Source organism: Neopelma chrysocephalum, unplaced genomic scaffold (assembly GCF_003984885.1).
Source record: "Neopelma chrysocephalum unplaced genomic scaffold, ASM398488v2 Primary Assembly neopelma1_61b, whole genome shotgun sequence".
Lineage (NCBI taxonomy): Eukaryota > Metazoa > Chordata > Aves > Passeriformes > Pipridae > Neopelma > Neopelma chrysocephalum.
This window is the reverse complement of record NW_020897717.1, coordinates 9,257,846-9,402,024: the sequence shown is the minus strand read 5'-3', so window position 1 is coordinate 9,402,024 and position 144,179 is coordinate 9,257,846. Positions and strand designations below refer to the sequence as shown.

Below are 144,179 nucleotides of genomic sequence, written 5' to 3'. Positions count from 1 at the left end.
GTGCAATATAAAAACAGCTTTTATTTGAAACCAAGGGGTAGCTGTTAAACATTTTGCAGAAGTACAGAAACTCATTTTGCCTTTAATTTAGCACTTAGCTATTTTAAATGTGAAGGAGATGTATAGGGGAGTAATTTAATAGGAAATGTGTGCAAGAGGAAACATTCAATCTAGCTTTTCAAAAGGGAAGGAAAATCCGCTTCTCCACTTGAATCCCTTTGTAAATTCATGTGGAAGTTACAAGTATTGGATGTAACTCCTCGGATAAATAGATAGTTCACGAATTGGCTGAACCAATGTTTCTTACTTTTCAGTCTTCTCAGATAAATGAGATACTTTATAACAACATTACAATAGGAAGAACTATGATTAAATTAGACAGGAAACACAGGTGAAATCCTGTTTTTGCTGCAGTTAGCGACCAAACTCCCACCAACCTGACTGAGAACAGATCATCCTGAGCAGACAAATATTCAATCACTTGCAGGATCTCTTTACCTAATTCACTTTAATTAAACACTTAGCCTCATAAGTAAAAGGTTGAGCTACTTTTTCATCAATTTTAACCATGCTCTAGCAGCTATGTTCTATCAAAAATTGTAAACATCAAGTATTTAGTAATGAGGGATCCTACACTTAAGCATATTCCCTTTTGGCAAAATCTCTTGGCTATTTTTAAATTAAATTTATACCATTTTCATGTACTGGGTTTATTTTGATCCTGCTTCCTTCTCTTAAGGGAATATACACAGAGAGATGAATTATCAAATCGTGTCCTTCCTGACTTTACAGTGGGACCAAGCTTATGCTTCTCAAGAGGGTTCTGACATTTGCACCTTAATTTGTCTTCTCAAAATAAAATTACTGCTTTTCTACAGAATCCAGTGATGCTGAAATACACAAGTTTACTTCACATACATAATTCAAAATTGAAGTTCTCATTTGTTGCTGTTACATACATGTAGAACCAAAACTTATGCTGCTAGTAAGACTTCAGTCTTTTATGTAGGCCATATTTTAAGTAAGCATAGAATTTTTAATAGAAAACAGGATACACTTTTGAAAAGTTTTACACTATTACACTAAATTAGAACTTTTCTTTTTAAACCCATATCCCTACACTTTCCTATAAAATTTTACTTGGGAAGAAATTAATATAATTAAAATTGTGTTATTTTTAAAAGGACCAACCATCTACAGAAATAAAGTAACCCATTAAATCACTTCTAAAAGTTCATTTATTTATGTAGTGATGCACTCTGCTAATTCTCAAATACAACCACAGCAAAAATAAAGCTGTTTACCTCTTCATACTCAGACATTGCTGTAACTTTTTATTCCTGCTCTTCTTCAGATCAGCCTTCGTGGCCCAATCTATACAGTCCTTCTCTAAACTTGCTCACCCCACCTGCTCTTTCAGTTCTGAGAAAACCTACCATGCTGCTTTCATGCCTGCTACCCACAGCTTGTCAAGTCTCCAAGTGTGTGATCGTCTCACATATAAACTTTTAATCAGTAATTTGAAACTCATAACATATGGAAAGTTTTCCTGTTATGGTAGGGAGTAACTTAAATGTCTTTTAAATTCTCAGTGTTTAAAAATCACTTACTAGAATTACAACATCTTCCTTTTGCAGCACTGTTCTTGAATATACATATGCAAATACACTTTTTTGTTGTTACTCGCACCTTGACCTCCCAACTCCACAGCAAGATTTGTATTTTTCTTCTGAACCCTATTATATCAAAGGTGACAAAACCCACCAATTTGACCAAAGCTTTGCTTGGTAAGGTCAGGAAAAACAATGGCAAAGAGATGAATGAGAATGAGATAGAAACCTTTTCCCAGTGGTACCCAGGCAACATAACAGCACGATTTTTATTTTTTAATCTATAGCCTTTTTTCACCATATCCATTGCAGTAACATAAGCTACTATTTTAGCAGGCTACAGGTCTGCTAAATTCTGATCAGGCTGCTGTTTCTTCCCATAGCCTTCTTACCCTTAAACACCGAGCCCTAGTATCCGGCACGTACATTTCACCAGCTTCACTTGCCAACCTCATCCCCAAAAGTATAGCAGCCAGAAACAGTCCTACTAAACACAACGACTGAAAGTGAATTTCACACTCTAATCACAGCCACTAAAGTTATGCTCTCCTCAATTTTAAACCTCAAGAAAAGACTGATTTGATGAACCAACTCATCTACAATCGATTCCTGATGTACAGAACAAAACCCCTAAGCCTGTGAAGTTTCAGGAAGATCACAGGAAGTTCAAAAAATCCAAGGTTGCAATGAAAAGCTATGAAGAAATTAGAAGGGAATATGACAAGAAACATTTCCAGTAATTTTCACAGCCGACAGGATTGTTGAGACTCCCAACACTGAGCTCACTGCAGCCACTGGAGAGGAGATGGCTTCTGCCCTGTCTTCCTGCTCAAGCTTCTCTAATCAGCCCCCAAGTTCCATACTATCCCCTCACCTACAATGTACTTCTGGGCTCTTGCTTGCAGAAAACTACAAGTTTTCCATGGGCAAAGTTGCTGTGCCTAGCAGTGCTGCAGACAAGAAACCCAAAGAAAACCACACACAGCAGCCTCACAGAGCAAGGCAGATGGATGGGAGCAGCACAGCACATCCTGAAGGATCTATACGTAACAGCATAGTAAATACTGACTCATCAGTCTTGGTGTTGAGCTGCAACAACTAGAACTGGACCAAAGAATAATCTGGACCAAATTAGATTTTTTCTTTTTTAATACCAACAATATACAATTTATTTTTCCTCTAGTCTTAGAAGCAGTTTGAACTGTTTTTGCTGAAACTAAGAAAATTAGCCTGAGGAACGGTTCCAAATAAAACTGTCCATACTTGGCATGGAAAACTTCAGTACAAACAGTTCAGCAATGTTGTAAGCAGCTGAGAATAAGGTCTTGTGAAGGAAAACTAGGCAACCTTAACTATGATGAGTTCTGCTTTTAAGTCAGACGTATACTATGAAATAGGCATCTTGTAGAGATACTTCACTGTTCATGACAGAAACTAGTTCAGCGATTGTCTGATAAAATCAATGATTCAGGCATTAAAAAGAAGCTGTCACTGTCCAGTTTCGAGCAGAGCATTTTGCCAAGGGAGTCTTATAAAACAGATGTTATTTACTACCTATTAGTCTAATTTATCTGCAGTTCCAGCCTTCAAAATCCACATGCTGCTATGGAACAGTAATTTTAGCCTGTTAGATTAAAGCCAGAGTCAGGATGACAATGGTACAGAAGCTGAATTTTATGGCCTTCTCAATGGAAGTGTCTTTTTTCATCTGAACACAATACATATCCCCTCGGTGCTTAAACAGAATATTAATCTGTCCAGAACTGTTGATATGACACCTTTCCAAAAGCACTGAACGATTTTAAGATAGATGGGTATTAAAAAAAAAAAATCTGCAGATTGAAGTAATCATCTTTTGATCAGACAGCCTGGACCAATAACTAATTCCATTTGTATTTCCTGCAGCAGCTAACACTAAACTCAGCACTTGAAAAACTACTATCTGACTAAACTAGAAAGCAATGATTATGGAAAAAGAAATCTGATACTAAGCTGGCACACAGAAGATGTGAAAGATTTAAATAGAAAAGTTCATGTGAAGACTGTCAATAGGCTCTATATTTAGGAGTTGCTCTTGATGGAAGTATATTCCAAGACCAAAAATTCAAGTCTATGGATAAAAAAAGGTCAATTTGTTAAGAATTAAAGACTAAAATGTTCCACTCCATAAACTAGGAACAGTTCCTTAATATAGAAAAAAATTCAAACAGCTCGTTTTTCATGGAACTACTAAAGCTTTTTTATCTATTATAGGTTCTTTATTTCTCAAGATTGTACCTTCACTAAAAAGGAAGTTTTGACTATTTTATAGTACACTCTGCTGAGATTATACATAAGAGTTAAACCTAAATTCCTCACAGAACATCCCCATTCTTCATCTGAAATACAGATTCACTCTCAAGGAAAAACTCACCCAAGTTGATTGCAGTTGCAAGGGATGTTGAATACAAAAGGTAGAGGATGGGGGACTACAGAAGAGGAAATAACAATGACTCATGAGGGATAAAAAAAAGTGCAAGTCTGAAACAGAAAACTCATTTCACTTACAAATATTTATTAAGGCTGTAGTAAAAGTAAACCATTCTAAAATTTTAAAGCACATTTTCCTTTAGGGAGCAAAGGCAACTTAATAGAAGAAAATTCCTCTCAGCTGTTTTTAATTTCACTTACTTTTGTCACTGAAGCACAGGCTATGGGACTCAAAACTCACAGTTTAAGGTTTGAACTGATCCTGACAGATTAACTAACATAAAAGTTTTACCCATGAGCTTATTAGGCCTTCCTGTAAGATTTCCACAAAAGTATAGTAACGTGGCAACTGGTTTTCAGTCAAACCTGAGCTCTCTCTCTCAAGGGTTTAAGTAAAGAAAAATACTACTGAAATGCTGAAACTACACACTGGAAAGCCTTCTTAAAAATGCCTTATTCCAGTATACTTTACCTCCACAACTCTCAGCCCCACAGAGATCATTATAACTCTTGTTAGCCTAAGGCTAAAAGATTTCTGTACTACTTTCCAGTTCTTCTGCTGTAAGGGCCGGAGTTTTCTCTGTGGGGAGACAACTTAATTTGGAAGTGAATACTAAGAATTTATTTTCACGTATTTATTCTCTGAGCATGATATAGGAAAAATGCCTGCGGTGATATGCATCTTCCCAAATGGATATTCACTATTGAGAAAATCACAGAAAGGCATCAGAAAATGTTTATTATTCCCAGCTGCAGTTGACATGTTTGGTACACAGAGGGGAAAAACAAAAGAAAAAGATCTATTTGCTTTACAACCTGACAGACCATATTAACTATACTAAATAAACCACTTTCCACCTATATTTTTACATGCTTGTTCAACCAAAAATGACAGAGACAAGCACTATATCTACTGTAAAGAGTCAGACCAGGTTCCAAGGTCAAGTTATATCTCTTTTTCAAAAACAAAGGTAACTGCATAGTCTTATTGCAGCCTGTTAAAACAACTTCCTATTGAGACAATCACCACTTCTTAAGACATTTAAAATAACACTTCCTTTGCCAGACTTCTTTATACTCAATACTCTCAGAATTGTCCATGAAGTGATAAAATCCCGCTGTTAACCAGCACATTATTTTGGCTGCAGATTCTTCAAAATATTTATATTATGTAAACTTTAAGGTAACAAAATGAAAAGGGAGATGGGGAAAAAAAAATCAACTTCAACTTCTAACAGATTTAAATTAACAACCTTTTTTTTTCTTTTAAATACAGTCACTGTGTCTCCAGTATTTCTTTTTCAGTTTTTAAATAATACAGTAAAATGTTATTCTCCTGAATAACAAACACTTGAGAAAATCTCCTAAATTAATTGAAGAACACATTAATAATTTATTTTGAATATCCTGAGTTTGCTGAGTTTCTATCTAAAAAGGAAAGATATCATCACACACAAAAATAAGCTGAAGGCTGATGACAACACACAACGTTACTGCCCCTCCTCTCAATCTCACTCCCCCAACAACACCTCCAAGGGAAGAGTACCTACTATTTGGGTACTAACTGGGACTGCTACCCACTAGTAACAAATCTACTGTATCACTGCCAGAAGGAATACACAGCCAAACGACAGAATTTTGGTAATGCACAGCAGCAGCACAATTAACTCCAGAAATAGGTACTTTTAAGATTATCTGTCTAAAGCCTTTGAAACAACACAACTCTGAAAGTGTGTTACACAACCTGATCTGACCATTTCAGTGGCAAACAAAACAGTCCCTAGAAAAAAAAGGAAAAATCCCACAACACTCTCTACCCAAGAAGGTACTTCCTGAAGTGGATGGGTAGCTTTTATTTTTCTTCTGGACCATCTCTCCTCCCAGTACAATAGATGCAAGTGTTTTAGGCCAGTCTGACAAATCTATTGGGGAATTTTAGAATACTGTTTATACTTATTTTAGAATATTTTTGATTAAACAAGTCAGTACTATAAACAAGATTAAATATTTCAGTAGCATAATACCAAGCTGCTTTTTCATCTAAAAACCACTATTTTTCTCCCAACAGAGGTTTGAAACACCTCAGATTTAGCCATTTATTTGAAGAGATCTGTAAAAGCAAAATGTCTTATTCTAAATACTTAAGTGTATGCTGAGCACCCGTAGGCATCAGTATAATGACTGTGCTTTCCTTTTTCAGCCCCTCCCTGGGTACTCTGGCTGGCGATTCTGTAGACGATACTACACTGGCAGCATCATAACTAATACTGATTCTCATATTAACTTTAAAGAATAAAGCAAAGCTGCATCTTCCCAAGATGTATATAATTAGAACAAAAAGTTACATAAAATGACACATTCACAGGAGAAAGCAAACTCTTTCTAGAACCTTTTTTGTTTTTGGGGTCCAGAGAGGTTTAAGAGAGAAAGGGAGAGAGGGAACATCAAGCAGGTGGAAAGAAATTATTCTATGTCCACAGCTATGTTCAGGACAAATCTAACATCACATCCCCAAGGGAAAAAAACATGCAGAAGAGTGCTGCAAAGTGGAGGACTTTCTGCAAACTGCCTAGCTGGGACACTACAGCTCATAAGAGTTTATTTTGCCCACAACTTTTGTTCTGAAGCACGTCTATAGGGTAAGTCTTTACATTTGAATCACAGATGGGATTTTCCTTTAAGAACTTAAGGCAATAAGGAAATTCAAACTACTATGAAATCCCGCATAACTGAAGAAATTCCTCTGCTGGTTTACAGCCTCAAATTTCCAAACATCTGAGCTGCTGATGCCATACAAAATTTCTCTGTGTTATAAGTGAAAAGCTGTAAAACCACACTCACAAAACTACAAGACTTAATAACACGGAGGTAAAAATTTAATATTAAAATCCCAGCTCAGCAAAGAATGTAAACTTGGACATTTTGCTGATTCAAGCTGGAATTACTCCCTGAATAAAGCATATATGTTTAACTGTTTGCTGGGTCAGGACTCAAACTTTCTGAAGTCTGCCACCTATGTGTAATACTTACCAAGTGCCTTTACAAGGTCTCAAGTGTGGTTTTCTAAATGTGATCTCCGAGGAAAATACATTGTCTAAACAGCATATGAACAGCAGAAACCAAATCTTGATTTCAAACAAATTATCTTGGTTATAAATCCCTCAAATCAAACTAGTGTACCAAGACAAGACACAACTTCATACAGAAATGAAAGCCCAAAACAAGCAGCAAGAACATCCCTTGCTGTTGTTAAAACTAACACTGAAAGCTGCTGCAACAAACGTGTGAAAAACCCAAACAACCAACCCTGTCCTCCTTACTCCCCTGCCCAAGCTTATCTGTATTTAATGACATTTCTGCTAAGACCTATATTTATGATTCACTTATATCTGCCACTCAAAGAGTAGGAAAAATGGACTGTGTTGAAATACTAGAGACATGACTGTAAAAGCTACAAAACACAAACTGAAAAATTACTTAATACCTAGGAATATTTTTAAAGTTTGGTATATCTCATTCAGATTTTGAATATTTGCTGCAAATAAGAGATATTTTTTTCCCACCATCATACGATGCAGCTTCAAAAGCCTTAAGACTTTAAAACTGGTAGGTGCAAAATTAACACGCTAGGTCACGTTAAGGTACTCGCTCTCCCTTATTTTTCAGGTCCCTGACGAATGCTTTAATAACAAGTTTGTATTCTCTGCCTAAAAAGTACTTTTTCTAATTTTTAAAACATACAGAAATCTATTCTGATGTTTAAAGGTGTAGAAGGTTGCAATGAACTTCGTTTCACTTTTGTAACCTAATGAACTGAGCCTTCTCAGAGTTTAGCTGCAGTACAGAGGATAAAACCTTCGATGTCTATCTTAAGTGCAGCATCCAGAGTTTTCATTCACTTGTGAGCGTTTTCATACATCACTGTGCAGGAGAAGGTCTCCGAGGCAACTCCTGAAGACCACCAAAACGCCATTCAAATACTGTCCCAAAAGCGCTGCGAAAGAACCGAGCAGCCAAACGCAAACTCTCTCCGGCAACTTGGGATACCATGGCACGGGCACAGAGTTCCTCTTGGCAAAATCCCCCGTGGGAGGAGCCACCGATCGCTCCCAGGTTTTAGCGCTCAATTCCTTGCCCTCCTGAACTCAACTTACCGTCTATATTTTCTTCGGTAAGACCTCAAAAAGCACACGAACTAGCCAGAAAAGGGGGGTGGCGACTTAGTAGCCTCAGTGCTCGGGACAGCGAGCGACAGCCAACCTGTGCGACGCCGGTTTATGTGAGCAGAGGAAGCAGCATTCCTGCCGCGGGGTCCCTACCTGGAAAGCATCGGGGGCAGGGGAGGACACGGCTAAAGGGCAGAGGGCGCGGGGAAGGGGCCAAGCCAGGGCAGGCGGTGCCGGCAGCGGCACCTGCAGCCGGAGGGCAGGGAAGGAGGGCGGGCTCGTACCTTTGAGCTGGGGCAGCGGCGAGAGCTCCACGGGGCTGCCCTGGCTGCGGAACTGCGAGGAGCCCTGCGAGCGCTTCTGCCTCTGCGCCTTGCGCACCGATTTCCGTGTGAAGCCATCCACCTTCTCCGCCGCAGAGATGGCCGCCGACATGGCTGGGCGGCGGGGCGGCTCTCCACGAGCATATATTAGACCGGAGGAGAAGCGGGCGGGCAAAAAAGAAAGGGGCTTAAAACAAACAAACAAACAAAAAAAAATCACCACCAAAAAAAGCCCCGAAGTCTTGGCTGCCCTCGCACGCCGCGCCGACGGGGAGAGGAGAGGCGCGGAGCGGGTTCTGCCGGGCGCTGGGGAGGCTCCCGGGTGGCTCCTCAGTTCCTGCTTCCCTCGCCGTTTCCTCCCCGCGCGGAGCCGGCGGGGGAGCGGAAGGGGGGGAAGAGGAGGAGGAGGAAAGGGAAAACAAACAAACAAATCCAAAGACAACTTTGCCCGGCGGGGCGGGGGCGGGCGGGCGCCAAACTTTCCCTCCCGGGGTCCCGCTTCTCCTCAGGGCAGGCGCGGCGCGACCCGCCGCGGGACGGGCTCGGCGGCGCCGCTGCCCCGCTCCCGCCTCGTTCGCTCCGCGTCCCCTGCAGCCGAGCCCGCTGTCATCGGCCGGGCTCTCCCCCGGGCTTCAGCCGCTCGCTTCCACACGCCCGTTCTTCTCCCCCTTCAGCCGCCGCCGGGAGCTCCCCGCCGTCATCCCGCCCCGTCCCGGGCCGCCGCGAGAGCCGCCGCTTGAGCCCCGGAGCCGCCGGGCAGCGGCCGCGCAACTTGGCGGAGCGAGCGGAGTTGAGCGGAGGGAGGGGGGAGGGGGCGGGGCGAGGGCGAGAGGAGCGGCCGCGGCTGGCGGCGCTGGGTGATTGACGGCGGCGAGCAGCCAATAAGAGGAGAGCCCCGCGGAACGCCCCCCGCCCCCCCCGCGGGGGCTCGGGGAGGACGCGGGAGCCGGGACGTGCGGCGAGGACGGCGTGATTGACAGGCGGCTCGCCCAACCGGGAGGCGGAGGGGCGGGGTGGGCGGGGCTCTCCCGGCGCAGGGAAGGGAAGGGGCGGGATGGCGAACGGGATGCGCGCCGGCCAATCCGGCGGGCGGCGTGGGGAGGCGGAGGTCCCTGCTCCGCGGCGCTCCCGCCCGGGGAAGGCAGGGGCTTCACCCTGTGAAGCCGGACCCCGGGGATGCTTCTCACAGGGGCATCGTTAAAGGGGTTTTGGAGTTGGAGCCGCGCGCGCCTGGAGTTGCGGCGGCACGCGGATGCGTTTCGTGCCGTCTTCCAAGTGCTCCCGACTTGTTTGGGTTTTCTTTCTCCCCACCCTCCCGACACCTCATCGCTTTAGGTCTGCCTTACATCTCTGCGTGAATTTGGCTGTCTGAAGATCGGTGTGAACGTGGTGCTGGCTTTCTCTCACCGAGCCACGGTCTGGTTTTGCGGGCTGGAGGCACAAAGTTGCCTGGAACGAGCACGTGCTGAGCTCCCAAGGAGGGAATATGTATGGGAGTAACTAATTCTTCTGGTTTGTACGGTTTATATGGTCCAGGCTGGAGGTGGGCCGTGAGAAATGAGAGTTGTGGCTGCTGTGGTGTATAAAAGTCGTGACTGTGTGTGCAGTACGTGGTTGCCTTAAAGTCTGACTTGCACTGCCCTATTTCCACGTACAAACAGCTCCCCCCGCCCCGTTTTGAACTGCAAATGTGGGATGCCTTAGCTTGTAGTCATTCACCTAGAGATAAGTTTTACGCACATCAGCACATTTCTTCTTACTACGTAGTTGTAGATATCAATTCAGCAAATAATTATTTGTAGTGTTTTAGATACACACTCAAGTTTCAGTAGCTGTGGTAGGACGTAAATACTATCAGGTAACTATAAATGTTTGTCAAATGCCTTCATGACTTGGACTTTAATCATTGTATGTATAAACCATAAATCAAAAGCCAAAGGTAGATTATAGCTTTATGTGAACATAAAAGAAGTCTAAGACTGTGTAAGCCTGTTCAATAGAAACTGTTTTCTCAGTTTCCTTCTGTCATTCTTTTTCTTTTCCTCTGTCAACACAGCCTCTACTTTAACTTGCACACCTCTGGTCTTTTTTGCTTTTGGTGAGATAATCTTTCCTGTTTGGAAATAGATGGAGAATACTCTAAGAGAATTCTTTTCTATATCCTTTAGATTCAACTCTGGATGCAACATATCTAGAAATTATAGGTACCAATGTAATACACTGTTATCTTTCTTGTAGGTGTGTAACTTTTTATTTCTTTTTTTTTTAAACATATTACAAAATCAATTTTACAGACAACATGGCAGTCTTTAAGCACGTCTCCTTTAAACTGCTAACTCCTGTATTCATTGCAGTAAAGAAAATCCTTGCATTCCTTACCTGGTTAATTCACATTTCACTTCAAGGCCCACAGCTCCTGTTGAGAGGTCACTAGGGCCCAGCCCCTGTATCAGTGTGTCCCTCTGTTCCTGCCTGCCCTCCAGCAGCTGTCATTTTCTTCTGCACCCATTTTTAGAAACTGACACTACCCAGTGTGTCCCGTATACTGTTTATTGGCAACTCAAGCCTTGCTGCCAGTTCCCAGTATAAAAGAGTCTACCATAAGGTTTCATCAATTAAATATCGCAGAGTTTGTTAAGAAAGCCTTATGTAAGTTTTAAGTAATGTAAAAATATTTTTCTGAAGTTTAAAATACGTTCTTCAAGGTTGCTTAGACTTTGGAATGGCTTCCATGCTGTTTGAAACTATGCTGTAAAAACCTGTTGGCAGTTGTAATTCATGACACAAAGACCTCCATAAATAATACTTGCAATGATGGGATTTTCATGTTAACTGCACTGGAAGATATTTTCAGACCATTTTGTCGTATACTGTCATATACCAAAAAAAAAAAAAGTGAAATCTGAGTCAGCCAAACAAAAAGAAACTGTTTTATTCTCTCAAATAAATAAAAGGAATTTTTAGCCACTGAGTTTTGTTTTATCTTTTTAATATAACTCTTCTGTTTCAGAAAAGAATGAGCAACATCTCTAGAGAGCAGTTACAGTTTCCAAAATGGAAATGATAATGTTTGAAATAAGGTACACTTGGAAGTCAGTTGAATTACATGGATGTATGAAACCACTGGAACATACAGGCCTGCAGGACTGGGGTATTTGGAGAAAAAAAAAGATGAAAGTGAGAGCTCTGACTGGCAATCTGAAACAACTATGTTTGAGAAGGCTGAAGATTTCCCTTCCCTGCTTTCTGCACATGCTGCTTCCTACACAGCTATCGGAGCTGCTCTGAGTCAGCTTCTGAACCCCCTGGTTTTCAGAGTGTATTTAAAGGCATACAGTGATGATGCCAGGTTATAAGCTGCTGGCTCCAACCCCAATTCATAGAAGTCCAAGGTGTCCGCAGAGAATGTTGTGAATAGTAATTTTATGCCAAGTTATTCCCACTCCTAAATCAGAGCACTCAATATGCACCAAAGCATTGATTCTACAAAACCTCTCACATATGTCTAACTTGACTTGGAAGAAGGCTCATTATCATTCATGATCATTATTCAAAATGGAGAAGCAACATTCTGGAGCAGATTTTACTAAAAGTCACATTTGGAGTTCTTTTTATTCAGACACAGAGAATTATTTTCAGAAGTAGGAAATAATTAGCTTTTTTTTATCCAGGAGAGAAACCTTTGGAAAGGTGAACAAGAATATGACATATCATTATCTTGCAGAATCCTGACAAACTTGGCTTGCAAATGCAGTGCTTCCAGTAACATGTTGCTACTTGGTTTTTGCTTCAGGGAGTTGCCTGGCTGCCAGCAGATGAGGAGTTAACTATAGCTCTGCTTTCCTGTTCTTCTGTGCAGATGCTTGGAGGCCAAGCTATGATCTAGCTCTTCTCAGAGACAGTGGAAGAATATTTTAGTAAAGGGAATGTCCTAAGTGGGTGAACTCTCAGCCAAGAAGCTTTGTGGAGAAAACTTAATTTTATTTCCCTCACAAAGTGAAAATTTGTAAGGAAAAGCTCTGTTGGGGCTGCCACCATGCTTTTATTTACTACTGCAGCACTGCAGCAGTTCTTCAGGGTATTTTATAGAATCATAGAATAATAGAATGGTTTTTGATCGAAGGGACCTTAAAGACCATCTAGTTCCAAATCCCCTGCCTTCGGCAGGGTCACCTTCCACTAGACCAGGTTGCTCAAAGCTCCATCCAAGCCTCTTCCAGGAATGGGGCATCCATAACTTCTCTGGGCAATGTGTTCCAGTGCCTCACCACCCTCATAGTGATGAACTTCTTCCTAATACATGATCTAAATCTACCCTTTTTGAGTTTAGAGCCATTATCCCTGGTCCTATCACTACATGCCCTTCTAGTAAGTCCCTCTCCAGCTTTCTTGTAGACCTCCTTTAGATACTGGAAGTGCTATAAGGTCTCCCTGGAATCTTCTCCAGGCTGAGCAACCCCAACTCACTCAGTCTGTCTGCAAAGGAGAGATACCCCAGTCCTAGCTTAAAATACTTTCTGGGCTAAGGCTGTGCTCTTTCAAGCATGCATGGAATTAAGTTTAAGCACTTGGACTGTCCCAGTAAAACCAAGTGAGCTATTCACCTAGTTCAGGTTAAACGGTATGTTTACATGTTCGGTGGTCTGCGCTGGCTAGTCATTATCTACCATAAGTGTTCCCAAGTCTTCTGCTTGATAAATCCTTAAATAAATACAGCATTAGTTATCTCACGGCCATCTGCCACCTTCCTCCCAGAGCAGAATTCGAAATTCTTGGATTGGAACTCAGAGATTAGTTGGCAAGACCATCTTTGTAAGGGTCCTGAGTTTGGTTTCCTTCAGCATACCTATGAACATGTCATTAAGAGTATTTCCAGGCAAAACTATATGTATGGGTGTGTGGAGGCAATGGATTGTTAAAACTAACCCTGATTCATGTTGTCATTTTAAAAGCCTTTTAATTGAATCTTCTGTCAGACAATCTAATGTGATTGTGTTGCAAATAAAAAATGTATTTTATGAATTTTGTACGCACAGACACATGTACGCTGATTATCGTAACCAACAGTCCAGTAAAAATGTATCCCAATTTAACTCTGTAATTCTGCCTTTGTCTTGAACTGTCATTTTGGGTGGGAACAGTGCTGTCTGAGAACTCAACAGTCTTTCTGACTCAGTAAGAAGCAAAGCATCCCTTAGGGGTAAAGGTATACAACCAAGCTTTCAGTATCAGTTAGCATCTTTTCCATAATGACATTTCCTTCGCAAGAATCTACGGAATATGAGCATATGTGTATTTATTAATCTGTTCCCAGTGCTGAAGATTTGTTTGCATTTTATATATAAAATGGGGAAAGATCTGCAGCAAGAGGAGTGGATTCATAGTATTTTTAAATGTAATAAATGGTACCTGTATTCACTGAAATGCAAAAAAGACACCAAACCGCACAAACCAACCATCACTGCCAACAACAAAAACACTGTAGCCTTTCCACTTTCCCACTGCTTTTGTCTGTGGCAAACCAGGCCTTTGTAAATGCTAACGAGAACTGTCTTCAGCTTTACAGTCTTCTATAAAGAATGTTGAACACAGCATGCAGGAAATAAAAAGGAACTACTTCTGTTATGAAATGTTTGCATGTAAAAGAGAACACCTGGAAGCCTGAGTTCTTTCAGAAAAAATTCCTAATGCTCAGTGAAGGGAATTAAACAAACAAACAGCAAGGTTTATTCTGTCAGCTTCTCAGCAGGCTAACAAGAATTACTGCATGCTAAGAATCAGCTGCTCTTGGAAACTTAATGAATGTGGCAGCCAGAAAAGTACAAAACGTGGCCAAGAGATGCAAACCAGATATACAGGCTGCAGTGAAGAGAAATGAAGAGGACTGGCAAAATTTATCCCTAAATCCAAGGTGGAAAGGCGTTGCTGTATCAGGGTTTCCAAATACTTTGACAGTGCAGGATACTCACTGTAAGGAATTGAGTCTGAATCTAGCATTGTAATTCTGTTCACTTGTAATTCTATTCTCCTTGGGGAATAATAGCAGAAAAGTATTTTTATATTTTCATCTGTCTCTGTTGTGATTTAGCAACTGGAAACAAAGAGCCAAATCAGCCGAACAGGCAGTTCTCCATGTCCTGCTAGCAAGTGGGCTGGCACCCTTCGTCTGCAAATCTGCCCTCTCTAACCAGGCTTAGTTTCCAGCTATAGCTTTTCAGGAGCATTGTTTAACCTTATTTTGCAAAACCAGAATGAGTGCTACTAGTAAGGAAGCGTCCTAAATATTGATTAATTAAAATCAATCCTTTCATTCCCTGGTTAATGAATGAAATGAAGTCACATGCCCTTCTGGATACTACTAACTTGTATGGATTAGAAAGTTTTGTGTGCACTGTTTTCACCTTTTTAACTGTTTTCAGAGCTGCAAAAGAGATTTTAAAAGGACAGCTGTGGTTTTTATGTAATAACATGATTTGCAGAGCTTGATCTTTGGGAAAAAGATTAAAAAGTAAGGCTTGAAATAGAGTCATATGTGTGAGTAAGCACATGGAAGAGACTGATGTGAGCTTTAGAGAAATAATGTTTATAGTAATTTAATTGTTTGTCCTTTTGTCTGTAACATCCAGAAATATCTCTTTTTGCTAACAGATGCACTAAATGGTCTTTCTGGGATTTCAGAAGCATCCGTCTCCATGTTAGGACTTGTCTACCTTGGGGAAATGTGCTGCCCTTCCTGCAGCACTACAGCCATAGTGGTTGAATTAAAGCAGCACAGTAATGCCCATGATTTTTCCTTATGTAGATGTGCTCTTAGTCACGATGGTAAAGGCAGTGGAGCTTGTTTCTGCTCCAGTGAAACGTGACATTACAGCAAAAGCTTTCTCTCACAAGTCACAGTCTAGAACAGGATCCCAGCGCTTCCCTGCTGAAGGATGGAGCACCTTTAGTGACCTGACTTGCTCTCCTTCCAGTGGATCTGACACCACAATCACTAAGCACAGACCGTGCAGCAAGCTCACTTAATCCTAGCCAGCGAACACATGAGCCACAGTTTGCGTTTCAGTCTGTAAATTGTTCTTTTGTTTTGCAGGCTTTACTGAACACAGTTTTATTTCATGTGACTGTGCTATTTATGGAGGAGTAAATATTGCCGGGGGTCTATTTAAAAAGGCCAATGACCTGGATTTTTTTCCATTTGAATTATCTCCAAGAGTCAGACATGTTTAACAACTGATTTTTTTTTCCTGTGTTGCTGTAGACTGCAATCATTTCTAACATCTTAGATCAACACCAACTAAAAAGACAAAGATTTTGAGTGAAATAAAATTTCATGTAGTATGAATGTGATCAGACAGTATGCGACCTTGCCATTTTTGGAAGAGATGAATTCCACCCTGATTTACCAGCTAAGAACATAGCATGGTTTTAACCTCTGAATATTAGCCTTTTCATACTGCTGTGGTAATTTGAGTTCATAACTCTGGTTTGTTCCTTTTATTATTATTTTTACAAAACCAATTATCAACTGTGTTTTCACAAATAATGAATAAATAAATAAACAAAATATTTTCAGAAATATTTAAACAGGCAAATGTTCTTCTGTTTTTCTTGCTGTTCCTGCAATCTAAATAGCAGTACTCCTTTGCTATTTAAGAAAGATGAAGTTCAACAATGAGAGGAAAGTAGTGCTGTATTTTCACTTTCAAGAAACAGCTTTGTGAGTGAAAACAGGTAGCCAAATGTCAGGAATATTAGATAGGTTTGAGTATTCTTTGAAGATGAGCCAACCATATTTTTTTAGTATGTAAATTTTTTTAACAGTATACAAAGCTGATCACAGAATGTATAATGGGCATCAGTCAACCTGGACTTTTGCTGTAGACATATTTGTCTTTATCCAGTCCTGTAAAAGCACAAAAAGTACAACTTTTTTACTGAATGCTATTCAATACACACTCTAGAGTTTGTGGTGTTTGCCATGTCATTAAAAGGCTGGCTTCACTGCAAAGCTGGCTTCAGAAGTCAGCCTTCTGCCCTGGAGAGGTGAAGCAGGTGGACAGGGATGGGATTCTCCCAGGGTGGACTTACTACCAAAGCTGTCATTACACCTGATTGCATTAATTCAAAATTTTGTCTTTACTGGAGAAGAAGCAATCTGGACAACACTTAGATAATTCAGTGCTCTGATGATGCAGATGATGAGCATAACTTTAGTATTATTCTGTTTTGAACCACACTACTCCATGGAGTACCTATGCTATAAAAGCTGCCATATACATATATATGTATATCTATATATACACGTATATATTTACACACACACATATACAAGTCCTACCAGTCCTGCTTAACCCATTGGGAAAATGCCAAGAAGCAATGGCAAATCTTCTTGTCCTGTTGATGTCTTAGGAAAGACAATTATTTCAAGGTGTTGGGAAAAATATTCCACATAGCTAGTCAAACTAATAGAAATTTGCATTGGTATTTCTTCAAATGAAACGAAACTGATTCCTTGGAAAAGATGTTTTATGGAAAAGAAAGCCTTTTTTGAAGATTTTCCACTCAACCCTTATTACTTCAACTTTCTAATGTTTTGTGTCCCTGTTCAAATATAGGAGTTTACCAGTAGGTTATTTCACACTTTAAAAAGATTTTGTCTTCCTTGTGTCAGAATTGTTACCGTGAAATAAACTTTTGTCAGTGACACCTACAGCCTCCGTTAAGATGAGGCATGCAAGTGCTGTTTCATTCTCAGTTGTAACACGCTTTCAGTTCTTGCTTGTATTACTAAACAAGAGTTTTCAGATTCTAACTGAAACCATCTTTCACAATTAAATTAGCTAAATCCTTAATTAGCCAGTACCGATCAGAACAGATTGCAATGACTGCATATCGTACTCCGGTCTATCTCTTTGTTAAAAAGCTGAAGCCTTATAAGAAAAGAAAAAAATTCAGACTGTTTTCTATCTTAATAGACCTCAGAACTCTCTGAGGTGAAGTAGAATAATCATAGTATAAAATAACCAAGCACCTGCTGTAATCCCTTTATAGATTATTAGGTTATATGCATGTCCTCCTACATGGATATCTCAGATTTCCCTTCCTTTTTTCCTTTCTCATAAAGACTGGTGGCCTAGATATTCTCTACTCAAGTTTTTGGAGACCATAGAACCTCCAAGGTCATCAAATTTACATTGATATAAAATGTACTAATTTACATCATTAAAGACAAACTTCTCAAATGAGCCTGAATGTCAGATTTTATAAATAAAACCATAAATTTCCATTTTCTGAAATTGAAGTTTCTTTTAAAATATTCAATTTTCCTTAAAAAATAACATTAAAGCGGGTTTCTGGAAAGTAGAGCCAAGGTAGATGGCAGAAGTATGAGCTGATGTGTGAGTAAGGCTCAATGCTGTTCTAAGAGGATTGGTTCTAGGCACCTCTAGAGGCAGCTCATGATCCTGATGTCCCTGCCACAGTTAAAAGCATTAAATATATACTGGGATAGGATTGGACTGAGATCATACATACATACAATCATAAGTATATATATTTATATATTTTGAAATATGTGTACTTTGGACCAGGAAACCTCTTTCTCTTTCACTGTTCTATTGACCTGGATTAGATGTCTCACCGATTGCAGCATCATCACAGAATCATCATAGAGTGGTTTGGGTTGGGAGGGATCTTAAAGAGCATCTGGTTCCAAACCTCCTGCCATTTGGCAAGGACCCCTACCACTAGACCAGGTTGGTCAAAACCTTGTCCAATCTGGCCTTGAACACTTCCAAGGATGGGACATCCACAACTTCTCTGTGTAACCTGTTCCAGTACCTCACCACTCTCACAGTAAAGTAGTTTCCCTTTGTCCTGTCTGTAAAAAGAAAGAAAGAAACAAACAAAACCAACCAAACAAAAAACCCTATCAAAAATCACATTAAAACCCCCAAATGCTTAGAAACTTATGAAAGAAAAATATTAGGTGTTCTTTCAACATAAGACTTGGTAAAACAGAATCTTCACTGATCCCAAAATACTCTGTCCTGTAACAAATTCAGCAGTGTGACCAAAAAAAATAGATGTTGTTGCACAGACAACCTCATTGCTTGTCTCTAGCCTAAGATTTTTTGGATTTTTGTGAGTGTTGAGAAGCATCACTAGTAAGCTCACAAAGTGAGAGCAGCATTTTTTTAAGAACTGTAAGAACTATTGCTGTGCCCTGAATTACTTGTGTATTATGTTTTTATTCTGTGCTGGGCCCTGTGTCAGGCAATGCCCTGTGAAACCCAGGTCTGCTTTTCCACCATGCAAATTGAAGTGTTCAGAAAAAGAGAGGGGTGTAGTTAAAAGATGTCTTCCAATTTTATTCAATACAGGCATAGTCAACTATTTTTTTCTAGGTCACTCTAATGGATAGAAAAAGGATCTCTTCTTATGATATCTTTTATTAATATTCACCACATTTCTGAAATAATGAGGACAAATTGATATACTAACCATATATATTTGATTTCTCTGATTGGAAATGACCCATTCATACCTCTGAATATATGTCCTAGATCAAAAATTGTTTTCTGTCTTCCCCAATTTTTACCACAGAGGTTTCAGAGTATAGAAGTTCTTGGCTTTTTAAGATAGAAGTGTCTTCGCTGTAGTCCACTGTTCAATGTACTGCTTTCTACACATATAATTACTAAACACTACAAAACTACTGTGATTTAAATGTCTTTAGTATTTGTTTTCTCTGTCCAACAGAGCAGTGAGGATTTCAAACACTTTCATTTCTGCAGCTTTATTACTTTTTGTAGGGAAAAAAAGGATAAAATTTCAAAGTCATTGTTACCAAAGTCTTACTTAAATATCCATGTTAATTGACTTGCCTCGTCAGCTGCTGTTTGTGAGGTTAAAGTAGGCTCAGTCCTGCATTCTATCTTAGAAAAAATCCTAGAACAACTCTTTTAAAAAACATTTATACTCTATTTTATTCCAGACAAATATGGGGTAGCCTGCAAGTTCTACACATCTAATGAATTTTGGACAATGTTATTATAAATGTCATATTTTTAATGTAGAACAGAGTGATGAAGAGCCATTAACTTTAATGGCTGTACCAGATAAAGTAGGAAGTCCTCAAACAGGAAGAAGGAACAGAAATTAAAAGAATGGAACTTCCAGAGGGTCTCACAGAGGGAACAAAGGGGAATATTTATGCATTCTTCAAAGGTTTTCAGTTGGAAAGAAGACAATTATTGAAGCAGGAGAAAAGGGGATTTAATTATGAGACACTACAATGACAAAGAAAGTCACTCTGATTTTGAGGAGATGAGGTGAGATGAAAGCAGCTTGTAGACAGGATGTCTGACCTATTGCCAAACAAAACTGTGGAAACCGAGGCTGGGAAAATGTGGTTGAAATTTATTATTTTGTGCATGATTGTATACTTCTTTTATGAGCTAAGTGCAGAGTCTCTTAATTTAGAGTTCAGTACAGTCTGCATGGCTATGAACCCTGCTCTGCACGGACACCCAGAGACTCACACACAGCCTGATCCTACCCAGGCACCTACCTGAAGCACATAAATGTTAAGCCTGATAACCAAGTCTCTCTTCCTTCAGTGGAGCAGTATAGGCACCCTGTAGTGGAAAGTCACATCTCAGGTGAGCTGAATTGCTCTCTGGAGACTGCCTGTCCCTCTACACTGCTGGAGAAGCAGCTTACCATGACCAGAATCCAAGGTACTCAGGTCACACTGGTGTGTGACTTGCTAAGAGACCTTTGGCTTCTAAAGGCCAAAACACCTACAAAGCTGGAGCTATACCAAAGGATGAAGGAAAAATTCTTATCCTGAACTTCAAAACCTGGATATGCTTTGCTTCTCTGTGTCTGACTGCTCTCCCTTTAGGAAGGAGTGCTTCACAGACACCAGCTCTTTGTTTCTCACACTTGAGAAAGTGGTTGCAACAGCCTAGCACCTTATACTTTTCAGAAGTAGTATAATGGGTTTGAAGATGTGCAGATGATGAGAAGAGTCTGTCAGCAGTGCTTGGAGGAGTGGGATTATTTGGTGTATAAGTAGAATATTACAATGTTCTGTTCATCTGATTAATAATAAGCACATTATTTACAGTATGTTTCTTTTGCTAGATAATGCAAAGTGTTTAATTAATTTCTATATTTCACACATACACACCCTTTTGTGACCATCCTAATTTCTAGTAATTGCTTTGGGACACTTTTTTAGCTCCATTACGTTAAAGAATTTCATCACCTTCACCAAAGATGTACTGATTGATATCAATTGAAGATCTGAAAATTTCTTCAGTCTTTTTTGCCGGTCAAGCTATACTTAGTGTTTTACGTTTGCTGTTTTCACTGATCACTGAACTCATTTAACTGCAAACACTCTGTCACTGTAGGAACTGTAGCACTATGTGATTTAATGTTGCTTTTAGCTCTGCAGAGCAGAGTTGAAATTCTTTGTAATACTTTCATAGGCCAAGTCATGATGGGTGTCTTTATTCAGATTGCATGCTGCTATTGTTTTGCTGCATCTGAACATTAATTAGGTATTCTAAGAAATAAAGAGTCTTAATACATTAAGGTAAATTTTAATAACCTGGTAAGAAAGGGGATCTTCCGTGGTCCAGGTAATGGAAAAAATAGGAACTACTTTCCAATATACAAGCATAAGCAAGTAAAGAGATTTTACTGAGTGCAGTTTGGTAAAAGTTTGTGGTTCTTTGAGGAGGGACAGAAAAAAAACTGAGGAACTGTGACAGGGCAATAAGAAAGAGATCACTGCAGCTGCAGAAGTACCAATAGTCTGTCAGTATTAGAAATAATTAAAAAAGAGGAATTTTGGCCAGACTGCTAGCTATAAAGGGGACTGGATTTGAGAGCAAAGCCTGTCTCTTCTGCTGCTTGATTCCTTTTGCATTCAAGGGCGCAGGATGTTTTTCCTTCTTTATAAATAAACAGAACTAAACAAAGTAATATTGGTTCCAATTTCTTCTTCTGTGGAAAGTAAATTGTACATTACCAATTCTAGTTAGGAGAAGATTAAAAGAAGCAGCATGCTATTCTCATGGTTGCTGTCCAAAATCAGAATCTTTCCATTGCCCTTCTTCCTCAACCAGTCTAAGAGGAATTGGTGATTCTGGGCTTTGCCAAGGGCACAAACCACATCCTCTTGCAGTCGGTACCATAAGGTGTGAGGCTTTCCTGGTGATTAGCTCTCTGCAGAAAATACTGGTGGGTAGGAGGAAGGCAAGGAAATACACATTTTTATGATGGTTTTAAAGTCAGAAAATGTTATTGTCAACTGACGGCAAACTGGTGCTGGTATGCTCATCAGATTTCTCTTACTGCTCCCTTCAGTGCTAAGGATTAATGGCTTCCTAAAATGTGTGTTCATCTTCACAAGAGAAAACACTGGAAAACTGCTTATGCTTTTCAGTTTTCATTTATTGCTACGTGTGACGTACAGGCCTATAAAGGCCTAGTTCAACATAAAATTCCAAATAATTATAAGGCAGTAGGATTCTTTTTAAAAATGTCTTTCAGAATGGTAATCTCCAGATTATATGAGCATCAGAAGTTATGTAAGAGTAGTGTAATTTCCACGCTATAACGTCAGTGTGATGCACTTGAAACTATCAGACATTAAATTATTGGCTTTTTGACAACACTTTCTTGCACACTTATCTCTGTTGCTGTGACCTTTAACAGAGATTTTTCTTCTGTAGATTAATTTTAAGAAGGGAACAACAAGCTGCACAGCAAAACAAATGGGGCCTGATTTCCTATGGTAGGTGTCCCATGTCCTGCAGTATCTCACTAACAACAGATGTCACCTGTGAGTCCTTATGACCTCCCCTGTGCCTCTGTTCCTGTGGGCAGCACACAGATGGTGCCTCTAGTGATTTCTTCTCATGCTATGGTTTCCCCACTACAACCCACATGCAGATTTACATGACATTCAGTAGAGCTTTTATCTTTAGGACCCTGTGGTTAAAACTGGCCAACAGACTCAGGATTTGTTGTAGGGGTACATCTAACGAACAGGACAACAAATGATGTGATTGCATAAGTCTCATTTCCTTGAGAAAACAGGAAAGGATTAGCTGCCATCAGGTTTTGCTGTGAGTAATAATATGACCTGCATTTTGCATTCTAGTACATCAGTCCGTGTGGCACTGGGGGTGGCAGCCATGGAGACCTTGAGAAATGCCATGCTGGGACATAGCTGAATATCATGCCCCATTCAGCCCCATAAAGCCCTAGACCTCCAGCCTGACTGCCCTGTGTGCTCAGCCCTGGCCTGAGCTATGCCTCACCCCTCCCCACCCCTGGACACCATGATTGCCCTGGAGCCAAGGAACACCACGGAGCCTGTCCCTCATCTTGCGCAGGGTCTGTCCCCATGGTTCCCTTGCAATTCCAGTCACATATGAGGCAGGTCCCAGCTCTGCTGGCTTCCATAACCCTCCTTGTCTACACCCCAAACTCCTCCGTGGGGGCCAGGAAAGTTCATTAGTCTGTGGTTAATCCTTACTATGTACCCCAGAGATACTGACTTTTCAGCACTAATAATATCCTGACTCTGAGATTTGTCCCAGATTGTGGGACACAATCCCTCTGTGGAGCACAATGACCCTCTACTCCTAGACAGGGTAGGAGCGTGGTTTGCAAAATGAAAAGGCGTTACCAGTGATGGTCACAGTTCGTCTGCTTTACTGTAGTGCTGCTTCTGGTCTGAGAATAGAAGAAAATGAACATGAGATACAAACAAGGCATGATGTATGGGGAAAAAATGTAGTATTGTTTGGAAAACAAACTTACAAAACTTGCTGCTCTACTTACATAATTAATTTAGTTTATCAGTTAACAAACAGATTTTTCAAATTTGCTGCTACAGCCTTTTTGCTTGTTACGAATTCCTATGACTCTTTATCAGGTGAAGTGTTCACCTTGTAGTGAGCATAATTTTATTGCCATCATGAGTTTTGCAGAAGTCTTCTCTAGCAAGATTTGTTTTTAATGAGCTAGTAGGGATGACTACTTCTAATGGACAAAGAATTTTAAAAACATAATTGTGCATGTTTCTTGTCAAGATGAAATTGCCAGCTAAATGAAATTGTATGTTTCACACAAGAGGCACCACTGCTCTGAAAAGACTTGTTTCACTTTAAAGGAATGTGTGCTTTTAAGTCAGACCTGCTAGTTATTTTAAACAAATGCAGCTCATTTAGGAAGATACATACTCTGGATACTGGAGATATCCCTAGTTTATGGAGTTGCTTTAGTTCCACTATATGCATTGCAAAATGTATTGTAAGATTAGCAGTATTTGGTGAAGTTTCTAAATAACACAGCTACAATGACTAAGTAAGAATCATTGTAAATCTCTATGCTCGACTTATTGAACATGGATGCTTGAATTTGCCTTTTTGCATGACAGAAAACCACAATTCCATGTGGGAATTGGTCTACATGTTCCACAGAAGATTCCTCAATCTAAACAGCCTTATCTGCATAGTATTATACAGTTGCCTACACTAAACTAGATGCAGTCACACATTCATAATTGTCAGTTTATCTTTGAATGATATTTCTGTTAAATCAGTGTGGACTTCCAGTGTGGAACTTTATATCTTTTAGAGAAACCATAATATATGTGGTAATTTTGATGTAAAAATCCACCCTTTTTTTCTTTCTCTTGCTTTATCTCTACAGGTAGCAAGAAGATAACATCTCCAGTTCTTGCTACTGCCAGTGCCATTCAGGACAAAACACAGGCAGTAGTATTCCAACAGTAGCAGGAGCCAGAAGTCAGTCTTACAAAATATTTTCAAGGAAGGAAAATTGCGAGGTAATTAACTTTTAGATTCCTGTCCTCGTGTCCAGGCAAGGCAGAAGTTAAGAACTGATAGCTCAGAGAAACTGTCTGCTCAAATGTCTGTCCACATCGATCAGTAAGAGGTTGCATCACATCTCTTTTGAAAAGAGAAGGTACTGGTACCTTCACAGCAAACCATCACCATCTGTGAACTGTAAGGATGGGCAGAAATGGGATTTTAGAAATGGGAACTAGATTGTATTTTTAGCTCTTAGGTCAGTTTGTTCAAAGTCCAGAAAATTTAAATGCAGATAGAAACTCACTATGATTCATGGTGTGCGGCCAGCATTAGTTCCTCATGTTCTAACAAGGAGCTGCAATGTTTAATATTAGATCCATTTTTATAAGAGAATAATAAAGCAGCTGGACAATAGTGATGTTCTGTAGTTTCCACTGAATACTGCTGCCCTTATCAGAGTATTTTTGTGGTTTGGAAGAGTGATGTGAGTTCTTGCACTTTTTTTTTTGCTTGTGTTTTTATTTGTTTGTTTGTTTGCTTGTGTTACCACCTTGCACTATTTTTATTTTGCTTTTACAGTGGCCCGTTTTTCTTTGTAATTTATTTTATTTTGTGATATATCTCCTTCTGATAATCAGTTGACCTCACTTTTGTGATATGTCATTCCAGAGTGTCGGTTCAGCAGTTGAGAAGAAGTGTGAATTTCAACACCTCATGGCTGCAAGCAGGTTTTAAACAGACAAAACAAAACCCTTATGCTGTGCTGGCTGTCTTAGTGTACAATAATTGTACAGGAAAAAAAGAGCAGATGTGACTTCAGGGACCAGAAATGCAGTAGGTAGTGCACCTACTCACAGTGGTGAAAAGACTCCATCATATTGAATAAATATTGTAATCTTCTCACTGTTGATAATGGTGTGTAGGGAACAGTCCTTATCAAGTGCTTATCAAGTTCTTATGTGTTTCTCAGGTAGGAGAATTTAAGGTCCAAAGCTACCCCTTTTAAAGACCTGGTAGCTTTGTTTTCCATGCAGCCTGCATCTTATGGTGGGGTTCTGAGATGCAGAACTCATCTAAGCATGCCAAGAACCCCTTGCCTGGGGGGTTTCTACAAAGGCTTTAGACTCCTGCACTTGTACACTAGTCATGCAACTTCTGCATGTAGTTATTTTCATCTGTATTCCAGAATACCTGCAGGCTCATTCCCCTGGGTGCTGGATAAGCCCACAAAAATACAGTAATTATTAAATAAGATATATATGTCAGACCTCAATGCTTGTATCAATTAATACACATCTGCATGGATTCATACAAACTAATCCTGGACACAAAAGGTGTCTGAATTATGGATCTATGCTCCCTCTACAGTCAGTGGAGAGGCAGTTGATAGATGTGCTGAAGTTGCATTCTTGCAGCCCCTCAGTGTGGGGATGATTAACTATTGATGCTTAAAGGCTCAACTAAACGTTTGGAGTCAAATTGAGTAAAAGTTTCCTCCTCTGAAATATACAGCAAAAAGAGAGGGAGAAAGGTAACTGTGTCACCTTGGTTGAAAGGCTAATTTGCTTGCATTGTGCAGGCTGTGTATGCACAGTCATGCTAGTGCAAACCAGGAATTTCATTGGAAAACTAGGAGAGAAGCAATATAGGAAGGATAAACGGGCACATGATTGTGTGACAGGCCTCCTAGAGTCCTGGTCAGATGAAGGCAAAGAAAAAGTCAGTATGTCAGAGAAAGATGTGGTCTGGGTTGTTCAGCCAACATCATATTTGAGGTAAAAAAAGGGGTTTTGGTGCTGCTGTCTACTGGGTTTGAGAGGTGATAACTGGAAAATGGTTGGAGGCCATTTTCCCTGAGTAATGGGGATGGGAAGGCTGAGTCTGTGGAAAGACCAGTGGGAGATCACCAGTTTGGGACAATGTAGAAAGATATAAAGCAAGTTTCTGTTCTGAAGCCAGGGTGAGGATAGGAGGATGGAAAGCCTCCCATTTCTGCTTGTGCTGGGACTACTGGGTCAGCTGGGAAGTCTGAAACTTGTACAGACACTGCACCTCAGCCCATTTGTGAGGTTCCTGGGGCAGGTGAGCAGCTCTAGAGCACTATCAGAGAGGCCAACAGGACCTTGGCGAATGTTTGTTTCTGCTGCAAATACAGGCAAATACATATCATGCCTGTTTTGAATTACCAGAGTATCCAAAATATTTGCAAAGTCGTTGCTAATTGTATTAACTCAAAGTAACACATTTGATAATTGCCAAAATTGTAGGTAAACTATATTTTTTGGTTATAATTTTGTTACGGTTTGTTCTGCTCAAATTTGAAAGGATGCTATTTTTAATAAACTCTTGAGAACAAATGAGTACTATGTGAACATAAGAATGAAGGAAATGAGTCATAGATTTGGAAGTAATCTTCTGCTGCTCAGGTCTGTTATTGATTTTTTGTATTCTTAAATATTTACTGTTTTTTCGGGGGCTTCTCTGCTGTGTGTGCTGAAGTCCACTGCAGCTGAGTGATTTATGGGGTCCAATGGCTTTGCATAGAGGATCATCACTGGCTGAACTTTCTGAAAGCTCAGGCTCTTTGTGTCTTTCACTGCACCAGCCTTTATCAATAATGCAGGCTATCTCCATTTTTTACATTCCTTAATTTGAAACTCTGAATAATGTTCCCTGAGTGAGCAGCCATTTATTTAGGTGACTTGGGACTACAGTGACATTCTGTTGGACATTCAAATCACATTCAAATGAAGTAGATTTCATATCTGGTTTAACATTTTACCTCTTAACCTCCTAAATCCAGACTGCAAGTTTTTAAGGTGAGATGAACCATTCCTGTATCATGTATCTACTCTCGTAATGAATTTCTATGGGTACAACCAAGGTAAGGCTTCCCTCTGGAATACCAGGTTAGGTTAAATATTCTAATAAAATTTCCCCTGCTCAGGGATGAACACAAACCGTGTGTAGAACTTACGTGCCACTCACACCCTCAGAATTTGTGGTTTTTTGCAGCTTAATGATACGTAAGGTTCACAAAGCATGGTGGATTTAGTTCCTAAATCCTTGAGGTCCATTTGTGAATTGACATATTTGCAAAGAAAAGCAGGCTGGTATCAGCAGCAGCTGGCAGAGACCAGCCACCTTCAGACAGTAAGTTCACTCATGAACATAAGGAGGGTTCTCTTAGCTTGTGGTTTTTTCTAATTCAGACTCTAGTTACCCTTTAAATCTCAGCTTTCCTTGCAGCAAGGAAATTTTGGTTTAAACTCAGTCCTGATCCATCTGACCGTTATCATAAATAACAGCCCAAACCACAGGTTTGCAGCCAGAAAAGTAAGAAGAGCCCAGAAATAGAGAGCCTCATGGTGCCAACAGCTCAGGAAGATGCATTGCAGACCCCTGGCCATGAACTGTGCTTTAAGGCATGGCCTTCAAATATGACAAAGTGTAGGTTCCTCTGTAAACAGTTGTGGCAAGGCCCAGGCACTGCAGACTTTTCTCTCTATATGTACAATGAAAAGAAAGGATGGAATCGCTGAAATATGAAGTCTTTTGCTCTGTGACTTGCTAATTTCAGTTTCTAGGCACCTCCAAGTTAGGAAATGAGTCATATGGTTATTATTTACTCATCAGCTCTGCAGTTTCTGGCGTCTTAATCATTTTGGTTGTAGCTTGGAGTGTTACCTTCTTCAAAATAAAGGCTTGAAAGATGAGCAACTAATTGCAGTCTTCACTCCTTTGACTGCAAAACAGCAGTATGTACAGGGCTGGCAGCCATATTAATGCCTAGGATGAAGTGCTTTCCTGCAATGTTTACAGAGATCCCCCAAGTAATTAGCCTGTAAGGAGATTTAGAAGAGATGCAGTCAGTAATACAGGGATATCCAACTACAAAGCCATAACCCAAGGCCTTCTAGTGCCCCTGTGCCTGGATGGACCTCAAGGCCTGACACCTGCAAAGCTCCTGGGGCTCAGTGGTGTCAGACCTGGTCCACAGAAGTGCTCCAAAACTGCCATCCTGTCTCCCAAGGGTTAGACAGCCCTGCTGTGATACATCATATTCTGTGATTTGTCTCTTCCTAAACAAAAGTGAAAAAAAAACTTCCACTTTTCTGGTCCTTTACTGGTCTCTAATTTTGACAAGAAGTGTCTCTCACTGCATGACATCCCTTGCAGTCTAGATCAACTCACATGAAAACAGAAAAAGTTTCATAGTGGCAACTATCTATGAAACACTTTCTAAGCTTGAGTAAGCCTGTGGCAGCCATCGTTGTGGTATCTGAACACCTCATAAAACCTTGCCACAAGCTCTAACTGCTGATGCTTGCCTAGACATAGGTTTAAGAAGTGAGATATATTTTGGGGCTATCTACAGTGTGAAGTGACCCACAACAATCTCTGATTTGCTTGTGTCATCTTCCTTCTTTATGCAGCAATTTAGTAGCTCAGTGTCTTATTTGTTTTCGCTGTCAAAGCAGTGTGGTAGAAGTACACGCTTTTCTACAGAGGTTTCACATTCACCCACAACTGCTGGTGCTGTAATTGTTCCTTTGGTAACAAGTGCTGTTAGTGCACTGGTTGCTATCTCTGTCACTGTCACGTAACTGTACTGGATGTCGCTTATCATTGGACTACTGCCCTTTCTATATGTGGGTTTTTTCAGTAACCATTAGACTTTCTCACTGCACATGCCGGTATAATTTTTCATTCTACTTTTTTTTATAGCAGCACCTAATTGTCCCAGTGAAATTTAAGAGCTGCAGTTTGAATCCAGCATGCAAATCCATAAAATTAAGTTGTCCCTGCCCTACTTAAACAGCTTAAAGTGTAAATAAAAAACTAGCAGACAAAGTTAAGCCATTTCTGTATTGCTACATTTCTGATGCTACTAGCATTTCATATCCCTCTCGGAACTGCTGGCAAGATCAAGAAGCTATGAGAGTATGAGCGCTGTTTCCGGAGAAGCTGAGAAAAAGGGGAAAAAATCCATTCATTAGTTAGCCAAAGAGTTTCTCTTTATTGCAAAATGTACACAAACTGTAATCCAAGTATCACACCATCATTAAGTCCTATCCACTTACCTACTTCATTAGTTCAGGGATTGTGTTGCTTTTAATCTTTGTGATCTGGGTCATCGCAGGATTCAGGCTGATGTTTGAGCCAGTACAGGGCTTCTGTTTCCTGATGCTACCACTGTGTGCTTTGCAGTCTGTCTGTTCTCACTCAAGTCAAGTAAATATGAATGAAGTAAGATTTTGAAGCCTGGCTGTTTTTCTCTTTAATAGTAACATCAGTTAAGTTCTTTCCTTGTTTAATCACTAGGTTGTTTAAATGACTGGCATGAAGTTATCAGGAATCAGAATCCCACCATACTCAGCACTGTGAAGCCCTTTGCTTCCTCAGCTTCCAGAGATAAAAGCTTGAAAGTGTTTCAGATGAAAGCAAGTCTTCTTGTCTGGAGTTGCAGGTTAGTCCCCTGAGCAATGTTTCACAGAAGCCTGGTACCTACCCAATCTGCAAGGAGAACATCATGAAGTGCAGGCAGCTCTCCAATCTCCTTCTTATGCTTCCCTTCTGAAAATATAAATGCTCCTGCAGCTAACGTGACCAGCAGAGACATCATCCTGAACTTTACAAGGCCAAAGTGTTGCAGGACAGTAAGGCTGTAGTTAACATAAACAGACAGTTTTCCATGTTAATTTGTAATAGATGATCCTGAGCTCTCAGACCCCTCTTCAAACTAACATTGCTAACTGTGGCATGAAGACATGTATTAAGAGGTGGTGTCCATCTTCTCCTCAGATAGAAGATTCTCCACATTTGTGCCTCCAGCTTGTGACTGCCTCAGAGAAGGACGTGTTGGTGCATCCACAGAGGCTGAGGTGATGCTGATTCCCTTTGGGAGGTGTGGAGGAGTTACTCCAGTAGTGATCTCCAGTGGCCAGGGGTAATTATGTTGCTGCAACTAGAGAAGAAGTAGGGAAGATAAATAAGCATATGTAGGTACCTTATCCAGTTTTGTGGGGTGGCTGCTAATTTCTAATTCAAATGTCTGATAAATCTGAATGTGCAAGAGCCTCAGAGAGAACTTATGTGAGGAAAAACAAGGTCTGTACTTAGGAAAACCTTTTTGCAATGGAAAACAGGCTGGTGAGATCGTCTGATGGTAGGAAGAAAACTACCTCTCTCAAACTGTGTTAATTCTCTACCTTTCTATATGAAAATGCAGGAATAAACAGGTAACAGTATTGCTTAACACCCACCTGTCCTGCTGGAATAACTGGGCTCATGTTGGCCTTCTGCTCCAGCTGGTTTGTTAACCCATCTGACAGGAAAGAAGAGGAAGTGAATGTTGTCAGGAGAAATGGAATTTAGATGATCATACCTGTAGGTTTGATCTGAAAATGTTGCAAGAGGACTGGGAGGAGTCCAGGTTGAAATCAAACCTCGATAGAGGTTTGGCAGCTGCAGCAGCAGACACAGAAGTGCAGCAGGGAAGGCAAAGGGGGATCGTGATAAAGAGATTCTCAAAGAAAAATCTTGGAAGAAGTAACAGAGAAATAAGCAAGTTCAAGTAAAGGTGAATTTAGTTGGGACTTATACCTAGTTGACACAAGTATTTATTAACAAGCATAGGATTATTCTGTTGATACATATGTATCTATATATAGCCAGTAAAAACTGCGCTCTGCATACAGAGCTATAAAAATAAAAGTTTGCCAGTGTACCCTGTTTCACCGTGTGTAACTGTACCAGTATAATCGCTACTGTGCCAGAAAGGCATTATGCTGCTCTTTGTTAGCATAATTAAAGTAGCAGAACTGGTAAGCACAGATGAATCCTTGAAGACCTTGGAATATTGTTTGGAGTCAGGTGGAGTTGCTGGCCTCATTTGTGTTACATTGCTTTTTAAAAATATTTTTCTGTTTTGGTCTTTTACCCAGAAATATTTCCTTATTGCCATATAATCCCACTGAGAGTACTGTATGTACTTAATGGCATATGTGGGTTTGTTTCTGAAAGGTTTCTTTTTTAATGTGCAGGGCTGCTGAAGCTTTGAAGAGAAATCCTGAATCACTTTTTTAATGAAGTGTGGAAAGCAAACTGTGGGAATAAGTGGACTTGGCTGGACTGTAACTTCCCTAGATCCCCTGGGAGTTTTGAGTGTCTGAGAGATGCAAAGTTCAATGTTAAGAATATCTCAGAAACATGAAGTTCCTGAAGGAAATACTAATCATCATCACATGCATCCTAAACCCTAGCAGCTCCTGAGTTTTGAAGCATTTACACTGCACCTGCTGCTTCAAAAGAAGTATGCCTGAAGGGAGTAGTTAGTAGTTAAAAGGAAATAGTAGTATTCACAATAAAGTCCATAAACATTATAAGTAAAAATATGTTCTAAACCAATTAATAACACCAATGGTAATAACCTGTCTCAAATACTTTAACTTCAACAAAATGTATGGGGGAGGATTCTGACCTCCCTCATCCTTTGAGAAGGGCAGAAGCACCATTCTAAATACCAGGGAAAAGAACAGTGAAGGATTGTCATGCCTCAGCCCTTGGGAAAGATAAGCTAGATTCAGAAAGTATGAGAGGCATTTCTACGCACGTCAGTGCAGAGAGGGGACATTTCTCTGAAACACTTGACATATTTTATCTGTTTAGGAGGAGTTATAGCAACAGTAATCAATGAGATATTGGCTAAGAAACTTGTGAGTAATCTGGAGGATTTTAGATGGAGAAAAAAATATCCTTGGGGGCCTGCAGGTATGTGTGCAGCCATCTTTCTTCGAAGAGAATGAGAAATGGTTTTTTTCCTGTGGTCCAAACAGTGCTAAAACAAATGGACCTTGTATTTGCTCCAACTAAAAGGATCCTGCTTCTCTAAGCGAGAATATTTGGATTCTGCCTGGGAGACATGGCACGGCTTTGCATGCTCCGTGTCTGCTGAGTGCACAGCTGGATACCTGTGAAGTGCTGGGTGACCACAGACTCATTTCCATGTATACTACAGCATTCCTTTGGGAGGAGAGGCTTTTAATAAGTCTGTTCATAATGGACGTGTAAGCATGCAAGCTTTATTACCTGCCCCTGCCAACTCACCAGGAAAGTATGCCATTCCTGCACCGACGGATATGTAACCAGGGCTGTCTAATTATCATGTGCTGTGCTGCCAGAAACACTGGCTGGCTCTGCCTTGGGCTTTTCACTGATATACACAAAGCAGGAGCCTCTCGCTCTCTCCTCTGAATTACTACTGGTATTATTGCAGCCTCTGGAGAAAGGCAAGGACATATCAGGAAATAGTTGTGCTCACTGCACATGAAGAAAATAGAGGAGATGCCAACTTACAAAGTCTGTGCCTGCAGTGTGCATGATATTTGAGGTATTCTAAAAGAAAACATATTGAAAGGACTTTCTGCAAACACCGTCCATTATAATAGTTTAAATGGTAGGATTTAGACACAGAGGGTTTTTCTTTGCCTCCTCCCATGCTTGCAAACTAATGCTCTGAGACAGACCTGCAGTGTTGCCTTTTCAGTGCTGTGCAGAAGAAGTCTGATTACGAGCTCAAGAAGCAAAAAAAAAAAACCAAACCAAAAGCACAGCAAAAGAAAGCTGAGGGATTTAGCAGGAAAAGAGAGAACAAATTGCAGCCAAACCAAAGCCACAGGAAATGGAGTCTCAATGTAAAAGCAAGATCTAGACAGAAAGGGATTTGGCAGGAAAGAAATTGTTGCAAGGACTTCAATGAGAAATATAAGGCCCAGTCCTATGAAACTGTGCTTGTGATGAGTCTTTATTCTGCAAATGAACCCCTTTGCATGACATGTTATAATTTTGTAGGTCTAGGGTCTCAGAAGAATATCATCTGTTACGAAAGGGTAGCAACACCAAAAACGTAACAAGAGGTGAGAAGAGGGCAATGTATAGGGAGGAGGGATTGTGTACTTAAAGCTCTCTTTGGCTGGGCAGCATGGATCATAACCACTGAGACAGGTAGCAACTGTTCTTTTCCAGATGGATAGGGTGTTTGTTGGGAAAACAGTGCCTCTGGTTGTGACAAAAAGGGGTACGTTTCACATATGGTTATTTGCCAGTTCTTCTGTTTCTGTCAGGATACTCTTTGTGATGCTGGATTCCTTCCCAGCCTCCTGTAGATTTTGGAAAGTCTCCCGTTCAGCTGCCATGTAGAAGGCTTTGAACTTAAAATGGGAAAAACCAAAATGCACCCAGTGCTGGGGGGACCCTCACAAATTTCACTTCATTTCTTTATTCCCCATCAGGACCACCAGGAAGTTGGCAGGCATCATCCTGGGATTAGCACTGCTGACAGTGAGAAAAATGGGGTTTGCAGGCCAAGGTGAAAACTTTTGAAGATGGAGGCTTGGATGTTTGATTGTAGGCCAGCACCTGGTTAGTTTTTAGGATGAAATTAAATCTCTTTGTGGAAAGGGAGGCACTTGCCCACAAGAGGTGTTTAGCTGTGCAGGGTCTGATGAAGTGACACCTGTCTCAGAGCCATAAAAGTGTGTGGAAAGGCTGCAGAGAGACATACTCAACTACCATGGAAAAACAGTTATCATTAGAATTGTTTTTGTAAAAAATCAACAAACTTCTTTCCCTTCAAAGAACACACACACTGCTGAAGAAAATACCATCTGTGCATCAGCTCCCCTCTGACAATAAATGTGTCTTAGGTCAGGAGAAACAGAACTGCAAACTATGTAGCTGAGAAGGACAAGCAATTAATTTAGCTCTGGTATGCAGTAGGTAAGTCTTATACCAGTGAGAGTTGTGCGCAGCTAAATCTGGCTCAGAAAACAAACATAACTCTGGGCAGTTACTCGGCAAAGTCCTATCCTGCTTCATCCCATTTGGAAGCATAGTCATGGCACTGATATGTAACATATTTATCTGTTGGTGTGTCTGGTGTTTGCATATAGGGTCTGAACTAGAAAGGCAAAGTGATACCCTGGGATATGATTAATACTGCCTGCAATATCCTTGATACACCCAGAGCTGTGTTTACCTATCGTAGCACATTTGAGGTCCCCTTCTCTGAGGCCTGAGGAGCTGGAGAAAGTTGCTGGTTGTGAGACAGCACAACAACCCACTTTCTTCACTTCCTTCCTTACACTCTTGTGTAAGGTTGTGGTCACCAGCACAGGAGAAAAAATAATACATGCTTTTTTTGGTCCCTCTTTTAAGGTCTTATAAGGCTTTTTGCCTGATGTGATAGAATTAGGCTTAAGTTTGCTGGAGGGACCCTCACAGTTGCATGGACACTGCAGAGCTGCAGAACGTGGTGCAAAGTACTGCACCTCACAAGGGGAGGTATAGCCAGTCCCATACGTACCTCTCACAGCTTGCCTTGGGTTGCAGGTTAGAACAGCAGATTTCAGTAGTGATGTGAAAAAGTGTCCCATCATCTTACAGGGATTTCTTGTGACTTCAAAAGTGGCTGGCCCATGATAAAGAGTATCTTACTAATGAGGAGTTTGAGCCACACAGGAAATTTAGATGTCACAGGACTGAGCACTCCATTGTTGTTGGGTTTGTGGAATTTAAACATCCAAGATAAGAGCCTTGTTCCTCTACAAAATAGGGGGAGGGAGGGCACCATTTTACACATATACAGCTATCCACCTTTTTTCCCTCCAGCGCATTTGAGAAATAAATTCTTTCAGTTTTGTTTAAAAATCAGGTTTGTTGTCCTGATCAGAAAAGTGCCTTGTTACTAAAATTCTAGACCTTGCACTGAGACAATGGGTTAATCTGCAGACAGAAGGTAGTGATCTTTAAAAACTCATCCTTAAGAATATATCAAGTCTATTGACCCAAGCCTAGCTTAGGGAAATATGCTCTAATCTGTCTTTTCTTTCAATAATGTGGAAAAATTAGTAGATTTTTAGACTTGAAATGTTTTATTGTTTTCCTTAACAAGACCTGTCTGAGTATCCGAGTGAGGGAAGTATATTACTTAACTTGGCCAGTCCCAATGTGTTGTCCTGTATATATCTTACATCAGTTCATACATGTTCCTGAGAAAGCACACACACTCTTGGCCAGATGACAAACACAAAGCTTTCCAGGAGATTTGTGGACTCATCTCTTACTGTGCATTTTGAGGATGCATCTCAGTCCATATCCTTTAGGAAACCTTTAAGTACTTGTTCTACCTCGCCCACCCAGGGGTAAGCAATGCTGGCACAGTGCAGAGATGCTAAAGCAACTTGGGAAAGGAGTATCACCTACAATAAAGTAAACAAATTCAGCAGATTATCTGGGATTTTTTCTGCTGGAATCTTCTCTGCTGAGTCACTTGTATTTGTGTAGGTATACAATATCCAAGAGGAGAAAAAATTCTCCACTGAAGAGGTTTCTGAAATATAACAGTAGACAAGAGAATTCACTCAGGGCAGTCATTGACAGAGGTTGCAATGTAGTACTCTGGCTTGCTGGTATTTAACTTTCAATAACATACATGGGCCAGGTCCTGGTAAATGCAAGGGTATCCTTCTGCTACACCCAACTGGGAGTTGTTTGAGTCAGCAGCATTGATTTAGCTTTATATAAACTCAGCAATATCAGGTATTACGTCATGAGGGAGAGGATGATTTATTGATGTAATATTTTGGTGCTATTAACCAGAGAGGAGAGCCAAACTGCTGCTGCCTCTGGACAGATGTGTCAGAAGTGCCCTTTGCATTTTCAGCACATCTGCCCAGAAGACAGCCATTATGCCTTAGGCCAACTAACCTTACCCCCTTCTCAAGGTTTTGTCTTAAACAAAAGTATTAGTCATGTGAGAGGTTTGAATACTTGTATTGAAAAAAGTGCATAATTAAGGACTTTCTAAAGCATGCAGTGTGTCCATTTCAAACTACAAAGCATTTGAAAGATCAATGGTCAGGGATTTATGAAATGATTTATTGTGTCAGTGACCATTCATATCAATGGATTATTTTTCTCTGTCACAGGGAGATTTGTTTTTATCCTTGGCCAAAACCTGAAGTCATTATTAATTTTATTACTTAGGCAAAGTTCTTATTAAAGACTTAAGCATTTGGCTCAAGGCTCAATATTTCAAAGGAATATTTAGAACAGAAAACAGAAGGAAGATATCTGTAAACATCTGAATGTCTCTTTAAATGAATTCAACAAACACATTAAACCTGTTGCAATGCAAACACAGAAAGGTAATTCTAATTCAGCTGTAATTCCCACCCTTCTTCCATGCCAAGTGATGGATCTGTTTACTCCTCATGAAGATAAATTCGTTTATGCTCTCCCAAGCTAGCCTTAGCATCTCCCTTCTTACCACCTTCATCAGAGGTGAGCCCTGCTAGCCTGCTTTACAGACCTGCTGTGATGCTTATCACCTTGGCATGGGAAAAGATCTTGAATAGCCTGTAAGTAAAAACAAGTAGAGCTGTAGAGGCTTTCAAGTGTGCTGTCAGTGAACAAATGATGTGGTCACTGAGGGAGGCTAAAATGAAAATAAACAGTGCACAGATTTCAAATTGGCCTGCGGGCCCCTAGAGAAATATTGAAGGAACATAATGCAAACCTGTCAGCAAGCATCACTGGTGTGTACTGGGCATACATATTCTCACTTAATTTAATTAGAGAAGTCCTATCTGTTTAAATACAGGGTACCAGCTGATTCCACAGGTATGTTTTCAAGTTTAATTGGATACTTTTAAAATATGGAAGTGGCTTACCTGCAATATATTATACTTTCATCAGTCTTTAAATAGATTTAATAATTCCTTAAGGCAGGAATTATCCTTGGTTATGGAGCACACACGGATGACAATTAAAAAGTTAGTAATGCATAAGAGGAGACCTGGAAATGATTGTAATTTGCTTTTCTGAAGAGTCTTAAAACTTACTTCTGCACACTGAGACCACAGTAGCTCTGTGTTTGTACGGTGGTGAGCTCTCAGATTTCAGAGGTAGGTTTTTGGTGTTAGAGTTTCCTCATGTAAATTACACAACCTTCGATCCTGAAAACACATTTTTCCTTTCCATTCATATATCAAAGCATAGAAAGGACATTATTCTCTGAATTTTCAAAATTAAAATAACGAACGGGAATGGTTTACGAAGCAGCTACCTAAGTTTCACTCATCCAGCTTCTTGATAGCAAAACCAGATGATTTTCTTGAGTATCTGAACCAGCACGAGGATGAAGCACCTTCACTTGACACAGCTTTAAGATTTTGAATTCACATTGTCCAATATGATCTATCGTCCAATAGCTCAGAATGCTGTTTTATTATTCCATGGTGTATTCCCCCTAGTCAAAACATCATTACCTGAAATGACACTCTTGGCTGTTCAACCAGAGAACCAGCATAGAAATACTAATTTAACTTCAACTGCAGCATGAATCTGAGCAGATCTCAAACACTGGTGCACAGATGTGAGGCAGATTCATCATTCAAATAAAATGTGCATTTGTTAGGTAACCTCCTACTCAGAACAGTGTAAAGGCTATCAGCTATGTTCAGATGAGAATTTTTTCCTCTGTCATGTTTACCAAGCAGTTTTTATGCATATGGACAGTTAATTTGCCCATAATTTATTAACATGGACAACACTTACATATTTCAGGTATTCCAAAATAAGTCTTTTCCATGTGATTTGAGAAAAATGGGTAGCAGAGAGAGATTAATGGTCTTCAATATCTAATTGCAATATTTAGTATACTCTATGTACTGAATATTTTATATCCTTTTTCTCCCCTTTATAAGAGCAAGTGCTCAGGGCTGTTGAAATGCCAGGGTTTTCTTTTTTAAACTCCCTGTAATGCATAACTCTATCTCTGTGCATCTATTAGCACAACTGCCAGTTTTTGGCAAGTGACTGGACCTATTCGCAACATCCAGATGCACAAAAGGGATTTTCCCACTTGAGCCAAAGATGAGCCTTTTGGGAACAGGGCAGGTACCGCTGGGGCTGCACAACTGCCGTGTGAAGATGCTGGGCTTGAGGCTGCTCTTGGCCGGGGAAAGCAGTGCCGGCAGCAAGCGGTTGACCTCTGCATGCAGTAAAGGCAGCCAAGTCGAGTGCCCTGCCACCTGGGTTGGGTCCATACCACAGTGATCCCTTAGCTCCCAAGTGTGCTGTGCCTGCCCAAATGCACGCAGCCTGTGCAAGCAGCACCAGCCCGGCTGGGAGCAAACATGTCCAGCATGCTTTGGTCACTGGCTGTACCGAGGCGCTTTCACAAGCTTGGAGGAGAGATAATAAATGAATTTGTTTTCCAGGGTAGCCTCTAGGTCACCTGTAATAGGTCACCCTTAACAAACAGCGTTGACACAGAGCTGGAACAGTGGCAAGTGAATGAAACTTAGCTCTCTCCTATTTGAGCAATGGAATTTATTCCCAGCTCTGACCTTGTGCAAACTCTGTTACCATATTTATCACATGGAAAGAATGACCATGGCCTCTGCCAGCACCATGGGCAGGAGGTCTCCTCAGCCAGGTCCTGGACACGAAGGAGCCAAATGACACATGGTGGTGGTGGCAGCAGAGGGAGGGAGGAGAGATGTCCTCTGCTCTCCCACCTGAATCTGGGGATGTTGTCACAAAAGGCTGCTCAACCTAAATGGCACATGGGGCACAGAGATGCATGGGACTCTGGGCTTTGCTGCTCCCCAGGGTTTCTCTTCCCCCTCCTCTAGGTGCCTTTGGGTGCAGGAGGGCACTACCAGGAGCTTTGCCTCCAGAAAAGGGTGAGGAGAATGGGCCCAAAGCATCTCCCTCCACAGCGGTGCTATTGCCCTTGAAGGCAGCAGGGCAAGGTGATTGCAACCTTCATTTCACCCTCACACTTGAAATCAGCAGCTGCATCTCTGAGGCACCGGGGTTTGCAATGAGAGATGCTGTGCTCACTCTGCCAGCTTCTCAGAAGGCCTGAAGGAAGGGAGATTTCTGCATGAAAAAAAGTTCTGTGCTGTCAGGGGCTACTCACACAGAACCTGCCTGCCCTCCACTCCCTTCTCTCCTCTCTTGCCCCTCTCTTCTGGGAATGTACTTTACCAGAAACAGTGACTGACCTCCCTGAGCATACAGGAAGCATCATGCTAAAAAAAGAAGGCAGATCATGTGAGCAGAGCTAAACTTCCCACAAGGTGTAATTTTTCTCCATTTGTTACTTTTAAATGCAAATACATCATGGCAAAAAGATACAGAGGAAGTATAAGATAGCAGGGGAAAGCACTCTTGGGACCTGTCTGCTTTGCATTCATCTGTCCTGAGCCTGAAGAGACATCTGTGCTAAAGGTTATTTCAAAGTAGCTCAAAGGGAAGGTTTATTCTTACTTAAGGATTTTTGTTAATCAGATGTGATGCACCTCAAATCATTCACCTCTTTGGGCTTTAGCTGAAATAAGTCCATGCTTTTCCAAGTCGTCGCAATGGAGGAAGGAAACCTGTTTTGGTTCAAGTGTAGGTTCTGGTAATAGCAGTGAAACTAAAAGCAAAGCCAAACATGCAGGCACAGCAGTGCTGACACTGCTGCTTGGCAGCTTGCAAGGGCCCTGCTGGAATCAGATGGCCTCCTGGGAACACCAGGACACAACTTGCTGTGGATGAGGATTGTGGAGAGGGATTCCCTGGCCCAAGCCTGCTTTTCTGTGTGGCTTGTGGCAGCAACTGTAAGAACATGCAAAGAGTGAGAGGTTTTTTTTTAATGATTTGGTACTTGTTTATTTGGGAGATATGACTTTTTCTAGAGAGCTTCAGCAAGCCTTAGCCAATATAATAAAACATCCACCATAAAGTAGTCATCCTGTGAAGCAAACTGTAGTGATCTTTCCCAGGGTTTCCCCCCATTACCCACAGTGAGATAGCAGAATAAAGGAGAGTTCTCAACGAAACACTTTTTTGGCTTCCCCAGCTCTGAGCCAGAAAGCTTCTAATTAATTAACTTTTCAGATTTGGGGGGCAGTATGTTTTCTTCTCATTCCACCGGTTACCCTGGAGAGGAAAGTGCATCTCCATAGATGTCCTTTTATGCAATGACTTTAAAGCATTCTGCACATGGGAGGTGCCACTAGCAATAGATGAAATAGAGAGGAATAACTTTACAAGGGAGGAGAAACAAAGACAAAAATGTCAAACAACTTGCTGCTGGCCAGAACAGGATTCAACTCCAGCCTCTTTTCGTGTGGGCATCCACAGGTGTATGGCCACCCTGCTGCCTTGGCTCCTCAGGGTGTGCCTGGCATGAAGCAGCACACTGTGTTGTGCTGATGGATCTAATGACTCATCCACAGGCTTACCAAGCAAAATCATCACCCAAATGCAGATGATAGCTTCCTGCTACACATGATAGACACAGAAATGTAAGAGACTACCAAAAAATTGCAGCCACGGTAGAGGAAAATTTTGTTTTGTGTTATGACTTGGTGAGCAAGCCTTTCCTTTTTCTGTGGGTGTTTTGGTCTTGTTTCAAGGTGGGGCTGGGTGCTACTGCAGATTGCACTTCCTAGCCATCCGCTTGCATCGTGATTGTGTCAAAGCTGCCCAGAGAAAGTAGAATTGCAGCTGAGATACAGCTGAGCGAGATTAAACTGCTCTTTTTTTTGCACTGTTTATCTTTTCCCTTGCCAGTGCACTTCCCCATATTCCTCTGGTGCACTTAAGAACAAGTAAGCCTTTTGAAATGATTCTTCTAGCACACAGAGAAACCACCTCAGGCAGTCATCAAAAACCCAGGCTCAATTTAGGTGAGGCATACTGGCAAGAAAGAGCAAAGGTGAAGTTTTTGCCTTGAAAAAGTGTGAAGCTGACTGTTGCAGTCTGCTGCAGAGATCTTGTTTAGAAACACACATAAATATGGTCATGTAAAATATCAGAGAAGATGTTAATAATTCTACTAGCAGCACTTTCTTGCTAATGATGGTTTGAGGCTTAAATTGAACAAGAATAATACATGATTATTTATCTACTGCTTTTCTGCCTGTCCATTGGCTTCACATAACATTAAGTTCATCACTCCTCTTGGTATCAATTCACCTCTCCATAATATGGCCCTTCCACTTACGCTGTGCTCTGGCCCTTCAAAAGAAGTGCTGTAGGTCTCTCATATTTAAAGATGAATATTGATTGTAGATGTATAAAAAACACATTGGTACTTAGAATTGAGCTAGAAAAATATGCTTCTAAGATATCATTATTTTGCAGTGAAAGGATGCTGCAGAGACTTACACATGAATGTTTGATATAGCACAGCATGACTTCGGTGGTGGAAAATGAGCAATGTGCAAGTGCATCAACACAGGGCACTGAGAAAGCAGCAAATGTTTTCATGCATTGATCTGTCTGATGATTTGACAAATCGGTAAGTTCTGCCTTTAAAATAACATAGAAGAATTTCAGAGGCTAAAATTTGAAGATGTTAGTATTTTCCTAGGTAAGATTTTTGGTCTCATTAATTCAACCTTCACAGTTTCCTTCAGTGAAAAAGTTTCCAGTTTGATGACGACAATGCCCAGACCGAATGCCAGGCCAGGAAGGCAGGTGACAGCAGTGGAAAAACAGCTACAGTTACACTAGGAACTGCCATCAATGGTACCTGGGATACAGAGACCCTATGAGGAAATGATCTCTCCGTGTGCTGAACCTGTTTGGAAGTGTATGGAAAATAAACAGCTTTGGTCATGCCAGGTTTAGTTGGGCGTGCTTTCCCTTTCAACAGCTATTCAAATGCCAGTCTATTTTTAACATTCCAAATATTTTTACAGCATGGTTTTGGTGTGCATTTTCCTACCGTAATTTGGAAGGACTAAGTTAAGGTTTTGCTTTTGGTTTTTAAAATCAAACCAGAGGCATAATGCAATACCCTCTTCAGCCAAGAGCATGCCAATGAATGTGATTTGCTTTATCTTAGTGGGATAGAGAGTGAGTATAAATTAGAATCTAACACCTGAAATACAGCGAGCAACACCTTCCGTTAGTGTAAACGAGCAAAGCTGTGGTGTCGGTTGAGCCTGGTTGATTTATATCTCTGGGAGTCTAGCCTGTTGCCTGTGCAACTCATATTGGCTGTGGCTGGCAGGTCCCAAAACAGCCTCATTTCCTGCTTCTGGATATAGACTTTCCCCTGGCTGCCCTGTGCGACTCAGTGGATATGTCCTGCAGAACCAGAGCTAACCCATCAGGGGACTGCTTTCCATTCTACCTGACTCTGTTCCTAGCAGGTCACCTTGGCATGAAAAATCACTTGTCTCTGCAGGGATGTGTAGGGCCAGATCCTCATCTTGGCTCCCTGCAATTAACCCCAGCTCTGTTTAGTGAGTCAGGCCTTAATGCTGAAACGTTCACTGGTGCCAAGGGTCCTTGGAAGACAAACTCCTGCTTTCAAACATTGCTGCAGAGCCTGCCTGGAAGCTCAGGGAATGAAGGCTCCTACAGGATTCAGGCACTCCCGAAGATGAGTGGGAAGGTGGGAACCAAAAGCTCAGATTTCTGATTCTGTCACGTCTTGCCTGCATTGCAGTGGTTGATGCTCCCCTACTTTGTTTAATGGTAATGTTACCATTTTGTTGTTTTATTTTTCACCAGGGTATAATGTGAAACAGAGGTGATTTGGGTTGTGAGCTGTCAGTGAGCTGTCTGTCAGCCGTGATGGAGATGGTATGCCTTGCTCCCTGTCAGTTGATATTGCAGGAGCAATTGTGATGCTTTATTGGGGTTGTTTCATTGTGACACTCAACCCAGAACAGGAGACTCTCTTCTGGTGTTGACAAGTTCGATGAACCACAGTGATTTGATGGCAACTCTTTCACCTGGTCAATATGAGATTGAATTAATCTTACTAAGGGAGTGGAGGTCACAACACCCGAGTGTGGCTGAGCAATGGAAAAACTGTCAGATGTGAGAGGGGAAAGGGGCCTTTCCACCAAGGATAAATCATCAGCAGGGTTATAGCATATTTGGTAAAGAGACTGAGAAATTGAAGCAAAGCTAAAATACCACTATAGAACAAGAGGTGTTAAAGAAACCATTGTGTTCTACAGCTTTATATAATTAAATAGATGCCCCGTTTTGACCCAGAGGTGGTTAATCTTTGGCTGCAGATGAGCCACTTTGTTTATGACACACAAAGGCAGTCTGCAAGGGGCTTCAGTTAGATGTAGAAACCCTATTGTCGACGAGAATAATACCTGATTACTAAGAGCTGAAGTCCCTACCAAGAAGAACATATCTTCAAGTTTATGTCCTTTTGATCAGAAGGATGATCTACAGATAATCCAATTTTTTGGGGGAAGAAGAACTGGAAAAGCTGTCTATGAGCAGCTGAGAGTGCATTTTGTTGGGCACTGGTGGTGAAAGGATGTATTATCACAGTCCCAAGCACTTAATCATTGAGTGGAGTACACAAAAATAGCCAGGAAAGTTGCAGGCTGCACTGAATGGGTTGAAAGGTTGTGGGAACATGTTCTGGCACACCCTTGTGCTGTGGCGAGACACATGATGAGGGGGAAGGGAGGGTGCATTTCAGCGGGTCTGAGCAAAGGGGAATATACTCTTGTTTCCATATAAACCCTCTTCACTCTTTCACTCAGCATCATTTTGCTTCCTGGAGCAGAAATAATTTCCATTAGTCATTCAGGGTAACACGTTCCTAATGCATATAATGTGGAAATGTCTCAGCAGCTAATCTATGGTCCTGTTCAAATGCTGGGAAAAAGATTTAGTATATTACACAATTAAGTATTTGTAAACACAGACGACTTGAGTTTAAGAGGAACTTTTGTCAGCTGGAAAGTAAGCCAACACAGAATTACAACATGACAACAAATGAGCCAAGCAGGGAACCTGCCTGTGGCTCTTAAAAACCCACCACCATTACAAGAAAAACCCACAGCCCATTGTTGGAACATGTAGGAGAGCAGGTACCTCAAGGAAATTAGGATAAAGAGACACTTGGTTGGCTACCTGTGATATATATTAAGAAGCAGCCCATAAAGCCCAGTCATTGTGCCACAGTTAATATCAAGTTAGCCGCCTTGCTGCCAGCCCAGCCAAGGCATGAATACTAATGCTGCCCTCAGCTGCCATAGAAATTGTCTCTTTGCATAAGAGGAACGAAGACCTTTTGTCCTTAGCTTGCTTGTGCCAGAACTAAGCCAGGAGCTCCAGCTGCATCTGCAATCAGACAGGCTCTGTTTAGCAGCATTGAACTATGCATTATATTTAAAACTCACTCTTCTCTGCTTCCCAGGGAGAAAACGAAAAAGAAGGCTGCACGCACGCCCTTTGGCAGGGGTGGCCCAAGGTGGTGTCCCTGCTGGGTGCACAGCAAGCAGATAAAAGCACAGCCAGAACATGCTCTTTGGAGCATTTCAGCTGTGTGAGCACAGTAGGGGACCCACAGGCCCTCCGAGAGGGGCCACGGAGCCACACTGGAGACAGAAGATGGTGGGAGGCTGCACAGGCAATGCAGGGCTGTGCTCAGAGCAGTGGAGGTGCAGGGATGCAGGCATAGCCTGGGAGAACCACTGAGCCCGAGAATACAGAGACTGCGGGAAATACCCCCGATACCGTGGGCTGCATGCAGTGGGAGAGTGGAGCAGCACAGATTTGCACAAATCAGCAAGGGACAGAAAAGTGAGGAGGGCTCTGCCACCAGGAAGCAGGTGCAGCAGCAGCAGCCCCTCCAGCCTTGGATGGGCAGAAGCACGTCAACAGCCAAACCACCAGTTGTGTGACCCACTGCCAGAGCCCCTCTCCGTGTCACACTTTCTGCCTGATATGGCTGGGGGTGTTGAGATAAGAAAATTAAGAAATTAATTTTCATGCAGAAAATTTTTCCTGCTGCCTTCATGCTTGAGAGTACCCTTGATTTTATGTTATACCACTCCCTCAGCAGCCTCACATCATTTTCTTGAAGACTCGCCTACGTGATGGAGTTACTGTAGAGCTGTTACTTCAGAATAGCTGTTTCTGAACAACTTAATGAAAAACAGGCTTATTCTGGTTAATCTTAATACTTGGTCAAAACTGACTTCTTTCCGGGAGCAGATTAGGTGAAATCAGAACAGGTGGAAGAAGGGCATTCACAAAGAGAAGGATCAGGAACAGCCTTCAAACTCACACCCTCTCTTAATCAGAGTGAATTGGAAAACATGGACAACTGTCCCATTGCACAGAGGAAAAAAATAAGAGTATGAAGGTGTGAGTCTGATACAAAGGTGCAGCATGGGCCTCCCAAGACCTATTCTTTCTTCTAAGTAGGTAACAACCAGATGAATATTAGTTTCTCCTGTCAGTTGTATGTCTTATGCAATGTACTTTGTTCTTTTATACTTACGGTGATTGCTTTTCCCCTACTAACTTGTGCAAACATCAGCTTTCTCTTTATCACTCCAGTCCTGCATCTTTAAAAATTGTATGTTTACAAACAGCCAATTCCTTATGATGTAACACTTCCAATTGTCATATAATCCCTTTGTCGTCAACTACTTGCAGCGAATCAGTCTATTCAAGCAAACAAGCTCTCATAGCATTTATGTCAGTCCCATGTTGTTTTTAAGAATCCAACACATCTCTTGATCTCACAGTATACAAACTGTCACTTCCTCCGTCAGTGAATCCATGAAAATCAGCAGAACAAAAATAACGGTGACACTGAATAATTCAGTAATACACCCTGACAATATCTGCTAAACTTCTGTCAACGCAGCCTACCTTGCTGTTGCTAGAGTGCACGGTGAAACTGGCTTTACAGTCCCATCCATGGACTATTATTAGTCTGGGTTTTGGATACTTAACACCTTTTGCAAGAACAGGAATAGAACAATAGACCGGTATTTTTATCATAATGATGTTACAACTAGAGGGATAAAGAGTATTGTGACATTTCATCACACTTGATGTAAGAATGATCAACTCCACAAGGTCAGCCTTGTCTTCGCTGCTTGGATTTATGTCCATCTCCTCTGCCACACTCACAAGACTCTGTGAGAGCACACTTAGGAGGTAACCAGGGAGTTATATAATTTATAACCCAAATGAAAATATTCAGGCATGGTACAGAAGTGGGTGGTTGAAGATACTTTGCTGAACAATTCAGTCATTCCTTAGACAAGAGAGGAGAAGTAAACCATAAAGTTGAGTCCTTGAGGTGAAGGAGACACAGAGCAGCTCATGCAAGTGGAGCTACTGCTGTAGCACCTTAATATGAAGGAATGAAGCACTTTAGCTGTTTTACTCAAGCTTGAAAAATATTTTGGGTTTTGTATGTAGGATCTCCTTAGCTTGTGAAAGAGGATAACAAGAAGCACTAGTCTCACGTTTGGGCTTTCTACAAATTGGATCTAATGTAGCAGAAATATCTTTAACCCAGACCAAAAAGTGAGTAATCTGAGCTAAGGGGTAAAAGGCAAAGCCAAACAAATTCAAAAAGTCAGTCTTTTCACAGTATCTCAACACTAGAATAATTTACGTATGACTGTAATGTATGTGTAATCATGCAAAGCCTTTGAATCAAGACTGAACAACCTCAAAAATAAGAACTGCTGTACCTTAAGCAGAGTTAAAGATACCATACTGAAAAATTAAGACGGTATTTGGACTTCATTATACATAATGCTTTCTGATCTGTGAGTCTTCATCTAGTTGGACAACACTGGAATAATGGGTCTTCCTGTTTTGATCTAGCTGTACTTTCAGTCCCCGGAATTTTTCCGTAATGCACAAATTAAGATGGAGAGTTAGCTATTCCCAGTAGAAGAATATATAATTCAGATTGAGGCTTAAAAATTAAAGATTATCTTTGATTATAATTTTGCTTTTGCCCTTCTGGGTTCATGCTGTCCTCATAGCAACTGTGCATTATTCTATAAAAGAATTGGTATGAAATGTTTTAAGGTATTTTAAAAGAAATTATGTATGGTCTCTTTCATGTTTGCTTTCTCCTCATCCTTGCTTTGCACTGTATTTGGTATTTTGTGTGGTGCAGATGGAGAGCACTTTGTTATGGGCAAAGTTGTTCTTTGAAGGACAACACATGGACACTCTAGAGTATTAGGATGTATTTTATTTATTGTAGACTGGGCCATACATAAATCAGAGAGAGGAAAAACTGTGAACCTTAAGGTTCTGTTTTTCTGTGTAGAGAAAGTGATAATTTCCACTCACTTGGAAAACGTTACATCAGCTTCAGGAGGGAAAGAATGCAATTTGATTGTAATGGACCTGAAGATGAATGCTATTTCCCATTTACTGCCAAACAAGTATTGGTGATGAAAAACTCTTAATATTTGACCTTCAGGAACCTCTTGAATACCCAGCTACCAAATGCTTTTGGCAAATCCCTGGCTGAAAAGCATCTATTTCTAAACAAAACTTAAGAAATTATGCCACATACAGATAGCAACTAGAACATTTTTCAATGCCATAAGAGTGTGTTTTTCTGTAACCTCAGTAGGTAAGCAGTTTACAAGGTGGTGTGGACACTCAAAGGTAAGATGGCCCATACTGGAAATTTCAGCCATGTTCAGTGGCTGCAGATACAATGGTGCCAGAGGAAGACTTAAGACTTCCTGACCGACAAGAAGTGACCAACTCTACACATCAAGAGATAGTTTGACAGAACAGTCCCTTGATTGCAAAGTTGTCCCCACATTCTCACTTCTGTACCCTCAACGGTTTCAGTATAATTAGCTGCTGAGTCAGGGAACTGAGGTAATTAAATTTAAGGTTGTTTTTTGAGGTTAGCTTCCTCAAGGGACTCTTAAGTCAGTGCTGTTACCAGAAGAAAAGCTTACAGGCTTGTTGACCGTGCACCTGTACAGATCCTGGGAGTGCCTCTTCAGTTTTGCAAGCTAGGTTAGCTCCAGCTGCTATTGAACTAGGCTTGTTGACTGCTCAGAGCTGAGCAGTGAGAGGCATAACTTCCAACAAAGCAGTAATAACGACTACTGGAAATAGCACCATCATTAACTGGTGTGGTTAGTCCTAAATTCCACTCAGCAGTGAGAGGGTAAGCACTGAGGACAGAGACAAGACAACAGGAAGCACTATCATCTGCATGGAAAAACCTACAAAAGGTGGGATTTACATACAGACATAGGATTTGAGAATAATACCTTTAAAGGCTTAATTTGATTATAAAACATGGAGGTCAGAGTTTCTGTAAATCCTTTAGAAGGAAAGAAAAATTAAAAGGTATAGTTTGCTGACTCAAAACAAGAACTCAGTTCCTTGAACGCTTAGTTAATGAAGCTTCTCAGACAAAGACAGTACTGGTTACCTTGAGCCACTTGGCACACTTGTATCAGCAATTTTTCTATGCTTTTGCAATTTGATTTTATCACAATAAGATCAAGGTATTTGGACATAGAAAACATGTTTCAGTTAATTCTCCTAAGACTCTGAACCAGGTTGACATCAGCCTAAAAGGAAAAAAGAAAAATGCCTGGTGGTCCATAAAACAAGTTGTTCCGCTAAACAGGTACTATTTGAAAGGAAAAAATCTCACATCCCCACAGAATATTATTCATGCAAGTGGTAACCCATTAGTGTAAATCATCCCTAGATAGCTATTCATGAGATATAGGAGATAATGGTTTGGCTGCAGAACATTTCTGGAGAAGGAAAATATTACGAAAGAATGGAGAAACATGAAATCCTATTGTTGTAGTGCCTGATGACTCTCATGTACTTCAATAGGGTTCACATCTCCTTATTCTGTAATCTGTTATTTACAAACTGCATGGAAGAATCCTGCACAAAAACCTGGCTGTAGGCAAGGGAAGTTGTACTCTACACAGTTGCTCTAATAATTAAAATTAAGACAGAATTAAATACCAAACCTACTTATTTTAGGTTATGTTTCTACTACTTCCATCTACTTTAACATCCAGAAGTAGGTTAATGTTAAGCTAGTGGATTTTTTTTATACTCTTGTTTTGCCTAAGATATTAGATATATTCAGATAATCACTTTTTAAAAATCCATTTTTTTACAAGAACTATTAAAAAAAGCCTGAAGCACTACATTACCTTTCACAAGATGATGGCTTGTTATTCAGTAAACAACAAAAAGTTGTTCTGGTCCCTATTTGTACCTGAATGCTTCTGCTAAAAGATGTAACTTGATAATAACTACTTTTCTTTTTTTAAAAAAGCCCACTACACATTTACTTTTGCTTTCTAGCTGTAACAGACCTTTCACAAAAGCCATTTGCTCTCAAGTCGTTTATTTCCTTGGAAAATACAATCTACCACATAAAACACAAACCAGCACGTCTCCTGATCGCTTTCAGCTACTACACTATTTAATGTTACTGTAAAGTAGGCATGAAAATTTGAGGTGGAAAACATAAGTTAGTTGGATCATATTCCCTTGAAATACCCCAATTCTTCTGCAGTAAAAAAAACTTACTAGGGATTCTGAGGTTTTGCCTTGTTTTGAAGTTCATAGGAACTATTACACCAGAATATAGAGTAAATGCTCCAACCTAAGGATCTTCTACCAGCTCCCCTTGGGAAAAGCATGGCTGAGGAGTTAGTGTCATTAACCAGCAGCACAGTGATCTCATTTCAGCATCAGGGATGACTTACAATGGCAAAGCATTTAATATTAATATATAAACTCTCTCAAGTGCTTTCTAAAATGTCAATTGCCCCTCCCTCAATTTACAAAGCATAATTTTATAACTACTGTATTATGCAACTGTTATGAAGTTATAAGCAGTTACAATGCCTTTGCTACAGGCTGAATCTGTAAGAGCAGACTGAGCAATGGGCTGTTATGGGATGCCTACTTAGGATAGATCAAGCTAATTTTTCTAACACACCTTGCCAGTACCTTATTTCGGATAAACTATTTGTCTCAAGAGCTGTAGTGCTGATGGTTCAAGAGGAAGCTAAGTAGGTAAATACAGTAGTTTCCAGAGTGGGAGAAGAAAGGGGATAGCAAGGCAAGTACGGGCATTACGTACTTGATTATACTTTGTCTCTTCTTAGACTACAGTCACCATCAGATGGATATGGGGTGTTTAAAGTCTTTTAGATTTAATTAACACATTTCTAATTTCCCTGCTGGAAGCAAGCAGTCATTGCAGTACTAGAGGAATAACTAGAAATGCCATTCAGCATGAAAACGCTCAGATCTACCTCCAGTAAGTTTCTCTACATACATTTCAGCACTTACTTTTCAGGAGGGTGTAATGATTTACACGCTATTCTTAAGTATAGGCAGTTTCAACAGCAGATCAGTAACAAACTGACAAGCTATATGTGTCTGTCAACAATAAACAGCAGAGCTGTTACTGTCTTTGGACTATAACAGCTGCCATGTAAAAAACACTGTTTATTAAAAAAATACATATCTGAAGTCAGTAAGAGACCATGAGTAAGTATTGTGTAGATTTTACACATTCAGCTGACTTCAACTGTTAACAGCTTTAAAAACAGGAAGACTAAAACCTCAAGTCTGTGAACGTCTGACAACAAATTGTGTAATCCCGGTGCATCGTTTTTGGCATTGTTAAGTCTGGTCTTGATACCTCAGTGTCAACATCCATCAGGTGCAACCGCCGCATGCTCCTTCTTTCTGTGGCTTTCTGTGGAAGTATGTGCAGATCTTCCTCATGGAAACTGAAGTGGTTGCAGCCTAGCAAGAAATAGAAACAAAAAACAACACGAAACATTTCTAGGTTAACATTCATATGCTGCAGGAGTCTCAAAGTCTCCCCTCCATCATTGCTTCAGTTTGTTCAGCTTCCCAACTAAGCTAGTAAATAAAAGGTTCTTTGCTACAATCTGTCTCACAGGTAAGACGCTTACTACCTACAGGAAACACTGTCTAAATCCTAGGGTTGTCCTACTGCCACGAGAAATGCACTCCAGCTGCAGTTTCAGCTTCCCTACAGCAGATAAGAGAGCTGCAGATTTCCAAGATACAGTAAATTCAGTGAATGCTGCTGGGTACTCCCAGCACCTCCTCAGGCTATGAGCACAACACAGGAGAATCCCAAAATCTGAACTAGAGCATACTGGGCAGGAAAGGTAATTATTCTATAGTAATCTCTCTCCAGGGCAAAACTTTCTGTCTTGTGTTTAAACACGTACAGCATAAAGCACAAGTAGTTGTAGGTTTCCCATAACCAAGACTTGGTACGGCCATAATATGAAGAGTCCAGCTGCCAGGAGTAACTTAAGGAGTAGTGGTTTAACCATGTCATATCTGATAAAAGTGTTGGAAAAGGTGAAGTCAGGTAAGAAATGAGATACCAAAATAAGCCTTAACTTCTAGCATCAGATATTCAATTGAGAGTACAACTAAAATTTGATGACTGAAAATTTACCTGACATTTACCGAAATACGACTCAGTCAAAGTCACTGAGACGAGTCAAGTTTGGTCTGTTTTAGAAGAATATAATTACAATTTCCTAGTTTGCACGTTAAAACCTCATGCCAACTTTTTCAGCTGCTTTATAAGCTTAACTTTCATTTCAGATCCTAGGATGAACTTTATGCCAGGCTTCCTGTACATCAAAAGCAGGATTATGTAGGTCAAATCCTGCCCTCTCTTGTTTTCTTTCCTTTGTTTTCTAGTTTTCCACTGGAGAAACTTAGGGCATTATTTAACCCCACAGTTATAAGATGGGTAATAAATTCTTTTGCTACCTAAGATAGAATTTAGCTCTTTCTTCTGATGCTAAAAGTGACTTTCCAGGAACATAAACAGGCAGATGTGACTGTGGACACATAAATAGCAGATCTGCCAGGGAAGGTGATGTCATTATTATGCCTCTCAGAGCAGAGCTGTGTTTAAAATGATGGAGACATTCTTCAAACATCTAGCTGGGGACTGCAAGGATCTCTGAGCTCCTGTGTGCCCTAAGTCCCTTTAAAATGAGGGATACCACCATCCTAAAAATTCAGTTCCTGTATGGAGGGAATTAGTAGATAACAGCATTAATGTATCTGGTTTATTAGGCCAGAAATCATCCCTTTTGTCCATAGTCAAAGGGATCAGATAATTCTTTGAGTGTCCAAGGAAGAGAGAACAAACAAGGGAGGAGTGACAACTAGGGATAACTTCTGTCATGACAATTGTTGCTGAATGCCCTACTTACAGTTTTCGGTGAAGTGGCCACTGCCACAGACTCTTGTCTTTTGGTAACAGGACTGCAAGATGACGGGGAGCTGTCTGACGTGCTCTGGCTGCCAGGTCTGCCAGTCCGTAGCTTCTCTCCCAGAGCAGACAACCAATTTTTTCTTTCAGGAGAACTATTCTCTTTATCTACTACCTCAGTGCCTTTCCCACACGGAGATCTGAAAAGATGGGGGGAAGTTTGAACACCTGATGGATTAATACGGCTTCCAGAAAAGGAAGGCTCTTTTGGGCTGTGGCTGGAGCCTTCGTAGTCATTACCCAAGTCAGCCTGGCTGAGACAGTCTTCATCACAAGCTTTTTGGTCTGGAATCAAGTGACACAAATTCAGTTTGGATTTCTTAGCTGCATGGTCCAGTTCAGTCACACAGCTACAGGCCTGCAGACACTTGTGCCCCACATCATCCTCCTTGCTGCAGTCAAGCCTTCTCTTGGCACGCTTTTCAAACTGCGTGTGTGGTGCTTTAGGAGGGCAGGCAGCTTCCAGGAGACCTTGGGTGACTTCTGCCAGGGCTTTTCTAGGAGAAGGAGCCTTTTTCCCCACTTCTGGAGGAGAAGAGCATGGAGTCCTTGTAACCCAACGTTTAATGGACATTTTGGAGGAAGGGATCACTCTAGGAGACGCACATGGGCTGGCTTCAGTCTGCTTGGCTGGGGTGGAGGCTGTGGCCGTCTGGGATTTGAGAGCAGCCGTCGGAGTGTTTGTTGACAGCGGAAGGTCTCCAGAATAAATGGGAGCACAGGCAGCCGGCCGTGGTGAGGAAATACATGCGCTGCCCACTGTGAAGGCCTTGGCAGGAGTATTCTGTGGGCTGGCTGGCTGTCCTGATAGGGGAGAAATAAGCAGTCTGATGAGGAAAGCAGAACAGCAGATTAAAGACAGCCCTTTTATAAACCCCCCTTCCAACTAGGAGATGAATTCAGTGCTGACACTGCACCTCAGACACACCATTTTGAACTATGAAATTGTATAAAACCCTCTAATTTCAGGTAGAATATAAAATCCTATATCATATTGATAAGTATAATACAGTACATTTCTGCAATGTTTGACATCTATCCCTTCTGTAATGAGCACTCTTACATGAGCTACAGCCAAAATGAACAGACAAAACAGACCTTCCAAGCCTGTCTAGCCTTGTTGGAGTCTTGCACTGATTTGGTCCAAAAATGCTGGTCTCCACCTGCACTGCCATCTTTAACTGCTGCATAACAGAGTTGAGGGACAAAGGTACTGTAAGCAGGTCCTACAGCTAATTACAATACCAAGGAAGCCTTACACTATGATGCCCTACTATATGAATAATGCATCTAGTCAGGTGTTAATAGTTGCATATTCTAAAAATGTTAGAAGTGTGAGAACTTTCATTTTTTTGTCTTTTTGCTGGAGGATTTTCTGCAATGCTGTATTAGTATGGACATGGTAGTTACTCACCATACCAAGGGAAATGTGAGAAATTCTTCACCTCATGAACAAGGACTTAAATTCCAAAGGAAATAAAATCTGTCACTGCAGTAAGTTATTTCTTTAAAACAAATGATACCCAAACAGATATTTCACAGTGGTTTTTGAGCTCATTAGCCAAGATGTAAACACTTCTGCTTGTAAAAAAGAAGTTCTGAACATCCAGCTTCTTAAAACAGTAGTCATAGATAGGGCCATAAGGACCTCACTAGTAACAATGTGAATCGTATAAAGCAAACATCTTGGTTTGCAGCAATATTAGAGGGGATTCTTTAAATTTTGGGTTTGTTTTTTTTATTTCCAGCCCACTCCTACAGAGAACACATTAGTGGGTTTGTTAGATGCCTGCTTTCTCATTCATCTAACTTGCAGTGAAATTAAACAGCATAGTGCCTTAGTTACTTTATGCTTTTCCATTGCTGAGCACAAGAGCACTAAACATTTCCTGTATACCAGTCTGAACTCCTCTTACACAGCATTTGCACTGTACTATAAAGCACTTCATTAGAACAATGAGAAGTCTAGTGTGAATAACCTGCCAGTTTCTTTACGGTGCTGGGCTGTCTCACAAATAACATGTTGAGTGAGCGACTCTTTGATTATATACCATACTAAGCCTCTTTTGATCCTTCCTTTTACTGTATTAGCTAGTATCCAAAATACAAGCAGTGCTGCATCAGAGCAAAATTAAATAGGATCCCATATTAAAGGATCCCACATTAAAGGATTCCACTACAAATAACTTTAACACTTTAGAACAGAGTTAAAGGCTCCTTTCCTGACAAAATATGCTACTATATAACAACTTGCTTCAATCTGGACTAAGAGAAAGCAACTGCCAAGATTGTTTCTCTTAATCTTTACTTTAATGAGCACTTACAAGACAATAATAACTCAAATGGGGAATTAGTTGCACTCAAAAGCTAAGCTCCTAGAGGCAGAAGAAAGTAGCAAGCTCAGCAACTCTTGATCCATAATGACTATTACAAATTCATACAGCAGAAATATTGCATGACTAGTTGGATATGAGCATTTTCAATCCCAAACCAGTCTGAAAGCTATGCTTTGGGCATGCTGGATAATGGAAGAAGAGTTACCCTGGGAATTGGATGAGTATCATGGCAAGAAGCAAACATAAATTTGAGATAAAGAATACAAAGATCAGACTTTTCTTTCCCAGACTGCGTGCATGATTCAAGCTTCTACTAAGCCAGGTTCAAGCTGTTTCCATTTATGCTGCCACTACACATAGTACAATACTGTAAATACCTGCAGTCAACCTGCATCACGCCAAAGGAGGTTATTTCAGATATTTCCTACGTTCTCTGCCACAAATCTCCTAGAGTGATATTATCAATCTCCAGATTGATAATCTCCAAATTGTCCATGTACAGGCCTGCTCCAGAAATTTGAGTACTCAAAAATATAAAGTAGTACACCTTAGAGAAACCACAGAAGTATTTGCCAAAGAAAAGGAAACTCTGCTTGCTACATTTGACGATATAGGTCAACAGTCAATATCCAACCTCATCCTCACAATTTGTTCCACAGAAATGGGTGGGGAACTACCTAGATTCATCCCAGCAGGTCTGAAACAGTACTTTGCTTGCCAGCTCTGAATCAGTCTCTGCAGATAACTCCCATATTCTAACAGCACGTGCTTTGTGTTCAGGAGCCAAGGTCAGCAGGAAGCCTGTTGTTGTGTTTGCTGTGTCTTTGTTTCCTCTTCCCTCCTGAGTTACTTTAATGCAGCAAGAGCAAGGAGAAATAAATAATTTTTCTAGTATAATTGCCAAAGTTGACTTGTAAAGTTTCAGTGTACAACTACTTTAGGTTCCATGCTTCTGGACTAGACCTGTCCTTACTTCTCTTTTGCTGAAACTATTACACAAAGAGATTTTTGAGCCTTCTCTGAAACAGAGTGTGTGCACACACAAACCATTTACCAGCTATGGAGCAGACCTGGCACTCTCCCTCCTATTGTCCTGCAAACTTCCTGCTAGACTTGTTACTCACCGGCAAAAGGTTAGAGGTAATGTTATCCCATTAGTGGGATTTGAAGACCTTCAGCCTTTATTTGTGATAGCCAAGCTGAAATTCATTTGGAGGGTGCCTAGAAAAGATAGCTGGAATGCAGGAAGTCACACCAGCAGCTGCTCAGCTGCTGAGAAGCTATTGTATTCTTAGTTTCAGAGCTACTCTACAGAGAACTTCATCTTATTTCACTTTGGAGGAAGGGTGGTTATTTTCCTTTCACCTACTCTACTGCAATAAAATGCAGGTTTCAGACAAATCAAAGTAATATTAAGATCCAGGATTCCGTTCTTCTGGTCTAGGGTGCTACCTGCCTGGTGACTACTTTCTCTACAGAGCCCAGATACGTTTGCTAGCTGTGAGAGCATGCTGCATAGCTTGTCTGATTGCCTAGGCTTTGAGGAAAGGTACTGCATTTGTTCACTAGCCTTAACGTGTGGATAGATGAACTGATTAATTATGAAACACTAGAATCACATCATGATTGTCTATATGCATTTTTAAGTACTTTTCACTACACAGCATTAGCCTGTATACAGTCAGTACCACCGATTGAAGCTGAAGAGATACAATACCAGTATCTGCAGCAACGAAATCTGTGGGCAGGAGGAAACAGTTCAGAGTTCCAAGGCTGTACGTGTGCTGTCAGGCCTTTACTGGGTAAACTGGAAAAAGCATATGATCTTACTGCTCTCGGTTATTAACTGATATTAAAAAAAAAGGCGTGACTTGTTGCTACAGTGACATCTCCTTTGGCTGTTCAATTATTGAACCCTGTTGAAACCCACTGAAGATCTCGCTGCCTGAGTAACTGTATCAATGAATATTTGCCTTGTGGTCTGGTCATACAAACTAGGCCATACTTGTAAGCTCTTTCAGCCAGCTTGTCTTGTTGATGGCAGAAGTATTTACAAGTAGAAGTGTTTGTCTGGCTATATGAATTATTGCCTAATATGAAAAAAAATCCCAGAAGAATAAGATAATCCAAAGGCTTTTGTTGGTAAACAGCCAAAACTCAGAAGCCATGTTGCAGAGCAAAATAGCTCAGGGGCCTTACCTGCTCCATGCTGTTCTTCTGTTTTTTTATGAGTGACCCAGCCTACCAAATTGATTTTTCTGGATGCTGATTTCTCCTCCTCAGGAAGACGTCGTAAGCGCCAAATCCTCACAGTGTTGTCATCAGAGCATGTGGCAATCTATGGTACAAATTGGTTTATATTAGGGTATCCAGGGCACATCCTATAGATGACTGGCCAAGTGAACTACAACAGCTACATCTGACACACTATGCCAATATGAACGATGCTGAAGCCTAGTTGATGGGGCACAAGATTTGACCATAAAACAAAGAAAATAACTCAGCTTTGTTTCATTAGCATACCAGAGAGCAGGATTTGCTTTAAAACAGACAAGGCTGCCACATTCATATCTTTCTGCTGGAGAAATCTCAGTCACCATCGAGAGTTTGCCTCGCATGGCTCTGTAACAGACAGTGCTCTGCTCAGAAAGAGTCATGGCACATTTTGATTTTCAATCACTCAGAAGACAAAAGTAACCATGCTGGTTTTTGCACATGCACCTCATTCTGTGTCTGTTGCTCAGGACCTCTTCTGCTCGAGGACAAACATTTGCAGCTGAGAAGGTGACACTGGAAGGCTGTTGCACTGGCCTTAAGCGCTATCTCTTCCGAGTCAGATGTCAGGAGTATCTGGCAGAGAAACCGACTCTGCTAGAAACATTGGTCTAGATTCCTGCCACAGCACCACGCTCTCCAAAAGGATCTGTGGAATCTCAAACGAAGAAGCAGTAGGACCAATCTAGCCCACATTTTATGGCTCTCTTCAGACAGATTAGCTGGTGACTCAATCGGGAATCAGGAGAAAGTAAAAGGAAATGCTGTGGTGAAAGTTCACAGTAATCTGAATGGGAAAGTGACTCTACTCTGTGACCTTTGTCACACCGATGTTGTCCCTACAAAAAGCACCTTTGCCTCTCAAATCATTTCAAGCAACTTCCTGACCTGTCTTAGCACATTTTCCAATTCATGCTTTGGCATCTGAACAATGGCTGACTATTTCACTAGTGTGAATAATGATTTTAAAGGCTGAATTGGTCTGCCTCTCCAACACATCATGATCAGGATGCTGGGCTATCTCTAGATCACACATTTCATCTAAAATGCCTGTTCTCGCATTGTGCATCTTACACAACCAGAACAATTCCACATTTGCCTGCAAGACTTCCACCCTCCTACACTGCAATGCTTTTCTGAAGACCTGGTGCTGCCACGCAAGGTAGGGAAAGTGACTGACTGGCTTAATACTGTGGGATGAAAGAAACTCTGGCTATTACTACAACACTGTCCAGGATTTTTCAGGGTTACTTCCCGTTTTGAGCTAGGCCGAACATTTGAACTGACCTCCTACTGCAGTTGTTTTCCTTTTAGTAATACCTGGTGCATAATTACTGACCCAATTTCACTGTAGGTTTTTTTGTCATAAAAACAGCTCAGATTTTGAAAAAAGGTCACAATGAAAAGAGTCCATATGTTTTTTAAAGAGCATTCAAAACTTCTTGCCACTCTGTACAAGACTAGCAGATGTATCAATGGTCAGAAGGAAAGCAAGATGAAAAAATGGAACAACATAACAAGCTTTTGGCTTACGAAAGCCCCGATTAAAGGATTTCAGTTTTGTCTCTTATAGGTAGTATCATAAACTCTCATTAGGAGAGGTCTTTGTTGATTTGCAATTTTCTAGGAGTTTTCAAATAGTCTAAATTACTTGAAAATAATAAAAAGGCTCTGATACATTGTAGTCATATGACAAGCTTGCTTGTATTACTGTCCCACAAAGTGAACATTTTTAAAAGTTATTGACTGAAAATTTTCTCCCAAATAAACGAATGCTGCAGCAACTTTGAAAGTGGATGTTGCCACATCACACGTATTTTTTCATGGGAAACACCATTTTCCAGGAAACAAACCTTAGTGTAGTCTGAAGGACACCAAGCAATGGAGGTAACTTCTTGAGAGTGACCGAGGAGTATCCATGGAGGAAGGCTGGGCTCAGAAACCTTAAAAATTCCATAGAAAAACAAGTATACAGTCAGAAGGCATGCAGCCTAATATACATCTCTAAGAAGACCACCTGTGAAGCATGTAAATACTTTCCATCTTCTCTGTATGAAATGCATAAATCAAATGCACTCCGGCTGTCATCATGACGCAACAACTGATCAAGCCCTAAGAATCAGTTCATGTTTCATTTTTAGAGGTGAAGTAGCTGGTCAGCACTGAGATGTACTGACTTGCCTGGAAACACTTGTTCAATTCCTGCTACACACAGGATTTCTGCCTCCAGAGTTGTCAGCCCAAAACACAACACAAGCATTTCAAGGTATTAAGTACCTCTACTTGTTCTACGTAAGATGCTTAAATTTTGGGAAGCTCATAATTTGGATCAGGATAGGCAAATACATTCCCAATCACAGGTCAATGGATTAATAATAAAATGAAACTGCCACAAACAAAATTCTACAGGTGAACCTTCACTGGCTTTGCACTAGCATTTGTGTGACTGTGCCTCCTCCAGCCAACCAGTTGCTCCAGAGATCCTTTTAAGAGTTCATAAAAAAGCTCTCTAAATTTTGCTCATTCAACGGATCTCCATTTCTCTTACAGTCTTCATAAAAATCTTTCTCCTGTTCTACAGTATTGCTACTTATCTTTGACTACAGCTCCTGAAAGTGACAGACAGAGCTGAAGCCAGCATTAAAGTGGCCCAAAGAAGAAAACACACATGCATGCACACACACCCCTACACACTCACAGAGATTCTATCCAAGTTTTCCTTGCTTTCAGAAGGTAATCCTTTCTGGAGCTATGAGTCACCATCATTGATGTGACATTTTAAGGGGGATTTATCAAGGGATTTGAATAAATGACTAAGTGAATGAACGGATCCTTTACTGTGTGGGAAAAGGAGCAGACATTACATACATACACAGGTTTCAAAGGAAGATGCAAGACATTGGGAAAGGCTTTTGAGTTACAAGTTTTTCTCTTGTGGATCACCTCCGACAAAAGCCTGCAAAACTGCAGTTGAATATCCAGCTTCAGATCTTAGAAGTTGTTCTGATACAAAGAGGTTCATCCAAATAGGACACTTTTTTCCCTGGCAGCGTAGAGACAATCACTTGACCAAATAGTCACTAAATGTCTTGGTCAGAGTATTCTCTTCTCTGCTAAAACATGCAATACCATGGAAACGAAATCCCTATTTAGGGAACAAACAACAGGATATCTTGGTGCAGAGAACACCTTCATTTACATTTAATAGCAGTCTTGCTATACGCTCATAACAGCCACAGTAGCTTTCCAGTAGCCACTGATCACTGAAAGGAATGCAGAGTAAGAAAATTACCCTTTTTGGAAGTGTAAATTAACCAACTATCCCCAATATATATTATTGAGAAGTGAAGAAGGACGCATAGTTATAGCTGTGTCCACTGCATTTGGCAGAAGACAGTCGGTCAGTTTGCCCATGTCAAGTCAGGATTAGCCACAGCACATGCTGCTTTTTTTGTCTGATTTGACAGGATATTGTTGGGGAAGTGAGACCTCTTGCAGAAAAGTTAAAAAGAGAAACCAAGGAAATGAGACTTTTTTTAGTTACCCTACTCACTGAAACAGCTGTTATATCCATCTTCAAGATTCAGCATAAAATGGCATATCTAGTGTTAATGCACCATATGATACAGAAGCACGTACACTCCAGTTCTGGGACAGACCAAAGCATAAGTTGATATGGCTACCTTGGAGTGATCCATATCAAAGGATTGAAAGAACAATGAAAGTACACATCTATAATGGTACTGTCTTATCACCAGGAAGGTAACTCAGCTTGGTACCATCTTTGTAGAAAAACCTCTGCTCTTTGCTTTTAAAATCTTATGATTGTTCAAGAGTCAGTTCATTAATCAATGAACCTGTAATTTACAAAAACCAAACACAACACAATAAAGCAAGTGTTCATTGCCTGGAAGTGATTTATATATGAAAATAGACTGAAATAGCATCCTTGTCAGCTATAACTTCTACCCACAGTGTTCTTTCTGAACTGCTCACCCAAACACAAACTTAGCACTGCTGCAGAAGTTTCTCAAAGAAATAACTGAGTGGACAAGGCCTCTGCCTTTCATTCCTCTCTAGATCTGGAAAGCTATCCCTCTTCATTAAGCTCCTTCTAACATTACCTGTTAATTGCACATGTAATATCTACCCATGTTTTTTTCACAGCAAAATAAGTCCTCATCCAATGAAAAGATATGTATGTTTCAGAGTCAGTAAAATCTATCAACATTTACATTAAGAAGCCTCTGGATACCACAGATCTTGAAAGAGACAACTTTGCTGGAAGTCCCACTTTCCAACATGGCTATGAGATCAAAATAAAAGTAATCATCTGATGATTAATTTTATAAATATGCAATATGATCTGTCGCACATATGCAACAGCAACAGAAGCCTTCTGTATATTAATGCATTTTAAATGTGCTTAAATGCTTAAATTTTGAGATGTAATGACATCCTTGAATACTCTCAACTGTGTCCCAACCTGTGTTCTAAGAAAGTATCAAAACACTCGAATGCAGAATGTGCAACTCAAGTTTGCACAGGCATTTTTGCTGAACTTGCACGAGAACATGAGGAAGGTTAAAATTACACCACTTGGCATAGGAATAGTCATGCTACCACACTCCTGCTCCTAATGAGTAAGCAACCCAGCTGCTTACAAATGTTCTTCAAATCAAAGAGGCTATATGCTCAAACTGCAACCTCAGCAGGCTGACCCTCTGCTCTGCAAAATTTGTATTTTACTTTCAAACTCATTGTAAAATGGGTAAACAAGTCAACATTCCCTAAAAATTACCCCAAACCTGAAATAGGCAGTCATCTGTGGTTTCTGTCTATTCTGCTTCTATAAGAAGTCTACTCTGTTCCCATATGGCTGTCCAGTATTGAGAACAGCACTCGAAGCATGCCTTATTCTGAGGTCCCTGCTATTATCTTGGTGACATTTGCATTTCCTACACATCAGTGCAAGATGTCAAGTGACAAAGCCTCTCAGCTGTCAGACAGCGGTTTGGAATTTTGCTGAAGGCTCTGGCTGAGTACTTGCTGTAATACGAAGGCTCTAACTACTGTAAATTAAGCATAAGAAAAAACTGTGTCTGAAGCAAGAGCTGGAAAAAGGGGAGGTGGGGAGAAAAAGTGCCCTTTAAAACAATTAAACTTTTAGGTTTCTGCTAATGAGTTCTATTGCTAAATATGAACCAAGAACTGTCTGTCTACTTGCCATAGCTGGCTGTATCAATAGGATTGAAAGAGGATTTTAATGCCCATTAAAACAGATTAAGAACAGCAACTTGCAATAAGCAGCAGCAATGAGAGATGTACTGATGGCAGGAGGCTACTTCTGTTTTACATTAAACAGTTACATCGAGCCTTGACAGCAACATACACACTCTGGGCACAACATGCCAGGGCTAACCCCACACTGCTTTGAGGAGGACTGGGAGGCAAGGAGTGTCCTCTGTGAACATGAAAAGCAAGAGCAGCTCCAGGCTGCAAGCTTGGGTCTCACCCAATTGCCTCACCTTCCAGATGTATGCGTTGCAGTCACTCGAACCACTGACCAGGAACTGGTCGTCTGGGCTGGTGCTGGATTTGATGTAGAAGGTTGAATTTTGGTGCCCACTGAAAACAGCCACTGTGAAGAGAAAATTAAAAAAAGGTGAATAAAAGCCCCACTCAACGCACAGCCCTGGAGTCAGTTGCACAAGGAGTGCTGATCTTACAGGCTTTTCCTGCCTAGCCACGAATCCTTTGGAGAAAGTGGTTGCATTGCTCCCTTGCTCTGGGGCTCCTGTGGCAGGAAGTTTTTATTATTCTGCTGGAACCCTTCAGGTTTCCCAAACAAAGCAGTGGCAATTTAATTAAAGCTTTAGCTTGACCTGGATCACAAGCAGACTCAAACATCACTTGGGCTGCCTCACTACTCTAGTTCAGGGTCCTTGTCTCTTCCTCCCTCGGCCGCCATCACCAGTCCCGTTACATCAACAAGGGCAGTCACACAGTAAGGGCCTTCTTCCACGCAGGTGGCAAATCGATGACATTCCCCCTTCTGGGAGGACCTTCAGAGCCGGCAGCTGGCACAAGACCCCCGTGTGGATCTAGAACATTTAGCCGCACCATGTCCTGTCCTCTCACTGGGGTAGGAAGGGCGTTTCCCAGAGTAGCACTAGATGGGGCTGGCACTCCCTCCTCCAGCCTTCTTTTAGTAGTAGTTCTCATGAAGGAGACAACCCACAGACCAGAGGACACATGGTTGCCTTTGGCAGTCTTTGAAAAATTGCGAGTCCACAAAATATCCCTTAATTTTTTTGCCCACAGATCTCTCTGCAGCAGTTATCAGACAGCAAATCCCCTCCTAAACCAGGCAGCAAGTCCTGTTACAGTGAGGATTTTCTGACGTCCTCCTCTGCAAACTAAAGCTGCTTCAATACTGGATAAAAGCAGTTGGAACAGTGATTAAAGCTGGCAAGGGCGGAAAGAGGCACAACCTGCGGGCAGGCGCTGCCCTCTGTGGGAACCACTGCACACCGAGAGGCCGCACGTGTCCCATCCAGCTGGATGAATGGAGATTGCTCCCTGGGTTTTATCGGCTGCACACAGAAGGCAAGAGCTCTGTGAGGAGGCTGAGGAGTGCTTTGGTGAGAGCCCGCTCCCGTGAGGGAACAAGCCAGTGAGCCCATTTCCACATCTTGGCAGTGGCACCCGGGGTTAACCTCAACAACCAAGCTATTAATATTTACTAGTTGCACCACTTCTCCACTCTGGAAGCATTCCCACCCACCAGACCGCCTTCCTGAAGAGCAGACAGAAGGATACACTGTTCATTTAATTTCAGATAACTGAGAGACTGAGAAAAGGCAATGGAAAATACGTCATGTGTCTGGCTGGAATGCATCTAACAAGTTTTGCCACTTTCTGAAAAGCAGTCACTGGCCTATGACAAAGCAGCTTAGTGTATCAAAGGCTGTGGGCAATCTTGTGCACATAAAGGTCACAGCTGCAGAGCTGAAGGAATCTAAAAATGCTGGGGATCCTTTCTCCCAGGAACTGTGGTAGAAGTTAAATTTAAAAGGCACCTTAAAATACCCAAATACAATGTATCAGGTGATCATTTTATGTAGATTCATATCTAAGAGTCTGAGAAACCTGTGACTGCCAGTAAGCAGAAGATTCAAGCTTGCTTCAGGTGGGTAGCAGTTGGACACTGGCCATTCCTCACCAGGGAACTACAGTCAACATGCAAACTATATTCAGTCTCTGTCTGGGTAACCAGTATCTGCACTCATAAAAGTTTTTGTGCTATTAATTTTGTGGGGGTGGCTTAACACAAAATATGAATCTCTCCTGTGTAGCTTTAGAGATAAGAGCATGGAACAGATTTCCTAAGTGTTGAACCTGGTCTCTGTCTCTCTAAGTCAGAGGGATAGACTTGCCTTTCTATGCTCTGTAATATCTATTTTTTGCAGCTATTTTCACAGATATGCTTACCTGGAGTGGTCTTTAAACTTGTCATATTGAACATGTAGATGCTGTCATCAGTGCAGTTAGCAAATAGATTAGTACCAGTGGAATCCAAAACTAGGCTAGAATATCCTATAGACAAAGAGAGAAGTTCTTTGTAAAAAAAAAAAATTTGGAAAACAGGAGTTCTCAAAGAAATGCCCAGAGAGTGAAATTTGGAAAGTATTTCTAACATATATGAGATTGTCATTGGAAAGTGTGTATGTTTGACAGAGCACTTGCTGAAGAAGGAAAGTTTCTAGAATAACATCTACATATTCTCATAACATTTCAGGGTGGTATTTAGAAAGGAATCACACCTTCAGAGCTGGCAAGTGATTTATTTGATGGTTTCAAGGAGATAACAGGAACAACCAATTGTAGAAGCAGAGATGAAAAATAAATGGAAACCCTTGTGCTTTGATACAATAAGCTATCCTCTGATTTGCTAATGATTCAGATTCAAGAAAAATCTCTCCCTGCAGGCAAATTATTTCACAACCAGCTCTTCGAGGATTTCCCTCATGTCCTTGGGACTGACACTGACCATTACCACATCAAGACAGTTGATTAGACAAATCATCAGGAATTACTGTGTGGTATCAGAGCATTGTAAGGCACTAAAGATATAAAGAAGACAGAGAAACATGTACAGGTGTGCTATCCTTTTTATAACAAATAGCTTCAAGAATAGTTTGACTCTGGACAGTGATAATGTAAAAACCCAGTCTGGTCTGTTGTTTTTGGAAGACGCAATGCAAAGAAAGCAGTTCAATCTGAATTTTACTCATGTATGAAAAAGATTAGCTAAATTCCTCATCAAGAGCTCTACTGTTTCCTTATCTCCATTTATGAAAAATGCACTACTGAAGCCTTTGCAAGTTCTTATCTTGGTGCAACGATACAAAAGTGGGGCACTTTCACTCTTAGACTTGAAAATTTGGTATTGGCAATCAAAATACTCTGCGGAGTTTGCCAGTCTGATCAATAATTGGCTTAAAAGATAAGAGATGTCACTGTCAGTACTTCAATTCACTTTGCACTTTAACAAATGCATCTCCAATAACTTACCGAGTTTGCGAGTACTGGTTCCAGGGTAGCAAAAAGACTTGCAGGGCACGGGGTCCTGACGGTAAGCAGCATAGTTCTTGCGCAAGTCCCATACTTTGATCACACTGAAATAGAAAAGCACGAGTGTCTTCAAAATTTCTCTTGCAATGCTGACTGGGCCTTCTAAGAGCACAGGAAGCCAGGTTGCTCATTCCTGAGGAGTGTCCAGTGCTAAGGATACAAGAACTAAGCAGAAGCAGAGTAGAGATGTTCTGAAAGCAAAACAAGCGCTCTGCTGGATATGGACGAGGAGGCAGCACTGCCTTCTGTAACTAACACAAGATAAAATAAGAGCCTGCAAGCCAACTTTATTCAACTAGTAAAAGGTAATACAAGGATGCCTTTATACTTCTGACATTTGTGAGAAGTAGTTTTAGTCTATAGTTTTAAAAATTAAGTCTTTAATTTTTTTGCCTTGCTCTTTGGGACCAAGCCTCTGTCATGAGCAGAAAAGTAAATGTTATCTGCCCCAGAAAGACTCTGAGCACATGGAACCTGCTAAAGAATTGAATCCAAGAGGGTAATTTCCATGCTTATCAATGAGACAGTTTGCTTGAGCTCCAAGATGTTGCAATGGATCTGGCACCTAAAAGAACACATCTTTTGTAACTCAAGGCAACATTTTCTCAAGCACGCCTACACATATCCAGGCACCAACCACCCACTCACATCACAAAACAGCTCTGTAACAATAGTCTATGTGTGGTCTCAGAAGTCCATGAGAACAGAGAGAGAAAGATAAGAATTGCTCTCATTCTGCCCCATACCTAGGACACCAAAATGAGCATTTACCATATATGCACAATTTGTCCAGTGCTGCAATCTCCAGTAAGGAAGTAAAGCAGCATTCAGCTTTGCCAATGCAAACTGGCAGCGCAGCTGTTGATTCTACCTAGCAATAACTCTAGCCTTGTGCACCGAGTGATCTTAGAAAAAAAATCTCCTAATCTTTTTATGCCACTAAGAAGAGCACACAGACAAGGAAGCATCCTCCCTCCTTACCCATCAACAGCTCCTGCAGAGATAAGAGTGTGCTCGTCCTGAAGCAGCACCACAGTTACACTCTGCTGGAAATCCTTAAAAAGAAAAGAAAAAAGAACTTTATTTTCTTTTAAGGTCAGCAAGATCTTGCTGCTTAGTTCAAGGCCAAGTGAATACTGAGAAAACCTCCTCCTTGTAGCCATGCAGGAGAACCTGGAAATACCAGATGTCATTTAGGACACAACAATCCTTCAAACACTCCCACCAGGGAAATTGCCGCTGAGCAGTGAGTGTCTGGGCAGCAGTTTGAGGTTATACCTTTCAGGTCAGAGATAAGAGAGCTGCCTTTATCGCAAAGTTTAATAGATTAAATATTACCAGGTCTTATTCCAATAAGGCAGTAATCTGTCAGGTCATATTAGCAGGGAAGAGAAAAACACAGAAAAAAAATAAATATTACAATCCTCCCCATTTCCCCCCCTTCAAAATGCTGGCTATTCCTTTCCTCTCTGGGAAGAAAAGATGTATTTTCACACAGCATTTGCACAAAGTTGGCTTTGATGGCACATTTAGTTATGAGACAAGTAAACAATGTCTAAAATTAGCCATAGCAAGTGACCATGACACAAAAACCTACTTCTGCAAAGATAAACAGAAGCATTTATCACATACAAGTCACATATTTCTTGCTATGTTTACTTGGGAAGACTTCTATGCATAACACTGTCCCCAGAAGAGAGGCTTACGTTTTGTTTGTTCCCCTTTACCTACCACCAAGGGAGCAAGTCCTCTTAAGTTCTGCCTCTTCTTCTTAGGTTTGGAAGGAGTCTGCTTGTCAACCACGTTGTGTGCACCACTGATTTGTTTCACCTGCCTGTAAAATCCATCTGAAAGAAATCAAAGGCATCTCAATTGTTAGTTTCCATGCAATTTCCCTATCACTTTAATAAAACAGGCATCAGCTTGGAATTAGTCCTAAGAGGTGGCTGAGACAAACCTTTAAAATCATTCATGTATTCTGAAAACAAAAACTGTTAGTTATATATGAAACTGGTGAGAACACAGTAAGAACCAGAGGTCAGTGTAGCATGGACATTGAAACTAAAACTGAGCAGGTTGCCTTTAGAAATCGTTACCCCTTGGTCTGGTTTTCAGCATGCATCCTGGTCTGCAGCATTCAACTCATCCCAAACAGAATTACACTCACAGTGCTTTTCTACTCTATTTTATAATTTTCTATTTAGTCTTTTGTCTGCTACTTCTCACTTTATGAAACTTACTGCTTTACTAGAGTAATGCAACTTTCTTACTTTTTCTCCCCTACACGTTCCACTTCAATCATGTGGAGTCTCTCTTTTCCCCCACTTGTCCGTTTGAAGAGCCAGGGAATCTGGGACAGATGGAAGACCGAGACATGTTCTGGCAGTGCAGGCAAGGAAGCTGCTCTGACAGAGCAGAAAACTGGGAAAAAACATAAGGGCATAACCTGACTGGAGAAGGAGAAGCTCCAGGAAACAGAAAGAGAGGAGCAGAATGAGCTCACCCTTACATTTATAGTAGGTCTTCCCACAATATATTCAGTTGCTGCCAGCACTCACAAGCTCCTTTGCTTCTGCACTTCTTTCCCTCTTTCCCTCTCTGGCAGAAACCTTTCCAGCTTTTCTTCATCCCTCCAGATGGCTCTGACCTAAGCAGTCTCTCCCAGCTCATCTGTTTTTTGTGCTGTCCTAACAGGGATGTATTTTGTACCCCCTTATCTCCTTACCAACACACAGAGTATTCTCAAGCCAGCATGTGTATCATGCCGCAAACCTGAGACTGTTACAAAGTGGAAAAACGCATCATACATAGAAGAGATACCTATTCCACCCCTTTACGGTACTAAAGCAGTAGTTATGTGACAATCCTCCCCTTTTACTGAAGCTTTGTCTACATCGTAATCACAAGCATTAGTCCAACAAGTAACTCTGAGCAGTACTTTTACATGAGACACCCGGCTTTTTTCATACATATCGGAAAGTTCATTTACCTTTCTTGTTGCATCTGGTATCCCAAACCATGATGTTTCCATCTCTGCCTCCAGTACAGAAGACAGCTGAGAGGGAGAAAAAGAGTGCCATTAGTTTCCAAAAGTGTTAATTTAATTAACTGAATCCGGTACAATGCCATCTAAGCACTCTGGCTCTTCTGCCTCAACACTTGGGATACCAGTCCTAGAAATATGAAAACCAGGCCATTGTTTTGCCATGCTTTTTGACTAGTTTCCTTACTTTTCCTATTCCTTTTTTTTTCTAATACTCTAGAGAAATCTGCTTATGAAAAGCATATTCACACACTTATGTATGGAAGTAGATATTCTATCTTAACTTTATCCAAGATCAGAAAAGTGCAGATGTTAGCATCAGGACACCATCAAGTTCCAGCAAGTTAGTTCTGCTTCTCTGGCTGGGTCCCTCCTCAGTCAGCCTGTGATATCTGTACCTGTCAGTTTCCAAAGCCCTTTTTTAGCCCTTAAAGTACTTCGCCAGAGAGAAAGAGGGACAAATAGGAAATATCAACATTTACCTTTCTCAAATCTAGAAAAAGCAACTGACTTGAGGCTACACTGGTGACCTTTGCATATGCCAAGAAGCTCGCCAGCTCTCACATCCCACACCTTCGCTGTCTGATCTCCTGAAGCGGTGACCTTCAGAAGCAAAAATAAAAAGCTTTAGTCTTTTTCTGTACACAGTTGCCAAAGCATTAAAAATAAAGTTAGAAGGAAAAAGACTGCTTACAATTCTGTGTTCCCCTGGTACCCAAGCAAGGTCAAATACAGCATTTGAGTGAGCCTGCCATTCTAACAAGAAAACAAAAGTCAAGATTAGTTCAGTGCATTGCAGCACAATATTCTGCAGAAGACTAAAGGACATCAGACACTGAAATCAGAAATCTTGTCAACAGCTTGCTTAGGCATGAAAAACAACATAGAACAATTCACCTACTACTGCTGTTGTAAGAGCACATTCATGCTCCTACTCTGTTAAGAAGACTCAACAAAGTATGTGAAAGGATTTAAATACTGCCTACATTTATGTTTTAATGACTTGCAAAAAGCTTACTGTGATTCCAGTAAATCCCATACTTGTTACACCAAATGAAGATTACCTTCTACTCCACATTTACCTTTAAAGATGAGTTTCCTGGTAGCTTGAGCTTCAGTATCATAGAGTCTAACAAATCCTTCTTCATTTGCAACTGCTAGTACATGCTCCCAATTCGGGGCTGAAAATAAATTGAAACATAATATATTATGTAGCTAATTCATACTCATACCCCTGTTCTTTGTGAAGGGACACAGACTCTTTAAATAGAGTACACAGCAAATAGATAGCTGCAAAGTAAACAGTATTTACACAGAAACTTAAATATTCAAAATGCAGAAATACTGGCGAGCATTTTTTCTAGACGTTCCATTCAGGAGTAACTGTACATGGGCAACCAAATGGCTCCAGGAGCAACTTTTGAGATAGTGGTCTCTTTCACCAGTTATAATCGTTCTCTAGTTATAGTTTTCTGTCTATACTATGTATCATCTACAGCCTCCAGTAGTTTTCATGATCTGAGTTGGAAAAGCAGGAAGCTGCCTTGGAAAAACGTAAGACCTCACGTTGAAATTAGAGTACTAAGAATGAAAGAGTTTTGCCCTAAAGATCCAGGAGTTTCCATGTTTACTCCACTCAGTATGTGCTCACCGTGGAGAAATGCTGTGTGTTAACAGCCTAGTGACATGCATCCACCTCTTTGGTTTCTACAGGCTGTTCTCCATGCTGTTACATCTTTTATATATTTTGAACAAAGCCCAGTTTTTCACCTATGTAGCCTCGCAGTGTCACCAAGAGGATATACCTTGAAACAGACACAGTTGAAACAAAGAGGTATTAAAATAAATGCTTTGTAGTTGCTTCTTTAAGGGAATACTTTCCACCAGTATATATAGGAGCACCACGATCCAATGTATATCACATCTAGAAGCAAGTACACTGTTACCAGCTCACTTTAAAACACGAAAAGTCTGAAACCAAATCATGAGACAGAATCAAACAGGAACAACAAAAAAAGCTGACAGCAGTGCCCACACCCTGGCCCCCAAAAGGGCTTTCAGAAGGTGACTTTACCTGTAGAAAAGGTGCAGCCGAAAGGAGGGACCGGCATCCCCGTTTCCCCGTAAGACAGGTGGTCATCTTCCTGGCTGCACTGGTAGCCATCTAAGAGATGCTGAAGGGGAAGCGGCGGGGAACGACCTGCAACGGGACAGACGGACCGTAAGCGCACCAGTCACGGCGGGCTCGGGTGCCAGGAGCCCCGAGGCCGCCGCAGGGGCTGTGGAGGGGCGCGGGGGCAGGTCAAGATGAGGAGCGGTCGTGCCCCGGTACCCACGGTCGGTGGTGGCGGCGGCGGCGCGGCGGAGCAGCGCGCGGCACAGCATGGCCGCGCGGACACGGCCGGTGCGCGCCAATACAACTCCCGCCAAAACGACCGGCCCGCCAAGCCCGCGGCGCGCCCTCATTGGCCGGTGGGGAGCGCGAGGAGCCGCGCCCTCCTCCTCTGATTGGGAGTTGGCGGCGTGGGGGCGGGGCTTCCGGGCCGCACCCACTGCCCTTTCCCGCGGCCGCAGTGGGTGGGGCGGGCACGCGCCTGCGCGGGAATGGTGCGGCGGAGTGCGAGTGCGCTTGCGCGTGCGCTTGCGCGTGCGCGGGGCTGGCGGCGAGGGGCAGGAATGGCGTCCAGCGCCAAGTCATTCCTGGCTGATGCGGGCTATGGAGAGCAGGAGCTGGACGCCAACTCCGCACTGATGGAGCTGGACAAAGGTGAGGCCGCGCGGGCTTAGGGTTGTCGCAGGGCCGGGGTGGGAGCTTGGCTCTGTGCCGCTTTATCCACAGCGAGGGCGGATTTGGGTCTGGAGGTATCTGCGGTAATTCCTGTTGTCTCGCTTAGGCCTCAGGTCTGGCAAACTCGGGGAGCAGTGCGAAGCCGTCGTTCGTTTTCCCAGGCTTTTCCAGAAATATCCCTTCCCTATTCTCATCAATTCGGCGTTCCTAAAGCTAGCTGATGTCTTCAGAGTGGGGTAAGTGCCATCGGTCAGCTTCTCTCCATTCAAATCTCCGGTCGGTAGGACTCGCTCTTGGGGACAGATTGTGCTCGATTGAAGTTTGCCTTCCCCATCTTTCGTGGGCTTAAGTGGCTGTGAGTGACCAGTGACAGAGTTCCTTTTCATCTGTCCTGATTTGAGGATTCCCTTCCTGACTGATATAAGTTCACTGGTGTAAGGTCTGCTTCACAGGCACGTTCAGATTTGTAATTCATAAAAAGATGAATGGTCATATGTGCAAATTTTGTCTCTAAGTCATGCAATGTTAATAACAAAGCTCGAAGTATAGCTTTTCCAAGTGCCTGCTGTCTAAGTGATGTATCTAATGGAATCGGAGCTCCTTTGGAATAAGTTACAAAGTTAAATGTTGATGTGGAATCTTCATTGTTGTCTCCAAGAAGGGAAAGAAATTCACTCACACCTGAAAGTGGCAATTAGGTTCTCTTGCCTTAGATGTGTTTTTCTAGAAGAACTGGATCCCTAAGTGTGCACAAAACAGGCATTTCCTTACACCCCTCCTCACTGGTGCCAGCTGGTTCATTTCCCTGGAATTGGACCTAAATCTGATACTACCAGAACTAGAAAATAAAACACTAGTGTACTAATAGTCTCTTTTCTGTTACATCAGTCTACTCAGACATTTCTAAAGCGTAGATGTTTCCTTGTGTTAATTTTCTTTCTGAAGTTGTTTTAAAATAATTTTGTATTTCAAGTCCTTGAATAGCCTGACAAAGAAATGTGTGTATTTTCTAATAGGAACAACTTCCTGAGGTTGTGTGTGCTGAAAGTTACTCAGCAGAGTGAGAAGCACTTGGAGAAGATCCTAAATGTGGATGAATTTGTCAAAAGAGTTTTCTCAGTAATTCATAGCAATGATCCAGTTGCTCGGGCTATTACACTCCGGTATGTATTACGTAAATGATCCTAATTTACTTCATATCTGTAGCTAGTTATCAGTGTGCTCGCCTGGAACAACAAGGCCAAGTGCAAGGTGCTGCACCTGGGTCAGGGCAACCTCCGGTATCAACACAGACTGAGGGATGAAAGAGATGAGAGCAGCCCTGCCGAGAAGGACTTGGGGGTGCTGGTGGATGAGAGGCTGAACATGACCCAGCAATGTGCACTGGCAGCCCAGAAAGCCAGTCATGTCCTGGGCTGCATCCAAAGCAGCCTGGCCAGCAGGTCAAGTTAGGGGATGCTTCCCCTCTACTCTGCTCTGGTGAGACTTCACTTTTAGCACTGCACTGCATCCAGCTCTGGGTTCCCCAGCACAGGAAGGACATTGACCTGTTGGAGAAAGTTCAGAGGAGGCCAGCAAGATGATAAGAGGGATGGAGCACCTCTCCTACGAGGAAAGGGTGAGAGAATTGGGGTTGTTCAGCCTGGGGAAGAGAAGGCTTTGGAGTGACGTATTTGCAGCCTTCTGGTGTCTGAAGAGAAAATACAAGACAGATGGTGAGGGACCTTTCACAAGGGCATGTAGTGATAGAAAAAGGAGGAATTGCTTCAAACTGAAAGAGAGTAGATTTACATTAGATATTAGGAAGAAATTCTTATTTGTGAGGGCGGTGAGGCACTGGAACAGGTTGCCCAGAGAAGCTGCAGATGCCCTATCTGTGGCAGTGTTCAGGCCGAGGTTGGATGGGGCTTTGAGCAAGCTGGTCTAGTGGAAGGTGTTCCTGCCCATGTCAGGTGCGTTGGAACCAGATGATCTTTAAGGTCCCTTCCAACCCAAACTGTTCTATGATTCTATGAATGAAGTATAGAAGGGTTTTTATACATTGCTCATCTCTCTTTAAAGGGGGTGAATGATAAAGATCTGTGATCAAAAGAACAAGATTATTAATCATTTATGATGGTGAGAATTTTGTGGATGGCTTCAGGTAAAACAGAATTTGCAGTGTTGAAATTTTGTGTATTCATGAGAAGAAAACTGAACCTTGTTGTATACATAACCCAGACAGTAGCCATGTGCAATATATCATATATTGCCTATAATATATTTAGACCAGGACCAAAAGGAAAGTGCTTCCTTGCATGTCAAAATGCTTTTTGTTAAGTTGTAACCAAAGCTTATGCGAACCTTGTTATGCTTGCACCTATTTTTCATTCATTGTTGTCCTAGAAGTTTACTGCTTGTTGGTCTCTGATCAGTAACTTCTAAGGAAATGCTGTTGTATTGTTAATTGCTTTGGGATTCCTAGGAATCAAATGGGAAAACAAATAAAATAAACCTGTCTTCAGTGTCACTATCTTGCTGTTTGGTGTCTGTGTCTCCAGCACTGTCCACCGTCATCATCTTAAGTGCATCTTCCAACCCCTGTGCAGGTGAATTTGAATATGAAGAGAGCACTTCTCTTTTTCCCTTTATATTCTTTTTTTCTCTCCATTTAGAACTGTTACTGATTTCACTGTTGAAAGATGGGAGGCATTAACGGATTTGATTGATTAGCTCATATGTCCACTTCTTTTTTCTTTTGATATTTCATTTGAGATTATGCTTCCATGCTCTGGTCTCAGAAATCTTTAAATACAATGGGACTACGTATTTCTTATAGTTCCACTATAGTATTCTAACATACGCTTGCAGTTGTTGGCTGGCATTGAGAGTTATCTTAACAGACTGCTAGAATTCCCAGGAATCCACTGAGTTTGAAAAAATACTTAAGTTACTAATAAATTCACAGGATGCATCAAATAAAATTTTAAAATGGCTGTTGGTTCAGCAGTTTCAGATTAAAATCTTTTATTGATTTGTTTTTGTCCTCCTTGAATAGTGTCAGTAAGATAGAACATGTAGAAAGAAAGATCTGCTTAAACAAAACTTTGTGGAATTTTATTGCTAGATACGTGTGTGTAAATACTTGCACAGAACTCTTGCTAAAAATTACCATCAGTGTTACCATCCCGCATTCCTTTTTCTTTTAATTGGATTATGCTAAATATGTCTGAAGGGTGTCTTTTCATAGAAAAGTATAAATTGACTTGCAACTTCGTTAGCAGTTACACAAAAGGTATTGCACTATTCCTACTAATAACCTTATCCCACATCAGTGAAAGATCTTAGAAACAAATTATGAAAGTCAGATATTTGATTACTTGATCATGGTAACTACTGTAGAAACTTTTCTTTCATAGCATGTGGTTAAAATTTATGACTGTTCAGACATTTACTTCTGTACTTACTTCTGCAGTCTTAATTAGGAAGAGGGATAGAAAGAGTAGAAATTAAATTAGTAGTTCTCTAAATGTGTTCTTATATCCCCCTAGACTACCACATTTTTTAATTTATATCTCATGGTGTTCTTCGTGTGTTTCTGAAAATAGCCATCCGTACATTTTAGCATTAAATCTGTTGTATTAATATCAGAGATTGAATGTAAAAGCATCTCAAAAATGCTTATTCCTGGTGCCATAATGCACTCTTAATTTTAAAATAATTTTTTGTAAGTTTCTCACTGTACAATTTCAAGATAAGAGATATCATAATGTGATTAAGTTTTTATCATAGCACTGATATAACCCTCATGACAAAATTTGTTACCATTTAATTATATGCCTACTTTTAGCATTTGCTTGTTTCTGTAATAGACATGGAAGAGCACACATACTTATAGAAAAAATAGTATTTTAACGAATCATTTTACATTTCTGTTTGGTTTCATCTTATGTTTCTTCTTGAACATCGTTCTTCCTGATTTTTCTGTGATTTATTTCTGTAGGATGTTGGGCAGCATGGCATCTATTATTCCAGAAAGGAAGAATGCACATCACAGTATTCGTCAGAGTTTGGATTCCCATGATAATGTGGAAGTGGAAGCTGCTATATTTGCTGCTGCCAACTTTTCTGCACAGTCTAAGTAAGATTTTTTTTTAATTCCATTAACTCATTCACAAACTTTACTATTTCCTTCTCTAGTGATAAGTGTCATTTATAGCAAAATATTTAATTATGTGCAATAATAGTATTGTAGAGAAACCTGAATACAAGTTTAACATCAGTTTTTTTCAAAAATGGAAAGCTCATAAATATGAGAATTCAAAGTGGAATAGCAGCTTTAATCAAGGATTATTTTACAGAAATTATATCAGGGACCAAAATGTAGTGGTGCTTGTCATTTTGACACATTTTTTTGAAAGCTTCCATTTTATCATTTGATCATGCCCTTGTGCAGAGTTTCTGAAAAGACTTAGGTCTTGGCAGACACTTTTTTGGGATGGTTTTTATTGTTAAAACACAATGTTTGGTAGTTCAGTTGATTTTTAAATCTAATTTTTAAAATTTTCATTACTTAATTTTTTATTTTTCATTTCACCTGGTACTTTCTTTTCTCTACAGGGATTTTGCTGTCGGAATATGTAATAAAATCAGTGAGATGATTCAAGGTACATGTGTATATTGAATGATAAAAGGGAAAAACTTTAATTTCTCTGAAAATTCTTTATTATTCATATTTACATATTAGATACCAGAATGCTGTTGCCCTTGTACTCAGATAACTCCAATTTTTAAATTAAATTAGCTAACCAATAATCTAATGTCTGTCTCTTGTGTCCTCTTAAAATCCAAGTTCTTGAAGCACCTGTTTGGTACAGAATAAAAGCTTATCTACAGTAGATGAATAAACTTACATAGACTCTCACAGGTTGCTTCAGATGAGTTAATATGTGTGCTACCTGCACTGAATCAAGGAGCAGCTTTCTCAAATAGCCATGAAAGTGCTTGATACTGCTGTTGTTACACACCTGCCCCGGAGATGAGCTATTTGAAGCCAATGCATGTGCCTGCACAGTCTGCTTTCAGCAGTGATAACAATGTAGACATATTGTGTCCCTCAGTACAGCCAAAGGCCAGTACAAGGACTGACACTCTGCCTGTTTCTTTTCCTTGTTGCAGGTTTGGCCACACCCGTGGATTTGAAGTTGAAGTTGATCCCTATTCTGCAGCACATGCATCATGATGCCAGCTTGGCCTCCAGCTCCCGGCAGCTGCTCCAGCAGCTGGTGACATCCTACCCCTCTACCAAGATGGTCATTGTTACTCTGCACACCTTTACTCTGCTTGCTGCTTCTTCTTTGGTTGACATTCCTAAACAGGTAGTTCTTCCTAATGCATTAAGAACTAAGTTCATTTGAAAAAAATTCAATTTCTAGATTGTTCTGTTTCCAGACAACCCCATCAAACACATTAACCCTTTTTTTACAGATCATAACCTGTCTTTCTTTAATTTAACTGGGATTGAAATCAGCTAGGATCGATCAGCATTCAGGAAAGCAAACACCCTGACTTTCTGAAAACGTTTCATTGTGCCCGTAGAAGCCAGACTTCACTTTTCACTGCTGTATATTGTCTTGCGTTGTGGGGGTGCCTTTTGTCTTTCTTTCATGCAAGCAAATGAATACTTCAATAGCACGGAATGTGTTTAAAGTGTATTTCTTGAAGAACTTCAAGAATTTGAATCTGTCGTTTAAATTTAGGACTATACACCAAGTAATGGGAAAGCAGTGATGGAAAAGTACAATGCTTTTATGCTCTGGTAATGAGCTTTGTGGATGTGATTTATATAGCAGATCTGAACACAGCGACACTTGAGACTCATCTCGCTAATCCTTGTAAAGTAGTCATGAAAGTCTATTTGCTTTATTTCAGTCCTGTACAGCTGTGGAAAGCTGGTGTCTGTTACTGTTAGACTAATAGCATTGATCTGTCTGAAACTTTTGGTATGGCTCATTTCTGTATTTCAGAGGATGCTTTTGATAGTACCGAATCTCAGTCTACTGAAACAGCATTAGAACACTTAATGTGCTGCTTTTTTTTTTCTTTTAAATGGCAGTAAGCATGGAGATTTAGGCTGTATTTCTGCAGCACAACAGCAGCCAATACTGCTTAAAACTGATGTAGTCATGGTGAGGAGGTTCATGCTTTTTTATGTCCTGGCTATTCCATGTTTGTAAATTTGCAGTCAATGATCACAATAAAGGGCATGCAGGCAAGTGTTGCTTAAATTGAGATAAATGCTTCAGAGGGTGTGGTTAGGGATTGTTTTTGTTTGGTTGGGGTTTTGGGGGTTGTTTTTGCAACTGCTGACATACAAGGTATGTCTATCTTGCTATCTGTTAAGTGCAGATCACACAGATGCCCAAATTAGCATCAAATGCTCAGAATACTGGTCAGCAGCATAATTACAACAGTATAAGGTGTTTACTGAGTTTCTCAGGGATGTTTTATGGTATTTCTGAGCATTGAAACATATCTTGAGGCTTCTCAGGCACACAGGGTTATGTAGAGAAGGGTACATGAACTAAGAGAGCAGGATGGTAAAAAATGCCAGACTGTTTTGGCTTGCAGTGGCTTCACAGCCACGTGGCAAGCAATCAGACAGATAGGGCAAGTTAATTTTGGTTGAGTATACTTGATATTTCTTCAAGAGTGCTTTTGGAAAGACGTCCTTCTAGTAGCATATCTCTCAAACAATGAATTTATTTCGTTGTAGATTCAACTTTTGTTGCAGTACTTGAAAAATGACCCCAGGAAGGCTGTGAAGAGGCTTGCGATCCAGGATTTGAAGTTGCTGGCCAACAAGACACCACATACATGGAGCAGAGAAAATATTCAGGTTTGTACATTTTTAAGCTAAAGTTTATTATGAAACTTTTCAATTAGTTGTAGGGTTCTTTCTAGAAGAACAGTTTGGGAGGTAAAGGAAGGAGGAACATGCATCTCCATATCCTTAAGTTAGGTGCCAAGCAGAGTAGCCAAGTATTCATGAGCAGTTTGTAGAATATCTTTATTGGACAAGTTGACACATAAGGATCAAAACTGAAGTATTACAGATGAGGAAAGGCATGTGTAATGTAATAGGCCTTTTTACAGTAAGGAAATAACTTTTCCATCTGACAAACTGATCTGAGGTAATAGACACGAGAGATTAATCTTAAAATATAGAGTACATGTTAATGCCTTCATGTAACAGAGTCTCTGGGATTTGTCAAAGCCTGTTATCCAGCAAGGTATACTTGAAAGGACAAGTGTCATTTTGACTTACTTTCTTAGGATTAGTGGCTTATTTTCAATAGTAGCCTTGTGACTCCCGTAGTATGAATGAGACCCTAGATGGTGTTTATAGTGCACCTGTGCTATTTGGGGAAACTGTTGTTATATTGTAGATACTATCACTGCCTTCTTTCAATCACAGTTGCATGTGAATATTTTTTTTCTCCTTGTCTTGCTCTTTTTCTGGTAGAAATGAGTATAGAAAATAACTTCGGGTTAGATTAATGGAAAAGTAAATATTTCAAGAACTTAATGGCAGAGGGTTACAGCTCTACTTTTTTTCTGGGTCATTTTTCTTTGCTTTTGCTACCCTTGGAAGCTACTTTTGTTCTATGTTGTTGGAGCATAAGGCTGCTGGGAGGAAAAACTGTGTGGGTTTTTGTTAACAATCATGTGACAAATAAAGCATGTTCTGCTTTGCCCTTTATTCTTAGAGATGATGATTTGGAGCATGCAGAGGTTTTTGTTTATGAAGAACAAAACAGTTCACTTAATGTATTAATACCAGAAAGGTACTTTTAAGGAATTGTTTTATGGATTGTTTTATGGATTCTTTGCAGTCAAAATGCTGCTCTATACCATTATGTCTGATCAGGAGTAGATATGGATAACATGGCTTTTGTTGTCACATAGTGTCTCAGAGTAGATGTCCCAATGTTTGAAATGCACAGGGACAAGTTCCATCGATGTCAGAACTAAACCAGTGGCTACGTTAAAACAAGACTAATTGTCTGAATTATCTGCTTGCTGAATGGCGTGCAGAAATAATGAGAATTTTTCTGCCTTCTGAAGTATAAAGTCAACATTTGGAGTTGGGAAATTTGTTCTCCATATATTTAAATGACTTAGTAATGTTTATACAACAGGGACTGGAACAAACCCTCCTTTTCTCATGGCAAGACCCGCTTCTTGTACCTTTTTACCAACAAAAGTTGGTTAGTTTCTTCAGCATTTTGAGTCTGTCAGATGGGAAGCTTGGTCTTTGAGTTGTGGAGACTTCACTGATTGTAGACATCAGCTTTAGAAACTGCTGCTGTTGGTGTCTAGAGCAGTCCTTCTGACTGCAGAGGTAACCAGCAGTCTCTCCATCCTGCTAATTCTTCTGTGCTCCTGGCATTCTTCAAAGTTCTGAGAGGGAATCTAATAGCACTGGAGTAAAACATCTGTGTCTTGGGAGACATTGAGACTCATTTTCGACACTAATCATTGTCTCTTCCTCTGTCTGTTGATGCCATACTATTCAATGGATTAACAAAGTACTAATTGGTACAAATTACAGATGTATTTAGAATTTAACCCTTACACCATACATATGCCTGATAAGAACACCACTGGGGTTTTTTTGTTCTGTGAAACTAATTCTGTGTTGTTGTTTTTCTTTATTCAGTTACTGTATATTATCCTTCAGCTTTGACACTCTCTGAGACAGAATATACTTATATTTTCCATTTGTATCTCATATTACTGTCCCTCTGTTGACTGAAAAAGCCTCAAAATCAGTGAATGACTGTGGACAATGTTGGCATAATGAGTTGAGAACAATGTGCATTTTAAAAATTATTCCAACCTAGATGTGATAAGGCCTGACAGGATCTGGCAAAAGGCACAAAAGTATGATGGCACATTCTACTATAAATGAATTAAAAATAAAATACACTTTAGTATTTTTATCAAGGAACTTAAACTGTATCCTGCTGGACACCAGTACTGGTAAAGGAAATGATTTTTGAAACTTTGTTCTTCAGAGGTGTGTATTTACATAAAACCCTGCAGATTGGTTCAAGGCAAAATAATCAGTATGCCTCTAAGACTGGAGAAACTGTCTTAAAATCTTGTGTAGTATTTGATCAATGAGACCTGATAATATTTTTGCTACTGATTTTTAATTAATAAGTGACTTATAATTGATGTATAATGATGTATAATTGATGTATATAAGAAAGACCCAGTGTCGCTTTTCTGCAAGCCAGATCCTCAGTCTTCTGGAACAGTTGCTTGATTTTAGTATAGTATTTTCTGTAGGAAAATTTTGACTCTCAAAACTTTTCAGAGAAGTGGAACTACATTTTTAATACAGGTTGCTTATGGGACTTCTTATCTCTGTATCTTTTTTCCTGCTGATCTTTAGGCACTCTGTGAATCTGCTCTTCACACTCCTTATGACAGCTTGAAAATGGGCATGTTATCTGTTCTTTCCACGTTATCTGGGACCATTGCCATTAAACAATACTTCAGCAGTGCTCCAGGTAAGAAAAGATAGTTATCTTTGGCATTTCTGGTAGGTTGGTTTTCTACTGATGATCAGTTCCATCTAAACATTTCGTAGCATATTCTTAAACTATTTTTGAACTTCAGAATACTAGCTGAAAGTCAGACTGTGTTTATCACATGTAAACTTAAAATAGGATGCTGTATACCCTTGAATAATCATGGTCTCAGATTTTGTTCTGTTTTGTGGGTCCTATAGTGTATGAAATGGGTTTTTACCTTTGAGTCTTCAACATTTCTTCATTTTGTGATCAGTGTGTTGCCTCTCAAATGGCTGACCTGCATTCTGCTTAAGGTGCTTTGAAGCCATAGATTTGCACAGTTCTTGAGTAGCAGGGAGGCTTCATGGTGTGAGAGTGGGTTGGCATGTTATCCAGGTACAGTGAAGCTATGCCACCCTTGTGGCAATGGCCTGCAGCAATATCAGGTGAACCTTTCTGCCTTGTGACAATATTCTGGAGAAATAGAGTAGACATTTAAAAGTGATTCAAGGTATCTTGTTCTTAGAATTGTCATCATGCTGTTTTCTTTTTTCTTCCTGAAAGCCAGACAGCCCTAATGAGTTTTACAAGCCCAACTACATCAACTGCAGAAATGGGAAAAAAAAAAAGACATTCTCTTCAGTCATTCTGGCATGTCTGAATAATTAATATGCTCACCAGCTTTTTTAATCAGACATAATATTTTCTCTGAGTCCTGAAAATTTCTCTGAGTCCTGAAACATCAGCCTTTAGACCCAAATGTTCTTTCTTATGCGTGTCTAACTGGTATACTGTTCAGGAATGGCAAAGTCTCTGTGTGAAGAGAGAAAGATACTTTCATCCTATCATTTAAACATAACAAAAAAATCTGTAGTCAATATAGTTGTTTCATAGAAATGTACTTAAAGATCTGTGGTATATTTATGGACTGTGCAGTTTTATGTTCTATTTGCCTCATCTTTGTTTAGGAACAGCAGGTACAACTGCAAGATCATTTGATTTAGTAAAACTAGCACAGGAGTGCTGTTACCATACTAACCGTGGCATTGCAGCTCATGGTGTGAGAATTCTGACTAATATATCAGCCTCTTGTCAGGAAAAAGGTAAGTGAAAGCAAGGACAACAAAGTGGGTCTGTTTACAATCAGGCTTATGCACTTAACACGTATTAACTGGTCCTGTCTGTGAACCTGTCTGTAAATCTGTCTGATCCTTCATGCTGGTTAGGGAGAATGGGGACTACAATCTAGTAGAAAATACTCTGTATGATTTTATGAATGGCTGGGAAGATTCCATCTTCGTCTAATTAAGAAAAAATTACTGGGCATAGTAGAACTGGTGCTAAATAAATGCTTGTTTTCCCTTTTGCTGTAAGACCAGTGAATTGTTTGTCAACCTTTGAAAGCACTTTGCGCAAAATTTGTTGCAAAAGAATAACAGAGCATTTAGAAGCCTTAATTCAGAAGTTTATGCATGCTTTACAAATATCACAGTTGCTGTGACTGCTGAATATTTACCCAAGACATGGAATGGCAGATTCGTTTTTAATCAAAGTAAGGTAAGGCCCAAGTATTAGGGAGATATTTATCTGTCATGACGGCAGTGCAAGCATTACACTGACTGTGGTAAGAAAACATAACAGAGAACAAACTAACTCTCCTTTTCTTTTTGTAGATCTTCTGCCTTTGGAGCAAGATGCAGTTTTTGGCTTAGAAGCTCTTCTTGTTCTTTGTAGTCAAGACGACAGTCCAGGAGCTCAAGCAACCTTAAAGGTGACATTACTCTTATCTTCCCCTAGCGCAGCTATAAGTTGTAGTAACATCTTGTATAACAGAGCGGCTGATGTGCACCGGATCCTTTCTGGTGGAAGCATAACATACTGGAGGGAAATGAAGATTTTTCTGGCTTGCCCATAATCAGAGACCAGAGCTCTAGAGAAATTGAGCACAGCTATAGTGCACCGCCTCCCAACTCTAGAATAAGTGAATTGTTCTCAGAGGAACAGCTGTAATAAAACATGAACTTGAACATTGGATGGAGCTGTCTCTGGAGGGCAAAAGGATCTTGGAGAGAACTTGCTTTATGGGGATGGAGATGCAACGTACATGATCACAAGGCTTTTATTATTTTTATTTTCCCACTTCAGAAACTGCTGTCAGTAATTTTTCTAGTTATTTACCCGTAAAGGCTGGTGGTCTGACAAAGACTACAAACATTTCTTGAATTTGTGCTGTGTTTTTGTGCTGTGAGCTCAGGGACAAAGGCTTGGGCTCTTAGAAAAATCTGATCTTTTGTAGAGCACATGGTTTTGAAAATGACAGATCTATATTTCTGCAGTCATAGTTGAAGATAAGTAAGTGTGCCTGGCTTTTTTATTTTTGAGTAGACATCATGTTTATTGTACTTGTTGAATGTGTGAATTGCAGATCACGTTAACTTGCATGGTGAAGCTGGTCAAGTGCCGTCCTCACCTGAGCCAGTCAGTGGTTGAATCCCTGCTGACGCAGCTGCAAAGTGCCCAGGACAATGCCAGGATTCTCATGTGCCACTGTTTAGCAGCTATTGCCATGCAGCTGCCTGTCCTAGCAGATGGGATGCTAGGAGACCTAATGGACCTCTATAAATTAATTGGACAATCTGCCACAGATAAGAAACAGGAACTTTTGGTAAGGCCTCTCTTGATGGATAAATGTCTGTATAAACAACTGTGGATGGATTGTATTTAAAAAAGGCAGCTAAAACATTTGTTATGTCCAGGTTGATATGCCAATCTATAGCCACTATTTTCAGTTTTGTTTTAACTTTTGACTACATACGTCAGTGTTCAGTGTAGAAATATTTCCTAGATGGAGCTGAACTAAGCAGTGTATTCCATTAGATTTTCCAGCAGGTGGCACTGCTTAGACAAACCTGGCTATTGAAATTATTGGGGTATCTCTAAAGTAATGGTTATAGGCAAAATGGCAGTTAGCTCCATTTATATATGGTGCTCTAATGCAAAATGATTTAATATGTTGTAAGAGAGAAAAAAGCTTTCGTCATACCTATTTGGGAATTCTAAAAAGAATTTTAAAAAAGAAATTACAAGCTTTCTGTAAATTTATTTGGAGCATTTGAAATATCTCAGTTAAAAGGGAGAGTAAAGATTCTTTAAATGAAAGTTACTTTCATCTACAAGAAATACTGGGATGGCTGTAACTACTTAAAAGAGATGACTCAGAAAAGTTTTGCAGTTAAAATTTATATGTAATCTTCAATGAAGTTTTGAGTCCAAAATAAAACAGAATTGGCTTTTTTCTTATTTTCTTTAGTTACTGAAATGTAACTTTCTTCCTCACTCTTCCACTCTCTATTAGGTTTCTCTTGCCACAGTGATATTTGTATCCAGTCAGAAAGCTTTGTCCACAGAAATCAAAACTGTTATCAAACAGCAGCTTGAGAATGTCTCCAATGGATGGACAGCCTACAGGATAGCCAGGCAGGCTTCCAGAATGGTAAGTGAAAATACCTGGAGGAAAATGGTTTGTTGTGGTTGGAGGGATGCTACTGATTTCTTTGAATTGGATGAGAAAGTAAGGAAAATGGTAGGATTTGGGAGGAGGAAATGAATGGGGCGGGGAGTAGAAATCACTTTCTCTCTTAATTCCCTGGAATGCTGATTCAGAAATATGCCATTTGGGACACTGATCCAATCAGAATGGTTTTTCACTTGTGTGTTTGAAGTATTTGAGAAGGAAGTAAGTAATGGCATGGCACTTTCTTGAGCACATACCTAATCTGTATTGTCTAACTGTTCTTTAGAAGGTGATACAGGTAATCCTGGTGTGTGCTTCTCTTTCTTCAATGTGAAGAAAGGAAGAAAAAGATCCTGTTTCCGTTTTCCCTTCAGTAAATTTGCAACTGGGATTAGAATTACACAGAAACTAGTATGAGATGCTGAGGTGAAAGTAAATTTCAATGTTTATTTCTCATTTTATTGAATTATCTTGTGTAAATAACTAGTATATACAGGCTGATATTTCCATAAAATAAGATTTGTGCTTTTATTTATTAGGATTGTCACAATCAAAGGATTGAAAAAACTTTCACTATCCTATTTTTAAGCTAGGAGTAGTTCTGGAGATGTTACGGTTTTGTTATTTGTATTTGTTTTGTAGAAATCTACAGCCTTCTTTCACATCCCCATTTAGAAACATACTTCTCATTACAGGGCAACCATGACATGGCCAGAGAACTGTATCAAAGCCTGCTGACTCAAGTAGCTTCAGAACACTTCTACTTCTGGCTGAACAGCTTGAAGGAGTTCTCCCATGCAGAACAGTGTCTGACAGGTTTGCAGGAAGACAACTACAGCTCAGCACTTTCTTGCATTGCTGAAGCTTTGAAGTCCTATCACAAAGGAATAGCATCACTGACGGTCAGCACACATCTACTGTAGTGGTGATGTTTCTGTGTACTGCAGCATGTGTTTGGTTTCCATTCTTAAATCTCTGAAAAGTTTTAAAAGATGTATAGCATCTGCCAGACTCTTTTTGAGATGACTGCAGAGAAGTAATGCTGCATCTTCAGAGAAAAGATCCTGTAGCTCAGCCGAGTGTGATTAGCTAGATTTTACTTTGTTTTTCCTTCTTCCCCCCACCTCTCATTTCCTGCCTTGATCACATCACATGATATGTGACAGATCTCGTTTAAAGTTACAGTACCTAAAATTTTCCACTCCTTGTCTTGGCTGAGTAAAAGCCATTGTAATAGTCAAGCTTGGGAATTTGTCTAAATTGGCTGCTATCTTCTCAAAATATAGAGAAGAATTTAATTGTCTTCCTCCCTCCCGCTGAGTTCATATTGCCTTGTATTTGACAGTGTGATCTTGTGGAATCCTAGCAACAAGGCAACACCAATTTAGAAAGAGGAGGGAAGACAATTCAACTTCATCAAATTGGCAGAATTCAGATGGTACCTGCTTTTATGCAAATACTTTCTGCTTCTCCGAAGTGGTAAAATACCACATCTATGAATGTAAACAAAAAAAAGCATTAATGAATAAGGACCTTCAGTTCTTACTGTGAAGTTGCTTCTTAACTAAAGATGATCCAGCTTCACACAATACTTTATTTCATATTTTAGTTTCCATGAAGAAATCTTTACAGACAGTTTTCTTTGTGTATCTTCAGTGAAGCTGCTTTTTTTTCTTTTTTTAGTTACTGGCACTGTCTGGGTCATGACAATTCATATGTAAGTGTTTAATAAAGTTCAGATATTACTATTTATTAATAAAATGTCCCTGAATAAGCAGAAAGGACATAAATTTTACACTGTTGTCCTCTTAAAGACCCATTATTCCTGAAGTGTCTGTCTTTAACTGTTGGCTGAGTGAATAAGGCTTTTAATTCAGCATCTCAAGATTTCTCTAACATGGAGAAGACATTGAGGGGAGGACCTCATCTAATTAGATGTAAATATTTAATACAGGCAGGAAAATAACTTACTTAAATAAGTCATTCTGTGATTCAGGAATTTAATTACCCTTTCCCTAGAGTTTGGGACTGTTTCCCTGTTGAAGGGTTCCTGTCTTCATCTCTGCTGACTTCACTTCCTGCATGCTGCACATAGTGTTTTTCTGGGTGCAGTACCTTCCTTTTGAGTGGTTGTGGTCCAAAGGAGAAAGTACAGGTTTTGTAGGGTTAGAGGAGAGAAAATTTGGGTTTATTGCTGGTTGTTGCTGACTTGTTGCATCACTCTGGACAATTTCCCAACCTGCTTGAGTGTATCAGCTGTAAAAGGAGCCACTCACTGTTTGCATCTGTAGAACTCAGCATCTCAAAGGGGAGCAAAGTGCCACAGAGTGCACGATAGTCTTGCTGCTGAAGACTTGCTGTCTCTCCCCCCGACTTCAGCTTTACTGTTGCTGCTGTTTCAGTGCAGAGCACTGGTTTCAGTGCTCAGCACTGGTGGTACCACAAGCCAGTGGTGTGTATGATGAGCCCTGTGTAGCTGTTCCTCTTTGTAGCTGGAAAACACTGTGCCAGTAAATCTGTTGCAGATGTTTAGTCAGCTCAGTTTTGCAATGAGGAAGCATTCAGACAGTGTCTGATCTTGTCGGAAAATTTCTCAATTCCTCCTTGATACACATAAAACTGTCTTGCATTGCTGCATGCAGAATGTTCTTACATCTGACTTAGTGCACTTGAGGGAAAGTAGTCCCATTACTTTATGGGTGAGAGTTGTATGTGGGAGGACAGGGACTTGTCATGGAGCATATTGACCTCAGTCCTCATCCGTCTTGCTGTGTATTTGCTTGTAGAGCTACCAAAAGGTTTGAATAGGACCTGCTCTTTCTGGCATGGAACATGCGTCTCATTGGAAGCTTTGTGCTTATTTTTCACTGCTGGTAATCTAGAGAAGATACAAAACTTGAACAAAGCATTCATACAGCCATTGGTTAAGTGGCATTAATTCCAAATATGTTGATAGCAAGTGATGGTGTTCAAAAAACTTGGCTGAGCTAAAGAACTCTGTCAATTTTAAAAAAGAGTTGTGACTCATTTATTGCCCATGGCTATATGAGTAGCAGATAAGGTAATTGCAGTATTAATGAGACAAGCTTGTATTTCCATTTACAAGAATCAAGTCCCATTTGTGCTACTAAAAATGTCTGGATTTTCTGATACAAGTACTGGTACTTTACTCTCTTTAAAAGCATGTAGTCTCTGTAGAGCAATTACAGCGCAGTGGACACTCTTCCACAGAGGGTTTTCTGAAACTACCTCTGGAGAATAAACTGAATGTTTTCAATTCAAAAGGAATTTTTTTTGTGCCCTTGGAGAAGGGCAAAGTGATAGATAAGAGAGGCTGAGTGGCTCAAGTGATTAAATAATCTTATTTTTTCAGTTGAAATCTAGCTCAGTAGTTTAAAGTGGCTGCAGTCAGCTATGTTTCCTCACTTTAATCAGTAGTGGGCCAGTTCTCAGATGACGTGATGTTTTGTGAGACACTAGTTAGCTGTTTCTCTGCCAGCAAAGAAATGGTTCTTAGTAAGGTTTTGGGATGGCTTACAACTTCTTGCTTTGAGAATTGACGTGCTGAGAAATAAGAAGCACTGGGGAAGATATGCATGAATTTGACATACTTTCATTCTCTGAGTAAAAGAAAGTCCCAGTGCTTTGTTTTGCAGATGACTTTCCTCCCCCCCCAAAGAAAAAAGTGTATTCTTCTCAAAATCCAAGAGTTTAAGAAAAATAAGTAGTGGATTTTTGGCTTAAGTAGTATCAAACCTTGAGTGCTCAAATTTACCCCCTCCTGGGTGTCCTAAGCTGTCACAGATGCTTCTACAAGTCAGATAAGCTCTTAGGGAGCAAAGTTTCACAGAACTGTATTTTCTAAATAATAGTGGCTTGTCTACCCTCCTGGAGTTCTGTTATTTACTGTCCTTAGTTATCCCTGGATCATGTCTCTTGGCCTTCATCAAATGCAAGGTTCGGGGCTTTTATAATGTTCCCATCCATTTCACAGTCCAAAAAAATCAAAGGTTATCACCCCTTCCTCTTGCTCTGGGTAACTTTAGCCAATTCTTTCTCTTCTGGCTGATGTAGAGAATCACTTTTTCAGTCCTTGTGTTTCTGTTTGATATCCAGTTCAATGTACTTTCTCTTACAGTAAAGACTATCTGGGCTAATGTCATTTGAAGCCTTATGACTTGGCCTTGGAAAAAGAGGAAATATGTGCCCTAATAGCATTGTAACAGCTTAAGTCACATTTATTACAAGGGTGGTATGCTTTGCAATATGACTTAGGAATTACATAACTTCTGTGTCATTTATATTTAGTATGATTTAAATTGAACAAACCTGTTAAATGTCGTTTTAAAAAGAGCAGCTTTTAGAATTTGAACTTCAGGATTTAGTTGTCTGATGAGACAGTTCAGTGACACTGCAATGTTATTTTATCATTTTTTGCCTTTGACCTAGATTGCCAACATTGCTATTACTGTGTTTCAGGCTGCTAGTACTCCACTTAATCCTCTGAGCTTTCAGTGTGGATTTGTGAAACTCAGGATTGACCTTCTGCAAGCTTTTTCTCAACTTATTTGTACCTGCAACAGCCTAAAAACAAGCCCACCGCCAGCTATTGCCACAACGATTGCTATGACATCAGGAAATGATCTCCAAAGGTGTGGACGCATCTCTAACCAGGCACGTGTTCTCGTTCCACTCTTGCACAGTTCTGTTTAGGACTCGGGTACCAATTTTGCTTCTCGGCAATCATATCTTTCAAAAGAAATGAAAAGTAGCAGTGAAGCGTTTTGCTGAATAGTGGGCCTTGGCTTTCACCTGTAGCTATAAAAATGCCTACCTGTAGCAGGTCATACTCTGAAGCTGAGCACATGCACGTTTTCTCATACGCTCACACGCACAGCTTCCAAGGATGTGCATGTAGTGAACCACTCAAACTTGCAGCAAGGCCTTTCACACCTTCTCTTAAAACATCTCAGATACTGTGATTACACTGCGGAAGAAAATATATATACCTTAGGATCATACTGCAACTCCTTTTGGTGAGTGTTGGCAACTGCCTTGATACCATGAAAAACACCAAGATGGTTTGCTTCTAAAAAGCACATAGTCTGCAAGAAGGAATCAGTGGGTAGCCTTTGAAAGCTAAAGCAGTTTGATTTACCATTAGGGAATGGAGGAGGTTGTTGCTGGGGTTTTTTTGTTTTGCTTTATTTTTAATCCGAGGAGTGTATGTTGGTGTTCTGTTACAGGAGAAATGTCTGTTTAATGCGTGGATAACGGTCTGTAATTTTGGTAATTTTCATCTGTGTGAAGAAGCAAGAACTTTATATATTTTGCTGGAGTGTGTTATCTTATTCCTTCAGTATTTTATGTTATAGTGTACTGGTATTCTGAATGTGTGGTGTTTTGTTTGTTTTCCTTTGATTTGTGTTTTTGACTAGTAACATTGTCTCTGCAGATGAAACACTCAATGGAGGAATTCCGAAACTTGGCTACACGGTATGGAGATCTGTATCAGTCATCTTTTGATGCAGACTCTGCAACTCTAAGGAATGTAGAACTGTATCCTTTTAAAATCTTATAATTTGTCCACTTGCCTTCTCATGTAGGCAGCGTGAAGCTTAACAATCCTCTTTTCTGTAGACTGCCACAAAGTCATTTTGAAGCACTTAATAACATAAAAGTTATGTACCAATTGCTTAAAACCTATTTGAAAATAAACATTACCACACTATCGTTTGGAATTACTTTGTGAACAAATTATTACACAAAAATTGGAGCAGCGCAAGACTTGGTAATTTCTTAGTTCTTGCTCCATGTTTACTAAACAAGTAATGACTGTAGGATTACTTCACAAAAGCTAGAGAAACAAGGAAAAGTGTTACTAAATACACTGCATTTCTTGTTTTAGGTGCCAACTTTTTAAGCCTTTCAACTCCTTAGTATTAATATCAGACAACAGCAGAGCTGCCTTTTGATTTCACATGCAATAGAAGCTCTGATTTTGGATCCAGAATCTGCAAGGTAGGTTTGATAGTTAATTTCATGCTCCTTTTCTGATTATTTCTAAATCCTTGGAGCTTTAAGTGCTGGAATTGGAAGAATGTTCGGAAAGTTTCTCAGTAGACCCTTCTAATTATACTTTGGGCAGACTTTAAGATCTGTTGCTTCTGTGCTATACCTTGCAGGCTGGGGACTGTGTTTTGAGTTCTGCATTTTGCACTGATTTTGCTCAAGAGCACTATACTGGACTTGTCTTGAATATAGTCTTGCATTAAAGTAAAAAAGACTTTTAATCTCTCCTTTAACCACCTATTTTATCTTGTGTCATCCTGTGTTAGCTCCCCTACCTGTTGCTTGCACTTGTAAGTGCACCTTAGCTTCCTTCACAGTTGTGAAAATATATGCACTAAATTAGTTCAGATTTCTAATGTAAATCCATCACCTCTGATTCTTTTTCTAACAGTGAACTTATATCCACTAGAAAACCACACTGAAGTACCCTTGAATTGAATCACTGTTGTAAACTCCCAGGCTGAGATTAAATGGAAAATACTGTGGATAAAACCTCTTAGTGATTTTGTAACTGGCAATGAAAGTGAGCATCCTAAGTGACTGTAGTACTCATTATGAATTAAGCGTTGCTTAGAAGGTGTATTAATCAAACTTGTATGAAGCTGGGTGTCTAGGAGATGGAATTGTATTCGAGTCGTGAGATTATAAACTTCCAGGTTTAGTCTTAATTCTGACTGGGATTCTTGCTTTTCTTTGTGTTTAAAAATGTTATAAACACTGCAGGCTTAAATAAAAGCCAGGGGAAGTAAGCATGCTGAGTCTGTTAGACTTGTAACTGCTTCAAGTGAGAGAGGGTGGGGACAGAAAATGGTGGCTAAGCTGTAGTTTAGAAGGGTTTAAATGTAAAGAGCAAGTCTTACAGTGAAAAAATAGTAAAGAAACAGAGTAAACAGTTTGAAAGATATCCCTTAATGGATTTCAAGTTGTAACAGAGGATGGTCTTGTTGGGTCTGTTTGGTAGTGTGCCTTCCAAATTATGATGAGGAAAGTAAGTTAGACACAATAAAAAGTCTTATTTTTTTAGTTTCCAGGAGTATAGCTCGAATGGAACAGCTCATGTTGAAAGTGAATATGAAAGAAGAATGATGTCTGTATTTAATCATGTACTAGAGGAAGTGGAATCCCTCAACAGGAAGTATGCTCCTGTGTCTTACTTGGCAAGTAACAGTTTTATTTGTTTTATTTTAAATGTATATTCTGTAGGCAAAGGTTCCAAAAACCTGGCAACTCCATATATCTATGGACATACGGCCAAGAAACCAAAAAGCACACTCAGTTAATTAGCACAACCTCTTACTGGCACAAGTGGCCTCTACAAAGACACACTACTTCAAAAATACTTCAAAAATGTTTTTGATAAGACACCTGTAACCTTACTGGTATGATCAAAAATAATCTTTTAAAAATTCTGATACTTAGAGCATAGCAGATGCTGATAAGATAACTGAAAGTACTGCCAACTCTGTCAGACCTCTCGCCACACTCACATTCAAACACTGAACCGCGTTCTCTCTGTTCATGCTCTTGCTGTGAAGGAATTCTCCCCCTACCACACACAGTGCTGGAGAGTGCAGCGCTAGCCTAGCTTTGGTCCCAGAGCTATTGGTGCTTAATGCTGTGTTTTGTGAGTGTATCCTTTCTCTTATCAGTGTGGGTCATCAGAGGACACAACTTAAAGTGTGCTGAGTGCAAACAGCCAGGTGATAACATGCCCTTTTACAGGGCTGCTGTGGTTCTGTCTTTTACTGTTAGTAAACATCATAAAGCTGAAGTGCATGTTAATGGGAACCAGGTAGTTTATTTATCATGGCTGGCTTCTGTTTGCCTTGTTTCTAAATTCAACAGTCCTTACCAATTCCAAATAGAATAGAAGAATGAGTCCCATAAACGGTAGCAAAGGTAAACCCTGTAAACTTAGTTGTCACTGGCTCTGTACCAAGGCAGCTGCGTGGCTTCAGCAACACCGCTTGTGTTCATTGGAGCCAGAAGGGTGGTATAGTGCAGCAGGGAAAAAAAGAGTGGTCAAGAGGCTTAAAACTTAATTATTGTATTAAGTTGTGATAGATGCCAGTCTTGTTTGCTTGGAGGGGAGTTTCTGTGTGATGTTTTTGTATATGAGTGTTTCAAGCAGATCCTGCTCTGCTGACTCTAACACTAAGACTGGAAGGATTTGTATTTTTCTTTTTCTTGGCCTCCTTGTTGTTTCCAGAGCAGAATACCTTCTTCATAAAAAGCAGAAAATAAACAGGCTGAATGTAATCACTGTCATCATAGTGGCTGTTATTCTATGACTGTATTAATATATTTCTGGACTTCTAGTGGAAATGACTGCTGTTTCAGTACCTCGAGTATGTGTCCTTTTCCTATGCTGTTAATGGTATTTTCTTCTCAATTGTTCTGGCTCTGTTTCTTGCAGCATACAGCTTGTCTGTGCAATGCTGTCATTGCCTTGTTGAAGGTGCCCCTTTCATTTCAAAGGTACTTTTTCCAAAAGCTGCAGTCTACAAGTATCAAGGTAAGTACTGTTCAAATGTGGCCTAAAATTTCTCTTTCCAGAGTCTTTATTTCATGAGAAAAGCCCTACTGAAGGCACAAAGCTTCAGTATTTTTAGTGAAGATACTTAACTGCAAATAGCATTTGAGTTTATCTCTTAGGAATAAATTGAATACTGTCATGTATGGTCGTTGAGAACCACTAGGCTGGGACTTCGGCAAGTAGGATTCAGTTCTTTGGTTGCAAAGCCTTAAAGGCAAAATGTTGCTGGAATTTTTCTTGATTCTGAGTCTGCAAAGCTAAATAATGTTCTGGTCCCAGGAAGGGAGCTTTTCCTTTAAAAAGCAGGGTTTACTATCTTGAAGAAAACTGTGATATGTATCAGCTGACTGACTGAGAATGACTATATATGACTATGGTCATATTTTTTTGTTTTACTTAAGTGCTCATTTTTTGGGGGAATAATGAAAGCCTTAAGTTTTTTTATATTTGCTCTTATTGCATTTCACTTCTTTGTTCAGCTTAATATACTTACTTGTGGCTATTTTTGTGGAAGATTTTTTCCACATCTTTTGTGGAAGTATAGTAAATGAAACTGATATAAACACAATATCTGGTATTGCTGATGATGTTTATTAGTTAACATAATAAAAAGTCTCAGATAACTTCTGTTTTTCCATTTGCTGGTTTTCTTAACAAACCTCTCCTTGGAAATTTTTCTATAAGAAGGTGTCCTGTTTCATCCTTCTATTGTGTTTGCTTTTCTGGAGGCTTATAATTACATTTCGGTCTGTTTACTTGTGTTTCAGCTTGCTCTATCCCCATCTCCAAGGAACCCAGCAGAACCTATAGCAGTACAGAACAATCAGCAATTGGCCCTAAAGGTGGAAGGAGTGGTTCAGCATGGATCTAAACCAGGCCTTTTCCGCAAAATCCAGTCGGTCTGTCTCAATGTCTCTTCAGTGCTGCAGAGCAAATCTGGACAAGACTATAAGGTATGGATAGAATAGCGCCAGGAGGAGTCTGAAGCTCTTTTGCTGTATTTTCCTGTTCTTTTGTTTGACTCTGGTTAGCAGAATTTTCAGGTTGAAACGAATGGGTGGTTCTGTTATTCTTTCATTCCTGACAGTTGACATTCAAGCACTGGCCAGAGCCAGGCATAGTGCCTGGAAGGGATCTGGGATTTTCAAATCTGCTATATGCCAATACCATTTTAAAAACAACTTTTCTGCCAAAGAAAGAGGCTTTGTGATGTTCAGAACAAGTCATTAGGCATCTGCTTGAGATCAGGAAAACTCAGCCTAGGTACATATCATATGGAACTCCACAGGACAAAAAAACCCAGGAGCAGATTATTCTCTACCACATAGTCTCTAGAACTTATTTATCATCATTTTAAGGTTCTTTTATTTTGTTTATGGAAATCATGAGGACAGACTGTCCAAATTAAAGAGCTTCTGAGGAGATACATATTAAATTTAACTCAACAGTTTTATTGAAGATTGCATGCCTGGAGTTTAGGTTCTGCTGATGTGTGGTATTTGGTGAAAGGCCTGTTCTGGTGGGTTTTGGGGTTGGGTTTTTGTTTAGTTGGTTGGTTGGGGTTTTTTGAGGGGGGAAAAGGGGAAGGTTAGTTGCTTATGAAAAACAGAACTAGGAAGTGTGTAATATTTGACTTGTGTTACTCTGTGGAAAACTAGAACCTCAGCTAGAAAGACTTGTTGGCTACCTTGCTTCTATGAGTAGGTATAAAAACTCATCGATGAAAAAGCATGTCAAGCTGTCTCAAACATGCACTGGTCTAGGAAAATTGAGGACAAAATTTCCTCTCTTTTTTCTTTCTTTCCCTCAAATGGAGAGCAGAAAACTTATTTTTGACAGGTTTTATATGAAGTGACATTTTAACCTTCCATCTCTGTTCTCAGATTCCTATTGACAACATGACCAATGAAATGGAGCAGAGGGTGGAACCACACAACGACTACTTCAGCACTCAGTTTCTGTTAAACTTTGTGATACTTGGCACCCACAACATCACAGTAGAGTCCTCTGTAATAGATTCAAATGGTATTGTCTGGAAAACTGGGCCTAAAACAACTATTTTTGTTAAATCTCTTGAGGATCCATACTCCCAGCAGGTCCGTCTCCAGCAACAGCAAGGACAGCCACCGTCCCAGCAGCAACAGCAAAGAACTGCATACTCACGGTTTTAATCCCCAGAAGTGACTGGTCAACTGGTACTGCAGTTTTTCTTGGAATTTTTTTTTTTTTTGGAAGACCTACAATTGTAACCTTCTCCTAGAAAGCCCCAGATGCCAATTTGTTGCTTTTTAAATTATCTGGGGTAAATTTGAACTCGATTCAGCAGAGGCAGCTGTTCAAATTTGGAGTTGTGCTCTAAGAACTTCTACCTGATCTCTTAACTTCTGTTTACAAACCTGTTCCAGCAGGCTCCACAGACTATGATAGCAGGGGACACTTAAGAGCTTCTTTGACTATGTACTTTGTGTGCTGTCATTTTTTGAAGTACATAGGTTCTAACGTTAGGCTTACAGAACATCAGTAAACACTTAGGCTAGTTATACAGAACTGAGTGTAATACTAAGGTTGTATCTTTTAATGTGAAGAAATAGGCAGGAATATGCAGAGACTTTTATTTCTGACATTTTAATAGCAGCTTCCAGTATTTGGCTGTTGTATGTGTGTTATTACAATTCATCAGCACTACTTAATGCATGCATCTGGAAGAAAAAAGTTTGTAGCTCACTTCTCATACCCAGTCATTGAAGAGAGAGGAGACTGCTTGAGGTGTTGCTGTCTGGGGAGGTCTGCAAGAGGCAGAGTTTTACAGGTGGGAACAATGACTGTTTCTGAGATAATAGAGAAAATATTACTACATTGTTTTTAGATTTTCATGCATCTGTATTTCTGAAGCCTTTCATTTTGGTGGGGGGGGTATTCTTTTAAGAGGGAAGTTAACTGGCAAGTGGTCATTCATTTTAACTGCTTTGTTTTTTAAAAGGAATCTTCTATACCAAAGCCTTGTCGTCTTGTGTACTCTTTGACCAATTTGCTAATCTTAATTGTTACTTTTGCAGTATAACTTGAAAGAGATTTTTGCCAATACTAGAAATTGATTCACAATAATTTTGGAAATACACTGCTTCATACATAGCTTTCATGTTGAAACTCTCTCTGTCTTCAGACTCACAGGCAATAGATCACATAACATGACCTTCACCTGGTCCTCATAAATAATCTCTGCTTTTCGATCTGCAGGAAAGTGGAACCCACTTGAGTGAAGAGGAGGAGAGATAGCACTTCTTATATACTTAGTAAATGGTTGGATCCCCCTCATTGCAGCAGAAATTTTCATTGTTACTTTCTCAGTAAATTCCTAAGATATTTGTTATATGTTATTTGTTCAAATTGATTACACTGTAGAAGCTGGCTGGAGCTTAGAGATTTTGCCTGCTTTATATTCAGAGAATACAATAATGAATTTTGTAAGCTAGGGTTTCCTTGGCATAGATGAATGAAGAATTTTTTTCTGTGTTTTCCCATAGTAGTTACCTAAGAAATCAACTTTCTTCCTCTTGGCTTGAGACTAACCAAAAAAATAAAAATGGAAGGGATCATGCTAGATGTCATAATATCTTGGTCAGGCTATAATCATAACTAGAAAAGATAATTGAGATGCAAGGTTGAAATAGAAGACTCACAAAGTTGGTGAAAAATTCACCAGCATCCTTCCTAAATCTGATTTTTATTTTGGGCAGGAGGCAGAAACTACCACTGCCTTTCAAGCTGACTGGGGAAAGTGGTGGTTTCTGTCCCCACTTTTGTGGTTCTATGCCTATAGTTTTATGTGTGTGTGTGTATACATATACCTGTGTATCCACACATACATACATGTACCTATACATCTAACATCTTCATAAATGACTTGGATGCAGAACTGGAGGAGATACTAAGCAAGTTTGCACATGACACAAAACTCAGAGGAGCTGATGACTCCCTCAAAGGCAGGGAGGCCCTGCAGAGAGACCTCGAAAAATCAGAGGACCGGGCAATCACCAACTGTATGAATTTCAACAAGGAAAAGTGCTGGATTCTATACCTGCAGTGGGGCAACCCTGGATGTTTGTACAGGTTAGGGAATGGAAAGGGACTTGGGGAACATGAGCCAGCAGTGCCCTGGCAGCCAGGAGGGCCAACCATGTCCTGGGGCACATCAGGCAAAGCATTGCCAGCTGGTCAAGGGAAGGGATTGTCCCACTCTGCTCTGCACTGGGGCAGCCTCACCTTGAATATTGTGTGCAGATTTGGACACCACAATATAAGAAGGATATTAAGCTATTGGAGAGCATCTGGAGGAGGGCAATGAAGGTGGTGAAGGGCCTTGAGGGGAAACCGTTTGGGGAGTGGCTGAGGTCACTTGTTCTGTTCAGCCTGGAGAAGAGGAGATAAGAGGGGAGATCGTGATCTCTTCTCTGTGGTGACCAGTGACAGGACCTGAGGGAACGGCCTGAAGTTGTATCAGGGGAGGTTTAGGTTGGATATTAGAAAAAGGTTCTTCCCCCGGAGGGTGGTTGGATGCTGGAACAGGATCCCCAGGGAAGTGGTCACAGCACCAAGCCTGACAGAGCTCAAGACATGTTTAGACAATACTGTCAGGCACATGGTGTGACTCTTGGGGATGGTCCTGTGCAGGGCTAAGGTTTGGACTCAATGGTCCTTGTGAGTCCCTTCCAACTTGGCGTATTCTGTGATTGTATAGCTACGTCTAGTTAGATGGTCCAGAAAGAGAGATTCACCTGTTTGTGTATGCAGTCTGTCAGATTGAAGATCTGAACTTTTTGTGGTTAGTTGGGTTTTTTCATTAAAGCTGTAGATCAGTGTCTTAACCACAAAATCCTCAGTATTGTAATGCAAAAAAACCCAAAACCACACAGATTTTTTGTTCTGCATAATGAATTGTGTGTTTCTTGCTCTCTTATTGACCAACATGTTGCTGGAGACTTGTGAACTCAGAAATTATAGGACACATCCATGCTGGGGAACAACTTTCTTGTAAGTCATGTGACATTCACAGTGCATAGCTAAACTTAGGAGGAACCTAGTAGAAAAAAAACCCTTCTCTAGGGAAAGCTCTGCTCTGGCCTGAGGCTTAACTGTCTGTGAGCTGGTAAGATTAACCCTGCTACAACTGAAAAAATTGTTCCTTCTCCAGACAAGTTTGCTTGCCTGATCTGAGAGGCCTCTAGAACTCCAAGAACTTGTATCAGTTTTTGGAGTCAGGAAATAACGAAGTCTGAAAATCTGGATGTTAGATAAGGGAGATTGCGGGATGAGGATAAATGTCTTCTGGCAAATTGCAAGTACTATTTATTGGAAATTAGCTTGTATAGGAAGGTCACTTGCTGTGGAAATATCTGTATTTCTAACAAGCTCTGAAGGACTTCTTATGCTGGCTTATTTGCAGGTTAGTTATTTGTGTGTGCTGATTAGGAAAGACCCTGGACCTGTTAATAAATTGTCCTTTTATGTAAGCACAGTGTTTCACTTTATGTGGGGTTTGTATTGAGGTTAATTCTTTGGGTGTTTGGGTGTGTGATTTGTTTGTTTTCTGACATTGTGTATTTTTATTCCTAATACACAGTGAAATACACTTGGCAAACAGAAATGAAGATTTGTATAGCAAACAATGACTCAAAATACCTACAGAGAAGTCAGGAAGGGTGTTAGAGTTACAGCAATATACAGAAAGCTGCTGTTGGAGCTATCAGCAGTGAATGTGATCCTTGACTATTAATAGAAGCAGGGAGGTTATCTTGCTTGAATCCTGCGTTCTGTTTCTGGTGCCTGTACTTGAAGATGTGCAACAAAGTATTTGGAAAGTACTTCTATGATACAGACCCAAGTTAAATCTCCTTAGTGTTTCTCAATAAACAAAACAGTCACTTCATCACTACGCATAAGCGCACCCTGATAATGGAAGACAGTTCAGATCTGTTTCACTTACTGGCAAAAGAAAGAAAATATTCAGTGGCTAGACATTGGTCTTGAGGCAGCTGCTAAGAATGCAAACAACAGAAAGGCTTATGCAGAAAGCTGCGTCATGATCTGGTCCTAATCATTAAGATATGCTTTCATCTAGCTTTGATAAATTGTTGGGCTGGGGAAGGGTGGAGGTGATTGAATTAAAATGACTGGAGGTATTGATAAAATGTGCAGTTCTGCATTAAGACAATAGTTACTGGTACTTGGGCTCTATAATTTGACTTGACTTCTCCATGGGTGATGTAGCCAGTTACTCTCTGAAGTACTTACTACTCACATTCTTGTGAACATGTGCTCAAGCATACCAGAAAGTGTCATTTCTAGATTCCTGGCTAATCCCTTGCTCAAGGCAATGTGGAGCTCAACACAGAGTGGGGAAGGAATTTCCCCTGTCAGATTCTAACTTCCTCTGGAATTCAGAGTGTAATCTCCTGCTAAGGTCGTTCAAGTGTGTTTCATAAGTGATTCCCTGAAGTTGCACTCATCATGGGTATTCATGGCATCTTAGACTTCCCTTTCTGTTTTTATTTCCTTGGATATGCCCTCATTTTGCCTGAGTACTGAAATGCCTTAATTTAGCTCAGTTTTTTATTACTTGATAATGGATGTATGTATATCTTTGACTTTAATCCTGTGAAACTGTGCAGGAATTGGACAGGTCTAAAGCAAGTTCAATGTTTCTTTAAACATATGCATAAACTTTAAAGAATTATTTTATTTAGTGATGTCACAGCATTAGTTAAAAAAATACACCAGTTTATTGAAAGAATTTATAGGATTTTAATGAATTATATTAAATTCCTAAAATATCCTTTGAATGATATTCAATGTGTATGCATATAGAGAAAGAGATCTCATACAAGAGGTCGTACTGTCTCATACTTTCTCCACAGGATGGAAGCATCTTGCCTTCAAAGTAGCTACATTTCTTTTCTGGCTGTTGTGTTTCTGTTCACCTACAGTGCTTTGGTGTCTCCTTGGTCAGCATATTTACACGTGTGTCCTTTTAATTCTTGCCAGCACCTTCTCTGAACAATCTGTTCCTTTTTGTGCAGGTGTATTCAGGTATCTGCACTGTGCAGACCAAGAGGAGATGGGGAAAATCGAGGGTAGAGGGGGGAACCTAGGAGCCTTGCCAGCTCTCAAAGCAGTTCTGAGTGGAGCCCAAGAACTGCTAGTTCTTTCTGCTTGGCTGCTGTTACTCTGTGTCCAGCACTACTGGAGCTGCTCTTGCCTCACACATGTAGATGCCTTTGAGGACACAACCTTAAATGCTAAGCAAAAAGAGGCTTATCCAGAACCTTGGCTTATTGATCTCCCAAGCAGAGAGTGATAGAGACAAAAGCACTTCTTGAAATCAAAGGAAAACCAAGTATTATATTGCTTTTCTTACAAGGCATATTATGCAGTGTTGCAGTTACCTTCTCCCCATGTGGATTTTTAAGCCAGGTGCTGTTTTGCGTTACCAGGAAACAATCCTATCTTAGTGGTGACCCTAGATAGTTCCTGGGTTGTTTGCACTCCGAGGGACGCCTCTCTGACAAACAGCAGCTGCTCAAATTCACTGCTGAAATCACAGATTGTGTGTATTTCAGTGAGCAGTCATCCCACTTCTTCTGCACACTTTGGAAGGTTGCTCTGATCTGCTGACAGCCAGCTGAGGAAGTATATTCTTGTTGTTCTCATTTGCTTTTAGGATAAAGTCTTTACCTCTTGCTTGCCCACCTCAAAGCAATGCTATCAAAATTAAGGACAGCTTGGCTGTACGTTAGTGAAGTTTACACTTAGCCTCAGCCTCCTGATCCAAGGATCTTAGCTAAGGTAAGAGCAGTGTTCAGTGACTTTTGAGAGGAAAAACTTTCTGAGATTAGAAAGAGCCTGTGACAATGTCTTAAACACTTTAATCTACTGGACACCTAACTAGTAAAAAGCTGATTTTTCTTTTTTGTGATTTTTCTTTTCAGTGCAAAACCAGTGACCCAATAGAGCAGACGAAGAGATACTGAGGCTCTTCTATTGTATAGATATAAAACATAGGCCAGAGCCATTTCACAGACTTAAAAACCATCCCTTCTTTCTTTTTCAATAGATAGGGAACATTCACATTCCCTCAGATTTGAGTGTGGAGTTCTCAAGAAGTCTTTTAAAACTGTGATTAATAAAAGCAGTTGTTTTGAAGGTCTTTTTAATGGGTGTCAATGGTGACTACAAAGCTCCAAAGAAGATAGGATAAAATAAGAGACTTGTGTGGGTTGACTGATTTAAAATACCTTTGTTTAATAGTTTAAGTATGTGGCTTGTTGGCAATCCATTTTATGGAGCCCTTCCTTGCTTCCTAGAAGCACTAAATTTAGGAATGCAGTTAATGTAAAATTAAGAGGCTTAACACACAGCTTCTAACTACAGGACAAAACCACGGAGTAGCAGCTGAGCTAGAAGAGACTGTGATAAATATAAACTGAATGGTATGTGGATGGATGGACTGCCAAAGATGGTAGGTGAATCCTCAGGGTACAATTTCCTGCTTCACTTAACACAGTCTAGGTGTGTGGCATTGCTGAAAGGGACTCTATTGTGCTTATTCCCGACTCCATCTTTGCTCTTTGGATCAGATCACAAGTTTATCCAGTTAAACAGTTCTATTTGTCTAGGGTGTTTTTTCACCCGAATCAGCAGGTTTGTCTTGACTGACTGTAAAGCAACTTGACCAACGAAATCAGTACAAGAAAGGTGCTGGGTAAGACGTGTGGTGTATCCCAGAGGTAATAATCAACTGTTGGACTGACTGACCCTACATCTGCTGTGTATTTCCATATTTAACACGACTCTGGAGGCAACAATCTGTTCATGTACATCTGAACTGTGGCATTTCTGCATGGCCAGCTTGGGAGGGCAGGGATCACTGCAGTGGTTACCAGCCAGCTGTCCAGCCTTCCTGTCTGCTGCGAGTCACCACCCACGAGGGAGGTGACAGAAGGGAAGGAATGCCCTTGTGGAGCCGTGGCTGAGGCCAAGCCTGCGGTGTCAGTCTCTGCTCTGAGTAGGTGAGGGGTGCTTGAATACCTCCTGATTTGCCAGCAGTGCATGTGGGCAGCAGCTGGCAATTGGGAGCGACGACGGCTGTCCAACTTATCTTGTTTCACAAAATCCTGAAGCGTGCAGATGTCAAGGTTCTGATTTCAGGTATTTTAGTTTTTCCTACGTGAACATGGTGTTATTCCTACATGAACACTTGGAAATTTTGGCTAAAGCTAGGCTTTTATCACTTAGCCTTCGATACACTGGCACTAGTTTCATGGGTACATATTTGCAGAAACTGGTCTGTGCAAATGACAATGTCCAAACTAGATCATTGAGTAGAGTGGAAAAGCAACATGGATGGACACCTCTCAGAGCTAGTTATCCACTTCAGAGATATAGGAAATAATTGACAAAAAATGTTGTATGACCTCTTCAGAAGGTCTTTCCCTCATTTAATGAGGGAGGAACAAAAGCAATTATAATTAATTATGCTAATTATTGCAACTCGTTAGTGAACTTGTTGCTCTGACGTATTATTTCCTAAGCAGTAAACTGATCCTGCCTGCAGTGTACGAACTCTTATAGTTTATTTCCCCTGTGTCTCTCTGTCACCAGTAGTGAATTGATATGCATTTTCACTCTTGCAGAGGTAAAAGTTTGCCTGACAGTCTTCTGTGCCCTGGTAGAGAGACGCAGAACCTTTCCTTGTTTCTCCTGTTGTAAGGGTTTGCGTGTTAGTGTGGACAAAGTCTTTGTGAATTGGGTAGGAATTTCTGAGAGCATTAATTCTAAATGCATCTGTGTAGTACAACCCACATAATAGATCCCCTGGAGAGGTTTGTATTTCTGTTAGCCTGAGCAAATTAGGTTAAGAACAAAAATACGCACTGATTTTCATTTTTAGAGGGAGTAGGGCAGTACAGGAGAACCATAAGAATAGCTTGAAGGCTGTATGTTTAGTTCTATTTCTGATATTTCAGCCTGACTGTAAAAAGAGCACTTAGTCATTGTTGGTTTTCCTTTTTAAAACAAAACAAAACCAGCTAACAATGACAAGCTTCAAAACCCTAATTCCTCATGCTTTAGAGTTTTAGGAATTCACTGGTCTTATAAAAAATATTGTGCTGTTTTGTGGAGGGATATTTTTTCTTTTTGCATAGGAAAAAGGAGGACACAACGCATGACTCTTGACTGTGCTGCAATGCCTCCAGTAGTTCAGCTTGGCAAGATAACAAACCAGATCAGAACTTAGATGGCAATTAATGCTTTTGAGAAAAAAAAATTTAAATGTCATGCTGATTAATCGATCTTTTAATTAAGCAAACAAAAAAAGCCCAACAAAACTTTTCTCAACAAAACAAGTATTGCAGATCAGGTACTCATGTTCAGGTCTGTCCCTTAATGATGTGAGTGTACTAAATGGCAGATGGGAATGCTGATGATTCACTGAATATATTTATGTATATATTAAACACTACCTCACCAGAAAACAGCTTACCAAGAGGGTTATGGAATTTAAAATTTGTTTTCAGTGGAGCCCGTTCTGTAGTACAAATACAGTGAGCTCCTCCTGTGAAAAGACAGATGGGAGAGCCCTCTGTGATGCCCTGCTTAATCACCTCAAATGTGCCTTTCTGCATCCCTTGGGCTTTGTGCTTTCTGGGCACTGCCCTTACAGTCATGGCTAATAACAGTGTTTACACAGGCTGTCCTGATTTCAGACATCTACTGCCAAGTCAGCCACTGTTTACCTGTGATGTAGTTTTTCTGATTCATGAGTTCTCACCTATGTCTGACCACTTACCTCCTGCAGGCAGAGATGAAAATGTTCTTTGCTATGAAAAACTGCTGGGAGATTGACATCCTCTTCCTGCTGTAAATCTTTGACCACTTCCAGCAGGTCCAAGGCAGCCCAGGGAGAAGTTGGCATTGACCACCTCATATATTCTGCTATGCAGTCTGAATAAATTTGAAAAATGCAACTTTTAATCTCTTGAGCTTTTACTTTCAGCTGCTTCTCTACAATCATGATAGCCATAAATCATGTTTAACATAATCTCATTCCTCATTTTTATTTTTAGTGCTTGACTCCAGGAAGTGTGGCTTAAAAAAAATAAATTAAAGAACCAAATGTTCAGTAAAATATGTCCTTCCAAAAAAATTTGTCCTTTCAATAATATTGTTAGACAATTCAATTAGCTTTGATTTGGACTTTAAATACCCAGTCTTGGTAGACTGTGCCTGACATATTTGGCCATTCAAGGAGTAAAGGAACAGCAGCATGGGAACTCAACAGAAGATTTACAAGCCAAGTGTCCACTTAACCTGTGGGTGGGAGTTGGGCAGCACTTGTGTGACTTGCAAGTTGACAAAAGTTAATGGCAAGTTAGTGATTTAAAAATGTATCACTGTAATTATCACTTGTTTTATTTTCTCATCTCCACCCTTTGGAAGCTGGAAAAAAAAATCAGCATCCTCTAATTGTGCTCACAGAAATTATTACAACTAATAAAGTTTCTTATTTAGTAAACTACAGTATAGCAATATTGAGATAAATGGGAATAAAAACATAATTGATTTTGTCTTCTACCTTTACTTCAGGAAAGACTCTGAGAAGTGTTCTAAAGAAGCTGTGGAGCCTGGGTTAGTCATAGGAGTTTACCTGTTTGAGCAGTGATTCATTCGTACCTGCTCTTAGTTCCAGTTGTGCTGTTGGTAATGAAAAATTGACGGCTGAAATTACAGGAGAGAGGTAGAAAGGACTTGGTCCAGCAAGAGAGCAGCAGTGCTGCCTGAGACATAATTTATTCACTAGTGATTTGGTTACTCAACAGTCTACATGGATTCATAAGCCATTCACAGGAATCAGATTTCTAAACAGAATGTGGACAAAAGTTTCCTTTAACGTAGGACAAATGCCCTTAAGGCTGTACTAGGGTTGACACAGAGCACAGGATCTCTGCCATGGTTCTGTATTGGACTTCTGGTACATAATTCATGCTCAGCAGAGGCAGTTGAGACCATGACTCATTTGTGCCTCTCTAAAATATTAAACTTTCAGACCACTTCAATTCCAAGCCTGGCAAGATACACAACCTGATACAGTAAAATATTTATCTGTGTTATCCAGACAATGGCAAAAGAATCCAGTAATTGCAAAGGATGCTACTTGTGATTAATGTCATTATTTCACTATTTTCTTTCATTATTTTGACAACCTAGGAATAGAAGGGACTGCAGTTGTGTGGGCATTCTGCTTACGAAAGTATGTTGGAGATGCATGAAAGTGTTGTATCTTTTCTTCAAGAATTTAAGCCTTTAAAGTATCTGTGCGTGTATAAGCAACTGATACTCTGAAGGGGAATGAAAGATAAGAGAAACTGGACAAACTTATACTTCTGTAATAGCAAAGATTAAAGATGAATTCTAAAAGAGAATTTAAGAAGGGCCTTGAAGTATTTGAGTTTTGATGAGGGGTAAATATTAACCATGCATTTCATAAAAGCACTCAAATAACACATTGAGTAATGAAACTACTGATTAAAGACTAATCTAAATGTTCCTGATGATCAAGTCTAGTTTAACAGAATTTGTTCTTCTGAATTGCTAAAACTAGAACCTTGTCCCTAAGCATTCTTTTTAATCTAGCTGGTAGTAATAGCTGGAGTTTAAATGCTTCTGTGCTTGTTTGTGTGTTACTTTTATAATGGCCAATCCAATAGCATTGTATCACAGATTCAAAATTTGGTTTTCTTGCATTTACATAGGCAGCTCTGTTGAACTCTGTTTGCAGACAATGGATGTACTTAGGAGTGGACTTAGCCTGGAACTGAGTGCATGCAAATGGCTCTGTATGTGAAACTCTAGATTGCACTGAAAAATCTGAGTATTCCAGCTCATGTTTCCCTGCATAATGAACTCTCTGACCAGTATGATCAGATGATACAAAAAGTCATCTTTGGTGTATACACAATACCTAGGTTCAGATGAACTGTTTTTAATGAGTAATTCATATTGTTTATCCTGTATATTCATTTCTATCCTTTCATTATGCATTTGCATACATTGTGATGGCCTTTTGTAGAAACACGGCAGGATTTTTATAACAGTTCAACTGAAATTCAATGTGGACTAGATCAGCTTTAGAGGCTTGGTAGGATCTCAGCAACACAGCTCACAGGGTAAAGAGCTTTTGTGAACAAGGGTACAGAGAGTTTTTCTGTGGTACTCAACACTTTTTCTATTGGAACAGACTATTAATCCATTGTATTTTGTACGGTTATTTCATTTGTCATCTGTTTTTAAAGATGGTGACCAGAGACAGTGTGAGGTTTTGGCATCTGCTGATCTCTGAGCTACAGGATTGCAAGACTCAAGTTGCAAGTCAATGTTTTTATCTTTTTGTTTTGATCATAAAGTCAAGTAGTGGTGTTTTCCAAGGCCTCTGGCAAATACTGGTGAAGAATGACCACTTCTGGGTGTGTTGGCTACAGTAGTGATTTGCAAATCTTCCTGACTTCCTGCAAAATGGTCTAAGCTTCTTCAGAGTGTATTATGAGCAATCTTATGTGAACACTTTGTTACCTTTTTTTCCCTGCAACCTACTGCCTTCATTGTGCAAATTCACAAGTGGATTCTACTCAGTTGTGTCATCATTCAGCTGGTAACTTGCACCTTTTCATCCATATCCTTGAGACATAATCCATAGTTTCTAACAGGTTGTCCTGCACACCCAGTCCTTCCAAGTATACCTAGTGATTCTTTTTGTAGTTCACTTAAGTTATCTTTACAAAAGTTGTGATATTTTGGAGTTTATGTCAGAGAGAAGGAGGAGCAGAATGAACTCCGAAATCCTGTGGCTATGTGTGGTGGGGCAGCAGCAGGGATCACCCTCATTACAGTCACTGACAGCCTCTGCCTGACCAGTCTATGTTTGGGCTGCTCTCTTCCTTGCTCACATTTCACTGGGAAAATTTAGTGGCCAGGAGCAAGTGCTAAGGTGCTTTGGCAGCATAATGAAGAGCACAGATTCCTCACCTGGAATGTAAGCCTTTCTGGTATAGATTTGGACACGTGTAATTTATGTTTGCTTGCAGTCCTAGATACTGCTGCTGCTGTCCAGGAGAGTGGAGCCCAGGGTATGTTTTTGTGGACTCATCAAATGGCTGATGTTGGTTTGGGTTGGTTAGTTGGGAGTGTTGTTTGTTTGTTTGTTTTTTAATGTATACCACATCCTTAGGGAGGAGATGATCAGTATTTAAGGAATGTAACTACTCCTATACTACCTCCACTTGGAGACAGAAGTTACCACAATGAGTGTGTGTTGCAGGGAGTGGAATGTGCAATATAATTTACATGGTCCAAATTACTGGCCTCCACCCCAACTTGAGACAGCAAAAGCTGATGTGGAACTGGAAGGTGCCAAGCCTCTGCTCCCACTACTATCTCCCTTCAGGGAAAGAAAGAGTTTATCACTGGGCATGGTAGATACTCCTGCAGATGCTTGTGTCCAAGACCTTGCCCTGGCTAGGGTTGCTGTCTACTAGGTTGTCATCTGGTAATCTCAGGCACCAAAATAGTCTGGAATTAAAGTACCACCCCATGGTATTTCCTGTTTCTTCACCAATCAAGCTTGAGAATCCTTACTAACATGTTGTAACAAATCCAACATAATTTGATCTTCAACTGTTGGTAGATTTTATTTTTGTGTTCATCTCATCTTTAGTAGCTTTGCTTTAGTAAGGGTCTAACTCCAGTCATCACTGAGTATTAACAATGGAAAAGAGGATGCAAAGGTGGTTTTGGGAGGCAAGTTTCCCTGCGATATACAAGTACAGAAAAATAACATTGAATAGTAGGTTAAATACTTAAGCCTACACTCTGCTGTGTCTAGCTATTTTTCCAGCATATTATTGCTTTGATCCATACTTATAGCTTGCCAATCAAGACACATTTTATGACAAGATAACATTTTACATTCTGGCTATGGCTGGAACTTTCTGCTTCTCTGTAAATTTTTGGCCTAAAAGGTTTGAATTAATGTCTTCTCTTTAGACAGATGCTGCCATTTAGAAGTGTTATCTAAAAGACATGCTATTAATTCTTGACCTCAATTAAGTCAGTACAAAATTCTCACAGCTGAGTGTGATAAGCAGTTATGGTTCTATGATACTGAATTTGCTGTGAGGTATCATTTTATTCAGCATTAACACAAGGCACATCTTGCTTGATAATTTTTCAGAACCTCAGCACATCAGCCCGTTTCCTCTTCTCCCTCCTCCCCCTGCCCAAAATCTAATTATAGTGGCTTCCACTGCTGTCTCTCAGTCTTGACAATTATATGTAGAAGCAAGCAGAACGACCTGAGTTATACCACTAACCAGACTTTATTTATCAGTCTCAAAACTGCATTTAATAATGCTTTTTAACCCTCAAAGCTGGGGATGGATCCCTATCTGAACAACATGATGAGTGTCCTGGGATAAGTATGCTGCAGGTGCTGTGTCCTGATCAAGGAGGTCGTCAGACCAGGTCGTGCCTTCTGCCTCCTCCTGCTCTGAGCTCTTCTGGCTCCAGCTTCCATTTGAAACCTTGAGGCTGTAGACTGGAGAGGGGGAAGCTGGGACCTTACTGAAACTGTTCCGTTTGAGACAGCATGAGGCACTATGCATAAAACACTGGTGGGTTGATGAGCTACAGCTTGGGCCAAATGGGATCAACAAGGCAAGGGGGATGTATCCAGAGGAGCTCAGTGAAACTGGAACTACTGAGGGCACAGTATTTGTACAGGGAGAAAAAGGGGTAATAGTTTAGCAGATGTTTGAAAGGGGGTTTATTTTCCACTTGCATCTCTTACGTTTAATAAAGGGCATTTCTGTTGTGTTTTTACATGTTTTAATATTTTTTCTAAATACTTAGTAGATTAATAAATCTAAGCAAAAGTAGCACTACTGTTATATCTATAATTTCAAAACCTTAGTTTTGTTTCCTTCTGCCTTTTTGAAGTGAGACCTAGGCTAAGCAAATGAAACTATGTAATCCCCTGTGGTCTGGCTGGATTCATCCATGCCATTAGAACTGCTTTTCTTAGCCACAGTTAACAATGGTGTAATGGATTTTATAACATTTTATTAAGTTGAAATGCATCAATAGCACTAATGATAAACAATTGTGGTATTTTAGGAAGAACAATTCCAGCACTTACTGCACATGCCAACCTATGGAGTTTTTTGGGGAAAGCTTGACTCTGTGGTGTGAAAATATAGAGTATTTGTCCTTTACAAACATGTTTGTGCTGTGGCACAGACTTAAGGAAACTGATCTTGGATGTCTGTGGTAAGAAGTATATAACAGCATTACTTTCATATCTAGATTAAAGTTCCTCTTTGACCGATGATGACTTGGCTAGTGTAAATCAGGTTAAAGTGGCCTAGCTGGGAGTTGTGGGGAGGATGGGAAGGGGTTTTATTGTTGATGCCAATCACATGACATGGCAGTTGTAATACTGCCTCCTCCCTTCCTCTCCCTCTGATGCATATTGGGGCTGTCCCTGGTTTAGGATGATAAACTCCAACTGAGTTGGAGTTAATATGAAACTCCAACTGAGATGTATAAGGGCTTTCTGGAATCCAACCTTCTCCTACCTTGATTGAAAAAAAAAAGGCTTTGGGGTGACCTAATTGTGGCCTTCCAGCACCTGAAGGGAGTCTATGAGAAAGACTGAGACAGACTTTTTACAAGGGCATATAATGGTAGAACAAAGGGGAATGGCTTCAAACTGAAAGAGATATTAGGAAGAAATTTGTTACTGTAAGAGTGGTGAGACACTGGAACAGGTTGCTCAGATGGATGCCCCATCCCTGGAAGTGTTCAAGGCCAGGTTGGATGGGGCTTTGAGGAAGCTGGTCTAGTCGAAAGTTCCCTGACCAGGGCAGGGGAGTTGGAACTAAATGATCTTTAAGGTTCCTTCCAGTCCAAGCCATTCTGTGATCCTTGTCTCTGGAAAGAAAAAAAGAAAAAAAGAAGTAGGATACCTTTTAATGCATAACTGATAGTGTTATCTACCTTAATTAATGATTACTCATTAGCCAGTGCCAACAGTAGCTTTAACTGAACTTTTCCCAAAGGAATGATTAATTGCTGTCAACACTGGACATCAGTATTCTACATTCAGCAGGGACAGCAATAGTTTTTCAGCCAGGTAGTGAGACTGCAGAGGATGTGGGCAGCCTAAATGCAAATTATGGTGTAACTTCTCCTTTTGGATTTCCCAGCATTGCATTATTTCTTCAGTCAGCTTGAGCTTGTGCAAAAACTGCATAACCAACTTGCAACATGGATGTATTCGTGACCTTCTTTTGGTAATCAAGTTAAACATAGTCTTGAGGAAGCTCAGCAAAGAGTTGCAAAGCTGCACATGGCATCATAAGACAAGGAGGTTGCATGCTGTGCTAAACTGGGGGAGGGAAGATGAGTTTTTTAATAGACCTCTGTCTTGATCAAATTTCAATGATGGTATTTATTTTACAATATCTACTTCCTGGAAATGTACAGTGGACCTTGGATCAGACCTGAATAGTTTGCCCCCAGTTCTTCAGTCAGCTCAAAATGGATGGACCTTTGCACTTTGCACAGTGCTGTTTGAAGTCACTGGAATTCAGTGGATGGACAAATAGACTCCCCCACAAAAGCAGCTGTTTTTGTTACACTGGACTCTTTACTTTCTTTTTCAACTAGAAAAAACACCACTTTCCTGAAACATCAAAATTAATTTTAGATTGCAGTGATATAGAATTCAACAAACATAAGAAGGATAAAGTAGTCTGAATACCTCTTTAATTTTTTAACAAGCTGTTCACTAGGGATTTAAGTGTGAGAATCATCTTAATAACAGTGATAAGTATTTATTTAGGGTTTGATCTACAAACATTGACTTGATGTTAAGGGTTTACCAAAACCCAAGTAGGTCAGTCTGGTAAATGTTGACTTGAAATAACCTTGAATGAGTTTGAAGAAAATAGGAGCTTCATCTGATGACTGACTACACAACATATGATCTTTATGATCAGGACCATACAGTGTAGTGCTTAATTTGCCAGTACAGATGGAGAAAAAAAAATAGAGATTAATTCAGGGCAGTCAAGTTCTTACTTTGGTTTTTTTTTTTAATGGCTAATCATAAAACAGTGTGATAGCTAGAAAATGATAGGAGTCCCATCTGCCTAAGGACGGGTTGGCTTCATCTTTGTGTTTGTACCCTGCTTCCTTAAGCAAGCTTTATGGGCTTATAAGAATCTCGCAAAGTGCAAGTTTATATATAATCAGGGTATCATCATTGCCTGAAGTAATATGATTCTGTAGATGTGATTGAACTAAATCAATGTCATGGATAAAAGATTTCATAACCAAGCTGACACAGAGGTTAAAGATTAAATAAGTAGTTGGAGTAACTCTAGAGCTCCTTTTTTTTTCAGAAAAACCCAAACAACTAAACCAAACAAGCCCCACACAAATCAAAAGCAAACCCTCAGCTCAAACTTAGCTTGGTGACAGTAGTGTCAATGGGTGAAAAACACCCATGTAACTGAGATGAGAACTCAGCTTTGTTGTGCTCTACTTAAGCGGCCCATTGATTGACACACACAGTATGGCAGAAGCACATTACGTACAGTAGCAAATGAAAGTGTTGCTTGCTGGCCATCTGGTTGCATTGCGGTGTATCTGTTACCCATCTTTAATAAGTGGTCTCTGTCAAAAAGTCTTCAGTTTAGTTTCAATGAGAAATCAAACACCTCAAAACATCTGAATTATTCAGCTCACAGTTACATGCCTTGGTATGGAAACTTTATTATAGCATTGTAGTAACAGGAACAACAGTGGTTTTCCTGTAGGGAGATATAGGTATTTTTTTACTGCAAAATTGAGGGTTCCATGAAAAATATCACAAACCTGAGGCTCAAGGCAATGTTCCTCTATAGTTAATATTAGGTTCTTTCTTATCTTATACCTTTATGAAAATTGTAGCCAGAAAAGGGAATGTCAAGTTAACTTCTGCCTCTTTAAGTAGACTGAAATATCTTTTGAGGGGATTTGCTGTTTAAAACCTAACTTTTCTTTTGAGAGCTAACCTCTCTTGTTTTTAAGATTATATTGATTTGGACTACTGTGAAATACTTTACAAGTAACCTTGCCAGGTCTGCACATGAGTTACAGAACACGTAGCTGCAACAAGAGGGCTTATATTCCTGATATGCTAGACCAAAAGCAACCCAAAAAATGATGAGGAATACATCTTATGTAAAACAGACTGAGATGGAAAATTCAAAAATGGCATTGTGTAAAGTTTAGCAAGCTCTGCCTAAGTGGAAAATAATGAAATTTGCATATAGCTGGTAGAAGAAGGGAGAGATGGTTACATCTGCCTCACCTTCTTGACTAACTGGAAAATTGTTCAAATGTGATGTATTCTGGTCTTTGCTTTTCTAACAAATGGTGAAGGTCATGAACAAAGATGAGTGTGCTGTTCTAAAGCAGCTCCAAACTCCCTTCATTTAGTCTTTTTATGCTGTAGAAAGAATAAGTACGTTCAGATATTAATCAATACAATTTTTTTTGGGAGATCAGGGTAGCCTCCACTTAAGCATCATATGGCTTGGTCCCCTTCTGTAGCCTTAAACTTAACAGATACTGGTTATCACACTGCTTTTGTGCCATAAAGAAAATAAATATATCAAAAAATAATTAAAAACAAACCCTTGACAAATCATAAATAACAGAGTACTTCTAGATTTTAGAACATAATCTCCACCTGAAAAAGTTTATAAACTATCACTTTATATGTGTCCCTACCCAGCAGATCTGTTTTGACACTTGGACTCAGCAAACAATTGCAGAACACACGATAAACAAAATTAGCTATCAAATGGGACAAAAATACATTCCCATGTATTGGGAATGTTGGCCAATTAAATTGAGCAGCAGTAATCCACCAGCTGAGTGCAATCTGAAGTGCAGAGCAGGCAGAATGCAGTACAAATCTTAAGATTTCTCACTGTATAACAATCCATTCTGATGCAGGATTTACTCGATGGAGTGATGGGACTGTAGCCAGACCCAGGGTTAGAAGCGAATGGTCTTCTCTTTTTCCCAGTATCCTTGATAACAGATAACATGTACACTGGTATTGAGTAGCTGTATCTTCCGTGTCATACAACCTCCTTGGCTATGGCTTGGCTTGCTCTGAGGACACCTCAGAAGCTGTGTGCCAAATTTTAATTTTTTCTTTATGTTGGACAGAACTTCAGGCATTACTTTGGAGTTGCCTCACTGGAGCCAGAGTTGGTCTTTTGTCTGTGTCTAACTGTATAAAATTCCCTAGGGCAAAATTACAAATGCAATAATGCCTGGTTATAAACTGTTTACTTGGTCTCATTTAGGCTTACAAAAATTTTGGAATGAAATATTAAATAGCTATTTAACAATCCAACTTGCATAATATTTAATGTTTCCTGATTTAAAAAAAAACAAACAGCAACAACAACCAAACCACATTTGGAGTCAAACACTGCTACTTCAATTCTATTTTTATTTACTCAGGAAAAAATAAATTTTGTTTAGTCTCTCTTACACTAGTAATAACTTTTTGTTTATTTGTTTGTGTGTTTATATAGATTGTTTGTTTAAAACCAGAAAAATCTTTTTTTTGCCACCTTTTCCTAGAGAAAAAAAATGGCCCTAAAACAACTCAAGACTTTAACTTGGCATCCTTCAGTCTTGTTTGAATGAACGCTATCTGAGGTCTGACTCAAGTTAGTAGAAGGGACAAGAAAAGTTTGCATTTATCATAAGCCTGAAATTTTTGGTCACACTTGTGGCCTTTTCTTTGGGGCCGATAATTTTTTTAATGTGAAAAAACTTAGCCTCTCTTCCAAGAGTTTAAAATATTAGAGAAAATGAGCAAAAGTGATAACTCTGTATGCTAGAGTCATAGGAATTAGTAAGGCTGACCTGTCTGCAGCTGGCTGATCTTGGGGAAGAGATCTGGAGCGGAGGGCAAGGGAAGGGAGCTTGTCAGAGAGCTGAGATTCAGTGTCAGGTCAGTTAAAGCCTTTTTACACAAATACAGGAATGTGATAAGTGCTGAAGTCAATGCCTTTTTAATGTCTTCTTCGTGTCACCCAGAAGTGTCCTTATAAGAATTAAAATGCAAACAAAATCATCTTTGACCAAAAGGTCAAATAGTCTGATAACATTTACTTCCCAGAGAGAAATGACAAAAGGAAAGTGGCCTGGGTTTCCCATTTTCTGTGTGATAAATGGATATGAGTCTTCAAAAGGAACATATATCTGAAAGATTACCAAAAATAGATCTTTTAAAAATCATCCTCTACTGTTGGATGACTGAGAAAGAACATGAGATCAACTTGCCACTGAAGATCAAGGGTCTTTGACAAGCATGGTTCCTCCTGAGGTGCAGCTGGTAGAGATGGAGTGACTGACACTGTCATTTAAATTTAAGAATTTACTTGAAGAATGGATGTGATTTTGCCTCTCATACAGACTACATAGTGGAAGCTGCTGTTACAGAATATTTTGGAAGGTTTAACTGTTCTTATGAAAATGTTTAATGTTCTGAAGGATAGTAATGCAAAAATCCTCCACACCAGGGTATTTGACACTGTAAAGCAGCTCAGAATTGAAGGTTAAATGTAATAATTTTTTTCCAGGTCCTAAACCTTCCTCCCTTTAGTGTTGTGTTTTGGTTTTCTTATCTTTTTTCCCCCTTTATTTATTGCAGACTATAGAAAACATAGGTTCTTGGTGCTTCTTTAAATTGTTATTTTTCCAAGTCCAATGTAACTACTTAATTCACTTGAGATGCTTTCTGGATTTATGCACCCTTGAGTATATTCCCTATTTCTCGTTAAGCCTCTTCCAACAGTCTGTGTTTTGCACATGTTCCCATCTTTGTAGTTCTTCATGGCAGTTTTGTCTACTTTCATCTTTTCTGGAATTTTTTTTTTATTTTTTTAATAAAATTTTATAAAATTCTCCAAGTAGCAAGTTGTTCTTTCCGAGAGATTGGAAGCAGTAGTTGTTTTCTGCTGTGTAGAATTTCTGAGATTTCTCAGGCTATTTTCTTGTCTTCGCTCTCTGTATGACAGACCTTTGTGACTTTTAAAGGCAATTTTGTTTTTACTGTCATCAGCACACGGCTGCATCCTCCTAACCCTTTTTTCCAACCATATGGCATCCGCAACTTCAGTTTGCTACAAGGAAAGCAAACAGGGAGAACTGATTGAATCCGGTCGAGACAAGTGAGCAGCTTTTTATTTGCCAGTCTTTGACCCAGACAGAGGTTCAAAAGCATTTCAAAACTCACTGTTTCCTAACTCCAGAAACAAATCTTTTAGTTAATTGGTGTTTACAGCTTCAAGCCTGGATTTCATTATGGTTATCCATGCCTCAGTGACTCGTGGACTACTTGAATGTCTGTAGTGCATATCCTCCTCACAGCTATGCTTGCAGGCAACTTTAATGCTACAGCAAAGTTGGAATGCAAATATATGCCTTGGAAGGGTAGCGTGTGAGAATGACAGTGGCTGAGCACTTCTTGAAGTGTACCCAGAGATGAAAAACGTTATCTTCTTCAAAAGACTTTCAAGGAGTATATGACTGAAAACTGACTTGAATCTTGCAGCCGGATACAGTGTTTAAATCCAGCCTGTGTGAATTAAGAATCTTCTGGACTATGCAGTAACCCATGTACTGTCTAGGAAAACTTGTTAAAGTAACTGAATATGACAGATGTGTTTACTACTGTGTAACATTCACATCTCAGTAATAATACCATGTTTTCCCTTATTATTGGCTGGAATAAGCCTAACCTTCTTTTAATGTGTTTTTGGTCTGTAGGCTTTTCTGGAGGTGAGTGGGAGACAACTCCAATATTTACTTATCAGCTCCGGCAGTCCTTGACATCACTTATTCACCTAATTGTATCAATATTCATATCTGTATCTACCAGTTAATAAGCACATTAAAATACATTTTTACAATGATCAATAGTGACATCCCTGTCAGTATTTCTGTGAAGCTGAAAAGAAGATGTTATAGGGGAGTATTCAGTCAAAAAATACATAAACATTAGAGAAATTATTCAAAAGGCCACAAATTGAGAATTGCTTATATTAATTTTTTTCCTTTTTTGCATGTATAATAATAAACTGACAAACAAGATCTAATGAAAACTTATGAAGCTCAGACATTGAGGAATTGCTTCCAGAAATCAGAATTTATTTTTTTTTTAAATCAAACCCAAAAACCAGCTGGGGAACTTCTGAGCTTCAGAGTTAACAGTTATTGACCAAATAAAATAAATTAAAAAAAAAAACACAAAAAAACCCAAAACCAATTCTGCTGCTTTGAGTTGTTTCCTTCTTTTTCTTTGCAGAAATGGCACACATATACATGTATGTGTTACTTTTTACTAGAAAGGATTCTTCAGAGGCTCAGACTGGAAGACAGACAGTTGGGCTTCTCAAGATCAGTAAAGGGGTATTTTGTTGTGCACACTTCCGAGGACTTGGGTTGTCCATGTGAAGGCCAGGGAATGAGGAATAGGGGTGGGTCTTTGCTATGAGCTCATTCAGCAAAATGCTAAACCACAGCTTCCTAAGCTCTACGGCAGTCACTGACAAAGAATGAATGCTTTGTACGGCTGCTTCCCCATGTGCAATTCCTTTCTGCAGTATAAATTGGCTAATTCAGTAGTTGTCTAACGTCATTTCTGCAGTCCCTCATTGGATGCATCAGATTTCAGAATAGTATTCCAAACTGTACATATTTTTTTCATATTTTAAACCTTGGAATAATGTATAAACAAGGCTTCATTTTGCTGTTATATGTAAAAAAAAAAAATAAGTATCTTTAATCATGACCTAAAAATTGTTCTTTTTCTACCAGAGGATTTTGGAGCAAAATAACTTCTAGTGTATGCCCAGAGTTGTTTGCATGAGATATGGAAAACAAACAAACAAACAAAACCAATACCAACCTAAAACTCAAGTTTTACTGATGCTGGTAACATTTCAGAACACCTCCAGCTGACTGCATAATGATTACTGAGCGCAACTGTCAGATTTAACCCAGTAATAAGAATAACACAGACAAAAAACCCACCCAGACTTGGAAACACTTATGCAAGATGTGTCCTTTTTGTCAAAAAGGTCAGCAGTTTAGTTTTGTTTTGTTTTGCTCAAATAGAACATGATGGTTGTTTGCATTTTTAAATTCTCAAATTAAATTTATCTGCAATAACAACTTTGTTTTCTTCCTGAAATGGAGGTTGGGATTTAATTTTGTTGATGGTACAGTCATCTCTGAAGCCTCATTGTCTAGGAAACAGTGGACTAGCTTTACACATGGCATAGTTAGTATGTGAAAGCAATATATTTTTCAGTCTACATTTACAATTTGAAATTTTCTTTTTTTTTCAGCACAAAACACCCTCTAGCATATCTCCTTCTTAAGGTGGTGGTGTTTTTTTCCAGCTGCTGCGCTTGCTTAAGAACTCAAGCTGAGTTAAAATCATTTGCACAAGCCATTCTGCTCAGTGTTATTGTAATAGTTGAAGTAAGCTGAGGAAAACAGCCTGGTCAGGCCAGAGAGGGCTGAAGGAGGTCTGGCAGTGCTCTTCCATGGTCTGCTCAGGCGTTACAGAGAAGGCAAGAGCAGACAGGCACAGCGAACAGAGAAGAGTCCTGTATCGCCACAAGGGATCTTGTAGTTACACAGAAGGCAAAAATTCCTCACCCTGGAGCGGTTTTGTAAAGGCGCAGGTTCTCTGGATGGGGCTGCAAAGTCTCTCCCCACAGCTGCTTCTGCAACTAGAGGTTGGAGATCTTCGCAGAGTTTTTTTGGGAGTACATAATGATGTTTGTGGCTGCTGGGGAGGGATGAGAGAGAAGGAAGAAAGCTGGAAAATTTTATCTATAAAAAGCATGCACAAGAGACTTACGACTACAGGGACAAGACAAAATGTGCCGTTGCTGTCGAATCCTAAGGATCTTCACGAGAGTGCTGAGAGGACCTGTGACAGTGTTCCCTCTTCCACCTTCCCCGATTACCCAACTTATACGAAAAAACAGCCGCGAAAGGGAATTAAAGCAGTGGGTTGCCAAGTCGTGGGGCCGGGCCGTGCTGCTCCCTAGTCACAGAATCACAGACTATCCTGAGTTGGAAGGGATCCACAAGGATCCCCGGGTCCAACCCTTAGCCCTGCACAGCACACTCCAAGAATCACACCATGTGCCTGAGAGCATTGCCCAAACTTGAACTCTGTCAGGCTTGGTGCTGTGACCAATTCCCTGGGGAGCCTGTTCCAGTGCCCGACCACTCTCTGGGTGAAGAACCTTTTTTCTACTATCCAACCTAAACCTCCCCTGACACAACTTCAGGCCGTTCCCTCGGTCCTCCCGGTCTCTCCACGCCCGGCCCTGGGACGGGTGCAGAAGCCCTGAGGCCAACCCCGCCTCTGCCCGCTCCGCAGGGTGCGGATATCCCGCGGGCCGGCTCGGGATACGCTGCCGGGGTTAGGAGGGCCCCGCTCCGCTCGGGGCCGCCGGCCGTGTGTCTGTGAGCCTATCTGTGTCTGTGTGTGTCTGTGTGTGCCTGTGTGTGTGAGCGGGCGGGCGCGGGGTCTGCGCTGCCCGGCGGGGGCGGTGCTCGCTGCAGCGCCGGCCCCGCTGCCGGGCGGTCACGGCGGGGGCGGGGAGCGCGGCCCCAGCGCCCGGCATGAACCCGCGGCGGGGGCACGAAGGCGGCGGCGGTGCCGAGGTACGAACCCCCGCCCCCGGCAGGTGCAGGGTCCTTCCCCCCCCCGCTGCCGACCGCGACACCGCCTGTCCTTGCGGGGCTGGGGCTCGGCGCGGTCCCGCCCGCGGAGCGCCGAGCGGAGCCCAGCCGAGCCGGCGGGGCGGGGAAGGGTGAGGGAAGGGAGGGGAAGGGAAAGGAAAGCAAAGCAAAGCAAAGCGTGCCAGGCCCGGCCGCGGGCGCGGGAGAACCGAGGTGAACCCGCGGTCTGCGCCTGCCCGCCCGGCCCGGCGCTCCCGCCTCCCCCGCGCTCACGCCGCCCGCCCCCCTCTCTCCCTCCGCAGGGAGCCGCAGGGCGAGCGGCGCTGCCGCGGCCGGGCCAGCCACCCCCGGGTCCATGAGCCGCCGCCAGCCGCCGCCGCCAGCCGGGACCGCCGCCGCCGGGCCCAGCTCCCCCAGCCCCGCCGCTTCCGCCGCCGCTCCGCCGCCCTGCCGGAGGTGAGTCCCGCGGCCGGGCCGCCGCCGCCCCGCGGGCCCCGGCTCCTGTCAGCCGCGCCGGGGCGGGGGGAGGCCACCGGCAGCCGCGGGAGCGCCCGCCGCCTTTCTGGGGAGGGGGAGATTGGGGGCGGCTGGGACCCCCTCCCCGGGGGTGTGGGACCCCCTCCCCGGGGGTGTGCGCCCCGCCAGGCAGCGCGGGATGGGGTCCCCCGCAGCCCGCGGAGGGCAGGCGGCGCTGCCGGAGGGTCGCACCGCATCTTTCGCGCCCCCCCTGAGCGGAGGTCGGTGCCTCCCCGGTGACTCACGGCGGAGGCGGGAGCGGGCTGGGGCCGGGGCCGGCGGCCACCCGCGCCTCTCCCTGCCCCTCGCCCCGCTCGGAGAGCGCTACCTGTGTCACCTTGTTTTCCCTCTCCCCGCAGGACGGTCCCGCGCCCTCCGCTGTGAAGAGCATGGCCGTGACTCTAGAGCAGGCCCGGCGGGTGGGCTATACCTGCCTGAAAGCACTCCTCAGGTTCGCTTTTATGGTCGCCAATAACCTGGTCGCTATTCCGTCGTACGTCTTGTATTTAATTATGCTGCAGCCTCTCCGAATGCTGGATAGTAAAAGCTTCTGGTATATCGAAGGAGTGTTATTTAAGTGGCTTTTAGCTATGGTGGCTTCCTGGGGCTGGTGGGCAGGATACACAGGTAAGAATGTCTCATTAATTTAAAATGTACTAATATAAAGATGTAAATAAGTGTTAAAACTGAGATGTTTTCGTATGGGGATGTGTAGGGGAATGTCTGAACCTAGTGGATATGTGGGATGTTTTTCTTTTGGTTTTCTTACACAGATGCATTGTGTTTCTGGGTTGAGATGCTGTGTACTGAAACGTTTTTTTAAACCATAACTAGAAACTTAATATGTGTTAAGGGTTTCTCAATCAATATTTTGTCTTAGTATAAATGAGAAATATGATTTTTCCTAAGTATCTAGATCACTTTATTTTAGTATTTTGTGAAAAAGGTACATCTCTTCAAAACAGAGTTGATTTGTACTGTGCATGTAGCTGATAGATCCAAACTTTTCTTTATTAAGTCTGTGCGTCTCTAAGTCGTCTTCCCTTAGAACTGTCAGGACACAAGGCTAAGAAGTGTTACACGAAGTTCATGTCGGAAGAGTAGGTCTTCTATTCCTTGCAACAGCGGCTGTCTTTTCTGCTGCTTCAGAATGAAGGGAAACAGAGGGAACCTCTTTCATTCAAGCAGTGATACACAGTATTTCTCAACTGTATGACTCTTCATTTACTGTTAGCAGAGCTAATTACAGTATCTGTAGTGTTTTTCCCCTCTGCATGCTTGGTTTGCGGTTATTATTAAACTTGTTTTTGCTCGTTTAGTATTCATAGGCTCATCAAGGTGATGGACTGAACTGAAATATTAAGGAAGGCTCTAGTCTTGTCCTCGAATGCACTGATTTTCATCCTGGCTGCTGCACTTTGTGCAAGAAAAACAGCCATCAATTCTTTGTATGTGCTTGGAAAAGGGAGGAAATTAATCTGCTGAGTGCTACATATGAGCAGTCCTCCTAAAATTCTTTCCCTCTCTTCTGCCCAGGCTGCATCTGCAGGTCTTGTCCATGTAAACAAGGAAAAAAAGGAATGGCAGCACACAGCTCTGGAGTCTGGTCAGACTCCTGATTAGTCAGAAAGTCAGTGTTGACGCAGACGGAGCACTCTTTTTGTTAGGACACGAGAGCTGAAGCCTCTGTGATAATGTGCCTTTTGATACCCTGTCGTGTGCCTTTCCAAGATGCACAAAGTTTCTGTGGATACTCTAGGTGAGCTTCCAGTTCTTCTTAAGGAGATGGTGGCAGCCAGCAGCAAGCTAGATTCTGGTCTGTCGGGCTAGAACTGTCGCAACGTTGCACTGCTTCAAAATTGCCTTGCCTGGTACAGCTCAAGCTTATCCAGATACGCTGTTTAAAAATCTTTTTATGTGTTTGTATTTGCTCATTAAAAGAAGTCCACATGGTGTTTGCAGTGGCAGGTACATTTGTAAAAGTCTGCTTTATGCCTTAAAGCACAAATGCCTTCCAGAAGGAAGGATTGACTTTTAAGGTGTTGTGCGTTTTATTAATTGGAAGTGGGAAAGTTTAGGGGCATAATGGTGATGTTAAAGTCATACAGCTTATGGCCCCGAGGATTCACTGTGTATATTGAATGTGCTAGTTAAAATTCAAGGCATTGTCCCATGACACTATGATTGTCAATTCCTGAAAGCAGTTTCCTCAGGGTAGTTCTACCGCTGACTGCAGAACTGTGTGGTTTCTTTTGCCTATTGCTTGGAAAGTGGTCTTAGCATGATCTGCATATCCTAGAGTCTTCCTGAAGCATCTTTGATTGGCGTTGCTGATGTATCTTGACTATTTGAAATCATTTGTTTTACAGTCTTGAAATGTCTTAGTATATTTGTTTGAGCTATCATTGATGAACAGCTACTCAGAAGTGTTCTATGGGATGGTGTATGGGTAAGGAGGCCCTTATTTTTGCTTTTCACTATAAAGCATGGCTTTTGGGGAGGATTTTAAGCAAATGCTTGTCTGAAGTTTTAGTTTAAATACATTTTATTTGACCTGAAGACATTATTCTGTTTTATACCGAAAGCTACAAAATAGCAAGAACAGCTTATTTCTTTGTCCTTTCTTTAACCTCATCAGTGCTCACCACCACGTGCAGAACAAACCTGGGAAACGTATCTTTCAATGTATGTTGGCAGAACAATTTACATGGTTTTTTTCCAGATTGATAGATTTATACAAGACCGTCACTAGGTCCCCTCTTTTTTATATAGTATGACATAACTTATTCAGAACTGAAGGCTTTTTTTGTTTGTTTGCTCTTTGTTAAGAGAGTAACCAGCTGAATAAGTTTACTTGTTGTTTAATTGGAGGGAGTGTTCTGCTTCAATTGTGTTGAAGGTGTGTTTTAGTTTTTTAGTTTATTTACTTTTTCCCTTTGCAAGCTTGGGTCATATGTTGGGTAAGAAGTGACATAAACCATTTGTAATTCGTGACTTAAACTCAGCCTGCAAAGTAGATTCAGGGCAGACTTTTTTTACTCCTTGAAGTTTGTATATAATGTGTAGGAGAGAGCTTGACACGAAATGAAGAAAATATGGTGAGTGCTAACTTATCCTTCTGGGCTTTGCTGCTGTTGTGTAATTGTTAGTATATTTTATTGAGTATAGCTGGAAGAGCTGAGGAACACTCATGAACTAGGTCTGCCCTTCTCTTCCCCACCCTGCCTAAACCCGTGGTTTTGTGTTAGGATCATAGAGGATTTGTTACAGAAATTACATGATCTGTGTCCGTATTGGCAGCTCTAATCTGTGCTTTTTGATAAATGTAGGTGTTTCTGTTTGCAGATGTACTTGATGTTATGTAAAGAGATAGCATATAACTGGACAAGCAAAATAAAGAAAGGAATGGGAAGAGAAATTGTAGAGGCCACTCTCCTTTCTCTAATCTTTTTCTTCTTAAGATGCAAGTATGAGAGAGAACTTGGGTATAATTGGTTGCCTTTGATTTTTAAAGGGCAAGTGTGATAAATATCTGTGTTGTTCTCTTGAGCTCTATAGTGTTTCTTATGAAAATGAAAACTGAGTGTCTTTTTATGAAGAATGTTCAGACAGTCTAGCAATATTATTTTATTTTTATATGATTTCAGAAAGGTCTTCTTATAACTCTAAGCCTCTTTTTTTAAAGGCTTTTTATATAAATGTATTGCTCTCCTAGGAGCTATTCAGTTAGGGCACTCAGAATCTGTATATTAGTGTGATTTGAAAGGCACCTTTGAATAATACTTCTAAATATTTTCCTGCATTTGTTGGAAGATGCATTCTAAAAAAAGCAAACTCGAGAGTGCTTGTTCTTTTGTTGGCAAGTACCTTTTTTCTCCTGCACTGTAATTTGTCATTTAATATACAAGTACACCAGATAGCACTAAATAGTGCAGCAGATGTAATGGGAGGGAGATGGAGCATATCAGTGGTGGTGAATTCCTGATGACCTTTTGCTCACTTACAAAACTAGTTTTACAGCAACTGTCTTATAGATTTGATCTTCTTTGGTCCAGTAACTATTGCAGACCAAAGTTTAATATCCCTGTATCTAATCAAGTCACCAAAAATAGGACTGCTAGAAAGAAGCTTGCTTTGCTTGATTACACTCAAACAAACTGTTTTGTTGCCTTCTCCTGCTGTCTAGCTGCGGGAGTACATGTGAGCCTGTGATAGCGTTGTTGCAGTATTGCAATTAGGAGTCTGTAGGACAGCAGAGTAATGGGTTGGCAATGCAGTCCTGATACTCACTGTGCTGATCTTCTACTTCTCTCTGCTCCACACAGTCCCACTGCAGGGAGCGGTGCCGTGTGCCCAGCCTGTGTCTCTGGCTGGGATAGGGAGGAGCTGGTGGAGGGTGTGTGTCCTCTATCTGCAGCAATGTCAGCTCCTCTGCCTGTCAGAGCACCAGGGGAGAGGAGGTTGCATGTGATCAACAGGGTTCTGTGCACCTTGGGGAGGGGTTTCCTTAAGAGTCGTGCTTGGAATATTTCATACTCCAGCAGTGAAGAGGACACCTTGACAAAACCTTCTGTTTCAGCCTCTTGACGACACACACTGTCTTGCAATAATGTTGGGCAGGTTGATGGGTCGTGGATTGATGAAAGAGTAATACTCCTCTGTTACCACACACAAAAAAGTCTTAATGGTGTGAGTATGCTTGCTAGTATAATGATGCAGTACTTAATTAAAAGTGAACTAATCCTATGGTATTACTATTCTGTGTCAGCCAGGATGGTGATTTTTAAAAGAGTATCTGTAAGAATTGTCAGGTTTTGTCAAGTGAGGAAAATTTCCCTTTCTTCCTCCTTTGTTATTTTTCCCAAGCAGAGTAAAACTGAGATTTTGATTTTTAATTTTCCCTCCTCTTTTCCCCTCGATGACATTTTAATTGAATGGTTTATACATATGATTAATATGTGACCACTCTATAGTTTTTCAGCAGTCATATTTTTCTTTTGTCCTTCTAATTCAAAATCTTGTTTCCATTTTATCAGCCAAGAGCCTCAACTCCTCTGATCTTCTAAGAATGCAAATATTTTTGTCTTCCAGAACTGTGAAAGATACAGGTGGAGTTGCTGTGACAACACTTCCTCTGTGCAGGCAGCATTCACTGTCTGCACTACTTCTCATGACAAGTTGGCCCCTCTCCTTGGGCAGGAAGTGCAGCAGAGGCTGGAGGACAGCAGATGAAATAAAGTAAATTTTTTGCCTCAAATAAGGCAGAAGATGTTATTTCAGGAGACATATCTATGCCCCTAACCCTGACATTCATTCTGCCCTCCTCCATTCCTACAGTGTGATTTTTCACTGGCAGTATTTTGGGTTTGGGCCTGGTCACTACTGTGACGACTGGGCAGGGAGAGTCACTGAGGAAACAACTTGTGTTTTTGAGGTCAGGCAGTGTATGAAATGGAGAAACAAAATTGTTCTTGTTTGTGTTTTCTTTGAATGTGCAAAAATACCTGATGTGACTTAGTGCATTTGGGTAGCAACGTACCACACAGAAACTTAGTTTATGCTGTGGGTAAGTGTTGAGTTTTTAGGCAATCACTGACTTAAGTGAAGCTTTCTCTGATGTGTAAGTTATGCTGAGATCAAGCAGGAACCTTTGGATTTATTTTGATGTTTGTAAGAGGAAGTTTATGTGTAATTTGTGAGCTGTCTTGATAAGAAAAGGTCGGAGTTGAAAGACCTGGGGACATCAGAGCAAAGGCTCATTGTGCCTTTGAGTAAGAGGAGGTAACGAGTGCAGTGAACTTCGTGTCAACTTCTTTGTGCAAGTGATATGTCTGTAAAGAGTGCTATACAGTGACCCTTGTCCTTTTTAGTAACATGTGAAATCACATCAGGAAATTCCCATATCTCCTTTTTGGAACATGAGTTACAGTTACCATACTTTTTTGTAGTTCATCTAGTGTCAGCAATGTGTCAAAAGCAGTAAAGCTTGTCTGTCATTTATCATTTAACTGTAAAGGATCATTCCAAAAGATTAGGTGTTGAAATACTCTCTGAATTTTATTTTCAGAATGATACTGCCTTCTGGCACAAAACTTAAGTTAGAGCACACACTGTTGCTTTTGTTGTTTGTTGCTATTTAAGTCCTTTTTGGACTTTTTTTTTTGGTGGTGTTTTTTTTGTCAGTTGGTTGGTTGGTTGGTTGGTTTCATTTTTCTGTTTGGGTATTTTTGTGTTTTGGGTTTGTTTTGTTGTTGGTTTTTTTTTTTTTGATTTGGAGTTTTTTTGTTTGTTTTCTTTGTTTGTTTTCTTTTTGGTTTTTAGAGTCTCTGCTCATGTTTCACCTACTCTGGATAATACAAAACCTATTGCATGCATACCAAATATGTCACATCAACCCAACATTAGTAAAGATGAAATTACTGATTAATACCTATACAGAAGGTTTGATTCTATACTTTTAACTCCAGGAATGGCTGTGGGATGCTTCTGAATTAGCTTATTTGCAAATAAAAGAAAGACTTTTAGTAATTTGGGTTCTATTCCTCCTTATGGCTGAGTGTGCTGTTTTTAGCACATGTTTTTATCTGTCCTGGTTCTTCTAGGCCTTTGTTTTTAGCACATTTATTCATGCTAGTCGTCTTACTTCTCCTGCTGTTACTGGTTGAGTACCTGAAAGGATATGACTAAGAATACTTGAGAGGTGTGTCTCTGTTCTCTGTACCTTTTCTTGTTCCTTTTCTTGATGGTAGGCTTTTAAGAACCACATGAAGTAATTACAGGAAAGCTTTTGTACAACTCTGATTGGAGAAGCAAAGTCTTAGTGGGTTAAATTATTTGTCCACCAATTCCTTGCAGTGTATGAAGAAGGAATTTTTTTTTCACCTAAACAGTATTATCATGTGTATATTGAAACATGTCAGAGGTGATGCCTTTATGTCAGAGATGCAATTTCTCATTCTCATTTAACGTAACTGTTCTAAAGCCTAGAAGTTCTAGCGCTTTTCAAGAAAGCTGAAGAAAAAAATTAGAACGTTTAATATGGAGAAAACTTATTTTCTCTGACAGTTTGTTCTGGAAAATTACTTTTTTAAAATGAGACTGAAACAGGTGAAGAGAATACACCACTTTCCCTTTTTCATTTGGGTGTGTGTGAGGGACAAAGGACCTTAGGTTCTTCCTTGCCAAAGATTAGTTTGGCAAGGTTTTAAGCTGCTGAGAGATGGAAGAGTTGTGCAACCTTAATTACACAGGGTAGTTAGTAAATCCTTTATGGAATATAATCCTAGTGGTGTAACTTTCCAATGTGAACTGAGCCAAACTACAGCTCCAAGATACATAATCTGCTCATGTTTGTTACAGTGGGATATGAACTCTGATTCTTAGGGTGACATGTCAAATGCGTGATTGCATAGGCATGTAATTGCACTGCTGTTGCAGTCAGCACAGTTGAGATAACAGTCCAACCACTTGTATTTGAAGTGACTGATATATAAGGCTAATACCTAAAAATGTTCTGTGATACCAGTGGGGGATTCTGCATATGGGGCTGTTCCGGTTTTTTTCCTCTCCCCCCACAAGCGTTCAAGCAGAGGGTGCCACTGAAGAAAGCCAGTCGCAGCCTTTCAGACTCATCCTACCACCATTGCTGCAGTTTTATTGGCCAATGTTAATGATAGTGTTGTGATCGGGATCACGGTCCTGATCCATGCTAAAACTACCCACCCCCTTTTTTGCTGGGTTACACAAGAAAACACAGTTCCTAACCGAGTTCGCTTTGTGGATGTGGTAAAAGAAGGTAGGTACAAATAGCAAAGGGAAAGAGGAAGGAAATGCATCTTTTGGAGACAGTACCAACTTTAATGTATTTTTTGAGTTACTGCTTATGGCCCAAATTCAAGAGAGCAGTCCTATGCAGGATAGGGCTTTTTTGTATATGAATAAAATGTCAGTGAAGTAGACTTCATCATCTTTTCTTGCTATTTAGTTATAACTGGTTAATGTTTATACTGGAAAAGTGCCTTCTGCCAAGTTCCTTTAGAGAAAAAAACTAAACTTATGGTGAGAACAAAGGACTATGATAAACTGAAGACTAGCTGATAAAGGAATAAGATGACCAGTGTTCATTTGATGAAAACTTAGCAGTGGGGTTCATATGAAGTTTTGTATGTATACTATTTGAGTTTATCAGCTACAGAGACAAATATAAAGAACTTCAAAAGTACTTAAACTGCATGAATAGCCAACAAAATGCAGAAGTTGTTTAGTGTTGAACAATAGAAAGTAATAAATGTTTAAGTAAAGTAGCAGTTTAAGAAAGAGATGAGTGTCATGGTGGAGAGCTTAGGGAAAGTTTTGTCTCAGTGCACAACTATACCTTCTGTTATAAAGTATGTAAAGATCAGAAGGGAGAATAATATTAAAAAATATCAATGGTTCACCTTCACACTTCAGTGGTTTTTGTCTTGGTTTTTCTAAAGCTATTGAAGAATTAAGAAGGGTCTCTAAGAGGGTCATCAGCTTCATTAGTGCAGGCTGAAATCAAATCAGAACCATTTCATTCACAGCTGAACTTGAAGCAGAACTGAATTGGACAACTCAGTGATTCTGTTTCCTGGGCAGAATAAAGTGGAAGAGTCACAATCTCCTTGCCTCTGTGTAAAGAAGGGGATTTTTAGTGTCCCCATTGGAAGGCAGAAAATTGCAAGTCTTCAAGATTTAATAAGACAGCAGTGCCTAGAGTTTTTGTTTGTTTGTAATTTTTTTTTAAATACTTCCATTATGGCATTTCACGAATACTTTACAAGATAGTACAAATGGTGTTACTTCTTTGGATTCATACGACGTACCCTGGGAACTTCTTGTTTAACTGTTACAGTTTTAAAAGGTACTGTCCCTGTTTAAAGAGTTTAATAGTTTATAGCTTAGAGATTCACCTCAATTTTGTGATTTAAGTAAAGGAGTAGAGGAAAGATTAGTAGTTTTATTACTGCTTCTTGCTTGTGTGGAACTAAAAATAGAAATGGTGTTCTGAAAGCAAGGGCCAGAGCTGCTGCTGTTTGGGAGGACATGGTATGAGTGCTTGTGGATGTGGGGTTTTTTGGTGACAAAAAGGAGGATTTTGACTGTTTGTTGGTTTGGGGTTTTTTTAATTTGGTTTAATTTCTTTTCTAACATCCCAAAGTTACAAGCATGTGGAGTCTCTGTGGAAGTCCATAGTGTCTGTGTTTGCTTGCCAGAACTGGGAGAGAAAAAAACCCATCAGCATTAAGAACATGTACTTTTGGTTAATTTAAGCATCGGTTGTGTTTGAGTATGGTGTTTAGGGTGGGTCACTGAACACCATTTTAATGTAATTTTGTGACTTGGGTATTTTATTACCTATGTGGATAAATGTGACCATGTTTTAAGTATAGTTTCCCAATGGGATTAAGCTGCTTGTTTAACAGCTATTCTTTCTCTCACCTCTCCCACACTTCTGATTTGCGTCCTTGCAAATCTCTCTGCGATTGAGCATATGGTTCAGATTTCAGGCACAATGGTGTTCTCCTGAGTTTTGTGAAAATTGACAACTGAGCAGAGAAGAGACCCAAGTTTGTGCCTTTAGCTGAGGGTAGCACAGGCAGACTCAGACTCTGTGTATTTTGTTTGACATCTGCTGCTTGCTCAACGACTGCATCGATGATTTAGGGTTAGCCACAGTACCAGCATATCTTGTCCACCCTCTTGAGAAGGAAGTTAGAGAACAAATTTTTGGGAAACTAGGCTTTTCTTACTTCTGCTTCTGGAGCAATACATTAATCTGGCAATGACAGATGGTGCTTGAAGCAGAATCCTTTCCTGTAGATAATGTTTAGCCCACCTTGCTTGTCATAGCCTTTTAGATCCAAAGGGCGTATGCAGAAAACTGTTTAGTCTTAGGAAAAAAGGCTAAGTGGTAAAAAGAATTTAAAATATTGAGTTTTTAATACTTTCTACTCTATATTAAACAGGCATTGATGTAGCCTCCTAAAAGAAGGACTTAAAGGATGTCAACCTGACTGAAAGTTCATCCTGGTTTTGGCTGGGATACTGTTAATTTTCCTCTTAAAACCACGACAAACTCTCAAGAAAGAGCAGTGATGCTCAGATTACTCTAGGAAGGTCAGAGTCAAAATCACTTATGTATATGACCCAGGGACATTTAGAAACATGAGGGTCAAGGTGTATTTGAGTATATTTGGGGAGACCTGGGAGAAAGCTATGGTGTGGGTCTGCCAGGAAGTGTTCTGTACCACTGTGTAGCACACATGAAGGCATTACCTTAGAAATGTGGCCTCCTGAGTTTTGTACCTGAACCTATTCTGTTTTGATATGCATAATTATATATAGATGGCCTGGCAAATCTTCAACTCTGGTAACTGCCAGTTTCCTTTTCAAATGCATTCTTCCTTCTCATCCATTTTTATTTTCTGTGGTTGTCTGTGGCATAAAGTTCAATTGTTGCTCCTGTCAATGGCATTACTTGGAAATAAATATAACTGTAGCCTGTGTATGTACTAATACAGAATGAAGAACTTATGAAGTTCAGGTTACATTTGTAAAAATGCTTTCAGATGCAGGTATGGTTAATATAAATGTCTGTTAAACCTCTTGCATGTAGTGTATTATGTGAAAACAAACAGATGAATATTTTTTTGTATTTGGAACTCTTCTACTTTTATATCATCAAACCTAATACTTTGGTCTTATAAACTAGTAACAGAGGAAGGGAATGTCACAACAGCAAAGACCTTTGCCCAGGTAATTCTTCTGTCTGGGTTAACACATCTTGAAACACTCAAGATCATTTGATGTCTACCTCGGGCTGCTGGAGTTTGGCAAGATTTCTGCAGGCTGGAGAAGCACTTTTGTTCCTCACCTATTTCAAAGGGAGAAAATACTGCAACATACCTCTTTTTTCCTTTATCGCTTACATTGTCTGCAAATGTTTTAACAACCTAGTGAACTTCAAAAGCTAAAATGCAGAGCTGAGTTCATGTAGCCATAAGTGGCATCACTGCATCACTGCAGGAAGGCAAAGAGTTATTTGGGTGGCTACTGTGGGAAATAACTAGTGGGTGGCTTCCTCCCTTCTTTTCCAGTCCCATTACCACCCTTTCCTGATATGCAAAAACCATGTGGTAAATCTGAGTGTCTGGTCACTCACTGGGTTTGCTTTGGGGCAGAGGTTCTTTGAAGAAAGCATGGAGGATTTGGTTGGATAGGTAGAATTTGATGTTTGAACTGTATTGACCAAAGCTCTGGCTCTGTGTGAGTGCTAGACTTCTGTAGCCTGAATAAATAATTTTTTTTTTGCCTAGTTTTCTTTTGATCTGAAGAAAAAATGATTTGTAAGACTTTGGGCAAGAGCTTCAGGATTCAGCCAAGGCACTTGTAGCCACAGATCATAACAAGTTGCATATAAAGTGGTTACAGTGCCTACTGTTGCCCACAGACTTCAGAGTATTCACATTCATAATTTAATTGTAAAGTAGAATTTTGGGTCATAATATCTTCTTTCATTTGTGGCACACTTGCTGTATTTGAAATGGAGAAGCCCATTTGCTGAGTCTTCCACAACTCTGTTGTTCAACCCCTTTATGGGTGCTCTCCAGAGAAACTGCTCTGCACTGAAGTACTGTTTTTAATTGAAGTACTCTGAAGTCTGTTCTTTTTCTTTTTTTGTTCCCCAGCATTGTCTGCTGTCATTTTTACTTTTAGTTCTCAATGTATAGAAAAATTTTTTTATTTGAGCTGTGGATTTTTTTTTTAATTTGAGGAGCGAGAACAGAGAGAGGAAGAGAAGCATCAATTACTGCCATTGAAGCAGCATGTTTCACAATTGGAGCCTGGGTATTTAATTGAAAGGTGCATTGAATATTAGTCTGTGCACTGAGGATGAAGGGTAGGTGTTGGAGTCATCCATTCAGAATGTTTGAATAAATTTGTATAGAGTCTGACCATTTTCTCTTAGTAAAAAGTACTACTGAAATTTGCAGTAGTGACTGTCAGCCACAAATCCAAGGTATTTTTTACAGTTGTCAGCAGGTGTAAGAGGATTATTTGTTTTGTAATAGTAACAGATGCCAGAGAGCTAAACTTTTTTTAAAATTAGGAACAATAAACTTTCTGCTGCTGCTTTGAGGTACATCAGCTGGAACAATATAATGAGGAGGCTGTTTTTTCCTGCTAATTACTTATTTTGTGATAGCCTGAGTGTGCCATTAAGGCATCACTTCTGGTTTTATGATGATGGATTTCTGCTTGCGGTCAACCTGAAACCTGGCAACACACTTACAGAGTTGCTGAACTGGTATAGGATAACTTGGGGTAAATTTAATAAGAGGCTTTGTTGTTTTGAATCATTGGTTGTGTCATACCAACAAAAGTAATACTTAAATTCCCAGCTAGAATTTGCTGTGGCCTCTTGTTTTAATAATGGGATTTGCATAAACAGAAACATAAAACTAAATAAATATAGGATTTTGCTGTTATATTTATTTGCATCATTAGCTTCTAATTGTTTTTTGATTAAATTATATGATGAAATTTGTGGTGACTTAACATCATTTTCCCCTGACCTTTATAAAATCCATTATTTGAAAAAAATTAATGTAGTACCTAAAAAGTCAAAGGGACAATGTTTTCACGGTTCTTCTTCATGTTATAGCTTCCTTGTTTTAAAGACTGTTATTTGTAGCATGGATGAGAAGTTTTATAAAGTCCTTGAAACCTGATGGTGGAAACATTTAAAGCTTCTTTTAAAAGGTTTGTCGTTCTGCTTTCTTACATCAGCATCCAGTTATTTTTTGATTCTTTGCAGGCCTTTCATTATTAAGTTTTCCCCTCCACACTGCAACTTGAAAATATCTGATGAGTTGGTCCTGTTTTGTGGTATATGGCAATGCTGTCCCACTGGAACTGGAGAATGGTGCAGAGGTGCATGGGTGGAGAAGAGAGTAATGCTGCAGCTCGTGATTAGTAGTCAGTTTTATTGCTTGAGGATAATTGATTTTTAAATTACACTACATCTGCAATCTCAGTGTTCTTATGATCGTTCAGGTGCTCACTAGCTCTGTTTTTTCTGTCCAGACTTGACTAAGTTGAAGAGGTTTAGATGTTCAGTGTCCTTCAAGTGGAGACAAGCTCCTCAGTTCTGAGGTCAGTGTAGGGAGACAACAAATAAATGCACAGAATGGCCTTTTGCCTTTCCCATACTGGCTATTTAATGGAGATAATCTAAAAGTAAAGGGTTTTCCAAATACATCCGGCACTACTTTTACATGGTGATTATTTGTACTGTACCATGAGCTGGGCTGAAAAACATCAGCTGTAAAACAAGACATCATCAACAGCATGTTCTAGTAACTTAGGCAGGAGCTGAGGAATATTATAAAGTAACTGCAAGTTATCTGAACTTTCTTTAGATAAACAGAAGGTAATGATCAGAGCTGGGAAATAGGGGTGGTCTTACCACATTTAGAATCCTAATGTCCAGTAATAATAGTATTGTTGGTTTTCTTGACTTGAACCTTCAACCAGTGATTAAAGTCATGCAGTTTGCTTCTGTTAGGAGGAAAAATAGATGAGGATCTGGTTAGGGAATTTTTTAATCAATATGACTTATTTAAAGGATATATGGAAAGTCATGTTTTTCTGAGCCCACTTGGATTTGAACACTTGGAGAACAGTTTCCTTACTCAGTAGTGTAATTATTTTTTTTGTAACCTAGCATATCTTTTAAAAAGCAGAATCTTAGTTCTTAACCGTAGTCAGTCTGGCAGCTTTTTTGGTATGGTATGCACCCTTTTGGCTGTAACCCTTGCCTATGCCCTCTCCTGGCGGTACAGTTCTAGAACTGAGTAGCTGAATGCTTGGGGGCTGATCAGGCTTTTCACTTCACTATGCTATTTATTTAGGGATGGGATGTAGGGAGTGATGAATGCAGTCTCACTTCGAGTTTTAGCCAAGTTCCACATCTTGTTGTTTAAAGAAAAAGTAATATTTCCTCATTTCCAGTCCTATTACAGTTTTCTGGTTATTGTATTTGATAACCCTCAAGGCATGTCAGAGAATTTAAGGAGGACCAGAAACCCCTTGAAAACCTCTCTAGCTACTATGTAACTGCACTAGAATAGTGTGTTTTATCAGTTTCCTGTGAGAAGTTGCTCTCCCTCTTTGTGCAATCCAGTGCTGATTTTCTGTGTTCTGTATGTGTTTTACCTCAAAGAGCCTCTTGGGTAGTGCTCTGAAAAGTTTGTGGTCCCAAATTATACAGTAACTTAAGACTCACAGTTAAAAATGTAGATGAGACTTCCAAATAGTGTCGTTTCATTGCTTGCCAGCCTCTCCAGTCCCTGATAGAGTAGGTAATAACTAAATTAGGCTGAGTTCCTCTGCTGTCCCCTGAAGGTCTTGATATGGCAGGGCCTTGGGATATTTGTTGGAAGATTGCTGCATATGTCATATTATTTCTGCAGCTGTGTTTTTTGGGAAAAACATCTGAAAATCTTCAAGCTTTCCTGGTTTTCTTGAAATTATATGGGAAGCTTGCAATCTACAAATCTTAAAAGGAGAGGAAATGGTAGTCTCTTCCTGGGCAAGTTCATTGCTATATGCCAACAGTTACTTGCTCTTTAAAGCCCTGCTGTCAGCTGGGCTGACTTGGGAATCTAGATTAAGTGAAAGCAGAATTTTCTGTATGGCTAAAACTGTGGCTTTCCAAATATCTCACTTTTATTTTTTCCTAAAGAGTGAAACAACAAGTTTTGCAGAACTTTGTGATAGAGCTTGCTCCATCTTGAATAACAATTAAAATTCTGTGCAGTCTTTATCAGGAGTTCATTTTGGTCAGCTCAACAGTTATCAGTGCATATACTTAAATTTTTGTAATAAATTCCTTTAAGTCTTATGTATTGCTGCCCAGAAGCTACAAGGACTCAAATCTGTCCACTTCAAAAGCAAAACATCTGGTGTGGATTGCATCTATGATAATAGATGATTCTTTTCTTTATTTCTTTATAGCCATCGGACTCTGGTTATGTCTTATTTTCTTGAAACAGCATACGGATTTTCCCCAATTATTTATTAAAAGGCTTCCTTCTGCCTTGTGGATGCATTTTTTTTCAGTGAGTCTTTGTCCAGTTTCACAGTTATTCATATTGTTCTGGATTATGCAGTACGGACTCTATTTCTGTCACATAAAGAAGAAAATTAGATTCCTAACAGAATCCTGTGGTGTTGCAGTGTGCACCTTTGCATAAGGAGCTGAGCAATTGAATGGAAACTGTGGGAATGCTGTATTTCTGTGCACTGACTTGTTGATTGTTAGTTTTGGCCAGTTTGCACCAGACCAACTAGTTTACATCAGGATTTTCAGAGTTAAGAGCTGAGGCTTTGAAAGAGATAGTTCTCTGTCTGGAGGAAACAGGCCTGCGATTTCACAAGCCATTTACTCTGCACAGACCGTTACCCTAATGGGATTTTTCACACAGTTGGTTTGGATATATTTTTTTTGGTGTTGATTACACAATCTGAAAAGTACCCCTTTACTTAGAGCCACAAACCTTGGTGTATTCTCTGGGTGTTGTCTCTCCTGGAACCTGACTAAGAAGATCTGCTTTTGTCCCATACCTTTTAGCTTTTTAAGGCTCTATGATATGGTAGGTGTACTTTTTGAGCCACCTTAACAGTTATGGGAGGTGAAGTACCTTGTGAATGACTCTTTTTTGGCATCAAAGGGAATTTGACATCTGGAAAGACAAGCAACAGGATCAAATTAGTAATGCATACCATTGCCAGTGACTCAAAAGGAAACTGTAGTAATATTTATTGTATTGTAGTTTTTGATATTGCCTCTGGGTAGTTTCTGCTGTCTAGTCAGTTGATTCTGCAAAGACAGCTCAGGTTATTGCTACAATGTAGTACTTTAACTGTGAGGATGAAGGGTGTGCTTTCAGACTGCTCTCTTTAGGGAGAAAATACTTTCTTTAATTTGCTTTCCCCAAACAAATCCAAAGCCCACTAAAAATCAGATAATTGTCACCCTATTCCTGCCTAAATAATGGCTCTGTAGTCTCTGTGTCGCATGGCTACAAAATTTTTATAATAAGGATGTTTATCTTTCTCTTATATATTTAGGCTTAGAAAGAAAAGAAGAGTGGAGGGTTGCAGATTTTTAACATGCTTTAAACATATTCTTTAAAGGAACAACAATTTGTTTTTAAAAAAGAAATTCATATCAATTTCAAAGGTAACCTGGGTGACTCGTACTGGTTATGCTTTGCTTGTTGGGCAAACCAGACTTGCCCAGCAGGTCTTCCAGCATAGCAAACCACAGTTCTATAGGGATGCATCCTGGTCCATCTGGTGCCTGCTGCTCCATCCTGCTGTCTTCTGATAGCTCTGATTATGCTGGCTTGCCCCTTGTTTTTTTTACCAGCACAGATGGTCACATGATGTTGCAGTGACTCTTCTGGTTCTAAAGTATAAGAGCAACTTAGGTAAATATTTTAGATAAATATCTGAGATAAAGATAGTAGGGGAAATAATTGAGGCCTTCACACTTCACATGTTGGGGTCTTTTTTGTTTAGTTGTTATTATTCTAGGCTTTAAGTTTTATGTTTAGGTAGGTGTCAGTAGCAGTGTCTGAGTGTTAAATAGTAATTTGAATGTCTTGGTGTTTGAGTAACTAAAAGTAGCTGTTTCAATGTAGCTGTTTACGTACATCATCTTTGACATGCGGACAAAACAGTCTCAATAGAGGAGTTTAGTTTGCTGTGATGTTTGATAATATAGCTGAAGATACAGATAAATTATATATATAATTATATAAATTAAGATCTTTAGATCTTCAGATGAAGATATCAAGACTAGCAGTGAACACAATGGCTTATTCTGGCAAAAAAATACATTGTTCCCTCAAGTTTCTGGTGTTGGTTGCAGGTCCTGGTTTTTTGCCTGAGTTTGATGATCCCAGATGAATCATACTCTTCTTCTTTCATATTAAGGTTTGAACTATCCTTCAAATCTATGTCTTTGCTGCAGTTCTGCAGCAGTAAAACAGAAAAACCTTGCCAGTTTATGTTTGCAACATGTGCTTTGTGATTGTAAATGCTGTTCCTTTTCATGCTGCAGGATGAAACTGTAGGTTTTGTTGCAGTTGAACATCTCCACTAAGAAAGAATTCTGTTAACATTAAAGAATTCTGTGCTTTTCCTCTTGGTATCAGGCTGTCAGAATTGTTTAGGTTGGAAGGGACTTCTGAGGATCATATAGTTGAATCCCCTGCTCAAAGCAAGGTCAGTTAGAGCAGGTTGCCCAGGTTCATGTCCTGTCAGAGTTTGAATAGCTCCAAGGATGGGCACTTCACAACCTGGAAAAATGTTAAGTAAAAATATTTGTTTTTTTTCCTTTTTGCCTTGTGTTGAAGTGGGATATCTTGTATTTTTATTTGCCCCTATTACCTCTCAGCCTGTTAGTGGATACTACAGGGGAGAGTCTGGCTAAGTCATCTTTATTCCTCTCTCTGCACCCCTGTCAGGTACTGATACATGGGTATGAATCTTGCCCTGAAGCCTTTTTTTCTCTGGGCTGAACAGTCCCAGCTCCCTCAGCCTCTTCTCATATGAAAGATGCTCTCGTCCTTTACTCATCTCAGTGGCCCTTTGTGGGACTGTCGTGGTTTAACCGCAGCCAGCAACCAAGTACAACACAGCTGCTTGGTCACTCCCCCATCAGTGGGATCAGAAAGAGAATCGAAAGTGTAAGAGCTGGAAAGCTCATGTGTGGCGATAAAGGCAGTTTAATAGGGAAAGCAAAAGCTACACACACAAGAAAAGGAAAACAAGGAAGTATTTCACCCCTTCCCCTGTGCAGGCAGGTGTTCAGCCATCCCCAGGAAAGCAGAGCTCCATCACGTGTACTGGTTATTCGGGAAGACAAATGGCATCACTCCGAACATCTCCTTTCTTCCTTCTTCCCCCTACTTTACATACTGAGCATGAAGTCATGTGGTATTTTCTGACTTGAATTCCATAGGGAATGAGTTCTCCAGCTCATGCAACAGATGGGAATTTTTTGTAAGATACCAGTAGTTTTTGAAGGGAAAATAAAGACAAAAGTGCCATAGCACTTTTATTGAATTGTTCTTGTCTGTTGGTGTTTGCTGAGTCAGACCCTGTTTGTCAGCTCTGTTCCTGCTTGCTTAGTTGCACAGCAGTAGTGATGGGGCAGATGAGTATTAGTCAAGTACTGTAGTAACCTGCTGGGTTCAAGTTATTAAAAATACAGAGCCTCAGCCAACTGTTATTTGCCTGAAAGGGTGATAAGGGTAACAATAATAGCAAGCTTTGTATTTGTGGCATTTTTTCATTACCCAGCTGCACTGGTATGTTTTTTTATCAGAGAAAATGAACTCTTTCCTCCTCTGACTGCTCCTCTGTAGTACTTAACCTTTTACAAAGAAATGTGCTTGAAATGTTGCAATGGTGTTGTATTCCAAAATTCCTGTTTTCAAAGTAACTTTTCTTTTTAATTTTAGAAAAGCCAGTCTGTTTTTCATAAAATGGTCATACAGATAGAATTTTCTTTGAGCTTAGAATATGTTTTGCATTGTAACCATAGTTAAATTATTGCAGTTTCAGTGTACAGTAAACTGAAAAGGACTTCTAAGGTATCAACTTATGCAAATTTGATGTTGGACTACCCTCTTGTTAAGAGTAAGCATCAGTGTTACAGGTGAAACCCTGAGAATTTGATTCTTATGTTTTAAAACAACGGAAAAATAATATGTGGATTTCATGTATTAAGTCACGTGCTTGAGTGGTGAGAATCCTTCTTCACTTGTAAAAATTATTCTTGTAGATAAAGAGGCTGAAATGCAGGACCCACAGCCTTGTCTGACAAAAAGGGTCTACTTGGGCAAGTGCTGATCTCTTTGTGTTGAGGGATTGACTCTGGTGTTTCCATCATCGTCTCTGACCTTGGGGTTGAATCACAAAGTGCAGACTGGTAAAAAAAATTTTATGTCTTGGTTCTTCTCCTTAAAATTTTCAAATCCACACAATCTGTTTGAGGACCAATAAAACATGTGTGGACCAAAACTCCATGGGACATTTTTTTCATGCAAGTGGTCTTGTGGCCCTGTGATTGTTGTTTATTTCCATGTAAAATGGTGCAGTCTCCGTAAGCTGCAAATCTTGTCTTTGTAAGAACTCAGCTGAGATCCTTCTATTCAGAGTTTCTTTGATGTTTATTTAAAAAAAATATGTTTCTTTGCTTCTGTCATTTATGGCGTTAGAGCTTTTTGGTCATCCCCAGTGTTCAAAAACTTTTAACCGGGAACAGGCAAAAGTTCATCCTTAGCGTACATACCTTTTTTGGTTTATGCTCATCTTAAAGACAGTCCAGAAAACTTTGTCTTTCTTGGATGTTGAAAATAAACATTTTTGAACGTAAGTTGACATTGTTTCTTTCCACATTGTAACTAGGAAAGACCAAAATGGTACAGAATGTCAGCTTTACATATAAACTGAAGTGATAGCAGTTAACCTGAAGTATATTTACTGCTGGCTCAGATTCCTCTGCCTTTTTAGGACCTTGGTGACAGTGTGCTTCTAACTAGGTGATTTTTGTGTGCATACTTTAAAACCTGTCGGTATAATTTTTAACTTTCAGGCCTGACTGTTTGATTTGCAGTATCCCTTAAAAATCTTTACTTGCAAGACTACCCTACTGTTTTGCTTCTCCTTCCTCTAGGCTTCAAACAAACATTTTTTTTTTTGGTTTGTTTCTGGCCATTATAACTTCTGCAGCATGTGAGGTATTAGAGCATTAGGATATTAGTTCATGAATGCATTGATGTTCCCCTGGGTAGTTAATGTATTTTATCTGTCATCAGGGAGGAATGTGCTGTACAGCTTGCTCCTTCTGCAAGTGGTCTGACTCATGAGCATGAGGTACTTCAAAAGGATTTCAGCACTCCATTTCCTTCTTCAGTCTTGCAGTTGCTTTTCTAAGAATAGAAGCAGCAAAACAGACAGCGGAGTTCCTTCTCAGCTGCTACAGTTTGTGCCCAGTATAGTCATGAAAGCTGACATCAATCACAATCTTCATGTCTCACAGTTCCCATTTACCTGTGTGGCTAAGAACACTGTCTTGTACTACTTTTTGGAAGCAGTGACCACCATATGCAACTGGGGTTTTAGTTTGGATGATCGAAACTGTGAGCTGTGGGACTTTGGTGCCTCAACATTTCAAGAGTGTTATGGGAGCGGCATAAAATAATGGACAGAGGACCTCCAGCAAAATGTGGAGGGTATGTCCAGTGCATGATGTGTTCTTGTAAGACTTAAGATACATTGGAACTATTCCTTTAATATCTGCTGTGATCGTAGCTTGTGTATTCTGACAGATTCTGTTAATTTTAAGAGTTTTCTTAGCTTATAAACCGCTTGCCCAACATAATTGCCAAGAGCTGAAGCTCTTGAAATGGTATTGCCAGTACTGAGGGTGGTGGAAGAGGTTTGCTTCCCTGAAGGTGAGCTAAGATTTTGCTGAGTATTGATTCTCATTCGCATATGGGTAAAAGGAGTCCTCTCTTCAGCCACAAGCATCATCTCTTGTGCCTGTGAATTATGGAACTCAAGTAAACTGTACCCCTGAGGTTTTGAATGTGCACTCCAGGAAAATTAAGTCAGTCTTCAAAAACTGTCATTACTAGAGCCTGTTTCTAAAAGGAATTGCTGTACTTTAGGAAAAACAGGATTCCTGGGATGGTTAGAAAGGTGACAGAGCCCGGGCATCTCTGTTGTAATTGTCTCCTGTTTTTAACACCTCTAACTGTCAGTTAATTGAATTAAGAGTGTGGGCTAACTTAAGGAACAAGTATTGTGGTTGTTAAAGTCCTCTTATCCACAAAGCAGATCTGACTGTAAACTGCAGAAAGAGAGGGTGGAAACTAAGTAGAACTGAAAGCAAAAGGAAATTGTGTTGTTTCCTACAATGAAGTGTGGAGGTGTCCAAAATGGTTTGCTGCAGAAAAATGAAGATGGTGACTGGGACATCTTAAACCCAGCCTTGGTTTATTAATATGCACTGTAGGAACAATCTCCCTTTATTTACAGGCTTCCCTTCCCTAGCTGCTGCTTCTACCCTGACTTTTCTATTGTGTTTTTCTTGATGGAAATAAAAGGATAAAATTTTCAGTGCAGGTCCATTTATCATCATAAAATTTGAATCAAGTTATCTGTAAAAGATGCTCTTTTTTATATCAAAATCTTGTTTGAAGCTACATGTTTATTATTGATATAATAACCTAAAGGTATGTATATTACAATAGCATTGAAGTTGACAATACTTTTGTTAGGAAGGGCACATTTTTTAATAGCAGAAGGATAGCATGTTAAGTGAAGCTATGTTTACTGAGATATGATATTGTATGTATGTCTTCCCTTCCTTTTCTGTGCTGTACTTTTATTTATCATCTGTATGTCTTGTGTGTACTTAAGAGACAAGATATGAAGTTTTCCTTGGCAGTATGAATTTTGGAAGGAATGGCTGGGATAGGAAGAGCTATTTTTCTCTTTTCAATAGTCTGATTTTATATAGGTGTTTTTAAATACCTTCTAAACCTAGAGTACATGCTTAAGAAATGTAAAAAACTGTAAAATGTAACGGTATGTGACTTTACTTAATCCTTTTTTTTTTTTTTTGCTATAGGCAGCTAATTTCCAGATTTAACCTTTTTATTAAGGGGAAAAAACACCTTTAGCATGTCTTCGTCTTTTTTTTTTATTTGTTGTAATGCAGTGTAGTCATCATGCTAAGTAGTATTTAACCTCTGGCATCACTTCTGGGATTTCTTACTGCCAGCTATCAGAGAATGCCATCTATGAAAGAGAGACAAATGAGTTTAACAACTGTACCTAGCTGCTGTAGCAAAAACATGCTTTGACGAGTCATTTGTGAATAACAGGAAAGCAGGATTGCAACTTGCCAGACATAAATGATTGAGTAAGAGGAGTGTTTAAAACATAGAAACCTGGTTGTCATGGGTTGCAGTCACTAATAAATACCTAATAATAACATTCCTTCTGTTAGAAAGCAGGCTGGCTTTTGAGGAAGCAAAGGAGTCTGTCTCTCAGTAATGCTGTTTATTTGTGTTACTGTTCAGTTCCAAGTGTTGCCAGTCTGCAGCTCCTTGGAACAAACTTTCATGAAGTCTTGCATCATGGGTGCAAGTGATTACAAGTGATCAGAAGAAAAAATAAACTAAGGATATGTTTAAAAATGCAGGGTCCTGCAGCTGGGGAGGAATAATCCCATACACCAGCACAGGCTGGGGGCTGACCTGCTGGAAAGCAGCTCTGGGGAGAAGGACCTGGGAGTCCTGGTGGACAACAAGCTGTCCCTGAGCCAGCAGTGTGTCCTTCTGGCCAAGAAGGTCAATGGTGTCCTGGGGTGCATTAGGAAGAGCATTGCCAGCAGGTTGAGGGAGGTGATCCTGTCCCTCAGCCCTAGTGAGGCATGTCTGGAGTGCCGTGTCCAGCTCTGGGTCCTCAGTACAAGAGAGACATGGAGCTCCTGGAGCTGGTTCAGTGGAGGGCAACAAAGATAATGAGGGGACTGGAGCATCTCTCTTACGAGGAAGTATGAAAGAGACAACTGAGAGGGGACCTCATCAATCTATTTAAGTACCTGAAGGGAGCATGCCAAGAGGATGGATCCAGGCTCTTCTTGGTGATGCCAAGCAATAGGACTAGAGGCAATGGCCAGAAACTGTTGCACAGGAAGTTCCACCTGAATATGAGGAAGAACTTCTTAACTGTGTGGGTGACCATGCGCTGGAACAGATCACCCAGAGAGGTTATGGAGTCTCCCTCACTGGAGATATTCAAGAATTGTTGGGACACAATCCTATGCAGTGTGCTCTAGGATGACTCTGCTTGAGTGGGGATGTTGGACAAGATTGACCCCCTGTGGCCCCTTCCAGCTTTACCCATTCTGTGATTCTGTGAGAAGTTCTAGAGAGAAAGTTCTTAACATCTCCAATTTCTAGAGAGAGTTGTGAATATTGTGTTTACTGAAATCTCTATGGCAAATAAAGTGGATATACAAATCAATTATATGTTAACATATGCTGTAACTTTATGGTGATTTACCTAGATGTTTTAAGGGTTTGGGCTTTTTAATAGTTGTAATTAGAACACTTAAAGACTTCTCGTGATCTTGCCAGAAAGTATCAATCTTTTAAAACTCAACGGATTTTGAAATAATAAATTAGGACTTAAGTTGTTATGATGCCAAAAAAATGTATGCCGATTCTTATGGTACAGACTGTAGTGAAACTATTGACTATAACAAAAAATTCAGAGCATTTTTTAAGTTTTAAAATGCAGTATGCAAAATGAAGCTTTTCCTATTAATGGCTAGGCAGTTACACAGAACACTAGACTGCCATTCTTGCCAGGTATATCCAAAAGTATAAAATAAATCTACTGAATTGTTAGTTAGCCGAGTAGTCATTTGCCCAGCCTACTGGCGTACTGCAATTAAAGTGCTTGAATATTTATTCAGAGCATTGCTTGTATGCACACAGTTACATTAAGAACATGATTACAAAGTAGCCAAGTGTTCTGAAACTCTCAACAGCTACACTTAGATGTCTAATAGTTCACTAAAAACATGGAAAAAACTTTTATTGCGTTTATTTTCTTCATTAAGCTCTGTAAGGATTAGCTTGTAAAAAAGCTAAATCTGCAATTCATTATATGAAATATTTGCTTGATGTTTTAGATCTTGGACTTCTTGTTATGAGAGAGGGATAAATATTTCTGTCTTAGGGCTCATGTAATTGCAAGTATAATTGTCTTCATTCTTTCCTGGAGAAGCCCTTTGCATACAACCCTAAGTCACCCTCTCTCACATCTAAGTCACTTCTGTCTTACCATGTTAAACTGATTTCCTGGTCTTTCCTTCCTTTATGTTATTTTACTATGTTAAACTGCATTTGCAGAAGTCCAACTATTGCCAGGCTGTTGACACAGAACTGGTATCATTATAAAATATGCTCTGGCAATAAAAGAAGCTGTGGAGGGATGTTTGCTGGATTTCAGGCCCCCAAATGACAAATATTTGTCTTTGAAGCTTTTTTTGTCTGGTTACAGTGGAGCAAAGCAGAGTTACTGGTTCTGCTGCCATGCAGCTGAGGTTTTGATTTGAATGTTTCCAACTGCAGTGGAAGAATGTAATAGCACAAGTATTTCTTAAAGCAAAAGACTCTCCTTTGGAAAATCTCAGTGTGGTGAGAAAATTGAAGACAAGCATTTATTCCTCCCGCTGATTTTAAAGGGACACTGTGACCTTAAAATTCTAGA

At 40.3% G+C, this 144,179-nt stretch overlaps 4 protein-coding genes and 1 long non-coding RNA gene across 7 annotated transcripts in view; 3 read left to right on the top strand and 2 right to left on the bottom strand.

Annotated features, from left to right (window-relative positions):
- The window catches only part of PPP2R5A (protein phosphatase 2 regulatory subunit B'alpha), a 45,006-nt gene extending 35,725 nt beyond the window's left edge, over positions 1–9,281 (bottom strand). The window contains exon 1 of the mRNA XM_027681648.1: positions 8,530–9,281. Within this exon, the coding sequence (XP_027537449.1) occupies positions 8,530–8,680 (151 nt within the window). The 5' untranslated portion in view covers positions 8,681–9,281. The remainder of the gene's footprint in view (positions 1–8,529) is intronic.
- Positions 9,282–39,073: 29,792 nt separating this feature from the next.
- Positions 39,074–42,142, top strand: LOC113966887. The gene is made up of 3 exons (XR_003533998.1): positions 39,074–39,184; positions 41,683–41,796; positions 41,905–42,142. It is a non-coding gene; the product is annotated as an uncharacterized LOC113966887 (long non-coding RNA).
- Positions 42,143–47,402: 5,260 nt separating this feature from the next.
- Positions 47,403–71,283, bottom strand: DTL (denticleless E3 ubiquitin protein ligase homolog). The gene is made up of 15 exons (XM_027681819.1): positions 71,235–71,283; positions 70,973–71,098; positions 69,981–70,079; positions 69,593–69,654; positions 69,381–69,501; positions 68,845–68,910; positions 67,587–67,702; positions 66,837–66,910; positions 65,796–65,899; positions 64,713–64,817; positions 62,747–62,859; positions 59,072–59,161; positions 57,144–57,282; positions 52,550–53,412; positions 47,403–51,080 (listed from the first exon to the last, which is right to left on the bottom strand). The coding sequence occupies exons 1-15, from the start codon at positions 71,281–71,283 to the stop codon at positions 50,991–50,993; spliced, it is 2,217 nt and encodes a 738-aa protein (XP_027537620.1). The 3' UTR covers positions 47,403–50,990.
- A 271-nt stretch (positions 71,284–71,554) lies between these two features.
- On the top strand, positions 71,555–97,266 carry INTS7 (integrator complex subunit 7). 2 transcript variants are annotated; one of them, XM_027681817.1, is made up of 20 exons: positions 71,555–71,665; positions 71,793–71,922; positions 72,703–72,849; positions 75,669–75,806; positions 76,286–76,332; positions 76,844–77,043; positions 78,441–78,563; positions 81,129–81,246; positions 82,218–82,352; positions 82,923–83,020; positions 83,675–83,914; positions 84,605–84,742; positions 85,459–85,665; positions 89,243–89,437; positions 90,219–90,322; positions 90,716–90,784; positions 91,860–91,992; positions 93,252–93,350; positions 94,139–94,324; positions 95,255–97,266. In XM_027681817.1, the coding sequence occupies exons 1-20, from the start codon at positions 71,575–71,577 to the stop codon at positions 95,540–95,542; spliced, it is 2,886 nt and encodes a 961-aa protein (XP_027537618.1). In that variant the 5' UTR covers positions 71,555–71,574; the 3' UTR covers positions 95,543–97,266. The 2 variants fall into 2 exon arrangements, with proteins under 2 accessions (XP_027537618.1, XP_027537619.1); XM_027681818.1 differs by lacking the exons at positions 71,555–71,665; positions 71,793–71,922 and adding an exon at positions 74,151–74,274 and having other exon boundaries at positions 72,757–72,849.
- A 22,414-nt stretch (positions 97,267–119,680) lies between these two features.
- Positions 119,681–144,179, top strand: part of LPGAT1 (lysophosphatidylglycerol acyltransferase 1) — a 65,969-nt gene continuing 41,470 nt past the window's right edge. The window contains exons 1-2 of one of the 2 annotated variants that reach the window (XM_027681715.1): positions 119,681–119,723; positions 120,143–120,410. In XM_027681715.1, coding sequence (XP_027537516.1) covers positions 120,173–120,410 — 238 coding nt within the window. In that variant the 5' untranslated portion in view covers positions 119,681–119,723; positions 120,143–120,172. Of the gene's footprint in view, positions 119,724–120,142; positions 120,411–121,319; positions 121,543–144,179 lie in introns of those variants that run through there. The other variant, XM_027681714.1, reaches the window with a different exon arrangement.

Coding starts and splice junctions, on each gene's coding strand:
- DTL (XM_027681819.1), bottom strand. CDS start 71,283: ATGCTGTGCCGCGCGCTGCTCCGCCGCGCCGCCGCCGCCACCACCGAC. Junction 66,911..67,586: donor GAGGACTTGCTCCCTTGGTG/GTAGGTAAAGGG, acceptor TTTCTTTTTAAG/GATTTCCAGCAGAGTGTAAC. Junction 64,818..65,795: donor AACCAGTACTCGCAAACTCG/GTAAGTTATTGG, acceptor CTTTGTCTATAG/GATATTCTAGCCTAGTTTTG.
- INTS7 (XM_027681817.1), top strand. CDS start 71,575: ATGGCGTCCAGCGCCAAGTCATTCCTGGCTGATGCGGGCTATGGAGAG. Junction 71,923..72,702: donor GCTGATGTCTTCAGAGTGGG/GTAAGTGCCATC, acceptor ATTTTCTAATAG/GAACAACTTCCTGAGGTTGT. Junction 72,850..75,668: donor GCTCGGGCTATTACACTCCG/GTATGTATTACG, acceptor TTATTTCTGTAG/GATGTTGGGCAGCATGGCAT.